The sequence below is a fragment of the Poecilia mexicana genome, unplaced genomic scaffold (assembly GCF_051168715.1).
Source record: "Poecilia mexicana isolate PSO_F unplaced genomic scaffold, ASM5116871v1 scaffold_5, whole genome shotgun sequence".
Classification (NCBI taxonomy): Eukaryota; Metazoa; Chordata; class Actinopteri; order Cyprinodontiformes; family Poeciliidae; genus Poecilia; species Poecilia mexicana.
Window position 1 is genome coordinate 14,118,559 of NW_028263374.1, and position 140,732 is coordinate 14,259,290.

The 140,732-nt window shown below is 38.9% G+C and overlaps 11 protein-coding genes and 2 long non-coding RNA genes across 16 annotated transcripts in view; 3 read left to right on the plus strand and 10 right to left on the minus strand.

Moving 5' to 3' along the window:
- Positions 1-6,133: 6,133 nt before the first annotated feature.
- On the minus strand, positions 6,134-12,174 carry LOC106929781 (fibrinogen-like protein 1). The gene is made up of 6 exons (XM_015006913.2): positions 11,570-12,174; positions 10,229-10,424; positions 9,373-9,453; positions 9,181-9,293; positions 8,820-9,082; positions 6,134-7,369 (listed from the first exon to the last, which is right to left on the minus strand). Exons 1-6 carry the CDS (start codon positions 11,861-11,863, stop codon positions 7,027-7,029), a joined length of 1,290 nt encoding a protein of 429 aa, XP_014862399.2. The 5' UTR covers positions 11,864-12,174; the 3' UTR covers positions 6,134-7,026.
- Positions 12,175-17,580: 5,406 nt separating this feature from the next.
- LOC106929788 (ras-related protein rab7) lies at positions 17,581-27,939 on the plus strand. Its single transcript, XM_015006919.2, has 6 exons — positions 17,581-17,951; positions 22,408-22,467; positions 24,199-24,325; positions 24,431-24,649; positions 26,250-26,378; positions 26,491-27,939. Exons 2-6 carry the CDS (start codon positions 22,415-22,417, stop codon positions 26,584-26,586), a joined length of 624 nt encoding a protein of 207 aa, XP_014862405.1. The 5' UTR covers positions 17,581-17,951; positions 22,408-22,414; the 3' UTR covers positions 26,587-27,939.
- Positions 27,940-28,890: 951 nt separating this feature from the next.
- Positions 28,891-32,185, plus strand: arpc4 (actin related protein 2/3 complex, subunit 4). The gene is made up of 6 exons (XM_015006916.2): positions 28,891-28,993; positions 30,330-30,448; positions 30,538-30,649; positions 30,746-30,841; positions 31,445-31,615; positions 31,701-32,185. Exons 1-6 carry the CDS (start codon positions 28,991-28,993, stop codon positions 31,704-31,706), a joined length of 507 nt encoding a protein of 168 aa, XP_014862402.1. The 5' UTR covers positions 28,891-28,990; the 3' UTR covers positions 31,707-32,185.
- Positions 32,104-52,224, minus strand: pfkfb4b (6-phosphofructo-2-kinase/fructose-2,6-biphosphatase 4b). 2 transcript variants are annotated; one of them, XM_015006915.2, is made up of 14 exons: positions 52,088-52,224; positions 40,961-41,077; positions 40,772-40,868; positions 39,895-39,961; positions 39,720-39,794; positions 39,585-39,641; positions 39,315-39,436; positions 39,022-39,229; positions 37,735-37,881; positions 37,544-37,648; positions 37,332-37,461; positions 36,793-36,855; positions 34,392-34,456; positions 32,104-32,981 (listed from the first exon to the last, which is right to left on the minus strand). In XM_015006915.2, exons 1-14 carry the CDS (start codon positions 52,128-52,130, stop codon positions 32,922-32,924), a joined length of 1,356 nt encoding a protein of 451 aa, XP_014862401.1. In that variant the 5' UTR covers positions 52,131-52,224; the 3' UTR covers positions 32,104-32,921. The 2 variants fall into 2 exon arrangements, with proteins under 2 accessions (XP_014862401.1, XP_014862400.1); XM_015006914.2 differs by lacking the exon at positions 52,088-52,224 and adding an exon at positions 44,156-44,373.
- Positions 52,187-56,730, plus strand: LOC148159656 (uncharacterized). The gene is made up of 2 exons (XR_015762844.1): positions 52,187-52,304; positions 56,484-56,730. It is a non-coding gene; the product is annotated as an uncharacterized LOC148159656 (long non-coding RNA).
- On the minus strand, positions 55,762-60,807 carry LOC106929780 (actin nucleation-promoting factor WASL). Its single transcript, XM_015006911.2, has 9 exons — positions 60,673-60,807; positions 58,944-59,090; positions 58,578-58,664; positions 57,414-57,489; positions 57,193-57,268; positions 57,045-57,114; positions 56,787-56,940; positions 56,449-56,648; positions 55,762-56,362 (listed from the first exon to the last, which is right to left on the minus strand). Exons 1-9 carry the CDS (start codon positions 60,769-60,771, stop codon positions 56,252-56,254), a joined length of 1,020 nt encoding a protein of 339 aa, XP_014862397.2. The 5' UTR covers positions 60,772-60,807; the 3' UTR covers positions 55,762-56,251.
- Positions 60,808-61,132: 325 nt separating this feature from the next.
- On the minus strand, positions 61,133-69,548 carry LOC106929790 (MAP kinase-activated protein kinase 2-like). Of its 2 annotated transcripts, none has more exons than XM_088005583.1 (10): positions 68,618-69,548; positions 66,861-67,000; positions 64,441-64,505; positions 64,279-64,358; positions 63,733-63,859; positions 63,538-63,613; positions 63,098-63,222; positions 62,368-62,453; positions 62,202-62,279; positions 61,133-62,084 (listed from the first exon to the last, which is right to left on the minus strand). In XM_088005583.1, the coding sequence occupies exons 1-10, from the start codon at positions 68,885-68,887 to the stop codon at positions 61,845-61,847; spliced, it is 1,287 nt and encodes a 428-aa protein (XP_087861709.1). In that variant the 5' UTR covers positions 68,888-69,548; the 3' UTR covers positions 61,133-61,844. The 2 variants fall into 2 exon arrangements, with proteins under 2 accessions (XP_087861709.1, XP_014862407.2); XM_015006921.2 differs by having other exon boundaries at positions 62,202-62,282; positions 68,618-69,544.
- A 1,581-nt stretch (positions 69,549-71,129) lies between these two features.
- uroc1 (urocanate hydratase 1) lies at positions 71,130-80,781 on the minus strand. The gene is made up of 19 exons (XM_015006910.2): positions 80,540-80,781; positions 79,891-80,021; positions 78,271-78,364; positions 77,932-77,991; positions 77,717-77,845; positions 77,564-77,625; positions 75,975-76,041; positions 75,702-75,845; positions 75,525-75,613; positions 74,949-75,011; positions 74,658-74,837; positions 74,471-74,568; positions 74,310-74,382; positions 74,017-74,206; positions 73,831-73,929; positions 73,644-73,743; positions 72,679-72,760; positions 72,505-72,604; positions 71,130-72,413 (listed from the first exon to the last, which is right to left on the minus strand). The coding sequence occupies exons 1-19, from the start codon at positions 80,663-80,665 to the stop codon at positions 72,273-72,275; spliced, it is 2,028 nt and encodes a 675-aa protein (XP_014862396.2). The 5' UTR covers positions 80,666-80,781; the 3' UTR covers positions 71,130-72,272.
- Positions 80,782-81,804: 1,023 nt separating this feature from the next.
- chchd4b (coiled-coil-helix-coiled-coil-helix domain containing 4b) lies at positions 81,805-83,918 on the minus strand. Its single transcript, XM_015006923.2, has 3 exons — positions 83,687-83,918; positions 83,073-83,171; positions 81,805-82,989 (listed from the first exon to the last, which is right to left on the minus strand). The coding sequence occupies exons 1-3, from the start codon at positions 83,706-83,708 to the stop codon at positions 82,676-82,678; spliced, it is 435 nt and encodes a 144-aa protein (XP_014862409.1). The 5' UTR covers positions 83,709-83,918; the 3' UTR covers positions 81,805-82,675.
- Positions 83,919-84,400: 482 nt separating this feature from the next.
- On the minus strand, positions 84,401-90,586 carry LOC106929789 (protein transport protein Sec61 subunit alpha-like 1). The gene is made up of 12 exons (XM_015006920.2): positions 90,473-90,586; positions 89,818-89,885; positions 89,642-89,707; positions 89,218-89,296; positions 89,004-89,135; positions 88,819-88,928; positions 88,420-88,573; positions 88,123-88,283; positions 86,932-87,129; positions 85,803-85,994; positions 85,642-85,718; positions 84,401-85,494 (listed from the first exon to the last, which is right to left on the minus strand). Exons 1-12 carry the CDS (start codon positions 90,477-90,479, stop codon positions 85,308-85,310), a joined length of 1,431 nt encoding a protein of 476 aa, XP_014862406.1. The 5' UTR covers positions 90,480-90,586; the 3' UTR covers positions 84,401-85,307.
- A 2,822-nt stretch (positions 90,587-93,408) lies between these two features.
- Positions 93,409-100,737, minus strand: LOC106929779 (protein transport protein Sec61 subunit alpha-like 1). 2 transcript variants are annotated; one of them, XR_015762845.1, is made up of 13 exons: positions 100,640-100,737; positions 99,100-99,167; positions 98,943-99,008; positions 97,800-97,878; positions 97,579-97,710; positions 97,396-97,505; positions 96,984-97,137; positions 96,713-96,891; positions 96,428-96,628; positions 95,768-95,944; positions 95,597-95,673; positions 95,031-95,181; positions 94,237-94,326 (listed from the first exon to the last, which is right to left on the minus strand). XR_015762845.1 is itself a non-coding variant. In XM_088005584.1 (12 exons), the coding sequence occupies exons 1-12, from the start codon at positions 100,644-100,646 to the stop codon at positions 94,140-94,142; spliced, it is 1,437 nt and encodes a 478-aa protein (XP_087861710.1). In that variant the 5' UTR covers positions 100,647-100,737; the 3' UTR covers positions 93,409-94,139. The 2 variants fall into 2 exon arrangements, 1 of the variants encoding a protein (XP_087861710.1); XM_088005584.1 differs by lacking the exon at positions 95,031-95,181 and having other exon boundaries at positions 93,409-94,326.
- Positions 100,738-114,394: 13,657 nt separating this feature from the next.
- Positions 114,395-121,710, minus strand: ip6k2b (inositol hexakisphosphate kinase 2b). Its single transcript, XM_015006918.2, has 5 exons — positions 121,106-121,710; positions 117,338-117,572; positions 117,082-117,245; positions 116,736-116,911; positions 114,395-116,030 (listed from the first exon to the last, which is right to left on the minus strand). The coding sequence occupies exons 1-5, from the start codon at positions 121,317-121,319 to the stop codon at positions 115,440-115,442; spliced, it is 1,380 nt and encodes a 459-aa protein (XP_014862404.1). The 5' UTR covers positions 121,320-121,710; the 3' UTR covers positions 114,395-115,439.
- An 11,215-nt stretch (positions 121,711-132,925) lies between these two features.
- LOC148159657 (uncharacterized) overlaps positions 132,926-140,732 on the minus strand; it is an 8,612-nt gene continuing 805 nt past the window's right edge. The window contains exon 2 of the long non-coding RNA XR_015762956.1: positions 132,926-133,583. This is a non-coding gene — a long non-coding RNA (uncharacterized LOC148159657). The remainder of the gene's footprint in view (positions 133,584-140,732) is intronic.

The window sequence follows — 140,732 nt, forward strand, 5'->3', positions numbered from 1 at the left end:
GGGGATCAAAGCCCTTTGAAATGATTCGAGACTCCAGGGAATCGAAGTAAGAGACATTTCCAGCAGTGGCTGGTTTACCAAAAATAATCCAGGAGTACGTCAAGCTCCAACGAGAAAAACCACATGAAGCAGAAAATCCCGCAGTTCCATCCAACACGAGCCATAAAAAAATTATAATCTCCAAGACTTTTAGGAAAACATTTTCTGGACTGAAAAGACAACACTGAAACATTTTGGAAATTATATGTCCAATACCAACAGAAACATATATATATATATTTTTTTACGTGAAAAACCTGAAGGAGAATGACTTAAGGAGACCCGGGTTCTGCAACAGGATAACGACTGGAAGCCGAGGTTTTACAACTAGGTGGTTTGATCTGAGATCCATTTGATTCGTGAGGAAACAGTCCTCCACAGTGGCAAGAAAGGCTCATTGCTGCTCCCCAGTAATGTCTGAAAGCAATAGCTGACACAACCAGTTATTACGTTTGGGACAATGACTCACTCAGACAGGAAAACTGCCGTTTTTAAAATGCATTTTGTGTTGTCTTTATTTGACATTAACATGTATCTAAAGGTGCAGTGTGCAATGTTTATGAAGAAAAATGTTTCTTACATATTTATTAAAACTGTTATGAGACAGATGACCTGTGAAAAGATCGATCTGCTCTACCTCCTCCCTGAACCACTACTGCCGTCTGAGTAAATGCATCGCTCCTGAGATGCCCTGAGCTAAAACAACCAATCAGAGCAAGGAGGAGGGTTGTAGCGCTCCCAAACAATCTCATGTACTCACTGCTAAATGCACTGGAGAAACAACTTACTGTTAGAGGAAAACAATGTATCTGCCATCATCAGTTGCCAAGCCAAATAGCCTGAGCAGGGGGACATGAGCAGCACCACGCAGAGGATGATTGATAGCACTAAGGCCCTCCTCCTTGCTCTGATTGTTTCCTGAAAGTTCTGATTTGATTTTTTTTTCCACAGATTATCTTTCTCCTACTATACTGTCACAACATGATGAGAATTTCAACAATTGTAAAAAAAAAGTAAAAAAAAAAAAAGAATAAATAAATTATAGAAGTTACATACTGCAGCTTTAATGATTTGAAATATCAGTAAGAGAGGGACTAGTTCTGGTTCCAGGTATATTTTTGATCTCTCACACTGTTCTGTATTATTTTCTTGCTGTTTTCAGATTTTTACTCCTCTCATTCTCCACAATAAAACTCACCCATTCATGAAAAATACCAAACAAACCAGATGTGATCCACCTCTTGTCTCACATGAGCTCCTTTTTGGTCATTATTTAAAACCAGGAGCTCCTCGTGCACACGTGCAAACACAAACGTGCGCACAACAATGTGACAGCAGAGTTTAAAAGCATTCTGATGAGTTCATCCTTTTTCAGCTGGTGAAACCACAGTGGGGAGATTTTTTTTTTTTTTGTCGGTTTTCATCATTTTGCCACAAGTCTACAGGTGCAAATTACAGAGAAGAGAAACACAGCTGCCCATTGAGCTGCTTTACCACATCCTTTATATTTTAATTTACCTCTTCCACAACTCACACACATACACGCACCCACACACACATACACACAACACACACGCTCTTCCCCTTTATGTTTTATGATTTGACAAACACAATGTGCATATTTACTGGATTTTACTGGATTAGGATGAGCTGCTTCTGACCTTCTGGATTTGCTTTCTTGTCAGCGGGTATTATCAGATTAGATAATCCTTTGATTTGCCTAAAATGAGTCAGCCTGATCAGCATCTTTTTCTCCTTTCTTTTGCCGTTCGCTGCCTCTTATCCTCCTTTGATTCACTTGGTGGATCACAATGAAGCAGCAGCTCCTTGGGAAGACGGTGAGCTGCTGGGCAAAAACTGCTTTACACTAATATCTGAATAACAGAGGCGGCGGCAGGTCCCAGGAGTGTCAGACAAGAGACAAGAACATTCTGCTCCTGCACTGGATAGAGTAAGGGAACCTTACAAAAATAGATAGTAATAATAATAATAAAAAATCAAATATCACACTGATTTAGGTGGCACTTTGTAAGTTTTAGACCAAATTGCAGTCTGAAAATGGATCTAAAACTCCAAGATAAAAAAAAAAGTAAATAAAAAACAGTTGGGCTGAAAGTGAGGTAAATACACCAACATAATATACCAACATTAATGCATAAAGCATTATATAATGGAATACTCATATTGAATAAATGAGCATATGCATTCAGACGAGGCCCGTTTGTCAGATTAAAAGTACATAAATGACGTTTAATCAGGTATTAAGCATTGCTTGCTGAAAAACATCTCAGCAGCTTCAGTTTCAGTTTTATCTTTATTTGAGGTTTGGAAAGAGAACGACATCTAGTTTTGTATCATATTTTCCTCAGTTATTGTTGACGTTCTTCACTGTCCCATCATGGCATGTAGGAATACAAGGAAGAGTTCTTCTTCTGACCTTTCTGTTTATTGGACTCTAGATTTGAGTAATTAATAACTCATTTGTTTTTGCTGATGTTCTGCTGAGAGGGCAGCAAAACACAAGGCAACAAAATACCCACAATGAAAACGAGTCGGTTTCAAAAGAAGCAAGATTACAAGACCAAGTGTGGAGAAGATTTGTCCCTGGATGAAGTAAGTTGTGATTGATGAATCCTCAATGTGTCATGCAAGATTGGAAAAAGAAAATACCCTGGAGAATGGCGGACAGGGGTGGCCATTTTAGTTTTTCCTTGTAAGCAACAAGAAAATGTTCACCTTGCCTCCAAGCCTTTTCTGTACATTTTCTGTAAAAATCTTTTAACGTTATTCATCCTTTTCCTTACATTTCACCGTCATTTGCTGTTTTGTTTTGATGTTTCATCTGAAGTTACAATGCAACACATGGGCATGCATTCTGTTTTAACAGGACAGGAAGTGAAAGACTGTGCAGGTCATCATTAACTCCGTGAGGCACTTTGAATTTCCAGCATTCATGCAGCATTTTATTGATGCTGTGTCCAGAAATGTAAAGTCCCAGAACTGCAACTTCATCACTTCGGCGATCTCTTCTGAATTACTGATATAAAAACATCAGCGCTTGGTTTCAAAGTTTTTCTGCCTTAATATAAAGAAGGAAGATTTATAGCATCCAACCTCAAATTGGAACAGGCAAAAAAAAAATTGGAGCTACCTAATTTGCATGATTATCAATCATTAGGAAGCATCTTTTAGAACAACATGTAAATAATTACAGTGAATTAAAGTGTCTGCAGAGCTACTGAAAATGTTGCATATTATTTAAAGAATAGCATGAAGTCCTGGAACCCTGTGCTGCATCTCAGACAGTTCGTCTTCCAGAAGGTTAGTGTTAATCACGTAAATATTTCTAGTCATTATTAATTAATTTGCTGTTTTAACCCTGGCACTGTCTCTGGCTCCTCCACCTTGCCTGCAGATCCTCCATTTTGACGTTCAGATTCAGCCGAGCCCTGGACTGAGGCCTGCCACATGGCGCTTTCTGCGTCCTCAGCCCTCCTCTCCCCCCTCCTCCCCTCCCAGCTCCTTACCACATCAGGATACACTTGTTCTTCTGAATTCCGGTTTCAAACGGAACGCTGCCTCGCTCTGGTTTTCTGCAGGATCAGTATTAAAAGCAGGCACACGCTGTCTCTCTCGGTGGTCCTGTGGTCAGGGAAGGGGAGGCCCTAACGGCCCGTTTATGCTTAGACACCTTTCAAACCTCACCAGCTCCTGCTTCCTCCCCACACCCTGGTCTTCCTCCCCATCCTTGGCCCTGACATCTGCCACATGCGCCCTTATCAGAGCGAGAGCAGGTTATTAAAGACTGGAGAGCTGAATTCCACTGAAGGCCGGCCGGCTCGTCGCTTCCTCCCGCCTCTGCTGGGCTGTCACGACTCCAAACTGTTTTCTCCACGTGTTCTGCACGCCTTCACAGATTTCTGCTCATGCCTCACCTCAACCTGTGTTTTCAAGTCACAAATGCGCCCTAGCATATCTGAAACTTCTACTGTGAACGTTGCTTGCCCTTTGACCCACAGCATCAGTTATAGTGCTCCTAGTGGTGAAAACAAGTACTGCAGCTCAGATTTCTAAGCCTTTAATTCAATTCTATTCAATTCCGTTTTAATTTTATGGAGCCGACTCATAACAACTGTCGTCTTGAGACACTTTACAGAAAAATAGTTTCAATGCGATTATAAATACATTTCAAATGATACTAGTTATCAAACTAAGCTCAACTATTCAAGTAATTTTAAACGTTTCTAAGAAAACCCAGCAGATTTCTGGGTTCCTTGACTTAAATAATAATAATTTTGTTTTATTTTTTTCTTGCCCCTTTTCTAAGTATATCATCAAAACATGCAATTATATTTTTGCGTCACATCACTTAAAAGTCTATATTTAAATTCAGTTCAATATATAAATACCAAAATAGAATTACCGCTGTGTCATTTTTTTTAAAATTATATTCAACATAATTAAAGTCCTGTGCACACAATGAGCGTATTCATCAGAGAAGCATGCTTATTTTAATTCTGGAGGATCTGCAGAGAGCCAGAGCTCAGGTGGAGGAATCAGTTGCACTCCAAACTAAAGGTTTCTAAATCAGCGGTATAGGTTTCTATGGTCAGTGTAGCTTTAGTCTATAACAGGACGGACATTTAGCTCGGAAAAATCACATATAACAGTAACTTATTTTGGAATATACCTGCAGCTTCTTAACCTACTTGACATGCTAAAACAGACATGTTGTTCTTTGGTGACCTGTATTAAGTTACCAAACCAGCCAGTCAGATGACTAAGACAGGACATCCCTAAAAAAGTAACCATAACTCAAAATGTTTATAAAATATTTTGCATTTAAAAGGTAATTTTGTGTATCATTCTACACTTCTTACATGTATTTAGGTTTTGTGTTAACTGTCTTGCAGTAATACACACAGGACAAACATTTCCTTGTGTCTCTCAGTAACAAATAAGATTAGACCGGAAGTTTCCACAGTGGATCACTGTGTTTATCTAAAAGGTTGTACTGGCTAACCGCTGCCCAGTCAGGGGTTTCTTCCCTGGGAGCGGTGGCGGCTCGCAGCCCGCAGCACCACTACTATCACCTCGTTCCAGACACTGTGCCAGGATACTGTGGTGACACAACTCTGGGCTTCTGTTCCTCCCTTGTCAACAAGACTGATGAGGGAATCGTTGCTGTCTTCATTCAAGAGATTATGCTGTACATTTTAATAGAACATCTCACAGACAAAGTCTTCAATTATGTCACCAATAAATAATAATTTTAGACTGAATTGATTCTGTGTCAGTTTTATCAGCTGGACATGAGCTAAATAAAAAGGTTGACTCAAATTCCCCAGCAACGCCAGTGGCCACCAGGGGGCAGAACAAAGCGACCCAACGCTGACTGCGCCCATGATGCACAGACAACAAAATCAAAGCAGAAAGCTGATACGCATGATGGTTGTGAAGGGTGACTGATCTTGATTGCCTATGGTTGACCGCTCTGCGTGTGTATTAGTGTGTGTTAATGTAATGAAACACAGAGACCAGAGCAAGAGGAGCTTATGGTTGTTTAACCATTAACTCACCATATAGACCCCACTTATTTTCATGAAGCCAAGCATATCATGCACCTCTTCCACTGAGAGGGAGATGAATTTGAAGTGTGTGTGTGTGTGTGTGTGTGTGTGCGCGTGTGTGTGTGTGTGTGTGTGCGTGTGTGTGTGTGCGCGTTTGTTTGTAATACCTTGTGGGGACGATTTTCCTGACATATGCTACGTTGTGGGGACCAATCGCTCCTCGTGGGGACCTGAGCCTGGTCTCCACAAGGGGAAACCCTGTTTTTGGGTCAGGGGTCAGAGTTAGGGCTAAGGTATGAATTGAGTTTTGGTTAGGGTTAGGGTTAGGTATGTGATGGTTAGGGTTAGGAAAAGGGTAAAGGTAAGGTTTAGGCTGTAGAAATGAATGGAAGTCAATGGAAAGTCCCCACAAAGATAGCAACACAAACATGTGTGTGCGTGCACGTGTGCGTGTGTGTGTGTGTTGCTCCGTGGTTACACAAAGTTTATGAGTTTTTGAAGTTTATAAATACCAAGCAGTTTTTTTTCCCCTCATCTCTTTTTTTCTTTTTCAAATGTGCATAAACAAGACCGACATGTACTCGCTGCTGGCCACATTAGACAAAATGTCTGTCTTAAATCAACTCACATATCTGAAGACTCCACAAAGATGGCGTGGTCACCTGGAAGGCAGTGATACGTGGTGGCTGCATCATGCTGTGGGAATGTCTTTTTTATTACAGACAAAGCTATTCAGAGTTAGTGGGAAGATCGATTAAGCTAAATGCAAGATAATCATGGGAGCTTTGAGATTTGGAAGGAGGTTTGCCTTCCAGCAGCAAGACAATCCCAAACATGCAACCAGAACTACAATAAAATGTTTACATCGAAGCATTTTATGAGGAATAAAGGTCTACTAAAAACCCAGACAGGAATCCAATTAAGAATCTGTGGCTAGATTTGAATGTTATGACAGACGTTCCTGAAGCACACTGACTCAGAAAAATCAGTGTTTGCAGAGGAGCAAAACTGGTTGAGTCACACCCCTGTAAATCTATTAAAGGTGGTTCTACTGGGTATCTGAGTACCAAAGCACGCCACACCTTTAAGATTTTTTTATTTGAAAAACAAAAACAAAAAACAAACAACATGAAAACTAAACTTTTCTATGCATGTCACATATATGCAATTCTTTGTGCTGGTCTGTCACAGAAAATCCTGATTAAAAATACACAGATGTTCTTCATTCTACCGTGATAAAATGCAAAAAGACTCCGGGGGTATGAATGATTTTGCAACTCACTATATTTTGTCTTTAATCCATTCACTGAAATCCATGTAAATTTTAGCAGAAAGTTGTTTAAAATCTGTCGTCTATACAACAAAAGGCCTTGCATCCCACGCGTATTCTGCAGTGAGCCCTCTCCGATCCTGTTCCTCACTTGGTTCCCCTAAAGTCTTTGGGTCTCGTCTTCATCTCCACCCTCTTGAAGGAGTACCGCTCCCCGGTCCTTCCGTCTGTCAGGATGTACCATGTCCCCCAGTAGATCCCGTTGGTCAAACCCGTGTAACGGCCACGGTAATATCGCCCGTTCAGGTTGGCTGCCAGGCAGGCGTCGAACCACCAGCCTGCGCCGTAGTATTGGCCACAGCTTCCAGAGGCGTAGCGATCGTTGTCTCTGTCAGCAGTGCTGAACGGTCTGCCGTCGTGGTTGTAGCGCTTGCTGTAGCTCAGAGAGTTGCCGGCATCGCCAGAGTACTCGTGGGCTGTCAGACGATACCTGGAAGAGAAGGAGTGGTAACTGTGTGGTAAACTTGTGGTAAAATATTATTTAAAGGTTTTTATACTTGGTTTGTGCAGAGTTTCTCTCTCTAACTCCTACTAAAGGCTCTGTCCAATCTGACTGAGCTTGTGCTATTTTGCAAACATAGGTGAAAACTTTTCAGTTTCTAAATGTGTAAGTCTGGTGGGGATGTTCTCTAAAAGAAACAAATAATTCAGTTCATTTTTCTAAATAATAAAAAAGCATTTCTGTTGCACAAAATGCAATTTCATATAATATAGCAATCCGTCACTGTATTCTTTATCAATTGTAGATTGAGTAATTCTTTTTTTTTATTAACCAATTAATATTTGGATAGCAAAAGGCACTTCACAGAAGATTTTTTTGTACAGATTTTGAACCAGGTGAAGCTAAAATAATGTTACTTGAGGAGTTCTGGTAGAACATATTTGCATACAAAGGGTTTTGTTTATCTTAAATTCAAAAAGTATATATTTTTGTACAGTTTTGGCTTAATTCCTGCTCTGAATGAGTTGTTCTTTCAGCAAATGGCTTTGGTTGAGTCTTTATGGTCCAGTTAATCATTATTCAAATGATGATTATTCAATTGATTAATCACAATTAATCTGATTAATCAAATTATTAATGATTTCAGCCCCAGTGTAAGGTTTTAAATTTGTATGTTCATAAGTGTTTTGTTTTGATTTGTCACATCAAATCCCCATAATATGTTGAAGTTGTGGATTTCCATCCATCCATTTTCTTTTTACACCCTTATCCCTTAGTGGGGTCAGGAGAGTTGCTGGTGCCTCTCCAGCTATCATTCCAGGCAAGAGGCAGGATACACCCTGGACCGGTCGCCAGTCTGTCACAGGGCAACACAGAGACAAACAACCAAGCATACACACACTCACACCTAGGGGCAATTTGGAGAGGCCAATTAGCCTGATAATCATGTTTTTGGACTGTGGGAGGAAACCGGAGTACCCGGAGAAAACCCATGCATGCACAGGGAGAACATGCAAACTCCATGCAGAAAGACCGGGGCTGGGAATCAAACCCAGAACCTCCTTGCTGCAAGGCAACAGCTCTACCAACTGCGCCACTGTGCAGCCCAAGTTGTGAATTTAACATGACAAAGTCTAAACAGGGTTTGCAACACTTTTTATGTAGTTGCTCCATCAGCTGCTGTCTGGGCAGTAATAACTGGTGTTGCTCAAGAATTGGCCCAAAGGTAAAAAGCTTCCTTTTTTTTTTAATCTAGCAGAACAACATGCTGATCCATTTAATCCAAGCAGCCAGATTTCTTCCATACAGCTTTAGTCTCATCTTGTTTATAGTTGCATTAGTGATTAAAAGGAAACAGGTTAAGCTTTTGGTCAATTGAAATAAAAAGCTGCTACTCCTGCCATAGGTAATTCAGAGCATCTAGTGTCTCTCTGTGCACCTTTCCTCTTCTGAGGCCACCTTGAAGTTGCTGTAAGTCGCCTGGCGCTTCTGTTGGTACCAGTCCTCCAGCTCAATGCGGAGCTGGTGCAGGCCGGTGGAGGTGAGGGCGTGCAGTGCTGCGTTCCCCAGCCAGTGCTCTCCCTGCAGACTACCAAAGCCTTCCCGGTATTCCTGCCAAGTCCTGTTAAAGTCCACTGAGCCGTCCTGCCGATTCTGGATCACCGTCCACCCTCCGCCCGCTGTCTCCATGTCACATTTAGCCTGAGCCAAAGCAAAGACTGACATGATTCAAGGCTTTTCCACAGATAGCGCTCAGCTTTTCGAAGATTACTTCTGATGATCTTTGTACATTAAAATACCTCTAATGCTGGTCCGTGTGGATCAGGTTGGATGGTGTAGATGCCAGTCTCTTTGATCCCAAGACTGTAAATCTCTGCACAATCCTGTGGATGTAACCTCTCCATGGGAGCAGCTGAAGCCACACAGGACACATTTCTTTTGAGCTTATTAGTCCACCATTCTCAGGAGATGCACACAAATGTTTCCCTCACCTGTAGGTGAATACTGTGTGATGCTCTTTAGGAGAAGCAGCAAGTCTTTTTCACCCTCTCTGCTTCCCAACGCAGCGCTCTCTACCAACCCAGAGCAGCAGCATCAAGTTATCAACATGGCTGCCAAGTTCCATATGCAGTACAACAAACATGTTTTAACCAACGTGCACCAGACAAGGATAGAGTTTATATTAAAGTAGGACCTCTTGTTTGTACACAAGCTTTGTTATTCTGATATTATTTTCTATCTGCTGAGACTGAGCATATGTATTGTCTCCTAAAGTACATATCCCTGTTGTCACATGTACACAAACTACCTATAGTAAGTGGTTTCATTTGTCTTAACTTGAAATTATTTTTTTTACATGGAAGTGTTTGCTATTTTCTAACAATCTACTTGTAATATTTTTTTATTCAATCTTTAAAATATCAGAATTTGCACATCATTATATATTTTATACTTTTTTCTGTCCGACATATTGAAACAGAGTATAAAATCTGAGGTAGTGTGGTGAAATTACTTTGTACTCAAGTAGCCATGTTATAAAATCCTTTTTTTTTTTACTCTTACTCAAGTCATTTCTTGGACATTTATTTTTTTAGTTCTACTCATGTAAAAATGTGTTAAAATAGTGCTACTCCTAATTGAGTACAGTTTTTGGGAACACTACTCATCTCTGAGTTTGGATATGTTTTGCCTCCTTGCATCATTAAATTCCTATCCACTCACCTTTGACACTATGCAGACGATTGTTTTCTATCAGAGTAGGAGTGACTACACTGGCATAATTTCTTGTGTGTGTGTGTGTGTGTGGATGTGTGTGTTTCTTGGGGGTTACAAACATGTGTGACCCACCCAGCCGCTTGGCCATCTCTCCAAGTGCTTGGCTGTGGCAGTGGAGGTCACACTCAGTCAGCACAGCTGCCATCAGGGCCAGGATGGCCCCCAGAGAGCTGCTCTCCTGGTCCCTGTAACTCTGGGGGCCTCCTGATTCCTGGAGAGAGCTCATGCAGCTCTGCAGCCGAACTAGGCGCTCTTCAACACCTCCACTCTGCAAGACAATACTTATAGGTTAATATAAAGTATGGTTGCATGGTAAGGGAATGCCTTAGGGTGACAAATGTGGACAAAAATGTTTGAAACCTGTGAAATTATGAAGGCACACTTTCGAATTAATCATCACAAGGGAGCATTATAACTGAACCATAAGAGTTATATCTTGTTATAGAAAAAATGTTGTAATTTTTGGCAGAAATCCAGGACTTATCTAAACTGTTTACACACTTATGAACTTTTTCCATTTTATCACTTTAAAAAAACTGAAGTCTTCAATCAATTTTATTGGTATTTTCTGTGATAGACTAACAAAATATGCATAAAAATCCACTGGTAAAATGAGTAGTCATAAAGATGATTCATGAATGATTCATTGCTTTCCAATTGTTTTGCAAATAAGTGTCTGAAAATTTTTATTCAGCCCCCGTTAGTTTGATACTTCTAAATAAAACCCAATGCAAACAAGTCCCTTCAGAAGTCAACAAATTAGTGAACAGTGTCCTCCTGTGAGTAATTTAGTTTATTCATTTTGTTAGATGACACTAAAATTAACATTCTCATGATTAAACAGGGTGGTGGCACCATCATGCTGTGGTCACTAAACAACAGTTTGTTTTTTTTGTTTGTTTTTTGGTTGTTGTTTTTTTTTAACCAATTATTCCAGACCTTAAACAATAAGAAAATAATTCAGGGGGAAAATGATGTATGCATATAGTCCCTGAGTCAGAAAGACATTACATATTAAATATTAATCCCCAAACTCAAAAACAGAGAACCCAACAGAGACAGAGAACCCAAACTTGGTTCTCTGTCTCTCACACTTAGGTCACTCATTGTGATCAGGTCCCCAGCACCTGTTGCACCATGAGCTCACCAGATGACGAGACATTTTTAAAGCGCTCCTAATTTTATCCCCTCTTTGATCGCCGACAGTTATTTCTCCGTAGCTGTTTGGCGGCGCCGAGTTTAGCATCTCCGGCCTGTTCTCTGATCGTACGCCGCCGACTCTCACTGGTACATGTGAAAGTACAGTCAGAGATCTCATGTCTGTCCAGTCTTTACACGTCAGCAAGATGGAGTCATTTCATATTCACAGGATTAGTGAAAAAAATTACATTTTCTCGCTCTTGTCTTACTTACTTTCAATCTAGTCTGAGGGAAATCCGGTCTGTGCTCCTCCCTTTGAGGATCGTCTGAAGCAACAGGAACTGAAGCACCCAATACACCCAATGTGTATTTGAATACACTTGTCCCAGCTTGACCCTCACTGGCCTTGGTAGTCACTGCTGCTCCTGGCCCTGGAGAAGCAGGTGTAGCCACTAACGTGTCCTGGCAAGGTGGATCTAAGCAGGCTGGAGAAGCATATGAGGACAGCAGTGCTCCCACATACAGAAACAGCAGAGTGAGCATGACGAGAGAGACGAAAGAAACCATGAGAATAAATATTTGGTTCAGATGCTGCAGGGTTTTCTTGTCATCAGTTCCCTGGAAAATGTTTCTTCTCTTCTTTCTATGTCCAAGATGTGCCTCTGCAGGCAAGAGGTTTTAGCATTTTTATCCTTTTTGTTTAGATCTCTGTAACACTGGCCCTTTTCATGCAGTTGTCCTCTCTGCCTTTGTTCCTCAGTTCATGTCGCTCCTCGTCCTTCTCGTAGTCCTGCACGGTCTGTGTTTGTGAGGCTACTTTGGCTCGGATTCCTAGATAAATGCAGCACACTTTGCTTTCTGACACGGACCAATGCACCCACCCCCAACACACACACACATACACACACATACCAATACACACACACACCATCTCTTCATCTCCCCAACTTACACTCCCACTTTGCCACACACCATGATGCATGTTTATGAATATTTTTGCACCGATTTGTCTTAAACTATTAATGAGCATGACTGTGAACACATTTTCCACATGTTTCATGTAGCATGTGTGAGCTAACATCTCCTACCTTTCACCCCAGCCATCATGGAGTTGCTTTAGCAGCTCAGCTGCTTCCGTCCTGTGAACAACTTCCTAAGTCTCGTGGCCTTTGTGCCGCTTTGTGTTTGCAAACTGAATTCCAAAGAAGCCATAAAGACCCAACATTGAATAGGTAAAGAAGACAGGAATCCTTCTCCAAACACCAGAGTTATCCATCTGCAGGGACACACTCCCAGTAATAAGGAGGATAAACATGTGGCGGTGCACTCAGACGTGAGTAATGAATACTGACTGGACTCAACCTTATGGATCACTGAACACTGAAACTGAATCATAATGTTAAAATTGTAAATAACAATTTACAATTTTAATATGATGTTTGTTACAAAGTAAAAGAAAACTTTGGGTTAAAAACACTCTGAATTGGCATGTGGGAGTTTGATAAGTGACAGACTATAGCACAGTTGTTAGTGTTGTTGGGTTTGAATCCCAGCCTGAGCTCTTTAAGGAGTTTGCATGCTCTCCCAGTGCATGAGAAGGTGTTTTGTTGTTTTTTTGTTTTGTTTTTTTCAGGTACGCCGGCTTCCTCTCGAAGTCCCAAAACGTAACTGTTAGGTCAGTTTGTGGAAGGTGATTGTGTTTGTCCTCTGCATCTCTTTGATGGACTGGAGATCTGTCCATGTTGAATGTGTATTTGAATTCACTTCTCTTTACATTAAAGTCACTGCAGTAGTCACTCACCCTCAGAAGTCACCTGGTTAGAAAACAGAGTCCAGCTGTGTGCCATGTAATCTTGTCATCAGACAGAAAACCTCTTCCTGGTAAGGTTTCTGGGCATCGTACAACATACAGATATATTTACTATATTTATTTTATTTTTCTCTTCTTTTCTCCATCACACAATTTATATAGAGCTTTGCACTCCCCTTAACTCTATGTAAGTACTCTACTCACATTTATAAAGTTTCATTTAAAAAGTCCAAACTTGCTCACGTCTCATCTTCTTTGAAATTATTCATCATATTTTTTTAATACCATTTTTTTCTGTCGAGAAAAGTGAGATGACTGCAATAATATGAGAAACACTGAGAGAACCACAAGACCTCACAAAAGTCCCCCATGACATTTTTTACAATTTGTCAACAACCAAAAAGGAAAGGAAAGATGGTTTGCAAAGGTTTTTACAACTAAAATCTGAAGAATATGGTGATCATTTGTATTCATACCCTGAGTCAGGGCAGGGCTGTCAAACTCCAGTCCTCAAGGGCCACTGTCTGCAGTTTTTAGATGTGCCACAGGTACAAAACACTGGAATGAAATGGCTTAATTACCTCCTCCTTGTGTAGATAAGTTCCCCAGAGCCTTGCTAATGACCTAATTATTCTATTCAGGTGTGGTGCAGCAGAGGCACATCTAAAAGTTCCAGGGCAGCGGCTCTCCAGGACTGGAGTTCGACACCTGTGCCCTAAGTCAACACTTTGTAGAACCACACATCGAAGCAATAAAGCTGAAACCCAGTGAGATTTTATTTAGAGTTTGTGAGCATCAGCTTTCAAGTCCTCTTACAGAATATAAATTGAATTTAAGTCTTAACTTTGACTAGACCATTTTAAGCAGATAAATAAGCTTTAATCTATAAATGATGGCCATTGGAAAATTCAGTCAAAAAAAAATGTTGATGTATAATTTACATTTCTACATCAATTAGTTGATGTAGCGAGTCCAAAACCGTTCAAAAACATGCCAACACTGACCTCTAGTGGCGAATATCATTTCGCCATGCTGATAAATCACTGCAACGAACAAAACAACCGAATTAAGCAGAATATCACCAACATATTGTAAACATCGTAAATGGTCTGTACTTTATCTACTCCGGAGGACTCCACACTACATTCAGTTTACTGAATAGTCGCCAGGGCTGCCCTGGGGCAGTCTGACTAAAGCAAGCATGCCATGCACCGACGCCACTGACCCTCTGACCAACATCTGCAGGCAAGGCGGGTGAAGTGTTTTGCCCAAGGACACAACGACTAACAGAGACGGAGCGGGGGTTCAATCCAGCAACCCACTGGTTACAGGACAAACTCCTACCATCGTCACGCTCACACAGAAGTGTAATACTTCTAATATAAATAGGGTTGGAGCAGTGATTTCTATAAGTTTGATCTTGTCACTTTCAAACCACTAAATCAGACAGTAAAGATAAAAACAGACAAATTTAATTCAGCGTCAAAGTTACTAAATTGATCAATAGGAATTATGATTTAACAGAAATAAGAGCAGGATGGTTTTAGCAGCATCTCTTTGTCAAAACTGTACATGTCAACATAGTTTATTTACATCCTAATTGTGGACTGATGTAGCGGCTATTTGAGCCCTTTTTGTGTATAACAGCTTTAAGGATGGAAATAATAATAATAATAATAATAATAATAATAATAATAATAATAATAATAATAATAATAATACATTTAATTTATAATGCACTTTTCATTAATAAAAATCTCAAAGTGCTACATGGTTAATCTAAAAACCTAAAATCAACAATCAAAAACAATTAAGAAATAGACTGTCAAATAAAAGTGGAGAAGGCTTGTCTAAAGAGGAAAGTTTTCAAGCCAGTTTTAAAATCGGACAATGATTGCGGAAATAACATATCAGCTTACATAAAACCCTGAAACCAAATCTGCATGACATGGAGGATAGAAAAGCAGCAGGTGTTGAACTACAGGCTGGAGATCTTAGCTCCTTCAGTTCATTCGAAGATGAAAGTGGATTTTTGTAAAAAGCACCAGATTTGGTTAAAGTGTCTATAGTATGTGTATCTAACAACAATTATTCTGTCTGTTGAGTCAATAAAGTTACACTGGACAACCTTACCTTGTGTTAATTTCATTTTGACACTTAAGGACAGTTATTCCCTTCTGATTGTGGGAGGTTTTTAAACACTTCTTCACATCTAGTTTGGTACAAATCCCAGTAAGATAGAAAAAGTTACTGCAAAGCCATTTGTTTTGAAAGCAGTTCTTAAGAAGCGTGCTTGATTTCTGAGGAAACAAAGAAACTAGTTTGAAGCTTTCTGTCTGTTATCATTATCACACATTTACAGATATGTCGCTGCAAGACTCAGACATGTCCTGACTCGACTGCATGTTGTGTTTGCTGCTGCGCCTACAGTCAGATGAAGCTCAGCTTGTAGCTTCAGCATGTGTGTTGACCATGCACACAAAGTGACACAGGACTATTCATGTGATTGTGTTTCAGTTTCCATTGGTTACCTTCAGATGAGGAACAAAGACCAATGTGCATGCAAAATCGAAATTATTATTATTAATGTATTTTTTTTAACTCTATATCACCATTTGTATATATATATTTTTTACACCATGACCAATACTTACCCAAACAACCTATTGTATATAATTTGAGGCTTGTATTCTGCCATCTACTGGATTATCATTGCACTGCAGGAAGAGAAACAGCTTTTTTTTCTCTTTTTAAAACGTCTTCTTGCATGAGATTGTCATTCGCATTTTCCAGGAAAGTGACAATTTTAGACAACTTACAGTAAAAATAATTTATGAATTGTTATTCCCTTTTTTAAATTTATGTTTTATGTTTTGAAATAATGCACAATTAATTAGAAATGTTTTTGTTACATTACATTTAAATCGTGTTAAAAATGTGTGTGTCATATTTGATACTGCAGGTATTTAAGGTGCTTTATCACTGAACAGTAATGTTATATTTTTATAAAGTAATCAAGGTCATACCAGTCACAATTCAGCCACAAACTTTTGTTTACTCAATAATTACCATTAAATGTCATTTCAAAATAAATTTTGGGTTGTTTTTTGTCACAATAGTAGCTGTTCTAGAACCATAATCCTTATGGTGTATCGATTAGTTCTGTATGCTTTAGATTTAAAAAAAGAGCAGAGGAAGAAGAGAGAGAAATAAAATACTAGTCATCATAATAATGTATGACAATTCAAACTATAGAGCAGTAAGGAGAAGATGATGAGGATTATGATGAGGACTGGACTGTAAAAGTTGTTGGTGGAAAAAAAAAACTAAGATAAAAACATCCTAAAGTGTTCCATACTTTCTAAATATTATAGGCAACATTTGCTTTTGGATCTAAAACTCATGTTGTTGTGAGCCAAAAGTTCTAAGAAAAGCCTGCTGCATCAAATGTGTTACAAAAAATCATATCATAAACTAAATGACAATTTCTTTTTTTTTTTTTTTTTTTAGATTTTGTTTCGAGGCTTTATGAAGATCCTATTTCTAAGAAATTTGGGTCAGGCTTTAAAAGGTCGAGAGTAACTTTGTTTTGTCACTTTATTATTCTTAGTTCATCAGTGTATGGCATTGTGAGTCTTCAACAGAAAATGACCATTTATAAATAGCCAAATACATCTGCAAACAGCGTAAGAAACACTAGACAAATATTGGGTTCAAGTACATATTTTTGACTCAATAATATAGCAGTTTCATGGCTGCAAAATCACTCCTTTCCCACAACACAATAGCCGCATATTCTATTTTTCTTGTGACAGTGACACTAGTGTTTGCATTCACTTTTAAGGTCAGTGTGTTATTTTTTTTTTTTTTTTAATATAAAATCTTGATTCTTCCATCATGGAAATGCTGCTTCTTGTTACCTGTACAAAGGCCTGAAAGAAATTGCTTAAGTGACAGACTGTGTTGAGCCCTATGCAAGCTACCCATAAGAAAAAACAAACAAGCAAACAAACAAACAAACAAAAGGTCATAATCATGTTAATTTTAGAGGTTAGAGATGTGCCTTCAGTTTATATTATTTCATTTAGAAGACATTGCAGTCTGGTGGGGAGAGTAGTCATAACGTAGGTTACCTATATGTAGGTTACCTATTTATGCCTACCACATTTTTCTGGGTTAAAAAGCCAATAGATTTTTCAATAAAAATGCAAGGTATACACATTTTGATTGCTCAATAGAAAAAAATTTGACCAATCAATACCGTGCAGTAGATATCAAAAAAGGCACCTTCTCCACACGTAAATGTGTTAATTTGAGTGCATTCTGTGTTATAGGAATAAATTAGAAAGCTAAAAGATGCACTGTTCGTGGATGCTTGGATCAACAGAGCGAGCTTTATTTTCTAAAATTATTTCTGCATCCGCTGGACTCTACATATTTTTTGTCCTGCGTCTGACGTCACACGAGACGTGGTTGTGGAGAAGGAAGTGAAAGAAGAAGCCAGATCATAGGCTGGGGTAGTGGGTAGTTAGCTGATTGGGAGACAAGAAAGCTAGCTCTCTGGCAAAGTGCTAAATTTAAAACTATTTATTTCTGTATTTCTTTCGTCAATTTTCGATCGGTTTTAGTTTTTGGTGTTTACACCAAGCAAAGCACATATTTTGGGCAGTTTCAGCCGAGTCGTTCCCTAATTACCGCTGGTCGACCAGTCGAGCTCCGGGCAGCTAGCTGGCTAACGTAACGCCTAATTCGGTTAGCTGTCTTGAACAATAACAGCTAGTTAGCTCGCAACCCGGCTCCGAAACGGTCCAGAAGTCGGCTCTAGGGAGTGTTCGCAACTTTAAGGTGAGTTTTAAACGCCAACAGCTCGTTCATGTGTTTAAATGTCTGCTTGGTGACCGGTGTACCCTGATGTTGAAACCGTTAATGGTGGTGCAGTGTTTTTTTTTTTTTTTTGAGAAGCTGGTTGATGTAGAAAAAAAAAAAAAAACAAGGCCGGCCTTTGGCTCAGTCTGGGTCGATTCCAACAAGGAAGGAGAACCGGTGAGCCGAGCTAAGGGAACATCGTGAAAAGAAGCTTTATCATATGTCCGACGGTTATTTCTTTGCTTGCATAACAATATTTAAAATGCCATGTATGTGCCGAGAGATGGAGTGTTTGTCACCACCCATTTCCAAATGTTGGGCTGGTTTTGGACCTTGTGCTACAGTAAGCTTTATGCTGACAGGGGTCTAGGTTTGACACATCACCTGACAGCTGGCTGCGGGAAGCACCTTTTTCATATTTTTGTTTTTGTGTTGCCAGGCAGTGGAAACTTGCCAGTGTTCTAAGTATTTTTTGTTGTTGTTGTTTAGCTTATGAGTCACTGAGTTTGCACAACAGACCATGTACTTTAATCTTAACTTTCACAGTTTGGTCGAAAAATGTGGGACTTTTGAGGAAATTGGTATTAAATCAAGTGTACTTTTAAATAACATCTTTATTTGTTGATTAGCAATAGCTACGATTGCTACCTAGTTGGTAGAACTGAACATCTCTTCTGCTCTGTACCACTTGAAGATCGACATTTTTAAAAATATCTGGCATTTATTTTGATTTATTAAAACAGAATAGAAGACTTACGATTTTAGGTAATTTATGTCCCTCACTTTTACATCGTAACTTGTTTTAAATTTATTTTTACCTAATATCACAGAATATTCTAAATATTATTTCGATATTACCATGAAATATTCAATAATTTAAAGTTTTTGATAAACGTTATGCCTTTCTGATACAAAGAATGTCAGACAACAGTGATATCAACATGCCAACATCAAGTCAGTTGGATGTCCCCATCTTGGCACCTAAATACCTAAACGGTGTTTGGGTTTGTAACTGAAGTTGTTTTCAGCTTCATCGTCCATTTGCATTTCATTGAATTTCAGCCGTGTAGCAGGTCAGATTAATCAGAGGATAACAGAGAAACACAACATGAATGTTGGAAATCGATGTGGGCGTTTTGATAGATGGCTGGTTTGTTTGAACAGCTTTTAGGGAGATGAATGGAAGTATTTTATCAATCAGTAATGCAAAGGGGGAAAAAAAGCCCTCAGGTGTTTATAAAATAATTGTAAAAGTTTAGTTTGTAAAATTTCCACACCAGTTATCAGACGGTACCTTTTTGTTTAGTCTGTTTGATTTTCTAAAAATCTAAATTTAACCTTTACGGGTTGGCCCGTCCTCTTGCCTCGTGATGTGTTTTCAATGATTGACTGCTGTCATTGGCAAACATTCCCAGAACATAATCAACTTTTGAGTTTACTCAATACCAGTGAATGACTCAACCTACCAGCCTATTGGTTTGGAATGGCTTGAATTTTGGTTCTCTCTCGAGTTTGTTTATTCAGACCACAATTTTAACAGTTAAGTGTCTGATGCTGTATATTGTCCCTTAAAAAACAATTATAAACTACTTTCCTGTTGATTAGTTTCTCTGCAAATCTAGAAAATACTGAATTTGTAATGACTTGTTGTTTCTGTTTAGCTCTTGTGCTGAAAACTGATCCCTGTTCTTTATTAGTTTGCCCTTTCAAGTTATGAAAACTTGCCTGAACCCATAAAAATGATCCGACTCTGAGACAAACTGAGCAGCGAGACACATTTTGCCTTCTATATTTAATCCTGTTTGTGTGCATTCATAATCCATGTCAGAGCGAGTGGATTTTAGCTGCTCTCGTCTCAAATATGCAGTCGGAAAGGAATAACTTTGCTCAAGTTCATTGTGTCACATTTTTCAACAGATTTCCCAATTTGAATTCAAGAGCAGTTATGTAATATTGTACAGTTTTGGTGCAATGAGACACTTTTTTATTGTTACTTCAACCTACAAAGAGAGGGTTACAATTGACCAGAATAATTAGTTGGGAAATAAAAAAAACAAAAAAAACTTGTCCAGATAAAATGCATTGTGCAAATCTTTTTAAGCATTAATTCCCACCATAAGCAGGAAACCTGTTGCTACAGCTCAGTAAAGCAGTAAAATATGTCGCCAGGTTGACGTTTTCATGTCAAAACGACAAGAGCTCTTTGTCCGCTTTGTCAAGCCGACTTTCTTTCGTTTTGAAACGCATCTCCTTTCTGTCAGCTGTGCTTCAGTGATACCTGATCTTGCTTTGTTCAGTAATCATGTGAGTGTGGTCTGAACACGCCTTCACTTCAGGTGCTTGCCGTTGTTCCAGCTCCTAGCGTGCTTCACAGGAATGTTGTCACTGGAGAGCCATGCTTGTTCTCTTTGAGCGCAACACAAGTTTACTTTGCTGCTCTCGAGGGGCTGCAGCTCAAGTGTTCTCTTTTTTTTTTTTTTTTTTTTTTTTTTTTTTTATTGTTTTCTTTCAAACAAAACTTCTTGGTCTAGAACTGCTTTAAACACAAAACGAATAACAGTTGGGACCGTTTCATTGTCCTGCCGTTCATGCCAGGATGTAAGTTGACCCGGAGCTGATGGGAAGTGGTCAACTTTTCTGTCAAATTGTTGTGCAGTCCCTTATTGTGTTTTCACCGGCTAAAAGAAAGAACGGAGCAAACATTTATTTCCCTGAGTACTAACAACAGAGGTGTTTGATGATGATTATCAAACTGACAATAATGAGTGTTGTTTAACTATTTAAAATGTCTCTGGATAAGATGTGAATAACACTCATGTATCTGGGACAGGAATGGTTGGGAAAACACTGCTAGATATTACAGTGTGCAGTAGTTACCGCTTTGTGTTTTTTTTTTTTTTTTTTCCCTTATGCAGCGATTCCTTAACGGAAGCCAAATTTCACAAACGTCTGAGCAGAGATAGAGCAGACTTTTATTGAACTGTTGCTTCTTTAGTCTGTCTCCTGTTTGTGCAGGGAAGTGTTTAAGATAATCCTTGGAGACTAAATGTATTTCACTGTGTACTGGTGGGAGGTTTAAAGATCCACCATCAAAACACACGTCCCAAGCATTTATCTGTTGTTTTTATGAAACTTAAAAAAAAAATACATGAATGTATTTGGAAACTGAAAATAGTATTTTTTCCCCTTGTTTTTTTTTTTTACTTCAATCAGAGATTGAATAGATCTTTTAGAGCATTTGATAAATGCTTTGAGAATATCTACTTCACGTATTGGTTGTGCAATTCAGGGATTGTTAATTTTATTAGCCTTGATAAAACTGCAAAATATAACAGTGCTGAATTCACATTGTATTTTTATTTAGCCTTAGGAATTCATAATATACTTTGTATTGCACATCTATGTTTTCTGTTCTGTAACGGCTTCCTATCTAATCAAACTAAATACTAAGATAAAACTACAGTTCGATGACCCGTCTTATCTTGTGCAATTTAGCAGTTTCTTACAGTCACTCTTGTTTCTCCTACTTTTAACCTCAAGTTACGCTGATTATGGTTTGTTAGAGTTGAGGTCCAGAACTTGGAAAATATTTGATCCAAAATATTTTACTACAAATCTGTTCTAACAAGGGAGACTATTTCTAAATTAGAGTGATGATGTGTGGAGATGTACCAATCAGTAGAAATCAGAATCATCCAGTTTTCCCATGATCACCTCTAATCAGTAGGTCACCAGTCAAATAGTGAAAAAAATGATTTCCCCCATATTTAAGTGCGTCAATCAGTACAACTCTTTCTGTTTACCATTTATAAATGCATGAACTTCCAAATCAAACTTTTATTTTAAGTTTAATTCTAAAATCAGATTAAGATTGGAAATGTGCTTGGATAAACAAATTGGGAAAATCACTTTATTGAAAACTCTTGCAGTTTTTTTTCATTTCCTCGTCTTTGGACAAAATCTGAGCCGTCAGGCGAGACCAACCATGTAGTTTGCAAAAGCAGTTCAGATCATCTTCCTGAGGTATTTCTGATGTTTGCTTGGGTCCTGGAAATATGTTCTCTATCAGGTTATTATCTCTGTGCCGGTAATATCTGAAAGGGTTGACCCTGTGCAACGACTTCCTGCTGTCTGCGTGTGTAAGAAAGAGAGAGAGAAATACAAGGAGAGGGATGTTCGCCTCGTGATTTGCTCGACAGCTTAGGAAGCACATGACTGGAATAAGTCGCTTTCAAACTTTACTGCCGCAGGAGCGTAAAAACTGAGCTCAGATTTCTACATTCATGTTTCTCAATAGGCCAGTTATCGTTTAGTTAACTGTCTTTTTTTTTTTTTAAATCGTCATGAAGCTGATTAGTTTTTGATCTAAAATGAATCGGTTAGGGGGGATATAGAGAGTTTTAACAGTTTTATTCATTTTTTTTTCTTCCTGCAGCTGAACAATGACGTCTAGGAAGAAAGTGCTCCTTAAAGTCATCATCCTGGGAGATTCTGGGTGAGTCACAAGATGGGTCTATTGTTTTTCTTTATGCCAAATTCAGCAGTGTGAAGGACCACACAGATCACCTCTAAATATAGTTGGTGAAAAAAACTTGCGCTCTTTTTTTTTTTTTTTTTTTTTTCTGGTAGCTTTTCTGGTTGGAGCGAATGCTCAGTGCTACTTCCTCATTGGCGTCGGCAGTAGACATAAGCTGTATCCAGGCAGATCACCACCTCTGCTCCCTCTAATGATTTTAGGCTTTTACCAATAACTTGAAGGTCTGGACTTTTAATCTGCAGACCTGTTGGAACATGGTCACTGCTGTCGTTTAGTAATTTCCTGTGTTTGCTGTGACCATGAAGCAACACTTTGGTTAGTGACTTCAGTTCCATTTTCTACCAGAACTGAAACTGTTTGCCAGGATTCATGTTTAGTTATCAGTTTAAAGTAAAAGACAAGAGGAAGCAAGTTAACTTAGCTAGAAAATTGCTGCTTTTTTTGATGTAATGCAGTTCCACCTTTCACTTTAGAGGAGAATAGTGAACATTTTAAGATCCTGACAAACATGAAAATGAAATTTATTTGTTTTGTTTCCCCCGTTTCAACAGTTACCAATATGAGTTTATACATTTGGGCAGCTGAATTTGTAATTGTTTTTACGGCAACGTTCAACCCTTTTCACTGAAAATGAACTAGATCTATTCACACAGTTTACTTTTTATTTCACTTTCAAAATGACCTGCTTTATTTTCTTGTTTTGTTCAAAGTTGTTTTCTCTTTCATGCAGCCATTTTGTTACTTTACTTTTCTTCTACTGCCACCTGCTGTCTGTATTACTTAGCTTTGTCTATTCAGACATGCAGTTGGTGGAGATGAGCTTCATGTAGATTTTTTTTTTTTTTTACTAAGCAAAATTTTAATAAGCCATTTCATAATTGGAAACACAGTTGTATGGAGTTCACCAGAGTTGTTGGATTTATATAAAATAAGAATAAAATACTCATGATGTCATTGCTTTAGATTTAAAAGTGAGGGATTTTTTTGTTCACTCACACTTGGTTGCAGTTTGATTGTTTTGCATAAACTTTGTTTCATATCTTCAGTTTCCTTCAGCAGCAGAGATGTTAAAATGGTTTTCATGGTTAAATTTAGTGTTAATATTTAATTAATATTACTATTTAACAGAATGAAAAGACTTGGATGTGTGCATCTTCGCTCAGTGGTCGATGCAAATAACATCTCAATATACGGATAACAATTCAGTCCCATTTAGGAATCAGTACTCTATCAAATATGCACTTCTGCTATGCAATAAAATGTCCATGGTAAAGTTTAACTCTAATTGTGATGAATTTGCATGAAGTAATCAATCATGCAGATTTTTTTTCTCTCGCATCCCTTTTATGTGGTGCTGTAATTCATTCTTTTTAAAGGCTCATAAATTTATTAAGCATTCTGAGAAAAGCGTACTTCAAGTCTTAATGCTTGAAAGAAGTTGCCAGCTTTGCACAAACTAAAATATGTTTAAAATATTGTAGAAGTTGTTTTTCTCATATGATCTTTTCTTTTTTTTACAGAGAAGCAGATTTTACTGTAGAAACGGTGGCATGCTTTTGCCTTATTTAGTGTAACTTAAGGAAATAAATCTTTGTTTTATATTTGTTTGCTAGATGCCTCAAATTGATTTGTTCCCATGCCTGTTTTAAACACAGTAGCTCTCATGTTTTTTTTTTGCTTTCTCCTCAGAGTTGGAAAGACCTCCCTAATGAACCAGTACGTGAACAAAAAGTTTAGTAACCAGTACAAAGCAACAATAGGAGCAGATTTCCTCACCAAGGAGGTTATGGTGGATGACCGACTTGTTACAATGCAGGTACATTTCCAACTTGATGACTCAATTTGTGACATTAAAGTATTGAAAAAATCTGATTGGTAAGTTGATTTATTCTGTTTTTTTTCCTTCTTTTTGACTGGTCAGATCTGGGACACAGCTGGCCAGGAGAGGTTTCAGTCTTTGGGTGTTGCGTTCTACCGTGGGGCAGACTGCTGCGTGCTGGTTTTTGACGTGACTGCACCCAACACCTTCAAGACGCTCGACAGCTGGAGGGATGAGTTTCTAATCCAGGCCAGCCCGCGAGACCCCGAGAACTTCCCTTTCGTGGTGCTAGGCAACAAGATTGACCTGGAGAACAGACAGGTTGTTATCGGTTCCACATTCCTGAAACAGAGACCGTGTCTAATGCCCACTCCGAAGGACTCCGGTGCAGGAAATGGGTTGCAAATCTTCCGTCTGCACGTGTGCATTCTTATGTTTATGACTCGCTCTCTACGTTCTGTTGTAATTCTTCAGAGCGGCCATAAAACCCTAATGGTATTGCTGTGTGTAATTTGACTTATAAAGACATGACTGTAATTCCTCAGTGGGGATAGTTGTAAAAGAGTAAGTGGTGACAATACACAAGTAATTAAACCTTTCTTATGGGAAGTAAAGCGTTTTCCCCTGACCTGAGGATATTGCATCAGTATATGTCTTAAAAGTCTGTTATTGAATTTGTTTAATATGCTCATTAGCAAACCATATCCAAACTGAAATGAAACGTATTTTAAGAATCTCAAATGAAAATGGTTGCAGTTTGAAGTTGAACTGGGAACAGGTGAAGGCAGGTGGATGCATCTGGACACAGAGGCAGGAAGAACTTCCTTTATTTGCTCTCATGTCAGCAGTGCTGATCTGGTCTTCAGTGTATTTTAGGATTCAAGACTAAATTGTTTGCATGTATGCAAAAAGAAGTTGCTAACAAGTAACAAGATAAAAGTGGGGTATGATGATACATGGTTAGATTGTAGAATATCCTGTTGTTGTTCTGTTCTCCTCAGCAGAGCCACCAGTTTTATTTCCCTCCTCTTCCTCTTGTGTCGCTGCAGTTCAGTTTGCCTGAATGTTGTTTTTGACCTTTATGTTTAGAAGCAGTTTTTAAGTTTGGCAGAACAGTCTGAGTCTAGTTTTAGTTGGGATTACCTAAACATTTGGCCAAAATGCTCCCTGTGATAGCTAACATGAGTTTCACAAATGGTTTTGGTCAAAATAATCCCAAAGTGTGTTTTAAAGATCGTGGGTTTTGCCGTTTGTTTCTGGATGAGGTGCTGTGGCGGTTGGTCATGTGGTTTGTGTTCCGTCATGTGATAGTGATGCAGAGCAGGACTGTGGGTAGTTCAGCTGAAGCAGTGGTGAAGTCAGCGGTGTGGTCGATAGTTTTCAAAGGTCGAGGGAATACGGAAGTTTCTATGTAACATCGCCCTAAAAAGCAGTATTAATACCGGATATTGATATCGGCCCAATTTTTTATAGAAAAAAATCAAATGTGCTGTGTTTATATGTTGCGATGTATCCGTCCTGTTTTTTGTAAACATTTTATATTTCTCTCTCTTTTTTAAAAAACCAATTAAAGGAAATAAAATTCATATTGCTGTTTGCAATCCATCAAAAAATAAAAATTAGAAGAACATCCGTGTTCATGCATCGATGTTAATGTCCCTAATCTTTGATTTTTGTCTAACTGCAATACAATGTGGATCAAAGCATATGGGTTTACAGACTATTAAAGGTAGTTTTCAGTAAATAAATTATATAGCCTCCTGATCACTGAGAACGTTTGATCACCGTCCACTACTTGGTACAAACTTGTTTTTTTGTGAATTACGTTCTTTAAAATAACAAATCAGACAATTCTAGTATTGAAACTTTCCATGTCATCGTTGATGGATGTGTTTTTTTGTTTTTTTTTCTTTGTGTTCAGGTGACCACTAAAAGGGCTCAGGCCTGGTGTCAGAGTAAGAACAACATCCCGTACTTTGAGACCAGCGCCAAAGAAGCCATAAACGTAGAACAAGCATTCCAGACTATCGCACGCAACGCTCTCAAACAGGCGAGTTGAACAAGAACACAGGAATTTAACATTTGAGTGTATATTTGTACTGTTAATTAACAAAGAATAGTTACTAACTTCTTTTTTCCCCCCCCTCTTGTATGCTTTTCAGGAGACAGAGGTGGAGTTGTATAATGAATTCCCAGAGCCCATAAAGCTGGACAGGAACGACAGAGCTAAACCTTCTGCAGAGAGCTGCAGCTGCTGAGGGACAAACTGGACCATCTTCTCTCATCTTGTCATCACCCTGTTACATGTCATCAGCCTCGCTCCCAGGGAAAAAAAACAACAAAAAAAAGTTTCCTTATTGGTCTTCCTCACACACCGCTCATTCCATTGACACCACCCCTCACTCTGTATGCCGCACATGGATGTACGTCCCCCCACCCCCAAACCTCTTTCTCGTTCCCCACTTAGTACATAAATTAATACACCAGTTCACCCTCACATATAAAACAATGACAAATCCAGCGCAGTAAAAATCACATGAGAGAAGAAACACACCCTTTGTGAAACTCACACCCATGACTCGGTAGTGAGTGAACTCCTGTATTTTGCCATGTTTGTCAGGTTTTGCCCCTGACTCACTCTGAGAGGGCGAGGCCGTGGAGCCATGTTCAGAGTGCAATTAGGAAATCTGGACGGACTCCAGAGCTCTCAAAGCGAGCTCTGTTGTGAGATGATGTTGGCTTTTCCCAAGATGCAGCATCCCAAATATCATTCTCTGCTTTCTACTCGCTTTCTTTTGCGCCTTTCTCATGAAATAAACTAGCAGAACTAAATAAATATTTGTTGTAATTGGCGGTTAATTTAAAAGCCGATCTTAAACACTTGTGGTTTTGCACCTTTTTTTTTTTTTTTTTTGCCTTTAAGTGTTATGGAGGGATGACTCATTAGTTTTTTTTTTTTTTTAGTTTTGTTTTGTTTTTTTTGGGGGGAGGGGGGTAACATCTCCTATCACATGCCTTTTGGTAAGCTCTAAATTTATCCCTCCTCTCTCCTGCGAATTTCTCCTGAGAATCTTCTGAACAATCTGGTGATTGTATTGCCTTTTCACTTCAGGATTAGGGTTTCTAACTGCCTCACACTGCTGAATATATGTTACTGTGTCAAGTAAAAGCTGATTAGGCAGTCACAGCGTAACAAGTTAAAACCTTGATATATAAAGTTTGCCTTTTATGTAACATTACTTGTACTGCTACTATTACTGCTGTATGTGTTATGTCCTCCTCATCAGACGCCTCTCAATGGTAAAGGGTGACCACATGCTTCACCAACACTGCATTCACCCGTCTCCTGTCCCGTCTTTCATTATTGCTGTTCTATATCTGCTTGTAGCTCAGGTCGGCTAAGTACTTAATATTTTTAACGGATTGTGTACTACGGTGTATAGATGGTATAGGACTGAAATGTTTCTTCTTTCCATTTAAAGAAAATATTCAACATTTTTCCCTGGTATTACTCTTATTTTTTTTTTCTTTACAGAAAACATTACAGCAATGCCAATGATGTTGTAAAAGAAAATTTGAACGTCAAATAATAAAACTCTTGAATATATAAATAGTTTGGTGTTTGATGTCTTACAGGTGCATCTTGTGAGTATTGTGAAAATGTTCATTTCGGTAATTAAAAATAGGACTAGATGCTTTAAATAATTAAATTCAAATTAAATTCGTATTTCCAGAGATAAATTAAATTAAGCTCATATTACATACTCTCCAAAGAGCTGGTGTAGATGCTGTGGGCAGGAAGAATCTCCTGTAGTCATCTGTGTTGCAGCAGTTCAAAAGAAACTTCTGACTGAAGACGGTTATACAACAGACGTGAAGAGGATGCTTATGGCTGCTAGTAACAGTTTTGATTTTATGTGGAATCCTTCTATGCACAATAGTCTAAAAATAAATTAACTTTATGCTAACCTGGATTTTTCTACCAATACTTAAAGTTTAATCTTTCCAGATAAAGTAAATACAAAAATAATGTTGGTAATCAGTGTGTGAAGGTAGGAATGTCATTGAATGTGACTAACTGCATAGAATATACACAACATATTTTTTTTTCTTCCATCATTGTTTAAATCCTTAAAAATATAAATAAAATAGGTTTTTAGCTTCACAAATAGGAAAGGAGCATCTAAAATTTATAAATGAGCTCAATACTAAAGTATGTACTGTAAATTAAACATCTCTGCTATCCTATCTTTTGTAAAACCTTCAACATTGAAATGACAAAATATACTGCTCAAAAAATTAAAGGGAACATTTCACTTTAATTTTGTGTGTGGGTCCAAATCCAGGCCTCCACTGGTTAATAAATTTGATTTCCATTGATGATTTTTGTGTGATTTTGTTGTCAGCACATTCAACTTTGTACAGAACAAAGTATTCAATAAGAATATTTCATTCATTCAGATCTAGGATGTGTTATTTGAGTGTTCCCTTTATTTTTTTTTGAGCAGTGTAGTTTAAATGCTGAAGATACATATTTAAAAAATGTTATGTCTTGTGAGGTTTTTAATATTTATTCAGGCAGCCGTGGGCACTTCCGGTGTGTTCGCGGAAAACGCAACAGTAGCTACTTCCGCGTTTAGCTCCCTCTGCTGAAACTGAGAAATGGTGAGAGAAATTTGACATATGTCCGCATAAAATGTCCAATTTCAACTATTATTTATGTCAGATTTTTTTTGTATATAGTGAGTGTTTTGATATTACTTCTGTAGCTAATATAGACGGAGGTTATTTCTGTTCATCCTGTTGTCAGTTGAGACATAGCTTAGCTGCTAACGTTAGCTAATCGACAAGCTAAGAGAGATTTTAAGGTTTTTCCTAATATCAGGTTGTAGCAGGAGGATATCTTTAGTTGTTTTAGTAGCCATCACGTTGTAGTGATACATGATAGTAATGCTTTACAGTTTAAAACAGCGATGTAGCCGGATGTAAGAATATATTTGGTGAAACTTCCTGCTTCCTTTTTCATTAGATGATGGTAATGATAAAATTGAAAAAGATGTAATGTATGTGTGCAGTCTAGAGCAGATTTCTTCCCCATCATTAACAATTTTATGCTAAATATTCATTTAACCCATGCAAATAAAGGCGTTTCACCAATTAGGGCCAAACTCACCAGATTGCTTTTTATTTGTTTGAGTTCAGAAATTTAACTACCAGGAGTTTGTGTTTCAGAAGTTTTACTTTAGCGTCAGAAAATAAAATGTACATTTCTGAATTTAGTATGAATTTTTAGAATTTTCTGAATGTAATAAAAACAAAAATTCTTAATCTGGGAATTCAGAAAACAAACGTTTAATACAGGAAATGTTTAGTTTTGAGTAATAAAAGGGGTCTGTTATTATACGGTGATCAGACCTAATTTCACTTGTATGTCATATTTGTAGTTGTGATTATTTCAGTATGAATAAATGAAATGAAAACCTTCCCTCCTATTTGTTTGGTAATCCTGTGGGTCTGTTGTGTTATAAGAGGTGTTATCAGCTAATACCCTTTGAATCCTCTTTCCCTTTAGACTGTGTGTCAGTGCAACCCTCCAAGACATTTCTAATGTAATAGAAAGGGGCACTTTGGTTTTGAAGGGAATAGAAGGTGTTGGGAGGTTTCAATCACACCTGAGTCACATGATTGAATTACTTCAGCGTGCCATCAGTTTTGACAGAGGCCTGGCAAGGGGCCATCCATTTGCTTCAGTTGTGTTGGAGCAGGAATGCATCTAAAAGTTGCAGAGCAGTAGGCAGAAACTTTGGAGGAATCAGCCGGTTAAAGGCCTCCACAGTCCTTCTTAATATACAGAGCGAGAGAGTATCTTTTGGAAAGCTGGTTATTCATCAACCAGAAACGCGTTGAATTCTTTTAAACCAGTTAAATGTGTGGTGAGGTGCATTCATTTCTCGTTGGAAAGCATTTTTCTTCAGTTCAGCTTCTTGTTTTCCACCATCAGACGGCCACTCTGCGTCCGTATCTCAACGCGGTGCGTGCCACGCTGCAGGCCGCTCTTTGCCTGGAGAACTTCTCCTCTCAGGTGGTGGAAAGGCACAACAAACCAGAGGTGGAAGTCAGGTGAGACAACAGTCACAGCCGAGAGAAAGACACTCAGTTTGTCACTCGGGGTGACGTGCACTTTATTGGTGTTTTTTGCCCGTGTCCAGGAGCAGCAAAGAGTTGCTCCTCCAACCTGTAATCATTAGCCGTAACGACAAGGAGAAGGTTCTGATCGAGGGCTCCATCAACTCTGTCAGAGTGAGCATCGCCGTGAAGCAGGTCAGCCAGATTTCTGTCCAGAACCGACACAGTGATGACCGAGACCTGAACAGCTTCCCGGCTTTAATGGACGCACATTTTATTTGCTGCTTGCAGGCAGATGAGATTGAGAAGATTCTGTGCCATAAGTTCATGCGTTTCATGATGATGAGGGCAGAAAACTTCTTCATCCTGAGGAGGAAACCAGTCGAGGTAAGTGACTGAAAATGCCATTGAAACTTTGCACCCAGTTTTATAGCAGACATGTATAAAATACTTGTTTGAAACTGACTATGTCCTGTTAAACTCCTCAATGTCGACTCATGCTGTGTACATGCATTATTTATTCTTTAGGAGATGAACTTTAGTTACTTTAGGTTATTATTGAAATATTAACATTATGACTTACCGGCGTCATGATGAGGTCAGGAGTAATTTCATCATGATGCCATCTGACATTGACCTGTCCATGTTTATATATAGCCTTTTAATATGAACTTAAATTATCACAACGTGGCTTAATATTTTTGTTTATTTTATGTGGGGGTTGTTTTAAGCTTTTGTTTCATAAATAAATAAAGTCTGTTAGGAAGCAATCTTTTCCATTAATAGTGATATTCAGAGTGGAGCTCTGCTAAAACGTTCAGCCGTGACACTTTCTTATTGTAACAAACTGGTAAGTTTAATTTCTTAAGCCAAAGTGACCTTTTTTCAAATATATAATTTTGAGCCTTAATTGTTTTTCGTCTTTGTGATGACATGAGTATTCCACCGTGCTAATCTCGAATATTTAATCATGGCGTTTGTGTTTTGCAGGGTTACGACATCTCTTTCCTCATCACCAACTTCCACACCGAGCAGATGTACAAGCACAAACTAGTGGACTTTGTTATTCATTTTATGGAAGAAATCGACAAGGAAATCAGTGAAATGAAGCTGTCCGTCAACGCCAGGGCTCGCATCGTCGCGGAGGAGTTCCTCAAAAACGTACGTTCGGTTTTCAGTCGTTCTTTCATTCTGTTTTCTGCGGCGTGAGCTTGGAAAAAAACGGCATCCTGTTTTATTTCTGCAGTTCTGAAAGCGAGAGAAGACCTAAGAACACATTCCTTTTGCAATATTGGCCGTCACTGTGGAGCCGACTCACGGCAGGGCAGACCTTCGCTGGCGTTTTCCGCCAAGAGGGGAAAAGAAGATGAAGAAGCGCAGTGAGGCTCTGAGGGCCAATGGGGCTCTTCCCTTTAACCTGAAACTCGTCCTGTGCTCAAATTATTGACATTTGTGTATAAAAATATTCCCACCACACCTTCATTTCTTGCCGTGAAAGGTCAACACAGCCTCTATAGTATTGAGCACAGGATGAAACAGATTTTTTTTTAAAGATAATTTAAATGTTTTTAAGTATATTTACAGATATATATTATATGCACATAAATTTCATTTTGTTTTGTTACCACAAACATTGAACCATGAGGGCAATCAGTTAAATGTTTTATTTCACACGCAAACAGATGAAACAAATTTACACATCTGGCAATTAATAAAAATAAAAATAAAGTATACTTTGTATTTTAGTGGTTCTTCTTCATCTGTTTCACATTTACATTTCCACAGCTGAATATTCAGCACAGGTATGTACAATAACAGGTAGTAATATGATGGAGATGTGCATCTATCCCTTCCATGGTGCCACACTTCATACTTTGATTCAGAAAGCAGACCAGGAACAGGACTGTAGATATATTTTCGGTTTAGTATCTTAAGAGTGAAAATCGGCTACACTAGAAGTCCTTGATCTTAATGCAGTTGTCACATTTTGGATTATGGCAACAAAAACACATTTAGTGTCTTCTGTAGTTTGTCCTTCAGTGGAATGCGTACAGTTGATCTGGCTCTGTTAGTTCTTGCTGCACCTTTTTTTTTTTTTCATTTGTTCCTTTATAGCTTCAGTATAAAATATAATACAGTAAGTAAAAATAAAACAACGATCTAAAAAAAGAACACGTATTTGTGAAATACACTATTATGAGGTTCTTCTGGAGTTATGAGTTTTTCAGTTGATTTAAAACATCTTCCAAGTCGACGGAAGCGCGTGACGGTACACACACAGGACTCAGCAACACAGTCACAGATGATACTGATGGGAGTATTGTAGCACCAGTGACAGTGGCCTCACAGATTAAGGAATGGATTTCTCCCAATAGAAACTAAAAGTACTGAATGGAGTGGATCGAAGCTGCGGAGCGGGCGTCGTTTACACCGAGTGAGGTTCCAGCTGGAGCAGCGATCCCAGATATTAGAGGTGAGCCGGGACCGTCTGCAGAGCGTCTTCGGTGCTGCGCTGCACGTTCACGTTCTGCAAGAAGGAACAAAGGAATGGTCATTATCGCCACCTGTTGGATCTGAAAAGTACTGACTCAGTGAAAAAACCTTCGAAACTAAAATCCTGCGTGAAGCGAATGCTTTGGGTATGAACTAATGAAAAGGCTTTTAAATGTTAAACACTTTATTTCAGGTTATGCAAGAGAAAATCTAAACAGATTAATTTGAATATAGCATATTAAATGTATAATCTGTCAATTTAGAATGAAAATTAGCAAAATTAGGCATTACTGACCACTAGAGGGCAGCAAAGGCTTTCCTCTAGGAGCCTTGTTGTGTGTGGAAAATGTATTTTCAGGCACTCGTGGCTTTGGTTGTTTCTGGAAGGTGTAACTAGATATATAAATGTCAGAGTCAATGTGAAGAGGCTGTAGGAGACGTTTAGTCGTCTCCAGCCTTACTGCTCCGAATACAGTGCTGAAATTTGATGTGTAATGAAGAAAACTGGCTTTAAAAAATATACACCACTATGTCTGCTTTACTTTTGACAAAATAAATGATAATTTGGCCAGAAACAATAATTGAAATGAACTTGTTTTATTTACAATGCACAAACATTAACAATGTCAACATGGGACAAATTACATTCGACTGAAGTATAAAACACAAACTTCGAAACTTAACAGCAAACTGAAAACATTGCTGGTAAATATCACAGGTTCAACCTTTAACATTCGAAAACAACACTTAGCTTAGGCTCAAGGTGCAGCTTTAACAATCACTCAATAGGCAGGAACAATTGTGCGTCGTGTGCAGCATGATTCAGGTTAAGATTTTAAGTTGTGCGTACAGCAGCGACAATAAAACAAATGAACTAAAATTAAACTTATGATGAAACAGAAATTAACCACAAGCACTCATACAAAGAAATACAGATGCACCAGTTAATTATCCATAGGTTGAAATATGATAATTTTCTCTTTATCAGCTCTAATCTGCAATCAGATGGTTAAATATTAAATGTATTTTATGTGCAATGGTTGTTTGTCCCACAGGACTCTCTGTACTGTACTGATTTGTCACACTTTGTTTATGGGAACACAAAGCTGAATTATTTTCCTAACACTGGAAACAAGAATGAAATGACGGGTCAGCAGATTGGGCTGTTTTGTGATACATTCTTCATATTCTGTCACAACAGGAACGGGTCGAACGCTGACAGCTGAGCTGCAGGGGGATTGGGACTGAATATGTAGGAGGACGTGATGCGCCTTCTGAAGAGCTCAATCACAAAGTCACAGTCTGTGTGTTTAGAGAGAGGAACCCCCACCCGACCCGACCCGACCCAGATCTGGACGAGGTTCACGGACGGCGTGAGGCTGACGACGCAGCGAAGTCAACGCTCTGCTGTCAGACTTCTCAGTATGCTGTTTGTGATACCCACCTCTGGTCGGTCTCTGTGTGTGTTCACAGACTCCACGCCTAAATACACAGACTCCACTTTACATCCTGAGGAAGAGAAAACAAATAGGAAAATAAGACATTATTCAGAGGAAATCAGTTTTGTCTCGGCATGATTATAACCTCTGTGCACATCAGGCTGCAGCTGGCCTCCTTTAGCTCGTGAGGAAGCTATTTTCAGGATTTCTGAGAGTTTCACTGCTTTAATTTCAAGACTTCCTAGGACTCATGAATTAAAATTTAAAGGTGGTGTATTATGTATTTACCAGGTATGTAGAGCACAATCAAGTATGTTACCTTCAGTTGTTATAAAAATGCTAAATATATATCAAACATGACTTAAAAGACATTTGACTTTGCAATTGGGCTTTGTCACTTTAAGAAGCTCCTGCTCTGACACTCTACCTTCAGGAAGTCATCACAAACACACTACTCCATGATGCCGTTTACAATCGTTCTTGGACTGAGGAGTAGTTTGTATGATGAGCTCAGCAGACACAGTTACACCAGGTGTTTGCTAATTGCTGCTGCCGCTAGTCTGGAGGAGCCGAGTGAGAGAGGAGCAAGCGTTTAGGCGCCCCCAATGGCTGCTACCAGAAATTCAAGGATTCCTCAAACAAGCATGAGAGAATCAAAGCAACACTCCAGTTATGGTTTGGATGAAGGAATAACATTATAACTTGACATAAAGCTTTAAGGCTTAAGTGAATTATAAAACATAACTTCCCAAAGAAATTTCTACATACTTAACAGCTGATAATATGATGATTAACTTTCGCAGCAGCGACTGAGGACAAGTTTTGTCAAACCACATAAATGCCTGTTTTCAAGCCTAACCTGTTTCACACACACTCCCCAACTACGAAGGAGCTATTAGCGTTATGCAACCAGAACGTTGCATTGCCTGAACAGACAATACGGCAATTTCAGAATGAGTTCACAGGGAAGGCTGCTTGTCTACAGAGCTTATTGCTTCTCTGCATTACGAGGATGTAATTTGTCAGTATAAAAAAACATCTCAGTTAGGGCTGAAACGATTCCTCGAATGATTCGAGTACCTCGATTACTAAAATTCCTCGAGGAAAATTTACCTGCCTCGAAGCTTCGTTAATTTATGTTTTATTAGTTAGCGCACCGTGTTCCGGCCGGGACTTCATTTGCGTTGCGCGGAGCTCTCACTTCCGCCTCTGAGTTGTTGACAAAAGCTAAGTCTCAGCGGCATAAAGTCCAATCTTCAAGATTGGTCCGTGGGGATTTTATTGATTGATGATAATGCCCGACTTTTTATCGTTTTGGGGAACCAATAAGCATCCTTAAAATGACTGGGGGAATGCCTGGAGTACGGCAGCATTTCTCCTCCGGGGCTGCTGGTTGAAAGCGAACGGCGGGAAGAGCGCTGAGGTGAGCGGATAGCCTGAACAGGGCGGGCGGCTGAGTAGCTGATGCTTACCGTGTAGCTTTACCGACGAACCGCACAATAAATTTCATATCCCGGTCTGAAGAAACGGGTGGCGGAGCGCATCGTACATGGCTGGTAGATGAGTTTCTGAGTGTGACCAGTGAAGGTGTCGTAAATGTCCCGTATTGCTTCCCCCCGTGTTCGTCCCCCGGTCTAACGGTTCGTCAGTCCGCTGGTCTATTTCCTCCCCTCCACCCCATCTTACGTTCGTTCATTCGCCCTCTCCTCCCACTCCAGGCGGCATTTCCCGTATTTTCAAACCCAAAGCGTGACAGGTTAGGTGGCAAGGTGAGTTTAATTAATCTATTAAACTCACTGAAGATGAATACATAAACTAAAAGCTGGATTGTAGACATTTTTATAAGCATATTTGTGAGCCTGCCTCTTTGTTATTAAATTCAATATAATTTCAGATTTTTCTATAACTTTTCTTCTGGTTAACTTAGAAAGTGAGCTATTATTGTTACAGGTTAGTTTTCTAAACTACAAAAAAGCAACTGTTAGGGATGCTCAAATATGAAAAATTGGACTGATATTGATATCTGATAGTAACACCGGTATTATGCCAGATTTACCAATATTTCATTTTATAATTTCTTTTAATCTGATTACTCGATTAATCGTAAGAATAATCGATAGATTACTCGATTACTAAAATATTCGTTTACAACAGCCCTAATCTCAGTTCCAACCCAGAACTACAAACTGTAGAAGAAAGAAATGCCACACACACTGTATATAAAAAAAACAAGTGGAAGAAGCTAAAAATAAACACATTTTTGACCCAAAGTGGAAAACTTTGTGGGGTTTTAAAACCTAAAATGACGATAATCACATTAAGCACCTACTAATACAGAAAGCCTCTCAATATACAGCATAATCCGACTGAAAGAAAAACATTTATAAACTCCCCAAAAATGCTCACCATAAGCAACGGGTGTGAGTTTTAAGACGGTGTGCAGAGGACACTTGAGATAAGGCAACTCATCTGCAGGAGAGAGAGAGAAGCAGAAAATCACAACAAGTCCTGGTTGGAGTTTACTTCAAGCCATGAAGGAGAGGCTGTGATATACTGACGTTTTAAATGCATATCTAAAACAGCTATTGTGTATTTAAAACAACTGAATCTTTATGATTTTAAGCTAGAGTTATTTAGAGCCATCGTTAAAGCTCTGGAGCTGCAGGTTGCAGATCCCTGGGTTAGATTGAGACATACTCATTAGTTAAATTGGCCCAGTCAAAGCCCTGACTAAAATTCAGTTGAGAATCTGTGCAAGGACTTAAATGAATGCTCTCCGTTAAGTATCTGCTTGAGCTGGTTGCAAACAATTGTTTCTGAGACGACCGAACACAAATGCATGACGGATTCCAATTTTTACTTGAAACCAAATAAAGTTTTCCTTCTGCTTCAGACTTACAAGTTCAAAAGATATTAATTGACACATTTTAAAGTCTCTCCCTTACGTGAAGTCTTGTCCAGGAAGTACGCCAGCAGGCAGCGCATCACGGCCTGGTGACAAATGACCAGGACGTTCTCCTGTCTCTCCAGCTCCATGATCACAGGCTCCAGCCGCTGCACCAGGTCTTCATACGACTAACACAGAATCACAAACCCGTAAATATTCAAAACACATCTGGAAACTCGTCTCCAACTTGTGCAAAAATACAGTAATCACCTCTCCCTTCGGATAGCGGTAGCGGTACTTGTCTTGGTCTCTCAATGCGAACTCCAGAGGGAAATGCTCCTGGATCTCCTCGTACATCATTTCTTCACACACACCCTATGTAGAAGGAAGAAAACAGATTTTAAAATGTTGCTCTGGCAGTGATAACTCTTCTCAAGGGATGAGACCAGAAGTGGACGTACGGCGTCGATCTCGTTGAGGGATTTCCACTGTTCGTACGGGACGCCGAGGCACTCTGCTGTCTGGATGGTTCTCTTCATCTGGCTGGTCCAGATCTTCAGATCCTTGATTTTCTGCTCTTCAAGGAAGCTCCTCAAATGTTTGGCAAACTGCATGTAAGAAACCGCCTCATCACAATCTTAATCAAGTTTAATGCAGGAAGTTACAATCGCAACTATTAGGACAAATTCACTGAACATTCGCAAATTTTCATCAATCATCGCAATTTTTCCACAAGTCTATCCAGTTATCTTAAAATGTTCTTTCCTTATTTTCTGATCAAGCACTGAAATTCAGGTGAATTTTGATCAATGCCACTTTCTGACTTAGCTTCCCGTTTCTCGATGTCTCTTAAATCCGAAGCCGTGAGATGAAAGCTTTGTGTGACGCTGACCTTTGACCTTATGAAATTCTACTTTTGCACTTTGACAATTCCTCAGAACATTATTCTATTTGTATTAAGGGTGCTTCTTTACAACGGTACTCGGAAATGTTATTCTCACTTAAATATTTAATGTTAAATACTTTATGGGGAGGTCATGTGAAGCCATTTCAACTTTTTTAAAAACCAAGTTGGGGTAAAAACAAAGCTTAAAAAAAAACCACAACTTTTTAGAAATAGGTGCTTCAAAATCTGTAATTTTAGGCCACAGCAATCATAAAAAAAAAACTTTGCAACATCCTGAAAGGGATGTTTAATGTGACAGAAGAAAACAAATAATTGATTAATGGAAAAAAAAAATACACTGAGTAAATCATTTGTGGAGTCAGATATTCCTACTTGGTGGCATTTCTTTAATCTTTACAACATGAACCCGGAAACATACTTTGCCAAGAATCCATGTGGAGTTCAGGGTAGAAAATATTAACAGGTAAAGCTTTTTTAATCATAAATGCAAAATGTATACATTTTTTGTATAGCTTTGGCTTAATTACTGCAGTGAATATGTTGTTCTAGCAGCAAATAGCATTTTTTAGAGTCTGTATGGTCCAGTTAACAATTAATTGATTACTAAATTAGTTAACAATTATTTAAATAATCGCTTCATCACGATAAATTTGGTTAATCGTTTCAGCCCTGTCCCTTAAATGAATAACAGGAAACTACGTACAATCCGGTTTCTCAGCCTTTCTTCAATAAAAGCCGAAGGAACATTTTGGACATGGAACATGTCCAAAATGTTTATGGAAAATGTTTCCTCCATAAACATGGAGGGACCTCCATGTTTCAGACGTGAACAGAAACCGACCTCTTTCCCCCTGGAAGACAAGCCGGAGTCTCCTCCAATGCGTCCCTTGATGTTGAGGTCGCTCTCGCCATGGCGACAGAGGTAGATGGAGCGCGGAGTGATGTGGATGTTCATCAGGTAGTAGACGATCCGGCTCTGGATGTGGTCAACAACTCGGTTCACCAGGTACCGACGGCCCACATCCATGATCTTTATGTAAGACACGTCGCTGGAAAGAGGGGAAAATTATCGGTCAAACTCCCTCGACACCGAGGCGATTTCATCATCGGGTCGGTTCGTTCGTGGATCTTCACCTGTCCAGGTCTTCGTCCAGAGGCTGGTAGGAGGTCTCGTAGCACTTTATTCTCTCCATGAAGTCTTCGATGGCCTCCTCTGAGCTGCAGTTCATGTAGTCTGGGTTTCCCAGCTTTACTTGCTTCAAAGAGAGAACAGCATGTGAGCGAAGGAAAAGCAGGAAGCAGACGCCGGCTGAATCAAAACAAGCACTTCCGTTTCCAGAAGGCAGAATTGCACAGCTGCATATTATTTGGTATAAACACGGAATCAAGACAAATGGCGCTCACCACGATGTTTTGTGCAATGACCTCTGGGTCTTCACACACAGACTCCACGAAAAATACCTGCGTTGAGAAGAATGTGCTGTAAAAAAAACTCGGAAGCCATCAACTCGAAGTTAAAAGCAGATAAATCGATCGTACTTTGAACCCGTTCTGTTCAGCGAACTTCATGATGGTTCCTCTTCTGTCTCTTGTCGTGTTTGTGGCGTCAAACACCTGAAACAGCAGGAAAGCATTATCGTTACTGCAGCACTTTCACATAATTGCTGTGCAGCTGCTTTGCTTGCAGACGTCAGGGAGGAGCTGAAGGACTTACAGCAACCTGTCCTCCTTCGACACTCAGGTACTGCCGCACGTCATTCAGCGCAGACATCGCACACTGACTGTGAAAGGACACAAGAGGAGACACTCCTTAAATCTGCATCACAAGTGATTTACAGATGAGTCCGTCAGGACTCGCTGAGATGTACAGAAATGGATTTGGACATTTTCCAAGTCTGGGTAAGTGTGGGAAAATGTTTAAGTTTTTAGAGTTTATTCCTTTCTCTGTTGATGAACATATTAAATTCAGGATTTCAAAATTAATAAATGACTTTTTTTTAACATTGATTTCTATCTAGATTGCTTCATTTATCAGCAATCTACTCACCAAGAACAAATATAAATGCACACCCATTAAAAACATTTTAACGAGGGGATTTTTGTGTCCTCTAGGCTCTTATATCATGATTTAAAACACTTTAGATGCTAAACAAAGCACAGAAATGTAAGTGACTTATATTTATTTTAATTTTCACAAACAAAATAAAAGTATCACAGATCAGAAAGTGCTTTAGGATGTCTCCATTTAAAGGAGAATGATCCAGTCTGGGTTTGATATGTACAAGGGTTAAAGATTTTGAAACAGAGCTGATCCACATTGGTCCAGATGCCAAAACAAAAATGGAGCAAACGGCTTTTTCCCCACATTGCTGCATGAGACCCAACAGTTTCTGATGATCTTTGCAATAAAACATCCTAAAAACCGATGAGGTAAATGTTTTGTTTAGTGTTTTATTAAAAAAAATCTAGAAATTTCAGTCTAGAAAAAAATTAATTTCAAATGAAAACTCTGGTCAGTTCAGTGTCACTCTGCTGTGTTTCCTCTCTGTGACTGAATACTTTGGATCCTTAAAACGTCTGTGAAAACTCACCGTCTGATTTTAACGCCCTCCTCGTTATCTGGACGGAAAAACTCGAAGGACTTGTAGATCTTCAGACACTCTCTCCGATAATCACCGACGTTGAACTCTGACAACCAGACAGTCGCGTTTCAAACCAAAGAGAGCAGCTGCTTTTCACTTTGACATGCAGATTAATTGTCGGGAGAGCCGCTCTCATACCTTTGGTTGGCACGCCTATCCAGTTCAAGTAGCGGGTGAGCTTCTTTGAAATGTACGTCTTTCCTCGGGCGGGAAGTCCGACGGTGACGATGAGCGTTGGGCAGTTTGTCATGCATACTGAGGGAAGACGAGAGAAAGATGCAAAACGAGTAACGGTTGGGTCCAATCAGACTTTTTACGTGACTAACTGGAGACACGCTCCTGTTCATCAGGGACAGCATTTCACATGCTGGACAAAAGCCAGGCAAGAGCTTTACAGTTATCTAAAGATCACAGCTGATACGCTGATGCTGCAGGATATCAGGGAAATATTTAAATGCAACACTACACCTGCACACTGCCATGTCAATATTGAAAACAATTAGCGCATATCTTCCTGCCAATTTCCTGGCTTGGCCGTTACACAACTTTCAGCCGGCTTCAGCCTCTCAGCTTAAGGAAGACTGGAGTCCATCCACAGCACCCAATATTTATAGGCAGCCTATCATAGCCCGTAAATCCCCAGCCAATAGCGTCCAGGCAGTCCTTTGTGATTCAGATGTTGCACATATTTAACCACTGGGATCTGATAAAATGTGCAGCTCTGCTGGATTTCTCGCAATTGTTGCGATTCTGCAGAGTAACAGTTTTCTGAAGGCATAAACGAAACTATCAAGGCTTTCCCAAAAGCCCTCGACTTTTTATACTCAAAACTTTAAATTATGTTCTAGAGGGGAATAGTCAGCTGTAAATTTGACTTGAAGGTTAAAATGTAAGCATGTAAATTATATAAAGTAATTTTGGATGTACATATTTTTCCTTTATCCTTGTTTTCTTTTATATATGTCTGTGCACTGTGAGCGCTTGAAAACCAAAGTTAAATTCCTTGACCAGTAAATATGATTCTAGTTTATTTCATATTGTTTTATTAATGCAGGATTAAGGACAAACGCATGTCCTCTACTTATACAAATGAAAATATTCAGAGTTTAACAGATATTTAAATCTAATTTTAAGTTGCTGGTTCAACAATGTTTTTTCCTATATGGTTATATTTTTGCTTTTAAATATATTATTGTGGCTTATACTTCACTAAGTTGTAAGCAATGTTATACTTGGTTCAGGACTTTAGTAAATTATTTAAAATTTAAAATGTGATATAGAAATAAACTTTATTTGATTGGTCGATCATTTATGCTCATTGTGTCCAGATCAGAGTCACTTTCATGCACTTTGCTACTGAAAATTATCTGTATAATAAAAAACACAATTTTCCATGGCTGGCAAATGGTTAGCAAAATGGAGAAAATCAGAGAAATAATCGTATCTTCAGGATTTATTTATGACCTATAATTTAATAATAAACATGAATAATTTGAGGGTCAAGGAGTTTAATTGTTGGGTTGATATAGTAAATCTTGAAATAAAAGGGTCATAAATATGACAAAAATGTAAATCCTCCCCGGGCACCTTAAACAAAAGTAATAAAAGGTTTGACAGACCCATTATGCTACAGAATGCTTGAATTATTAGGAATCAAATTATTATTATTTGTTTTTATTTTGACGTTCAAAATTAACTTTTATGGGTCATGAGACCTATTAAAAAGTTCAAATCTATGCTGACTATTGTTTTTATTAAAATCAATAAACGGACTAATTGCTTTTCTGACTATACATTTAATAAAGTGTTTTAATTATTAATTAATTAACTGTCAAACAGCAAAATCCATTTCCTCATTTAACATGTTTTAAATTTTCCAGATGATTTCTTATTTGTTTTTTATTTATTGGCTTTTTGCCCTTGATGTGTATGAATTATATGGTATAGTTATTAAATAACAGTGAAAATTCCTGTGAGACTAAGATTATTCTAACATCCCTGCCATTATGAACTAGTTTCTTTAAATCAAGTCTAAAACCACCTGTTTAGTTTTTTAATAATAATAATTGGAACACTGATCAATATATTTACTGACGATCATTCTTGATAACGGTTGCTTGTTTCATAATTGGTAACTGCATAATGTTTTTATTGTTTAAAGCACTTTGGACTGCCTTAAATGTGCTAAATAGATTTGACTTGACTGTTGTACAAATTCAAATTAAAAATACAGCGTAATCTCAGGATACACATATTGCAAACAGGAAGTTTTTTTTTATGATAGAAGCAGAATACAGTCACTTTCCTAAAATAATGGTTTAAGTCACTTTTTGCCAAGTCATTTTGGCAATAAAAAAAATCACATATACATTTACATATATATATATATATATATATATATATATATATATATATATATATATCTCCTCTGTCCTCTTGCTGAGTTTTTTCAGAGTCTCTGGTGCCTTCACTTCAGCTTTACTTTACTTCCAGTAGCAAAATTATATAACAGTTTTCCTTGTTTGATATCAATTCACATTTTAAAAACGTACTTATTACTATACTGCAATATGCTTTTAATCCCCTTTCAAATTGGAGTGTCTGTTTTCTCCCAGAAGGGGGCAAAACCATTTTAAGGAAATGGGATTAATTGGAAGTGGGTCCCCCAAATAAAGTCTGCCCAGGACCCCATACAACTTTTGGCCAGCTCTGACATTTTCTAACATAAAACATTACATCTTTTTTTTTAAATTACTGACAAAATAAAGTTATTAACCCATTTATAATTCAGTTTTAAAATGGTTTAATCGCAGTAATCTTTGCATTAGAGCTGCAGAGGGTGTTGTCCTGTCAGACGCAGGACGGGACTGGCTGCAGCTATTTAAAAAAAGGAAAGCAGAGCTTTGAGTCTGTAGAAACACGAGCTGCAGAGAGAACAAACCAGACAGGGACCAAGCTACCGTGTGAGATTAAAGAGCATCTGCCAAGTCTCACACCCAGACAGGTTAGCGCTGGCTCAGGCTAAATTAAGTTCCCGCAATTATTCTCCTTCTCTGCGTTCCTGAATGCCTTTCCGTGGAAGCACGGTTAGTGCAAACACGGATTAGAGGAGCAGAGCATGATGCAACACTTCCAGCCTCACCGAGCAGCGCCTTTATGAGTTAAGAAATCAATCTAACATGAGGAAAAAAATAACACAAGCCGAAAGCTGACGCAAACCGAGAAAAAAAAAATAAATAAAAATAATAATAATAATAAAAAGTCTCCGCAGATGTCTGTCCTGGTCACATCTTGTGTTGGCGCACTTGTCGTGGGGTCAGCCGCATCTCTTACCCCGTCTGTGCCCGATGTGGCTGTTCTTATGCGGCATCCAGATCTTCTTCAGCGGGTTCTGGGTGAGTTCCCGCGGGTGGTTCTCCAACAGATGGTCCTCGTTGTCCAACATCTCGGGTCTTATGGTCGTTAAAGCCCCTGTCTGCAAAGTGAAGCGGTGGGATTCTGTCCTGCTAAGTCCTGACTGAGGAGGCTGCCGGGGAGTGGACGCCTCATATCAGCTGAGAAACAGCAGTTTCTCGTTACCGTAAGAAGTGGAGGCGGAGCGCAAGGAGAAAGAGGGAAGGAACAAAACATGTCCGGGATAAAATGTTGATTCATGGGTTGGTCCTCTCATCTTAAATTACCCGCCTCCATGAGTTAGTTATTAGAATCATGCGTTTATGTTAGGTTTTTGTCTGGCAAACACTTATCACACATGTTCTCCATAAACTGTATATATCCTATATAAGTCCTATATAAGATATAAAAGATACATTTTTTCCCCAGTTGCTAAAATGCACTTTTATAGTGCATTTTTAAAATGTAGCTGGCATAATTTTTGTTGTCTTTTGTTATTCTGTTTATTTCCTTCAGACAAACCAGAATCTCCTTTAATGTTTTGCAGTGGATTTTTAAAAATATTTTTAAAAATCGATAGCAATAAAGATATATGAATATAAATCCTGGGACCTGTGCCCCCTTGAACATTTGTGAGGCAATATTTGCTGTATTAGTTGTCATAAAGAGAGACTCTTCCTACACATAAAAATTTTACAACTTGAGGAACTAAGGGCAATGTATTAATAAAAGTTCAGTCTATGAATGCACCATTTAACAGTCTAATCTGCTCTTTTTGAGTTTAGTAGAAATCAAATAACAGGGAATATACATTGATCTTGCAATTGCATCACTATAAGTTGGATTAAAAATCTAGTACCATAATAAACCCAGGCTTTTATATGATTTGTGTTGAAATCCTTTAAAACCGAGAGGAAAACAAAGCAATTTATATTAAGTGTTGTGAAACAATATAAAAATAATTAATATACAATAATTGAAACTCACTGAAGTATGTCCTTTTTAAAACTAATTGTACAAATGTATCATAAAATGATATATCTGGTGAAGGGGGATGTAAAAAATTAAAACAGTAGCCATTACAAAACATTCTGCACTTAATACTTAAATTACCACATGCACTGGTGTGATGATATTATTGTTTTGAATGGAACCATCCAGCACATGTTCTGGATTCCTTCAATAAAACGTACTCGAAAACATCTTCAGTACCAGGATGTTCGGCCCTCCTTTCTGAGAAAACGTGTTTTGAAACGTTACCGTAATGTTTCAAGTACATCGGCAAGCAAACCTGCGTGGAGAAAAGAAGCGTTCTGTTGTTCACATGATGCCCACATGGACAGCGAATGCAGCTCAGAAATCAGCCAATCACAGGACAGAGCAGACGCTCGGCAGCCAATCGGAGAGGAGAGGGGATGAATGGGAGGCGTGCTGCCAGTACGAGGCTCACGAAAACACTTCCACATGAAAACTATAAGTCTTGGCTTTTACACGACCCCATCACGGGCCCCACGGAGTTTTCCTCACGCTAAGTCAGCAGCTTCTGACACGCTCCCCACTCATATGCAAACAGAAGGAAAGTCATGATGTAAACATGTTGTCTTTCTGCTGTCAGACAACATTTGAAAAGTAACAGATTGCTTTTCTTTGTTTACGCGTGTGTGTTGCAGGTCGTCAGGTTCATTAAAGTAAAATGGAGACTGCATCCAAGTGCAGTCAGTCTGCTATTTTGATGTATTGGGAAATATTTTAGATTCAAGACATTCCTAAAGTAGCTTATCACAAAGTCCTCAACACATGGAGTTAAAGATACTCAAGTTACACTTAAAAATTAATTCATTTAAATGCATTTTGTTGTTATCAAGCCACAACAAAAAATGCATTCAGATTTTATATAGACCAACATAAAGTATGGTCATATAGTGGAATGGAGGGAAAATGATCCATGGTTTTCAAAATTCAAAACAACAAAGCATGTGTTTATATTCAGCTCCTTTTACTTTGTTGTTTGTTTTTATGGTACAAATCCCACTTTATTCAGCTTTTGTTATTTTCTTTCATATTTTATTATTTTAATTTGTATCTTGGTTTGATCTGTTTTACTACTGTACAGTAGTTGTTTTGTTTGTATTATGTATGTACTTTGGTAGCCTCTGGATGTTTAGGATATTATCGCAAACCATCCCAGAGGTGCACTAATGTGGTTTTAGATAAAATTATAGTCATGTCAGACTGGCTCATTCAAAGCCAAGCCCTAAATCCAGCTGACAATCTGTGGTGAGTCGACATTTCAAGATGATATTTTGAACATTATTTTCCAAAGAAAATGGGATAGAATGACAGTTTTTGGATGCACAAGAGATTTGTTGCATAAGTTGCAGTGGAAGATTATTTTAAAAAAAGCATTCACTCATGGGGCCATGCAACACTTTTCAGATTGTATCCACTTCATAGCTCTGTGCTGCTTTGTGCTACAATGACGCTTGTGGTTGTAACAAGACAAAATGTGAAGAAGCTCAAAAGGCATGAATACTTTCGCAATTGTGGTGTGTTGCTCATTTTGTTAATTTATTTAAAAAGTACAATATTCTGTTTAGTTTGTAACCTCAGCAAAATGACCTAAAAGAAATTGACTGATTTTACTGGTTTGCAAAAACGAACAGCTTTCTGATTGTCGTAATTTAAAACGTGTTTAACTTTTAAATTTCTAAAGGATAAAGAAGAAGCTTGGCCATAAATGAAGAAGCAAACTTAGACGTCTCGCTGCTCTCCATTCCTGTCACATGTTGTGTGAATTAAGGGTAAGGCACTGAATAAAGTTAGCTGGTTCAAGAAAAACATCCTGTTCTTTTTGGCTGCTTCTCATCCTGAAGGAAAAACAACGTAGAGCTCCAGTAAAAACACTAGAGGGCAGTGTGCTACCACACTTAAAAGAGACGTTTTCTTTTAAATCTGTTTCACCAGCTTATCCACAAGTTACGACAAACATGAGTGTCCTGTGTGAGAACAAACGAGTTCACAGCTGATCAAAGCTTTGTTATCAACTCAGCTTCTGTTGTGAGACGGATTGAGGTCAGAGGTCAGAGGGTATTAGGAAGAAGTCACCATGTCAGCAGGATTAGTAGTAATCTGTTAAATTTACTACAAGACTTCTCACTAATCCCATAAACACACACAGACGTGGTCGCCTCACCTGCTGAACAGGGAATCTGTGCATCTGAGTATATAAATAGTGGGTTGGATAAATTACTAACGTTGTTTGGAAGCGTTTAATGATATTAATGCACAAATAAAAGCTAAATATTCAGAAGCGCAAATAAATAAGTCAATAATTTTTTTTGAAGAATATATATTTCTAATAGGAATGTAAAATGAAATTATCTCCAGATCCAAATAAGCCACACAAATGAAGAAATCAACACAAATAAATCCATTCATTACGAATTCAAAATGCCTCCAGTGGAGAAGCCAGTCAGATGCTTTGCTCAAGTTTACGGACAACAAGGTTAAAGTTTTGGAGGGGTCATCACAAAGCTGTGATTTAACCCATGGTTAGTTTCTTTTTAGTTTCTGGCCAGAACTAAAAAGGTGTGTGTGTGAGCAATGTGGGCTACAAAGCTGACCCAGTTGTACCAGTTCTGTCAGGAGGAATGAGCTGAAGTTTAAGCAAGAAGTTTGAGAGGAAACCCAAAACAGTTGACCACAATATGAAGCTAAAAAGACAAATCTATCAATTAATAAGGAAATGTATGTCAAGTTCTGATAAAAACGGGTTTATTTTAAGACTCTCTAAGTTATCTCTATAAACATAAATATTTTTTGTCATTCTAGCTAATCTAATAAAGTAAACATTTAAGCTCTTAATGTCAGACATAAAGAAAAAGAAGATATCTATTTTTTCATGCAGCATTTGGTTCAATAGTATACTTAGTGAGAAGAAGACTGATTAACAAACACTCTTGTTTTTGGACAGCTGGAGAGCAAGAATACCTAGAAAGGACAGACAGAGAGAAAATGCAAATGCCATGCACAAAGACACGTTTTCTTTCCTTTTGAACCCAGAACTCCCTTGCTGCAGCACAACAATGCTGCCAACTGTGCAGCTCATTTTATTGAGCCAATAAGATTCCAAAGGCTTTAGACCAGGGCTGTAAACTTTCAAAGTAGTCTTGACATGATCGACAGTGTTTAGGAGTAAAGCTAATACCAACGTACAGGTCTTGTTTCCTCTAATCTTTAAATGCCTGTCCCACTTGAACAGGCATAACACTTTTCATTACATATATTATATAAAGTTAATTATCTATCTTAAGTTCTGTCAAAACAAATGTTTCTTTTACAAAACATGCTGAGCCTGTTGTAAAGGTGTGTCACTTTGGACTGCGTGCAAAACAGGATCATGCATCACCGTCTTGATGTGTTCCTGCTGTTGCATGTCCCTGTAAGATAACCATCGTTTTTCACCTTTGTTCTTTGAAATCAACCTAATTCTCCTCCCATTTCTTGGCAGTAAGAGAAAGTGCAGCCGAGACTGCAATGAAACAAAAAATACAGTACAGAGTTTAGCTCAACTTTAGGGTGCTACTTTAAATATTAGTTACCAGAACGATAATAAACCCATGTGAATCTTGAGCCTGAGTTAAACATAAATCTTATTCAGTTATCTTTGAGACACGGAAACAAAAGAACAATGGTTACTTCCTTCTGGATTAGAGTTTAAGTGATAAACTGCGACAGGCTGATAAAGTGTGAAGCTTGATTAAATGCCGTTTTGATGTTTTTTCACAAGAACAGTAAACAGATAGTTGCACAAACATTGAATGCAGCCAATGCTTTTCATGTGGCTACAGGGAAGCAACAAGTTAAGACAAGGGTTATTTTTGTAAAAATCCCACAACAAATGTGTTTTGAATGGATAACAATAATTTGTTTGAAATGTAAAGAAAGGTCTAATTTGCTGTTTACTGAGGTGAAGTACCAGCGTGGCAGCGTTTGTGGATTAAAGAAAGGAAGTTTCTTCTAGGATTCAATGCTGCAGCATCAGTCAGAAGTTTACATGAACGGGGCACCGTGGTTAGAGCCACGTATTCAGAGGCGGGACGACCTCGACGCGGCCGACCCGAATTTGACTCCCATCCTCGGTTTCCTTTGCCACGTGTCTTCCCCCCTTCTCTTTGCTCCCTTCCTGTTGCAATATTGTCAAATAAAAGCCACTGGAGCCAAAAAAACTCTTAATAAAATGAAGTTTCCATATTCATCATGCACATAATTATCAAACTGGCACTGTGAATGGAACAATGAAGAACTTACTCTAAAACCTTAAGTTTCATCTTCACTCAACAACTAGATGATTGAAACACAACTGCCCAACTTCATTGTCGAATTATATCCAAGACAGTTACATAATCTTGTCCAACATCAGTGTCTGACCTCACATATGTGATTCAGGAAGAAAAGTCAGTTTAAACATACAGTATGTCTGAACCTTGTAGACAGTTGAAGTGGCTCTACTTTTAAAAAATGGAGCCTTTGTATTATGAACATTGTCACACAATCCCAAAACGAAATGGTTTGAATGTGTCTTCATAAAAGACGATAATCAATTAACCATTCATGCTCTTGATGATTTACACCTGAATTGCATATTTTACTACATTCCTACAGCTAACTGAAATAAATAAAATAAAAAAAAAACATAAACCAATCAATCCCAGGCTGTGATGGTCCTGCATGCCAAAGCGTCAGCTGTGTCTGTGCAGTGCTCAGCCACACAGTTGCTGCATTGCCACAACACAGGCCCGCCTGAAGCCCTTAATGTGATTCTGAGCAAGCGGGTGAACTTTCCCCCAGATAAAGCCGACACACACACAGAGAGGGAGGGAGGAGTGAGGGAGGACAGGAGAGAGAGCTCTGCTTGGGAGGACAACAGTGATCATCGAAGATGGTGATTCACAGCAGAAATCTGTCACAGATATGAATGCAAAAACAAAGATTTTCAATAGAGAATCAAATGAGGGGGAACGTAAAAGAAATAAGGATTTTTCACTTCAACCAGCCTCTAGCTAATGGCATGTAAAGCTATTGTGGTGGGTACATAATTGCATGATTACTACAGGTCTGCTGCACCATCTGAAGTGCATCCACTGCACATATAGGGAAGAAAGAGTCACGGTTACGTCTGGCAGTCTAGTAGCTGAAATAAATGGCTACCTGTATCAAAGAGAAGACGTTTAAATGTCTTAGAACACGTAAAGCAGTCTCCACAAGAAGCAAGCTGCACTGTGGTGTGTTTTTAGGCACAGCCCCTCCTCTCAGGAAGTGTAAAAATGGAGCACAACTCCAGCTCTGCTCATCCTCCATCCATCTGCCACAGCAGCCATCTAAACCACTGTCACCGCACTCGGATCTGTCTGTCTGCATGCCGCTTGGTAAACATGACAGCACAGCAATATTGCACTACACAGGCTTCCAGGACATATGACTCATGAAATTGCATAACAAAAACCTTCTCACAATACATGAGACTCTGTCTTATATAGGTCATAGTACAAATCCTTCCTCAGGTGCTTACCTTTCTCCTCAAAGAACTTCTCAAACAGAAGTGATATGGTGGGTTTTATTTTTTTTAAAGTAAGGCAAACAGAAACATTCAGATGTTAACGTGAACCTGATAACACCGGAACACATTCTGGACTGGATTTCACGTGGAAATCTGCTCTCCATCTGTCCGGTCCATGCCAACATATGTTACCTGCAGCAGGCGCAAACAGAGCTTGTGCCATTTCACCGCGGGCCCAACTCAACCTATTTTATACAGGTGTTAAATTAAAGCCATAAAATGTAAACCTTTTTTACAGTGAGTGCTTTAAAAACATAAGAATCATGTAGTGTCCGGTAACTCGGATGCACAATCTTTCTGCTAAGAAATGAAGGATTATGCTTTAGTGAATTAAAATATTCTCTCACTCCTTTTTCAAAAATTTATTTTAAAATGATTTATTTTCAATAGTAATAATAATAATCAGAATAACCTGTTCTAAAAGTGTATTATTAAATGTGCTTCTTTAAGTACACATTTATTTATTTGTGTAAAAATATTTCTTATTAACTTTCTCATGTATTTATTGGGTGATTTGCTGGAAACAAAATCTTTTGTTTGCTTTTTGAATAAATTATTTACTTGCTGAAGAAATAATCTATTGTTTACTTCTTTATGGTATTTGTTCCTTATCAATCTATTTGCAGAAATAACCAGAAAAAGCCTTATTGTCGTTTACTTTTGAACTTTGTGAAAAGAAAATCTTTAAATAAGTAAAATGTATTTACTTATTTGCTGAAGAAATACTGCCTTATTTAATGGAATATTTATCTTTTGAAGACTTATTACCGAAGTTAGAGTGAAGTTAAATTAGTCTGTGACGAACTTAGTGAAGCTGAGTTCCGACCTCATCATGTAAATGTGTTTCAGAGGCATGATGCAGTAATAGACTACATGCATGTGTAGCTTCCTTCAGCAATCAGTTAACACTTCCTAGATTTCCCTCTCCAAGCAGCCAGCTGCTCGCAGGCTGCAGCCAGGCTAAGCAGCTGACAAGGAGCTGCTAACAACAAAGTCCTCTCCATTTTACCAGGCTTTCTTTCCACTATATAAACCCTAGAACAACATTATTTAGCTAATTTCACGGCTGTAAGTGGCAGCCTGCTCCGCCTCTCCACCCGTCATCTCAGAAGGAAGCCTACGTGACACTGGCTTGTTTACTTCGTCCGCCTGGTAACCCAGCTGCAGCTCTGTCTGCACATAGTGTCCGCTCACAGCACCTCCACAACGTGAAAACACACGAGAGTGCGGAAAGGATCCGGTTCGGTGCCTACCTGTCCTGTCCCGCGGGTTGTTCGGGCGGCAGGAGCCCCTCATGGTCTCGGTTTGAAGCCTCTAGCTGTCAGTGTGCAGGGCGGCGTGAGTGGGAGCTGTCTGTCTGCAGCGGAGTGCAGGCAGCGATGAATGAAGTGGGAGAGCGCGCGCGCTCAGCATGCTGTTCCGTGAACACGGGCGCGTGCATGTTCACCTCCACGCAAACAGAGAGCACAGGTTAGTAAACCTGCATGAAGCCTGAATGTGTGCGTGGCCACCATCACCTACCAGTTTCTCAAGTTTTTTTTTTCTTTGTTTTTGTTTTTTATGAGGAAATACGAGCTGAAAGGAAGTTTCTAGACAGCGAGAAAGAAAATACTGAATACAAGTTTTTTTGTTTTTTTTTATTGTCCCAAACTTTATGATTCGTTCGTCCATCCATTCATCTGTCATTGAACCACTCTGCGGTTTGAAATTATTGCAGGTTCTTCGTATTCTGAGCCAATTATTGTTGAAGTTGTATAACGAGAACTCTGGAAATTTGAGTCTGGAAAAGCAGATGGAAATTCAAATCAACCAGACTGAAATAAACACAGAACCATGGTGTGAAAATGGTTTATATATTTTGTTAGCCGTTAGTCTGGCAGACTATTGCTTTAAATCTTCCACATTCTGGAAATATTTTTTGTCTTTTGCATTGTCGTTGTCCTACACCAACGACCTGCAACCTATGGCGTTGGCCCCTCCACTGTGGGTCTTACAAAACCAAAAAGAAAATGTTTTTGATTATGGATACAAGAAGAAATTATAATTTTAGGAATTTTTTTGTATGTTCTTATGCAAAATGTGCTTTCAATATCTACAGCAGGCTATTAAAAGTAACTGCTATGCCTAGGTGGGCCACATACGGGGAAAGGAGGGCAGACCAGATGGGTCCCATATGGGTTTGTCTGCGGGTTCCACGGAGGCCCCACATGGATTTGCCTATGTAAGGCCACAGCCCATATCGGCCCTACATGGGCCCTACATGGTGGTGGGCCCACATGGGTTTGCCCATTTAGGGCCTATGTAGGGCCCATGTGGGCTGTGGCCCTACATAGGCAAATCCATGTGGGCCCTCCTTTCCCCATATGGGGCCCACCTAGGCATGCTGGCAGGAATACAGGTGCTGGTCATAAAATTAGAATATTGTGATAAAGTTCATTATTTTCCATAATGTCATGATAAAAATTAAATTGTCATATATTTTAGATTCATTGCACACCAACTGAAATATTTCAGGTCTTTTATTGTTTTAATTTTGATGATTTTGGCAAACAGCTCATGAAAACCCAAAATCCCTGTCTCAAAAAATTAGAATATTATGAAAAGGTTCTCTGAACGAGCAATAAAAATAATCATCTGAATCAACAAAGTAACTCTAAACACCTGAAAAAGATTCCTGAGGCCTTTAAAAACTCCCAGCCTGGTTCATTACTCAAAACCGCAATCATGGGTCAGACTGCTGACCTGACTGCTGTCCAGAAGGCCATCACTGACATCCTCAAGCAAAAGGGTGAGAAACGGAAAGAAATTTCTGAACGAATCGGCTGTTTGCAGAGTGTTATATCAAGGCACCTCAGTGGGAAGTCAGTAGGAAGGAAAAAGTGTGGCAGAAAACGCTGCACAACGAGAAGAGGTGACCGGACCCTGAGGAAGATTGTGGGGAAGGGCCGATTCCAGACCAAATTAAATTTTCATCTCCATAAAACTTTTCAGCAGATGGAAGCATGAAGTGCTCCAAAATCTTCTGATAGCGGCTGCATTGATCCTGCCCTTGATAAAACCCAGTGGACCAACACCAGCAGCTGACATGTCACCCAGACCATCACTGACTGTGGGTACTTGACACTGGACTTCTGGCATTTTGGCATTTCCTTCTCCCCAGTCTTCCTCCAGAGTCTGGCACTTTGATTTCCGAATGACATGCAAAGTTTGCTTTCATCCGAAAAAAGTACTTTGGACCACTGAACAACAGTGCTCCAAAGTACTGCTTCTCTGTAGCCCAGGTCAGGCGCTTCTACCGCTGTTTCTGGTTCAAAAGTGGCTTGACCTTAGACCTGTGGAATGCGGCACCTGTAGCCCATTTCCTGCACACGCCTGTGCACAGTGGCTCTGGATGTTTCTACTCCAGACTCAGTCCACTGCTTCCCCCAAGGTCTGGAATCGGCCCTTCTCCACAATCTTCCTCAGGGTCCGGTCACCTCTTCTCGTTGTGCAGCGTTTTCTGCCACACTTTTTCCTTCCTACTGACTTCCCACTGAGGGGCCTTGATATAACACTCTGCAAACAGCTGATTTGTTCAGAAATTTCTTTCTGTTTCTCACCCTCTTGCTTGAGGATGTCAGTGATGGCCTTCTGGACAGCAGTCAGGTCAGCAGTCTGACCCATGATTGCGGTTTTGAGTAATGAACCAGGCTGGGAGTTTTTAAAGGCCTCAGGAATCTTTTTCAGGTGTTTAGAGTTACTTTGTTGATTCAGATGATTATTTTTATTGCTCGTTCAGAGAACCTTTTCATAATATTCTAATTTTTTGAGACAGGGATTTTGGGTTTTCATGAGCTGTTTGCCAAAATCATCAAAATTAAAACAATAAAAGACCTGAAATATTTCAGTTGGTGTGCAATGAATCTAAAATATATGACAATTTAATTTTTATCATGACATTATGGAAAATAATGAACTTTATCACAATATTCTAATTTTATGACCAGCACCTGTATATCTTAATTTGTCACAAAGTTGATAGAGAATAAATTTTCTTCTAAGACTTGAAAATATTTGAAAATAGAATTAAATTTTAGTTTCATTTTGTTAGTTTTTATCGCAAAACATCTTATGTTGTTTAAAAATGGTTTCTTGCAGCTCTAGGCAAATTTTATTTTGTAGCATCAGGGGCAAAAGTGGCCCTTTGAATGTAAAAGGTTGCTGAGTGCTTATGCTTGTCCTACATCATTAATTGGTAAATCTGCACATTTTGTTTTCCTTTCAAGCTCTTCTGTGACATTTTAAAGTTATTTTGTTCTATATTTGGGTATTTTTTTTTATCATTTCATCTTTGTTGTGTCACATTTCTCTCACTTCAATCCTTTTTGTCTAATAATTGTCTTATTTTGGGTCATGTGTAGCCATTGATTGGGATACTGTTTCTCCTATCAGTTTTCAGATGTTCTTCACCATTTTATCTTTGAGTGCTGAACTAATCTAATCTCGGCAGTGTTGTGTGTTTGGGATGGGTTCAGTTTTGGCCCGTACGCCTTGTTGACAGTTGAGCAATTCATCCACACCTTAAACCCGGAGGAGACTCAATCAACCGTTTCACTCCAGTGCCGGTTCTTTTTAAAATAGGTTAATTATCTTCATATATTTCCAAAACACCACTATGCAGTTTGAAACTACAACAAAAACATTTACAGAGTTTTTGTTCTGGCTGGGTTCCACTGCCATTTAAAACTAGGTTATCTAGAATAATGTTGGAGGAACTTAATGGCTTGTATTTTTATGTGCACTGTAATAAAAACATCAAACAACTAAAACAACTTCAAGTTAACTACCACTGTCTCGCATTTCCCATGTAAATATGTTATGGCTTCTCTGTAAATAACCCCCAAATGCAAAAAATGATGAAGTTTTATTAGGAAAACATCACAGAAAATCTTGGACTTTTCTAAGTTTATTGTGAGAAAGTGAAATACGAGTGTTCAATTCTTCACAGGTAAATGTGTGACCGTCACAATTCATTATGTTTGGACACATTACAGACAGTGACGTTAATTAAACAGTTTATAGAGAGTCTCCATGGATCTTGTTCCAATTAACTGAAGAAGTAATCGGTTTTGAAAGCTATTTTTAAAACCCCTGCCATAAAGAGGAATCCAACAGGCATCATTTCTGCATGTTTTTATCTGAAAGCTTCTCTGGAAACTTACTGGTGATCTTTAAGTTTAAAGTCGTTAAGTTTACCGAGTTGCAGGCAATCATCACTTTCACTTCCTGTCTATTACCTCCAGAACTTTAATGACTTTGGGTGAGAACAACAAAAATCGTAATCAGCTCATATATTCCAAACTTGCATATCTTAATGCACCTGCTGCTCCACCGTCTACCTGTCTTCCTTCATGTTTTTCTTTTTTCTTTCTTGAGTCTTAATCTTGAAATTCTCTTGAGGTTTGCCGGAGCATCTGCTTTTGACTGAATACTTCTCTCAGTGCTTTCAGGATGAGATCGCTTTTGTGTGGTTCTGCTGACGAGCCCACCTAAAAACACAAAACAGTTGGATTAGTCCTTTAGTTTTAAAAATACAAAACACAGACAGACAGACAGAGACAAGAGCTCCTCTTACATCTTTAAAACTGGCACTTCTTCTTAATCTTCCAGGTCCAGGAGCAGCAGGAGGCGTATCCTGACTGTCACCTGTTCCGGTTGTGTTATCTGTTGTCTGCTCAGCGTTTTGGGCGGAGGGGACTGGTGGTAGGGGTCCTTTCTGCAAAGCCAGGGAAATGGACGCCCCTGCAGATCTCGGTAAAGTCTGTGAAACTGTGCCTATCAAATGTACCAGAGAAGTCACTCAGGCTTATTCAATTGTTGATCTTTTTAAATTAAAAAAAGCTAGTAACAGAGAAAATGTGTTGTTTCTGTAAAACAAACAAACAACAAAAAATCCTTTCGAGAGAAACATACTTTTCTTCTTCAGCTCTTTTTGCACAGCTTTCAGTCCTCCAAATTGGTTAATGATGCAGTCGACAACTTCAGCAACGTCTTTGTTTTTAAGGTCTTCCTCGCTTAGTCTTGCCTCCATCAACAGCTTCTTCATATCAGGATCCAGACCTGAAAACTAACATCAGAAAATGGAGGGAAGTGTAGAGATGTTACAGTATTTCTGCAGTGCTGTTACAGTTTTACTAACACATTATGTTCGCTACACACAAGCTGGCTCACCAAACTTGGAGAGGCTGGAACCGGTGGGAAGCAAACAGGCTCCTCATACAAATTATCCTCATTTTCTTCCCTACAAAACACAAGCAGGGTGTAAACTGCCTTTTCAAAGGATCTCTCAGTCTTCTCATTAAAATCCATTCGTTCTTACTTCAGATCAGGTGGGCTGCTTGTTGAGATGATCTTTTCTTCAGTCTTTGTCTTCCCAATCATGGCTGTCATCTTTTCTGCAAAAAGAAACACGTAGCAGGAGATTAACCAGGAATATCAGTCTCTAACAGTTTCTCTTTTAATATGCTTTGCTATGAAGAGGACCAAACGCATTTCATGTGAGACAGGAGGACAGACAGTTGATCTGCTCCTTGTTCTAACCTTGAACATCCTCCACTGCAGACTGAAACTCCTCGGCCTCGGACTCGTTTGCAAAGTTGAGCCCGACCTGGTGGGCCTGCAGGGAAGGAACAAATGATCTGATGGTGAATTAGAAAATTTTCTCATTCTTTTCTTTTCTTTTTTCATTTTTTTTTTTTCAAATTAGAGCTATCAACTTTAATGTATCATACATGGATTTTTATAGACCGACACCAGTGGGACATAATGTTTTTCTGTTTTATTACTAAAAGTGTGGAAAGTTTGGAGTGCGGACGCCTTTAATGTGATCCCAATAAAAAAAATCTAGCGCAACAAATTTCTATTAGAGTGGTTATCTAATAAGTAAGCACCCTTGATACTTAATCTAAGAATAAACTTTTTTGTTTTTCTTTAAAAGTCCCAGAGGTTTTTTAGAGAACATTAGCGGACAAACGGCATCACGGAGACCAATAAACAAAACAGACTGGTCAGGGGTAAAGTTGTGGAAAAGTTTAAAGAAGCGATAGGTTGAGGAAGAGCGTAGGAGTGGGAAAAAGGAAAGCTGTTGTTGAAAGAAACACATAAAAAGTTCTGTTCAAATTTAGCAAACGCCATGTAGGTGATACAACAAATATGTAGAATATGCTCTGATCAGATGAGATTAAGTTTAACTTTTTTCCCAACATGCTCAACACCATGTGTGGAGGAAAACTAACACTGCCCACAACCCCAAACATTGCATTACCACTGATGTACGGTGGTGGCAGCATCATGCTTTGCCGATCCTCTTCTTTATGGGAAAATGACGGGAGCTACAATTGATTAGCTAATATCAAATCATGATAATATATTTGAATGGCATAGTCAAAGTCTAAAGTGACAAACCTGTGACAATATCTGAACTTGTGACGTGTACATACATTCTCTGTCCAATTTGAGGTTAGACTTAAAAATTGGACTCAAAATTCAGTCTCCAAAAGCTCAAAACTGTGATTTAAAATAAAAAAAAAATGGCTCCATGAATTATTAACCAAGGAGTGGGGATTAAACACCCAAACATAAGTTAAAATTTAAGGCAGGAATGTGACAAAAATGTGAAGAAGTTTAAATGGTATGAGTGCTTTTGCAAAACACTGCATGGGACACGCGAACACACTGACAGGCTATTCAAACAAGATGACTTACTTCTCCAGGGAAAGTATGGAAGTATGCTCGACTTGCAGCGTATTTGAAAGGAATGTACAATTCCTGCTCCCACAGTAACTTGGCACGCTGTAGGAAAGGGAGGGACAAAGCAAAAAGAAGAAGTACAAGTGTTCGTAAACTGTGTGTTGTACGTGCAGCAGAGCAGATGCACCAGTTTAAACAGGACTCATTGTTTGTAGAGGAAACTGCAGATTAGAGGAAGCTGACCCATACGTGCAGCTCTGCCTGAACCACAGAAAACAAACAAACATGGCTGCCACTTTACAGAGGGGGGTGAGGGGGGGACCTGTATGTTTCTGCATGTGTGAGTGGGAGGAGCAACAAGCTCTGTCTTGTTCTTCTCACCTGAACACAGTAGAGACGCAGGAAGAAGGACTGCAGAGACGTGTCCTCGACGAGGCAGACCACACCGCAGTCCACACGATGCCAGCTCCGCCTCTCACCCTCAGAATCACTGGCCTGGAGTATCTGGGCTACCGTAGTTTTGACCAACTAGGATACATTTTTTAAGTTACTCCAGGCAAACATATATTACATATGCTGTATTTGACTGTTGTGCCAATATTTAAGCATCTCCAGTAAAGATGTGCAAAAAGCAAAGAAAATATGATTACTTTGCATTGCAGCTGCATAAACTCTCTCTCTCTCTCTGTCTTTTTTTTAACCTCCTTTATCATGATGCTCACTGTGTTTATTGACAAAACAAACATGGGTCCATGTCTAAACTGCCACAGTTTGAGTTGTTCAAACCTTTTGTAATTACTGGTTTGTCTGTAAATATGGTCAAGTTTAGGTGTGCAATCATTTTCTTTCAACTATTTCATGAATTATGTAGACCATTAATCAGCTTACCTGAATGATATGTTCTCTTGTATTTCCGATTTGAAGAGTGGCTATAGAAAATATCCCTCTTCACTGGGTCACTATGTTTTACATTTATCGAATTTTAAAATACCTTCATTATATTTTGTTTGTAGGTGCGGCCAATGCTGGAACTGGTGACTTTATGAAAATATGTGACTTTATGGGCTTCAAATCTACATTTGTGCACAAATAGTCAGTCGGACTCATGCAATTTTGTTAAAGGGAGAGTCCTAGATTGAGTTTATGCACACATTTAATCCATGCTGTGAAAAACAAAACTAGGAAAAAATTGGAAACGTTTTCATAACAAATCCCATGAGTCATAAAACCATTATATAAGATAACTATATGTCAGTCAGTCTATCAGTCTGCAAATAATCTCCCCAAAGTCTGTTTTACTAACTGCTGCTAATTTGCTTTCATTGTTTTTTCCTAGATAGTTCAGTTTTTTTGATTTTCATTCATGGTAGTCGTTCAGAAAAACCTCTCTGAACGACTTTCTGGTTCAGTTTTAGAGTTTCAGAGCAGACTGGTTTCCCTTCAGAGAACCAATGACGTCTTGGTACTGATCCAGAATCATCCATTTCAATAGTATCATAGCTTATTGCTTTCCTTATTGAAAGTAAAGTCTAATGAAACTTGTATTTTTTAATAAAACAAACATCATTATTTTACAGAGGAGTGATTTAATGATTTTTAAGTGGACACTGGACACATGCAGCATGTTTTAAATATGGTTTGCTTTAATAATTACCACCAAGAAATTGTGAATTTATTTCACTGATTTCATAAGACCATAAAAGTTGGTACCCAACATTATATAAGGTAATGTGAGGGATCAAAATCCAATTAGAGGCAAAGATGTTTTTATTTCTAGCTGTGGAGAAAACAAAAAGGATTCAATAATTTGTCTCGAAGTTGATCTTAGTTTCAGTGGCTTTGGTCATCCTATCGGTGTCGCCAACAAAAGTGGGTGGCCAGACGGGGGCCGCTGGACGACCGGACAAACATCGGCTACCAGGAAAACCTAATCCATTCACCCTGCAGACCTCCTGATGGAAGCAGCTGATAACATAGAAACTGTCATTGCTACAGGAATCATACTTTTATAGGAGCAAATATCAACCACATAAAGTTTTTGTTCTGTGTTAAACGTTTCAGTCATATTTGGCTAATTTGGTTCTGTAAAGTCGCTATAAACTGGACTGACCTTGCAGTGCGGTTCCAGCAGACGAACGAGGATGCCTTTCTCACGGATCGTCAGCAGGTCGCTCATTACATGAGACTGGAGGATGTGACTGAGCGCCATGGTCTCCTGCTCAGCTCAGCTGCCTCCAGCTTCTTCTCGAGTCCTTTCTAAATGCGTCCATTGAGTCCTTTCTGATCTTCATACCTGCTCTGGATGTCTTCAGTTCCCGTGAAATGAGCATTTATGCAAATTTATGGACAGTATGTGAACAGAGCACCTTTTTGAATAGGCAAATCTGTTTATGTGCAGTTGTCGCCAGAGAGCCACCAGGAAAGAGTTCAGCCTGTTCACATATGTCCTCATAGAGCTGCAATCATTACTGATTTAGTCCAAGCAAATGTTTGAAACTGGTGTTGCATTTCCACTTGGATATCCAAATCTGAACCACAACTGTACTTTAAAAACTGTTAAATTACAAGAATTACATTCGGATGAAGTTTATTTATATATTCTTTTTGCAGGGCTTTAATTCACATTTGGATCAAAACATTTGTTTGTCCTACTGGAACCTAATTGTTTTCAGCCTCTAACAAGTTTTCTTTGAGTATTGGCACTTATTTAACCCCATCCACCTTCCCATTGAGTCTACCCAGCTTCTTTTGTCCCTGTTGAAAAACAACATTCCCACAGCATAATGCTGCCACCATCTTATTTACACCTTCATCTTTTTCGTTATTTTGACCATTTCTCATTTTCTGCAAATAAATACTAAATTTTAGATTTGAAGTTCAGAGACATGTTCTCAGTAGTTCAGAATCAAACAACAATGTTCATTTTACTCAAACATACCTAAAATAAGTAAAATCAGAGAAACTGATAATTTTGCAGTGATCTCTTATTTTTTCCAGTTGTCAACCATTATATTTCATAAATGCCATTTATCTTTTTTAATTTTATTTTACTTTCATTTTCACATTTCTTTTGGCTTCTGTTAGGGAGTAAATAACTTGATGTGTGTGAATTTATTACAAAATTCAGAAAAATGTGTTAAACAAAATGTATTTTTCAGAGCTAAAATTGTTCAAATACAAATGTGATTTTTTTTTTTCTATTAATGAGTAATGAAACACAAACAATAAAGACACAAAGTAAATGATATGTGGAGGGAGTATTGCATACAGCTTGGTTTTATACTAGTGTTGTCCAGAAATCGTTTTTCCATGCTCTTCATTAAAGGCCACCTCTATCTGACCGATGCACCCCACGCCTCCGTCCCTGCTGCCCCTGTCTGCGCCCTCTGCATGGCCTGTAGCGCCACCTGCTGGCCTGTTGCGTCTCTTGTTTAGCAGAGGGTTGTTGGAGGTATCCAAGTCCTTAATCTTCACCTGGTCGTAGTCCACACGCATGGTAGCCAGAGCGCTGGTCATTCCCTCCTGCAGGAACAGGCTGAGATATAAATGTGATCTGGTTCGTGTCTGCCACCTAGTGGCAACTTTCTAAAAATACACACACACACACACAAAACTCCATGCAGCTGGACCGAGCATCACCTTCACGTCGTCCCACAGCTCCATGTCTTCTGTCAAAACCCGAGACGTGTGCAGAGGTGTTTGTGGGACCGCCATCGACTGCTGTTGGGTCAGAGCATCAGCATCACACACAGAACAGACTGCTGTTATGATTTAGAGACAGAGAGAAAGCAAAGTCTGAACGTACACTGATCCAGGGATGGTTCATGAACTGACCGATGGTCATCCTCTCACTGGGGTCCGTCTTCAGCAGCTGAACAATCAGCTGTTTGGCTGCAGGTACAGAAGCAAACAGCTCTTATTTTAATGTGCTTTTTTGAAAATGCATTAAGATGCTACAATTCATTGAATTCAAGCAAGATATCTGTTACTTCCAAAACCAGAGAAAGCATTATGTTCCCTAAACATGCAGCCTGTTTTGAGAGCTTCTGTTCTGTGCAAAAAATTGTAATCTTTACTAAATATTTTTCATATGTTGCTGCTAATGAACTTTTAATTTCCCAACTCCTTCAGTTTAGTCAATTAAATGTTATATTTGATCTTGTGCCTTGTATTATTACCATTCTGTCACAAAGACATTCTTATTCCTTCTTAAATACTTTCTTTTCGACCAAACACTGTTTAATCTGTTACGCTTAGCAGCTGATACTGATGTGGTAGTAGACAGAAAATAAAGAAAAATAAAGAAAATTTTAAGGAAAGACTCAGGAGTGTTGATCCACCAAAAAACTGTACTTTGAGGCTTTTTGCAGGCTAAATACCTCTTCTTGATTTAAGTGCATAAAATCTAAAATAAACGGTTTAATAATTATAACTGTGTTGTGTTAATTCAGGACGTTCTTGTGATTCAAATAAACAAAATATATGTTATTTACTCATTTAATTTGTGTGATGTAGAAAACGGTAAAAATACTGACCTTCCTCAGAAACGTCGACCCACTCAGGGTTGGGAAACTCATACTGGCCCAGTCTGATCCTCTGTTTCATACCTGGAGAGATGGCCTGGCCTGTGTTGGAGTAGAACGGGGGAAATCCACAGAGTCTGCAAAACAAACAAACAAAACAAATCAACAGATGAGAGGACAAAAGATGAGGAAAAAATAGAAACAAATAATAAACAAAAGAGAAAAAAAGTCAGACAAAAGATAGTAAATTAAAATTAAGAAGAAAATACTAGAGAGAACAGGAAATAAGAAAAAAATAAACAATGAAATGGAAAAGAGAGAAAAAAGTAAGAGACAAATTTTGAAAAATTAAAATAAAACAGAAAAAAACATTTTTCCTTGTTTCAGCAGCTGAGTAGCAGATCTACGTAATAAACAAAGCTGAATGAGGTCGAGACATACACGATACTCACAGGATGTACATGATGACCCCCAGTGACCACATGTCACATGACTTGTCGTATTTCTCCGGCCCGAGCACTTCAGGCGCTGCGTGGAAGAAACAAAACAAATCAGTAACGAGCAAAGAAAGATGCTCCATGAAAAGTTGACATCAATCAGTCATATAACGGCTGACAGTAGCTTCAAGCGGTGGTTAAAGTTCTCACCAACGTAATACGGGGTGTAACACGGGGTTTGGAGGGAATTGTGCATTTTAGTCTCCTTTGCGAAGCCAAAGTCGGTCAGTTTTAACGTAGCGTTGCTGTCCTTTGTCGTGTAGAGCAGGTTCTCAGGCTGCAACAGTAAAAAAAGAAAAGTGAAATATGAATCCTCCTTTATGCTCTACTAAGGCTGGACAAAGCCGCACAGCATTCTGGGTGAGAGGAAAAAGCTTTATCTGCTCAACCTCTCGCAGCCAGCTAAGCTAGGTGGGTGGCATCAACGAACTCACTCACTCTTTGGTTACCTAGCAACAATCTGCTGAGTAACACGCACTGCAGCAGTTTAAGGTTTTGCAAACATGCCTCATAACTGCTTAAAAAAAAATTAAAAGCAATGACATGGAGTGAAAACTGTAAGACAGGAAAGATCACATCACTAGCTTGGCCGTATTTCATATATTTAAAACAAAAAGGTAATTGATAATTATTGATATCGACTGATATGAAATCCTTATATCATGATTTTTCAGCCACGTCGTCCAGCAGTGTTACCTTCACGTCTCTGTGAGCGATGTCCACATGGTGGAGGTACTCTATGGCCGTGCCGATGTCGTGCATGATCTCCGACACCTCTGAGGGGACAAGTTCAACGTAAACGCCGAGGCGAACCTGACGAGACGCGAATCAGGCGGCTGAACAGAAGAGCTGACCCACCTCTCTCAGTGAAGGCCTGGTCCCCTCTGACCTGGATGCGGCTGAACAGCTCCCCTCCCTCCATGCTGAGACAAGGTGGACAAAAGAGATGAGAACTGGGACAGAGTGGACGCTCTTGGCAAACGCTTACAGGACGGTTCTCCACAGCACATCGGAACAAAGCAAACCATTGTGCCTGGTCATTTAGTGTTTAGAGAAGGCCACTCTTCAGAGCAAAACCAAACTCAGTGCAGGTCATAACACATAACGATTCATGTAAAAAGCCAGAAATGCACTGCAAAAACATAAAAAGTAATTTTGGCCATGTTTCCAGTGCAAATATGATAGACAAAACTAACTTACAAGTAACTTTTCAGCAAAATCAAAGAGATTGTTTTACGTCAATAATATTGATTAAAAGTTACTAGTACCACTAGTAATTTTAGTGGTACTAGTGGTACTACCTGTCTTGCTGTAGGTAAAAATGTCTTACCTACAGCAAGGCATTTTTTCATGTCTTCAGTGAAAACATCTGCCAATGTAACTAGTACTTTTTTTATCCACATTAAAAAGTTTTACCTAATTTTGACAATGAATCTGGAAATGTCCCTAAAGTATATTCAAATAAAGCTGGGGTAATTTGGAAATAACTTGTAAAATATTACATTTTACCCTGCAAAAACACAAAATCTTTGCAAGTATTTTTATTCTAGTTTTTTGTGCAAATATCTCAGTACACTTGAAATAAGACAAAACCATCATACAAGTAACTTTTCAGTAAGAAACAGGAGCTTGTGTTAAGGCAATAATTCCTTAAAGGCGGCTGCAAATCTGCAGAGCAGTCTAGTTTTGCTACTTAGAGACTGACTGACGCCTCCTACAGTTAATCATTTTAATTTCCCTAATTAAAATCCATTGGTTTTCAGTCACTTTTAATATTAGCTGAACATCTGACTTAAATTACTTTTCATAAAAAAAAAAATCTCATTTAAACGTACTTATATTACATTTATAACTTTATAATAGTATAAAGTTATTTTATAAAGGTATTGACTTTGTAACAAGATGTAAATCTCAAAAGAGTTGATTTTCCATAACTCCACTCCTTTAAAGACAGAAAGAAAAAATAGGGAATTACTTTAATTTAATACATTTTTGAAAATTAACAGTTTTCACCGAGTTTAGAGCAACTTCTGTGCAAAAAAACAAACAAAAAAAAACAAACAAAGAAATGTTCTGACTACCAGTATTGATGCTGACGTATTTTCTGGCTCATCACTTTAGTGCAACAAAGGTAGTGACGTCAGAAGTCTGCAACCATTACACTGAATTAAAATATGGTACAGCTAAAGTTTTGAAGTGACTTTGCAAACAGTAAGGTTACAGAGTAAACCTCACAAACTTGGCAGCACCTCAGAAGGTTTTAAGCTACAGAGGAGGAGAGATTTGGGCGAGTCTGTCAACATCAGAGGATGTGTTTCACATAAATATCAGCACTAATCGAAACGCAGACCAAAAACAGTCCAGGGGAGATTAAGGGTTCAGGGTAAACAAGGATTCAGAGGATAAACGTGCAGGACAGCATAACAGTAACTTTCCTTAAACCCAAACTGGGCCAAAGCAGAACAAGCAGGCTTGATTTCTAAACAACTTTAAAAACAGCAGACACTGACAAAAGAGCTGATAATTGTGAATAAAATAATTAAAAAGAAACAGAATGAAATATTTAAAAGTTTACAGTAAAGTATGAGCAAAAGTAAAAAAAATAAAAGGAACACGTGTTATAGACACGAAAAATCACATTAAAATAAAAACTTCTGGCTCACAGGTGATAGAAAGGTGGAAAAATAAACATTGATCTAAGTCAGAGACCAAGTTGCTGTTTTTAACTTGAGAGCAAATGTAAAAAAAAAAAAAATGGGGGAGGGGGGGGGTGCATTTTTCCGTGGCCATGTTTTATTGAAAATAGCTTAAATTTAGTTGTGGGAGATGAGACACAGGTTTTGTGGAAATGTCTTACCTCTAAGCTTTTTAAGAGAGGAAAACGTGGAGCACACCAGAACAGGTTCTTCTTTTACACAACTACCAAAAAGCCATAAACAAATAAAAAGCAAGCAGTGTTGATTACACCTCTATGAATCATCTGGCATTTTTCTCCCTGACTTGCATTTATGAGCTTTTTGTTGTTTAACTTGATTTGCTTAACTTGTTGCCTGAAACAAAGACAGTGACTCTGGCTGCAGAGTCCCAAAAACACCCATTTATGGTTAGTTTTCTGCATTTTGATGTAACCATTGTTTAGGGGCCAATTTTAATGAAACCCCAGTTTTTAGCTTTGGGATTAGGAGACTTCTTGTAGTCGCAGGTAGTTATTATCTGTTTGGCAGCGCGTGGTTAAAGCTGTCTGTGTCTGAATTTGTTCGATTGTTGGTGACACTCACCACTCCATCACAATGAGCAGACATTTCTTCCCCTGGTGCATGTTCTCGTACAGGCTGAGGATTCGCACGATGTGGGGGCCTCCCGACACTCGCCAGTGAAGCTCAACCTCGCGTCTGGCTTTAGGAGTGTCGTAGAGAATCTGACGAAACACCAAAAACACATTTCTTATGTTCACGCAAGACCAGAGTCTCAAATTGGCGCTGAAACTGAAACTTTGAGGCTCCTATTCAGTAACATAATTCATTTATGACGTCCCCCTTCCACCCCCCCGCGCTCTCTGGATGGATCCACGCTTCAGTCCTCGAGAAAATCACAAGTGCAATCTGAATCCTGGAGGAGCAATGGATGTGAGAAAACGTTCAGCTTCCGCTGGGGGGGGGGAGTCGGTCTCTGCATCAGCCTGCCAACACATAACAAGCAGCGCAGGGGAAGTTTATCCCTGCCAGCAGACCAAGAGCTGAAAGTGTTTCCTGTTGTGAAGTGTTGCCTTAAATTAGGTGCAAGAGCCGTCTGAGTAATAATGGTGTGTTTATAGGTATTCAGAAAAGTAGCTGTCGTCATTTCAGTGATTGTTATGTCTGACAGCTGAAAGCGTACAGCTGGAATAAATAATGTGACGCAACAGAAGATTTGAACAGGTCGTGTACAGCGAGTGGCAACGTTTGTCAGGAGAAAAGCTGAAGGCCAACGCAAGCAGGAACATTATTCACAGAAAAGGCCTCAGTGAAGAAAGAGGCACTTAAAAGCTTTTTTTTTCTAAATATAGAAAAAAATGTAACACATCTTGTTTGATATTCCACAAACATAACAAGAAGAAACATTTAATTTCAGTTTGTTTGAATGAATAACGGCATTTTAAAGCGGTTTGTTAGTGTTGGAGAAAGACGTAGCTCTCACTTTACTGCTAGTTTATTCTAAGGAAGAAAAAAAACACAATTTGAAGGGAGAAAAGTTTATTAAAAAGCAACAACAACAAAAATAATCGAATAAAGGAAATTTCAAAAGTTTTAAATGTTTGACTATAATTAATTTTTCAATTCTGTTGAAAATGATCTTCCTCTGACAATATTTCACCTGCAACATCTGACAACCACTGAATGGGAATGAAAACTCAGTGTGCTAATTTCAAACCCAAACCTCTTTTAGTTCAGTCCAGGCCAAAGCCAGAAAAATAAATAAATAAATAAATAAAAATCACACTAATTAGGTGTTGTTGTTTTTTTTCTTTAACCAGCTGTTTTGAAGAGTGTGCTACTCATAAATGAGTCCTGACCAGGAATGCAGGAGCTGCCAACATTTCACCATACCTGCTTAGTCATAGCTTCAGACTTTCCAAAAGAAAAACTCTCGGAAGAAGTCACTTGAAGCCGCTCTTCCTGTTTATTGTTTAGAAAGCTTCGCTGCAACGCGCTGCTTGTTGATTAAATCTGAGCTCACTGCTGAACACTCACTGTGGAGTGGATGAGAGGAAAATTACTACTTTTGTTAAATGCCAGAGTCATACAGACTATTATGCAATATCATTACAGAGCATATCATTGTCCAGGCAGCGAAAGAAAAAAGAGAGGAAAAAACACATCAATGTCTGGGCAATATATTAGATTACTGCTTAAAAATTATTTATGTAATAATTATATTTTAATTACAAGAAAGTTAACTAATGTAAGCTAATGTAGGATTTTAAAGCAGAAACAAAAATCGAGGGGAAATTAATTATTGATGGTTTTTAAGACATTAAATGAAAGGAAATACAAACCTTCAGGGCGCATTTCTCCCCGGTTTTCTTACAGTAACACTCCAGCACTTTGCCATTGATTCCCAGACCAAGAACCTGAGACGTGATCTTATAGTCATCAGTCACCGCGTTTCTCTTGAACTCCGCTTTAGGGTAAGCAGGTGGCAGGAGCCCCACGGGGCAGCTGCTGCTGCTGGTGCCCACGCCGGAGGAGCCGCTGCTGCGGAGCGCCGTCCCGTGTTGCGCGGGGCTCGGGGTCCCCTCCTGCTCCTCCTCCTCAATATGAAGCATTTTCACTTAAAACCGAACCGACTGAAGCTCACTGCCGTCTCCAACAGGAGCAATCCAGCGGCATTGTGATCCAACAAGAGGACTTTGGTATTTCCAGACTGTTTAGACTGCAAAGGCAAAAAAAAGAAAAAAAAAAGAAAGAAAAAAGAACAAGAAAAAAAAAGAGGCAAATCTGAAAATAAGGCAAAAGAGTATCTCAGAAAAGGGCGGAGGTTTAAGCGGAACCGTTATGTTCGCAAAAAGTAAAGACAAGGCAACTTAAAACTTAATTTGAAGCATTAAAAATGAGCATAAATAGTAATAAGAAAATCAGTTCCACCCCCCTATGCGGTCCTCATTACAGATCTCTGCCGCTTTCTGAGGGAACATCAACCTCTGTAACCCTTTACGTCAGCGCGGAAAGCTCAAGTTCAGTCACCATTCACAGATTTCTTAAAGGAACAGGCACGTAACGACGGACAACCAGCAGGGACGGAGAGAGAGCTGAGAACAATGCTGGTCATCGGCAGACCTCACGGCTGCTGAAACGGAAACTTGATCCCTGGAAAAAAATATCGCAGCCAGCGGGAAAACACTAACTTATGGCAGGTCGTTGTTGCATATATTCAAACCACAGTGCAAAACAGAGGCGTTGTTAGGATCCTGAAGGATTGGGGGCCGTAGCGTGGCTCAAAAATAGTAAGTCATGTTCTATTAAAATATTCTTTCCCCTGTAGACTGTTTCTTTTTCTCTTTCTTTTTACCAAGCAATTGTTAGAAGCCTGTGAACATGGCTAAAATAGTATTTGATTTACGACTGATCAGAGAATGATTTAAAAACAAATACATTTTGGTGATATATTCAAAAATTTAGACTGATTTTGCTCATCTAGTCAGAAAAAATGCTTTCAAATGCTCAGAAACCGTGCTCACCCCATGTCTCTTATAAATATGATCTTCTCTTTATCTGCCTTAAGTTCCTGTTTAGATCTAATCAAAGTGTTACTGTCCTCAGCTTAGGTTCCTCATTTTCGACTTTATTAACAAGATACATTAAAAAAAAATCTAACCATTGATTTTTTCAGGAGAAAATCTGAACTAGAAATATTTTTCCAAGACAAAAAAAAGTAGCCTTCCCAAAGAAAAATGAGGCCTTCAATGGAAGGAGATGAAAAAGTAATTTGCGTGTTTTAAGACTGTTTTTGTTATTAAATGCTCTTTGAGTTTTATTCATCTTCTCTGACAGAAGAACTTCTCACTGTAAACAGTGACAGAAACGTTTCAGACCATCTTCGAAGATCAATCTGGAGGAATTCTGATCATGTGGAGGAAAGATCTCAACTTGAAGGAAAAGGAGAAAACGTTTTTCTCCTCCACCAGGCTCGGCCGCAAACCTCTGACTGATTAAAAAAAAAAACCCTCATAATAACTTCATGACGACAAATCTGAGACACTTTGATAGTAATCACCTGTTGGTTTTCTGTGTAGAGCTTTTGTGAAATTATAAACCTGCTTAATTTAACATTAATAGTGACAAGTTTATGGAGGGGAGTTATTGTACAGAAATAAAATGTCTTTTATTATTCCAAAGATGTCTGAGGGTCTTATTGGACGCTTTTAATGTAGTTTAAGGTGATCTGGACATAAATTAAAAAATAAAAAACATCCAGGTCCCTTTGCTGCTTTTAAAACATTTTAGTTATTGCTCTGAGTAATATGCAACCTTAGTCAAATAAACTCTTTTCTTGCTGGCTCGTGAAATTCAGCACACATCTAACTCCCTTTAATTACATGTTTTATTGTTGTTCCCTTTGTGAACACTGAGTTGCAGCGAAGGAACTCTGTGTAACGGCACTGAAACAGGAAGTTACACGTTGTTCATTAAGGGATCCCAGACTCTTAAAAAAACAACCCTAAATGACACTTTGCATAAACGCTTCAGCTTCATTTGTCTTACCATGTGCCAGTGACTGTAAAGTTGTTTTGTTAGTCGCTCCACCCAATAAACTCAAGTGAAAGGCAGGATTTTTATAGGTTTTTTGGTCTTCAAAAGATATGTGCGAGGACTGTGTAAGACGCAGATTTGCAAAATTCAGTTCTTTCTAGTCAAGGCTGATATTTTAGATCAACCTTTCAGGTGATTGAACTTTTGCAGACAGAGAATGTTATTTATATATTTAATTATTAGGTATTATGCCCTAGATATTCAAACTAGACCCCAACCAAAAAACAAAAAAAAAAACAACAAAAAAAAAACAAAGAATTCCAAGAAGACAATCACATTTTATTTATTTGTATAAATGTTAATAACTGTATTTGCAATTGCTCCTGTTTTAAGTTAATATGACTTAATATGACAATATAATATCAATATAATATTAATATAGTTCATGTCAAATGTCTAGCTGAAAATGTTTTACTGGGATTTTAGACATCTGGAATGAAAGTTTTCCCATTAAGAACACGGTAGTAAATATCAGCAATTACTAATCCAGATAGGATAATGTATTTCAGATATATTGAGTTTAAAGTCATCTCAATAGAGAGGGAAAATGTGATCAAATTTATCCTTGAAAAGTAGTTTGAGAATCTAGTTCAGTTATTTTATGATAATTTAGCTTTCCATACAAATTATTGTTGGAGATGTCTGAGTTAAAGACAAGCATGAACATTTTTAACCTTTGCTTTCTCATTTTCATCCTGTTGAGACATGAGTATCAGGTGTTGCTCTGCGTAACTGTGTCTTCTATGTCTCTATTTGGTTTCCTTCCAAAATACTTTTTCCAAAAAAAAAAAAAAAAAAAAAAAAAGCCAATACTTTCTTGCTAACTCATAAACTATTGATTGGTATAAGGCGTTTTTTTTACTTAGACAGGAGAAAAACATCTTGTTTTATTCACGATTCACCACAAGTAAATGAGATTTAGATTACAACACTATGAGACACGAACAGCCATTTAAATCTTCAATATTAAAACAAATATTTTATTTATTAATTTGCAGGACAAAAAATAGATAAAAGTGATCAAACTTGGTAAAAGTATTCAATTGCATTGAACTTTTCCTCTTTATAATGGCCTTTCCTAAAAGCTGTCCAATTTATTTTGTGGGTGATATCATCTCTCCATCCCATTGATATATATTAGTATCAATATGTATTATTAGTGATATGTATCGATGGTCCATCCATCGAAAGTTGGAAACAGTGTGCGTCTCAACGTCATTCTTTAAAACAGACATTATTACAACACATTTTCAGATCATGACATCAACACTGTGGGTGATTCTTCTAAATCTGTATAACTCATACTGCTGAATAAGGCCTCATTTTGATAAATACACTGAAGTAAATGCAGCTGCTGGCTTCCTCTGCTCTCTGTGTCTAATTAGGTTAAATCGTCACCGGTTATCCCTGCAGGGCTCGGTCCAGCACATGCTCGTCCTGCACTGGAAACGGCAGGGTGACGCGGAGCTGGCTGTTCTCCTCCATGGTGCGCTGGATCGTCTCGTAGGCGTTTGTGTTTCCAGACCAGCAGCGACGAGCCACCTGCAACAAGCAGAACCACACAGGAATGCAGCCGACCGGAGCGGCGGCTCCACGCCGATGCATCGAGCTGCTGCTCCGCCTGCAGCCTCACCCCGTTGGAAACGTCCCAGTTGAGCATCGACCTGGCGCGCTTCGCCGCCTCGTCGGAGCCGTCCAGCAGCAAGCCGAATCCTCCGTTTATTACCTCTCCCCTGACGGTGGGAGACAGACATGAGGACACAGTGATTCGCGTCGACACAGCCAGATTACTGTTTACTGCCCTCACCAGCCAACACCGCCGCCATTGTGCAGAGCGACCCAAGTGGCACCTCTGAAGGCATCGCCAACAAAGTTCTGGACGGCCATATCTGAGGGAAGGAAGCACCGAAAAATCTAAAATGTCTCTTTTATTCTTTTATGTCACATCTACAGCTGGAAAATTATAGACAATCATACAAAACTGTTATGATTTTAAAAGTGTTTTCCAAGTAAAAAAAAAAGAAAAGGAAGAAAGATAAACAGCTTTTCGAAGCAACTGAGGTTTATTTTGAGTGCATAATTACCGTATTTCACTTTGCACCCAGAAATGAAGTGATTAAATAAAAGCCAAAAAAATTATTGGGTGAAAATTGTTAGTCACTCCTGATCTTATTAGTAATACTCTGGTTTCCTGGAGGAAGAGCTTCTGTGTTTTGGGTCTTTGCCATGTTGGAAGAAAAACAAAACCCAAATCAGGTTTTGCTGCAAACTACCTCGGGGCTTCTTTCAAAATCGTCACAGTTTCTTCTGCACAGGATGAAACTGTGGTGATAAATAAACCTGGCATATTTACTGATTAACATAACCAAGGTTATGTTAATGTTTGACAGCTGAAAACCTGAAATAGTTTCAAAAAGTAAATTCATGAATGATCAGCTTTGTAGACCTGAAGTTGTAACTACCTGCACATTATTGACAAACTATTTAACTATATTTACTTTTACAAAGTCAATAATTACAACATATTAATTGCACTTATTCACATTTTTTCACGTCATAGCCTCTAAAGTCATTTAATTATACTGGGATTTCATGTCATAGACCAACATAAAGTAGCACATTGCTTTGTGGTGAAAGGGAAACATTGCATGATTTTCCAGGGGTGTGAATACTTCTGCAAGGTGCTGAAGCGTCAGAAAGAACAAGCAGCAAAAATCACAAATTTCCACCTCAAAACAGATTCATCATCTTAGCTGTGCGCAAAACACGCACCTGCACAGAACGCAGAGCCGTCGTACACGTTGGAGGTCTCTCTGAAGGGGCTGTCGGTGCCGCTGACATCGTGGTGGTCTCTGCTGATGACCACCGGAGCCTGAAGGAGCAGAACAGAAAACCACAACACTAAGATTCACGTGTCAGTTCACTATTATTAAGACTGCAGCTGAGTTCATCTTCCTACTGAGACTCTTCCGTCAGCAACAGCCTGGTTTATGGCTAAAGCAATGCACACTCTTCCTTTCTGGTCCGAGTACAAAATCCTAGCTTGAGATCCAACAACCTAAGCAAGAAACAACACAGGTTAAAAACTAACAATTTTGTTTTTGTCTCCATGTAATTCTCTACTTGGAGATCTTCTTTGGCTGACCATTTTGTGCTTCCCGGCCTCTCTGATCCAGCGGATGTTGTCTCTGTACTGCTGCCTTACACGTTCCGACACGTTGGCAGCGATTTCCTCCAGCACCTTAGCGGCGATGTCGTCGGTTACGGCCAGGTCTTGTGGATCGCCAGACGTGCAAACCCAGCGAAACGGCCCGAAGCCCAAAGAGAAAATGTCCCTGCAGCAAGAATCTATTATTTTATTATCTGGCCAACATAAAATAAAGTTGATGCTGCTTAGCTGCACTAACTGGACCAACATATCATTGGATATATACTCACCCCATAATATGTTGGACATAAGACGGATACCGGAACTCGGTTGCTCCTCCACCAACTTTGCTGACCTCCGCACCTATTAAAGCCAAAAACATGTTCCTGTTTGCTGCTCAAATCTTCCCTGAATCTGATACTCTTTGTATCATGTTTTATAAATAACTCACCTGCTCTTTGGGCCTCCAGCAGGAATGCATTGCCGTAATCCCAGAAGAACATACCTGCATCCGACAACTTGTTGATGGCCTTTATGTGTCTTCTGAGGCTGTAATTGCATTGGTTGCATGGTAGTAAAAACAATATCAGCCACGAAATGCTGCACACGGTTCAGCTCTGAGATTAATTGAACTGAACCTCTCTTGGACGACGCTCTGGAAGCGTCTGGGGTCTGTGGACATGAGCTGGTTGGCCTGGCGGCAGCTGAGTGGGACGGGGTAGTAGCCCCCGTTGTAGGGGTTGTGCAGCGACGTCTGGTCTGAACCCAGATCCACCAGGAGCTCCCCCGTCCTCTCAAACTCCAGCAGCAGCCGCTCCCTGTTTATAAACAGAAAAGTTGGACCAATTTCAGCATCAATTGAGCTAAAGTGTTTTATTTTTAACACAGGCCCTGACTGTGTCCAGTGAGAGTTTTCACAGCTCACTCACCACAAGTCTACGACATTCCCATGGTATCCCAAACTGAGGGGGGTCTTGGAGGTCCTGGCTTCTCTGAGAGACAACAACAGAGAGATATTAAAGATGAAACTCATCAGTTTTCAAAATGCATATCCTTCAAACTTGATTGCAGTTGGATTTGCAAGATATATTTACTTTTAGTTTTATTTTCAGTGCATATCTAAAGATGTATAAACACTATTGTTTTATTTCCTAGACATCCTTTTTAACTGCATGACTTGAATCAGCACATTTGTGTCCTGTCACAAACATCTCACAGTGTTTAATGTGTTTCTGGCCCATTGCTCCTGACAGAACTGGCACAGCTAACTCAGATTTGTGGGTTGTGTTGCTCATAAATGTCTCTTCATCATTTTTGCTGTCCTTAAGAAATTTGATACAAGCAAAATCCACACAGAAAGACCCGGACTAGGATTTAAACTCAAGACCTTCTTGCTGCGAGGCAACAGTGCTAACAGCTACCGTTATAATAGATAACATTTTAACCATCCGACAAAGATATTATTTGTAGGGAATGAATTATGACGATGTGTTCTTCTGTGTTACCGGATGCGTTTGATGCATTGCTCCAAGCTGCTGGTCACCTCCATGACCCAACCCTGCTCATGTCTCTTCCTCAGCGGCGCTTCGTCCACCTACACAGGAACGACAAACGTTTTTACTTATTCTGGCTCTCAAAAGTGACTTTCAGTGAGACACAGGAACGACTGGAAACCAACCGACCTCGGCAATCACTCCGACACAGCCTGCGATGACGGCCGCTTTGGCCTGGGCGCCGCTCATTCCGCCCAGGCCTGACGTCACGAAGACGCGGCCCCTCAAGTCGTCGGTGCCCAGGTACCTCCGACCTGCGTTTAGTACAGTCAGCTGCACAGAGAAAACATATTTAAAAAATAACCTTCAGATCATTATGTAGACGCTGCAACAATATGCTGCAGTTTGTCATGATGTGGATTAGATGTGGGGATCTGATTTTTTATTTTTATTTTTTCAAACCATTGTGCCATGAACGATCCCTTGAGGTCCAATGTAGCAGTAACTGCCTGCTGTCATTTGGCCATACCTGTATGCAAACAACAGCAGGACACAAATTACACCACGTAGCTGTAACACAATATGAATACTGTGCCGGTCAGAAGTTTGTAAGCAATAATTTGCAAGAATGCCAAATTAACCTTTTCATGCATAGAGGTCACTACAGTGGACAGCTGTCTAAAAGTCATTTTCTTGTGCTTCTTGTGGATTTTTTTGTTATAAACGCACACAGACCACTGAAGTGAACACTAATGCATCATAAAATACACTATCAACTACTGGCCATCAGCTGCAAATGCAAGAAATAATTTGTGTTAAATCCAATATGGCCGACAGACAAAAAGCCCGTCTACCTGGCCCAGTTCCATTTCATTGTAGTTGGCTTGTTTAATTTACAGCACAAGAACCGAGACATTCAACTTAAGAATGAAGAGAAAGGAAAATATTTCTAAGCTAATTTAAACAAGCACCAAACTCAGTATTGCATTTAAGTATTTCGAGAAACGTGTCAGTAAGTTTTAAATGCGTCTTCTAGACAACTCCAGAACCAGAGAACAGGCTCCTGATCGGTGGGAAATGAAAATGTTCCCAAACACTCAGCGTGGAACAAGAACAGAGAAAAGTGCTCAGCTCTTTGCAAAGGGACAGTCCATGGCTGAACCACTCTGTGGTCCAAGGTAATATTTTGACTGCACACATTTTTTTTCTTTCCTGGAATCAACATTCACATCTGAGTCAGCGTTTTCCAGCAGGAAAAGGGCCTTATTTAAGAATGCCAGGATTTAACTTCACTCATAATAAGGGCAACACATGAGAGAGATGCATCTGGGTTTTGGAAATAGTCGAGAATGCAGTTTCCTTTGCTAGAAAATGCTTCCCCTGATAAAACTTCAACCAGCCCTTCCCCAGCCCTTGAATAAGACTCTATGGTGACACTGTTGCTTGAGCTTTATCCAGTTTATGAAGATTTTCTTTTAATTCAACCATTTTTAAAAAAATTAACTTTAGGATGATAGCTTAGGTGAAATACGTGAAACCTGCACACATTTAACAGGAACAAGATCCCAAAACACACGTCAAAGCTGGTTTTTGGATGGATGAAGCCAACAGACATTCATCTTTAGTGTCTTTCCACTGCAGTTTGTAGATTTTCTTTCAACCAAATCGACAGATTTAAATGAACATTTCTAAAAGCATAGAAAATGAATATCCAGCTAGAAATATACCAGAACCCTGTTGAAGAGAACAAAAATGCATGAGTGAGGAGCAATCTGCAAATGTAGATTTATTTAAACAGTAGTGGGGAATTGTGTCTATATTTGATTCAGTAGGCATGATTTGATATCTGTGTGGATGAGAGAAAATCCACACTGAAAAATGTACATTTTTTTTGGTTTCAACCATTGCACTTATGAATTGCAGTATCACTGCATCCTGGAAAACAGAGCAGATAAAATGCATTATCTGCTCTGTTTTCGAGAAGACACGGTGTCTGTCTTCTCTTTTTTGTTTTCCATCACAATCAGTCCAGCAGTTTGGAAAAGACTTACATTGACACGCCGAGAGCGAACATCCTCTCATATTGTTCTCTGGAGGAATAATTTGGAATAACCTGAGGAAATGAACAGGACAAACACACAGAAACAAATGTGAGTTTGTTGTTTGTGTCTGTTGTTAGCACGTGGCGTGTGTTCTGCCGGTACCATGCCGTTAGTGATGATGGCCCGCGGAGAGGAAGGCAGGCTGGGGAACAAGCCCATGGGGTGACCGCTGTACATGACTAGAGTTTGCTCCTCAGTCATCTCACTCAGGAAGCGCATCACAAGGCGAAACTGAACACAGTTATTATTCAGCTGTTCAAGTTAGCATGTAGTAAGTATAAGAGATAGATTATATTTTGGGTTTGCTCTGGACTCACCTGGGCCCAGTTACTGAACACCTGTCCGTTCCCTCCGTACGTGACGAGCTCCTGGGGAAACTGCAGGAGGAGGAAAGTTGGTTTCCTTCATTTCAGGGCTGCCCACGTCCGTCTACTATCCTGCAACCTTTAGAGGCGTCCCTGCTCCAACACCTGTCACATGACTGAACTTCCTCCTCTGGAGACGACTGTTAACCAATAGGTCATTTACTCAATGGTATTGGAGAAGGTTTGCACCTAAACGTTGTTGGATAGTTGCTTTTGAGGCCTGAACTTGGACGCCCCTCTTCGTGATATTAAATTAGACATGGTTAGTCAAGCCGATCGCAAAACGCTCACCTGAGCAACAGCTGGGTCCAGGTTGTTCATGATCATTAGCATCATAGCTGCTGCTTGCCGTGTGCGGCAGGGATACTGATCTATAGGATAGGCTCTGCAGAAGAGACAGGCATTCATGTCATAGCAGCAGTGCAGGAAATTACCTTAAGTCTCAACAGTATCTTGACACAATGCTGGTTAGTATCTTTGATTTTTTTATTAGCATGAAGCATAAGTTGTTAAAACACATTATTTCATTTCTGAAGATATGAATGAAAGCTGATGTAAAAAAAAGAAAAAAAAAACTTTTTCACATTTTTGCCACATTACAGCTTCCTTCCTTTCATTACAATTTGTTGTGATTGACCAACAAAAAGCCATGAAAAATTGTGAAAGTCAAAGAAAATTGACACATTCTTTTAAAATTTGTCTATTAAAATCTTAAACGTATGACACGATGGGATAGCTATTAATTCTCAAATAGATTTTGATCGAAAAGGTGAATGTGTTTTCATCCAAACCATTCTGAAGCTCCGGTTGTTCGCTGATTGTCACTGGAAGATGAACCTTCAGCCCAGTCTGATGTCTTTTACTGCCTCTAACAAGTTTTCTTCTGGGATTACCTTGAAATTATCTCCATGTATTTCTGAAGAAAACTTCCTTGTCCCAGCAGAAGAAAATATCCCCAAAGTATAATGCAGCCACTACTATGTTTCATCTCAGGTTGACATGTGTTGTTCATGCAGGCCAAAAAAAGCCCATTTTGGTTCTTCCAAATTTTTTGCTTTATTCCATACTTGTGCAAAAATTATTGTTTTCTGATGTTTCTTTTTTTTACAGTAATTTTTTCCTTGCTTAAAGGCCAGATTTCTAGAGTGCATGAGTAATAGTTGTCCGTTTAACAGTGTTTTCCACCCATGTGCCTCTGTAGCTTCGCCAGAGTCACCACAGAGTCTCTGTTGCTCACTGAATAATCCTCTCTTTAGATGTCCTTCCATGTCAAATGTTCCATGTTATGATTATGAATTGAACAGTTCACTTTATAAAGCTCATATCTAAGGATATTGTTTTGTAACCTATTGTTTAACATTCTCTAGCAAATTTCAGAGCCTTTAGCATTGTAGCTGCTGCACTTGTGTTACGCCTCTGAGATTAAAATAAATACACAATGACTTCATTTACTGGTTGGGCAACTTCTAAATGAAAACCGCTGCATGTGATTCTATTTAGGGGTATCAGTGTAACTAGGGTGAACACGCCTTTCAGATGTCCATTTGCAAATAAAATGTGTATTTTTTCTTTCATTTCACAATTATGAAATAGACAATTGGTCTATCACATAAAATTCTGATGAAATACGTAGAACATAAGACAATTTGGAAATGTATGAAGAGTATAAATACTTTTGGAAAGCACAGTTACATAATGATTTAGCAATGGGTAGAACCTATCCGTGGTATTTGCATTACATTTGTTATAAAACCTAAATGTAGGACTTCAATTTTTTTCAACATATTTTATTTAAATTTAGATGATTATATGAAGTTCAGGGAATTTCAAGACATTTAATCCTGAGAAACTCTAATGTCTAACTTTGACCCCTGGAAATTCTTAACCGGGTTAACAGTGGGGGCCCCATACCTCATCCGCACCGCGGGGCAGAAGCGGTACATGTATATATGTCCGTACTGCCGGAGCTCCTGAGCAAATTCAGACGCGAGTGTTGCATGGTGGGACGGTGGGAAGTAACGCAGAGCATTTCTCAGTGCCAGCTGTAGAAGGATAAAGACGATTTACTGTGAATTAGTGAAAGCAGAGCCTTGTCACACAAATCTGTCATTCCTTTTTTCTCAAGTTTTCATGTCAGAGGTAGATCGTTCCCTGCTTCCCTCCTTTAATTATTGACTGAGGTGTTTTTTTTCTGGGTTTGGGCAATCATTTTAGGACCTCTGAAAATAATCAATTTCGAGGTTGAACCAACAGAGAGTGATGCAAGAAAACACAGAGTGCAGATGAGGCTCTGGCTACTGCTCTCAGCTCTATCACTTCCATGGTAAATGTGGATCTTTTAATAGTGTTGTCATTCATACATTATTAACAGGCAGAGATGCATCTACATGTAGTTAGTTTTTATATTTTTAATGGGTGTTATGCAGGTTTCAGTTTACAGTGTGTATTTAAATGGTAATGGTAGTAAACATTACCATGAAATGCATGCAATAACAACTACAGCTAAAACGTCTTCCAACGAAATACTTCCATGGAAGAACAGATGTCAGGAGTTACTCACTCGTTCCTCCTCAGCCGTGAGGTTAGGAGTCCGGACCGGAGCGTGTGGCACATTTGGATCTCTTCCTCGGTTTGGCGGCAAAGGATCCAGGGGTAGACCGCTACATAGATCCTTTAAATCCGACATCCTGGAGGCTTCTCTCTGTTATACGTTTGCAGCAGAGACCAAGGAGGCAAAGTTCAGGCTGCACACCGAAGGCAGGATCAACTGATGCAACAAAACAAGCATCTGCGTAGAATCTGTGTACTTATTGGGGCCAGTCCCTCTTCCCTTTCCGTCCCCATTGGTTTCTACGTTACCTTTGGTCTGGAAGGGTTCGCCAATGAAAATACAGTAGCTCCACAGGGATGTTTGATAATTATTGATCCCTGGAAGAGGCTGAAGTCGCACAGACTGAGCAGACCAACATGGAGACCAACCTGTGTTTTGTCATAATACAAAGTGTGATACAATGCGTGACAAAATCTGATCCTAATCATTTGAATGCACTCTGAATGTTCACAATTTCTGAGAAATGATGAATTCTCCAAAACTAAAATGTATTTCCTTTATTTAACCAGGTAAACCCCGTTGAGATCTGGATCTCATTTTCAGGAGGGACGTGTTGAATGCTTGAAATGCCCATTTACTGTGCTTTGATTAAATAGGCATTATTAATATGTTAAATTCTGTTCATAATGAAAGCGCACAACATTAGCCATCATAATTACAACTTTTCATACAAAAGCTCAAGCTTTGGTTGCAAGTAATCATACAGAAGCAGTCTGGTCATACTCAGTATTTTAGATTTTAAATTAGAGTTAATTGATTCAAAATCTAAAAGATGTGCAAGAAACCTTAAAGTTTGCACCAAGCTGGAAGCTGCAACTCAGATTTCCCTCCAGATTGACTGAATATGCAGCTAGGCAATAAAAAATACAGTTGTGGCCCTTGTGATAACCTCACATTTAATATTTAATATTGCCAAGATCAAAATTAACAATACAATTTAGCAGGCTTGAGTTCTGACCTTAATGCTGACCTGCTCATCTGTGGTGTTCTCCATGTTTTTTAAACACTTTGTGCATTGCAACATTACCACATGCAGTATAAAAGGTCCATAGCATGATGTTGCCACCACCGTGCTTGATAGTTGGTAATATCCTGGAGTATTCTCAGTATGCCACAAGTCCAGGTCCAACTGAAAACATTTGTTTTTAATGGTCAGGATAGTTTTACTTGGTTGGTTACATTAATATATATTTTTTAAATAAATTGCAAAACAATGAAGAGTTACAATGCTTTTTATTACAAAACTGTCAGCAATTTTCACTGCAATCGTTCTTTTGCTGCACACAAAAAGTTGAGTTTGGTTCAGATGAGGTAAATACTTCAAGTCTGGATATAAATTAAGAAGAATAAGTGCAGCCTGAGAGGCAACAGTGGAAACAACACTGAGGAGCTCACAATGGAAAGTGACTGAAGTATTCTTCGGTACATTAAGTCTTCATATCTCTGAGAATTCAGCCACAGGACGGTGAAAATAAAATACACTTTGAGCTTTCTATGAAATTTTGTAAAACCCATTTGTAAAAAGGAGGGCACAACCAATAGTTTAAAACACAAGTTACTGAAGTTATGATCAATCAGAGTAGACAGAAAGGCAAACAGAAGTATACACAATGTGCACCCGGTGAGCATGATGAGCTTGGTCCTGTAAGATCACAGACCAAAGTCACGTAATTATCTCCTGTTTAACCCATCTTTGACCTGAGGAACCCACATAGTGTCAAACCTTAATGAGTTCTGATAATCTGTCACAGAATTGAAACTGTAACGGTTCTGCTCCCATGAAATGAGTTCTGTTCTGCAGAGAAATCACCTGCCTATAGAAATGATTGTTGACTTGACAGTAGCTGCTGTTGGCCTCTTTTACTCAAGCAGGCTTATTTTTGCCAAACAGCTACATGATCAGCTTGTATGATACGAGTTTTACCTGTTTTTGTTTAGGATTTTTTCTCTCCACAAAACAAGCCCTTTTATCTTTGTACTTTTAGTTCTGATGAATATTTATTGGAAAAATCTCTTTTTTTTTCAGATGTATAACAAGATGACTGAATGTGAAATGAGCCATGAGCTCCACAGTAAGGCTCAGTATTAGCTCTCTGCTGAGCTCTCTGTGTTAGGCAGTGTGGGATCAGAGTCCTTCTCAGAGCCAGCTGCTGGATCTGACGGTTCCTCAGACGCCTGGCTGGACGGTGCGTCGTCCTCCTTTGGGTAAAGCTCTGGGTAGCGCTGCAGACACTCCTGCATGGTCCTGAACTGCTCCAGGCAGTCAGAGCCTTTCACCTCCTCCTTACTGTAGTGGAAGCAGGAGAAGGCGTCCTTGAATTCAGTCCCACAGGGACCGCTGGCCATCCCGCCCAGGCAGGGACAGTTCCAGTTTATCTCCCCACTGGGGAGAATCAGACCTAAAAGGAAAAGAGTGGAAGTCCAGGTTGGTTGAGACGTTGCATAACAGAAACCAGAGACACTCATCCAGAGACCAGCTCACCTTGCTCCTCATATGGATCATTGGGGTCTTCCTCTACAAGCTCAGCACTGCTCGGTGTTTCATGATCCTCTTTGGTGACAAATATGATTTTGTCTTTACCTGCAGCGTGGAGCAAAAATATATGACAAACTACTTGAGAAGACGTCACAAAACCAAATGAGATGGAGAGGTTAGAGCTTTAATCTGTCACAATCTTGTTTAACAAATTTCAGCTTTCAAAGTTAAAAACAGTAATTCTGAACTCATTAAGAGTAGATGCTAAATAGTATATCACGTCTGTGGAACATACAGGGATGTTTCCATCCGAATGGATTAGTATAAAAATCCGGTTTCAGACGGAAGCTAAGCGACTTTTATTGATTTAATCTTAGATTTATGCTAGTTGTGACATGCAGCTTGTTGTGCTCAAGGTTAAACCCCGAGATTATCACAGCAGAGATCCGTCCACTGATGATAGACTTCACAGCTTCAAAATGTCCCGCCTCACATATAACCATAAATCATTGTTTAGACATGCTGTAAGAACCCCAGGGTTAATTTTCTAATCACGCTAAACTAAACTTTAGTGTTAGCTTTCCAGAAAAGTTAGCCGCCGGCTAGCTCAGGATGCTCACCTTCCTGTCGGACCGAGCTCATTTCTTCCAGCTGGAACAAGCTACAGGCCTCGTTTAAATTCACTTCAGCAGCCGACTGCTCCGGAATATATGTTCACACTTTAACAAAGAAAACACACACAAAAACAGCTCCACATTTCACTACATAACAAAGTAGCTGTTTCACAACTATCCTTATTAAAGCGTGATGGGATCATCTTCTTCTTTTCTATCGTTTCCGGTAGCGTCAATGCTCTGCTGCCCCCTATAGGTAAAAAACGCCAGAAAATCTAAAAAGTGTGCTGTTTAATGATTGGTGCAATCTGCATATGCATTACTTTAAGAATATTCATCTAGATATTGAGCAAAAAAATAATTATTTATTGTAAAAATTAACCTTCCAGGCTGAAGATTAGTACTAATAAAACAACTAACAATGATAAAATAGCATTTTTAACTTTTTTAAACAAATTAAAAATATGCCAAGCTCTACTTTGCCATAATAAATTTGTGATAAATGCAAAAAGCCCTATGTGTTTAAATCACATCATATGGATTCCACCCTTAAATAACTTATTAGCAGCTTCTACAGGCAAAATGAAAAAATTAGATTTCATCTTTATGGCATATTTTAAGCATCTCTAAAATCAAAATGTCTCAACTGCTGATGAAGGTTTTGAAATCTTTCATCAAGAAATTGCAATTTAATTACACACGGGACAAGTTATTGAAAAATACTTTTTTCACAAAAGTCTCTTTTATTCAGAATGTTTTTTAAAACAAGTTTGTTCTGAAATGTTTTTTTTTTTACATATTCAAAGACTTTATCTTACTCTTAAGACAGAGTCAACATTATTCAATGTGTGGTCTATATACAGAAACATAATAAGTTTGTCTGAAAAAAAAGCTTTAAGAAGAGGGAACATTTTAAAAACAAAAGAAGAATCCCCCAGATGTGGCTAACAGGAATGTGGATGAGGTGTGAGTTAATACTGCAGATCCCTGGGAATGCCACACATTAAAAGAACAAGAACCAACACTTAATGGATGAGTGTTCAGAGCACCCCTCCTGAGGCTGGAGCCCAATGTGAGCTCTGAGGCCTCAGCTCCTCCTCAAGGTTACACAAAGGAACATTTACAGTATTTGAATCAGCACTTGACAGGCCAGCTTCTGGTCCACACCCTAACCTGATTGGCAGAGAAATAACTAAGCTGAGAGTAAAAGTTTAACCAAAGACATATCACTAAGCACCCAGGCAGCTGGCAGCCACTTCCTAGTTAAGTATGCCTGCATACTGAAGCACTAAATCCTCAGTGTGGGGGAAAACATGTAAAAAATAAAATATCACTGCCAGAAGCTATTCAGAAAATCTTGGTTTGAATGTGGAGTTGTGATGATATCCAGCTGAAGTGGTGTTCTCTTCATCCCCTTTGGGATTTCTGAGTAAATGATGTGAAAGTCAGCAAGGCCTTCACTTCCCACAGCGTCCCATTTCAGCTGGGACTCCTGAAGGTTCCTCAAATGTCTTTAGCCGAGCAGATACAGTTCATGGATGTAAAAAAGAACAAAATGAAATACAGACAAAACTCAATAAAAGCTGGCAGGAGACGGCAGGATCACAGCTTCTTTTCTTTTTCTTTGTTAGAAGAACATGGCCGACATGCTGCCTACTTCACTTTGTTCTTTCACAAAGATTTCAAAGTACTGATAAATGATGGTGACGGCCAGTAAGATACCGGTGCCAGAACCGATGGCACCGAGGAAGTCCGCCATCACCGATAAACCGCCGATGCAAAGTCCACCAAAGGCAGCAGCGGTTGGAATGTACCTAAAAAGAAAAAGATTTTGGGAAAATTTACAAGGGTGAAAAAAATTATAAACACAGTCAGAAGTAATTAAAGAAGAGTAAAGACAGTCATCATGGCCAAATGACTTATCTGACCAAACAAACACCAGGAAGTGAAAACCGTTTTACCTGTTCAGTTCATGAACCATTGAGGTTTCTCTGTGTCCTCTCATCACCATCTGCTGCTCCTTCAGCTGCTTCGCTACCTGGATGGAGATGAAGAGCAAAGCTTGAATACAACAAATGACGTTGAAAACAAACCCACTTGACAGACTGCAGCCATGACTTACATCTTTTGCAGAAGAGCCTGAAACTTCAATCCAAGTTTTGGAGAAAAAGGCACATGAGCCGAGCATGAAAAAGATGTAAATTACTGCATGGACTGGGTCATCTAGAACAGAACCAAAAGACTCTGGTGGAGAGAAGTAGTAGCAAAGTCCTCCGACAGGATAGGCACGGGCTGGACCACCCGACGTTGCATCCTGTAATCATGAACAGGTAAAGAATATTTTATTACAGAAAAATGTCCAAACATCTAGAAATATATGAAATACAGTTGGCTTCCTATGAATTTGTTTTGATAAACAAAAAGCTTGGTAATAGGAAAATGTCTTATGATTTTAAACCGTCTAGTCGACAAGCGATCTGAGTGTAAACATAGACAATGTGCAGCAACTTTCAGTGTATGAGGAGCTCTGAGGTCATGATAAAAGACAATAAAATACCAAATCATATAGTGGAGCATCAGTGCCAACACTTGTAGAAATACCCTGCTCTCAAACCCAGACGCTGTTGAATATATCAATTCAGCAGCCAACCAAACTTGTAGTATTTCACTCTATTGTAGGGGTGCACTGATTTATCAGGCAGCTGATTTATCTGTGCCGATTTCCTTAAGTTTGGGAGATCGGTGATCGGCCAACTTTTATATGTGAAGCCATTTTTATCCACCGATGTTATAAACCTCAGCAAAGGTCTAAAAATCAACCACTGTGCTTTTCTTTTCTCCTGTGAGAGAGGTTTGACTGACAAACTGGCTGACCTGGTATCGGCCAGAATCGGAATAGGTAAGTTAGACTTTTTAAAAGATCGGTAATCAGCGATCGGCCAAAAAACTGCAATTGGTGCAACCTACTCTATAGCACTTCAGTTATTCCGAGGTCTGAGAATATTTGCTTAGGATTTCCCAGCCAAGTTTGATCTTTCTACATTTACATACTAAATATTTTACTCTACATCTTCACATTTGGATCCTTATACAGACATTACCATGTTACATCCCAATCACCTGTTAGTATATGGTAGAAAAAAGAAAACAATTTAATTTTAATATAATATTGTTAGAACAGAGAGGGAATCATAAAGTATGACTCAGTGCTTAAAAAAATACTTAAAGCAGGTAAATACTGGTGAACTTACAGACCACGTTCCAAGCAGATTCACCAGGAAATTCCCACTGAAGCGTGTGGAAAGCATCTGGGAGATAACATACAGGTTGGAGACCAAAGCAGACTGCAGGATGATGGGAATGTTGGAGGTGTAGAAAAGCTTGATGGGGTATGTGTTATATTGGCCACGGTAGCGAGCAGATTTGATGGGCAGATCGACTCTGAATCCCTGTGAGAAGATCAGAGTTTTGTATTAGGTGAGGCTCAACTGATACTGTAGAATCAGTCACTTTTTTTATGCGCATTTCAAAGCATTGCATTAAAAGTTGGATCAAAACAGCAAAAGTAAAAAAAAAAAAAAGAAAGAAAGAAAATCTTAAATTTAGCAAAAAACGTTTGCAGGCTTGCTTGGAATAGTTTTTGTCTTTTCCAAAACATAGTTAATATGTAAAAAAATAGAGATGAAAACATGTTTGCCAAATAAGTTCTGGCATAGCGGGCTTTTTCATACACCGACAGGTCTGTGCATGAAACTCCAGGATGGAGTGGAGACTCGGGTGGCAGAGGAGAGGCTGTCCTGGCTGAGCTGGGAGTGACGGAGTTCAGTCTTTGTGTTTTTTTAAACCGTGATGGTAAAATCTGTAGACTATCCATTGTTGACACATTACAATTCACACATAACTTAGTACAAAGACATTTTCAACTTTGCACAGAGTATGTTGTGCTCAATTAATCAAAAATAACAAAATTTCCATCTGAAAATCATCTCTGATCATAATACTGAACTAAAGGCATCTCACTACTAGGAATCTGACAGAGTGCAGAAGAATTTGGACAGGACACTTGGAGCAGATTTGGTGCAGAAGAAGTGTATTCTCCTTCATTCAGAGAGTCTTGCAGAGTTCAGATTGCTTCAATTGGAGAGAAGTTCCCTGATTTCAAAACTTTAGCTAAAATGCTGCTTGTAATTCCAGTTTCCAGTGATTTAGCCTCCACATCAATACAAACACTGAGACATTTGAGTTTTCTACATCTTATTATTTTACAGCCATACGTACTGTCAGTATTTGATGAAATAACGCTTTGTGTGACATGGTTTTGTCTACTGGTTTGATTAGCCTAATTCTCATTAATTTAGATTTTTCTGCTGTTAAAACTTTGCTCAAAATTTGCTTGACAGTTGCATGGAAACACAGCTAGAAGCAGAAGGAAAGCAACACACCTGAAAGTATATAACTACAGCAAAGACGAACACTGTAGCGATGAGGTTCATGAGGTTGGGGAGGTTCTGCCTGTAGAAGGCCTCCCGGAGAGCACGCACTTTGTCAGTCCTTGTGGCGAGGAGGTGAAAAAGAGCGATGACTGCTCCCTCAAATTCTGTTCCTGCAACACAAAATTACAAAAGTGATTAATATTTATGTGATTTCTTAGAAATAGAAAAACAAGTTTGAGAAAATTTAAACAGGCATATTTAATATATCAGGAAATCTTTTGGAAGAATGGTTAAGTTTTTGTTTACCTCTTCCTGTGTTCACAGTAGTGGGACTAAAGGCCTTCCAGACGATGGTCTCACAGATGTTGGTGGCAATGAACAGCGAGATTCCTGAACCGAGGCCGTAGCCCTTTTGGAGCAATTCATCCAGGAGCAGCACAATCAGCCCTGCTACAAACAGCTGGAAAAAATACAACCAGTCCAGTTAACGCAAATATATGAAATAAAAATATTATTGGGAATTTAGCAGTTTTATGAAGTGAGGTTTGCATTCTACATAGCGTTGATATTAGTCAAATGTTAGTCCGATACAACCGATATGGACTCTTTGGCAGGCCTATTTTAAATTTCTTCAGAAATTTTCTAGTTTGCACATCATTCTTCCAAATGCTTTGGTCAGTCAAAAACTCTTTTTGTCATTCTTACCTGAATGATGATGAGCAAACAGATCCCTGCACCCATCTCTGATGGATCTCCATACATGCCAGTCATCACATAAACAATGGCCTGACCAATGGTGATGATCATCCCAAACACTGAAAACATCAAAAGATTCGATGATCCAAAATACAAATGATTTTTTTAGCTCACAGCAGGTCTGTGTTTCATACATTTCTGAGCTCCGTTAAAGAGCGCTCTATCCTTTGGGGTGTCTCCAACTTCAATGATCTTAGCTCCAGCCAGCAGCTGCATTATCAGGCCTGAGGTGACAATAGGCGAGATACCCAGCTCCATCAGAGTACCTAGATGAAGATAGATCCGTTAGCTCATGTCTACAGGACTTTAGTTCTCCATTTCATTTTGCTTAGCATGTTGGATGGATACCTCTATTTGAAGCCAGAATGACTCTCATCCAGTAGAATGGATCTGCAGAATCTGATGACATTATGCCAAAAAGAGGAATCTGAAGGAACAGAGTTCATGAGAAAGACTGAATTAGTTAGTAGTTAATGTTTAAAGTAACTTCCCTTCCTTTTCTAAAACTATTCATGACATACAATGACAGTAGGAAGTTAGCATCTGCCACTGAAGAGATGGCAGATGCTAACTTCATATTCTATATGACATTGACAATGTCACAATGTCACATTCAGCTTAATAAAAAGCTGAAAGTGACAAAAAATAAATAAATATAACTAGTAGATACACATTAACCTGATATTTATAGAGTCAAAGAAACAGCAATTATTTACAATGTTCGACATGATAAGTAGACTGTAGTATATTGAAAGCGTTTTGTCTTAATTACCTGGCAACACACAAGAAAGATGAAGAGAGTAATTGCCGTCCATAGCACCTTTTCTCTGAACTGGATCTGTTGGTCACATATTGTTAGGAATTACAAAAAGAGGAAGCTGCATAAACCAAGATAAAAGGCCATTTAAGAACATGGAAATAATAACACTATAAATGAAAAATATTTACCTTTCTTTCAGGTTTCTGGATCTCTGGTAGCACCGCACAGAACGGCTTTATTACCTCCAAGAATTTAACTGGAAACAATCAAACATGAGAGTTTTGACTGGGAATAATTGGTGGGGATGAGTAGGACGTGGCATAGAGAGTGGGGCGGACTCATGGGAAATTTAAATACTCACAATGCATAATATTATAAAATATTTATTATTGCGCTGTTGCTGGATGTTTTACAAGTATTCATCTGTACCACATGATTGTAGTGGTTGATTTTATTGACAGTGAGATAAAGATAAGAGCAAATCTGTTATGCATCGTCATCACTAGACTGTCAGTGTTTGAATGAGTGGTTAGCTCATTATATGTTTCTAGCTAACTCGGTCTGCAGCTTAGAACTTTAGAACAAAAAGAAAAATAATAAACTACATTTCTAAGATATTACAAGTTCGCTGAATTATTTCCACAAATAGATTTTTATCAGAAATATTTTATAGCGGTAAAAAAGCAACAATTTACACGCTAGCTAGCAATGGAAGCTAAAGTGAACCCTAATAGATAGAGTAAGCTAACTAAGTTAGAAAACAGATTAAACAACAACATGAGGTTTTCTTCAGAGGCTACAAGCATCAGTCGTATAAAGATTCATTCAAAAAGTGGTACTTACTACCCATGATGTCTTAACAATGGTCGTATATCCTTTCCACTCCAGTGAAAATCGGCTCGGAGTGAATCTCAATGACTGACTGACTGAGCCACCGGGAGAAGGAGGAGAAAGACACGTCACCGTTACAGACACGAAGCTCAAAGATTTAAAGAGACAGCGTCCATTTTAGCGGCTTCGCGTAAAATGTATTCATCAGTGGCCATACATCCTGTTCTCATTGGGTTAAAAGATCAAAGTTATGTTCGTAGGGTTTTTTCTCTGCTTAAAACGGAAGTACTACTACCGCATTGAGCAACGTGGAAGTGCTCAGGTTTAGCAAAGAATGCCAGCACATAATGCACTTCTTGAAAATCTGTACTGCAAACAAGTGCAGTTGATACAGTTTTTTTTATTAAAATCGCAATGGACCGTATTTTTGGAAACAAGTAAAAATAAACAAAAAAGAGCCACAATTCAGTGAAAATGTTTTATTTGATATTACATTAATATATGTGATAATTTTAGCTTCATTAAATTTATTATAAAATATGAATTATTATTTTGTGTTGATAATTTATTGAATAAGGGACACAATTGAAAAGTTGTGCAGCTTAATTTATTAAGTACTGTGCATTACTTTTTTGAATAAAAATCTGGTTTATTCAGTTGAGTATTTATTTAGCACTTAAACTGCAGACCATAATGAAATAATTGAAAATGCACATATAATCCATCCAAATTGGTTAACATGCACAGCAAATCATCAGGTGACCAATCGTCCTGTCTGAGGTGAAAATTATTTGATCATTTACTGAAAAACAGGGCAGATACACAATTAATAACAAAACAACAACAACAACAAACATTTAAATCCATTTATTTATTGAATTGTGGCATTCATAAAAATAGAAGAATCGATTTTTGCCACAATTTTGTAAATACCTCTTGTTGTTTCATGGATGATTGCACTCTGAATTGGCCTTGCGTGTTTACTTTTTGGCCAAGCAAGCCTATTTATGCTCATTGTTAACTAGAGACATTGTTTACTATAAACTTAGGTTGACTATCTCTCTCTGTCTATCTTCAATAGACAGGCAGACATGAGCCAAGCCGACAGACGAAGACAGTTGAAGCACAGGCCAGCACATGCTGACTAGGAGGTTATCAAAAATAACAGCTATAGTTTTCTGTTTCAACAGAAGACAGTTATTAATTAGCACCCAGTTCAGATGTAAATTGTTAAGATTAAAACACTTTAGATTCTGAACAAATGTATGTTGAAGCTATCAGCAACAGAGGTGCAATAACACCTGAAAAGCTGAACCAATAATGCATCACAAGTAATACAACTTCTCTTCTGACAAATGTAACGAAGTTTCACACATAGAAAAGAACATATATTCATTTTGCGAAGAGGTCAGAAATCAAATCTAGTTTTAATTTTAATATATTCTATTTCCACAATTGTTTAAGTCATAAGCAAATTCAGTGGTTGATTCAAATTATCTAATGTTTATTCATTGGATTACAATGCCAGGTGGTCTCTCACTAATGAACAAGCTCATCTTCCCAAAGTCTTTGGTGTCTTATACTTTTTGTCTTTCAATGTTTCTTTGTATCTTTTGTCCATTTTTGTATGAAATCTGAAATAGGTGACAAAGCATACAGTATATTCAGCTTCTTGACTTTTGAGAAATCCTTGTTCACACAAAGATTCCACAGTGGGGAAAAGATAATATAAGTGACCTGTACTTGTATAGCACATTATCATGTCCAGAAGACTCCATAATGTTTCACACTATATTCAGTCATTCACCCATTCATGCACACATGAATGCATGAACTCACTTCATCACATACAAATGGTGTGATGGAACTCCTGGACTGTAGCCACATCTGCTCTTGAGCAGCTGCTACACATTGGTACCACCATGACCTCTGACCACCAGCAGGAATAAAAGGTCCTGCCCAAGGACACAAAGACTGAGAGAGTCAGAGTGGGGATTCGAACTGGAAATCCCCGATTACGGACAAACTCCTTTCAATTTCCGTCACTATCAGCTGGGACAAAGACTGTCCCGGGTGATTTCTCCATTGACGTGGGGGGGCTTCATATTTGGACAGTGACACTCGTAGGAACATTGATGTGAATTGTAGAAGCAGTTTAATGTGATTTAGCTGTAAACATCAAGTCAGTCCTTCATATGTCAAGGGCGTTGAGGTAGAATAAGAAAGTGAGGGACCAAAATTTAAAGGCTTAAAGCTAAGACTGCTAAGAAACTGTAACTTTAGTGTTTCTTGTTGTAGACTGTCATTTGTTTCAAACATGTTATCTTAACATCTTATATCTCCAACGCTGAATAATCAGAAAAGACTTCTCTGTTTCACAAATCCTGTACTTCATAAATACATCTTCATTAAGATTTTTTTCACCTTCCAACATTTCATTTGGATATTTGTTGTATAAACATATTGTTGTATGGATTTCCCATTTCTCTAGAACTAAAAGTTAAACTTGTTTTGCATGTTTCCAAACAATTGGAGCCATATTGTCAGAGGAAGCCAGGAGCCAAGCACATATTGAACTCAGCTAAATTGTGGTCATAATCACCTTCATATCAATCATAATACACAACTGTGGAGAATCCACAATGCTGCATGGATGTCCGCCCTGGATCAAAGGTTTGAAAGGACTAAATGAAGATCGTCACTGATTTAAATAAAAAATAAAGCAGAATGATGAATAAGCAAACAGTAATGCATATCTGCTTTAAGGTATCGGTTTACATATGTTAAAAGATTATTCAGGAAGTCATGAATTGCTCTTGTTTGATTCCTTTTAGCTAATCAAGTCTGTTTATACTCATTGTTTACTATAAACAGGGATTAATTGGTCTGTCTAGAATCGACACAGACAAGACAAAACAAACTAGTAAAAACAAAAATTTACAAAGATGAGTTATAGAGTATCAGCTTGTTTTATTTCCTCACATCCAACTTTGGAAGTCAAATAACCTGAAACAGCCACCAGAGAGCAGAAGAGACCAGAAAACCATCCAGTTGTTGAATCACAAGTCAATGAGATTGTTAACACACAGTGCAAAATAGCTACAATTTTAGTTAGCAGTTCAGTTGTAAACTGTTAAAACAGTTTATATTCTGAACAAGTGCATGTTGAAGCTATGAGCAAGAGAGAGTTGCATCTCTCACTAATAAACAAGCACATCTCCCAAAGTGTTTGTCTTTTTTTTCTCAATGTTTCTTTGTATCTTGTTGCTTTCTTGGAACTGGAAGCCAAGTAAGATTTAAAAAATGACTGTCAATTTCAAATTTTGTCTTAATTTCTGTGTTCAGCTAGAAAATCACTAGAAAAACAGTTATTTTGATGATTGTTACTACTTGGTGCAAACCAAGTTGGAGCCAAATTTGGGCATCAAACTTAAGTAGAAATATGGAACCTATATTTGTTTAATATTAATTAACCCTCAAAAAAGATTTTAATTTGAAAAATTATACGATTTGAATAGATGATATCAATATGGCACATTATCAAAAATAAGTCTTCAAGTCCTTAACTCCAATTATGAGCAGATACAGTTTATGAATGTAAAAAAAGAAGAAACAACAGAAAGTGAAAACAGAAAAAACAATAATAGTTAACACAATATGGCAGGATTGCGGATTGTTTTTAGAAGAGTAGTGCCTCCATGCTGCCTACTTCACTTTGTTCTTTCACAAAGATTTCAAAGTACTGATAGATGATGGTGACAGCCAGTAAGATACAGCAGCCACAGTGACAGGCTCCGAGGAAGTATGTCATCAAACATAAACCACCAATGCAAAGTCCACCAAAGGAAGCAGCTGTTGGAATGTACCTAAAAAGAAAAAAAAATTGACATGGTTGAGTAAAGAGTAAGAAAAATAAATAAAGAATAGCCATAAAAGAACATTATTCTATACTACAGGGACGAGTCTTACGAATTTATACATAAATACACTGATGCAGACATTAGATTGTTTTGACCTACGTATTTATCCCTATAACATAAACAACAAATAGATAACGTTTTCCCTTCAACTTTAATGTTATTTAATAACCTACAATTCGGGTAAATACTTCGTTGCAGCTTGCAGAGATATCATGAACTCTTTTTAGACATTAAGAAGCTTCTGAAGGTTATTTGATCACTCTTCTTACCAGTTTAAAATCAATTCAGTTTATTTATAAAGTACCAATTCTCAAATGTAATTTTGAGGCACTTTACAAAGTCATTTCAGTTCAATCATACTTTCGAATTTTTCCTAATTATCAAACGGTACAAAAAGTTTAGTTAAAGTAAATTAGTTTAAAAAGTTCATTTCTAATGAAACCCAGCAGATTACATTGAGTCATTGATTTGTAGCATTCACTTTTCCTGGATGAGCATGCAGCAACATTAGGCAGCTGCTTGTCTTGTGTTGTTGACTTGACAGCAATCACTCATACAGAGCATGCAAGCAGCGACAGTGGAGAGGAAAAATAAATATCCAGCAGAAAACCATTGAAGTTCTTAAACTTCCGTAGTTTCATGATACTCACAAATTTTAGTCTTTAAGTTAAGGGAAATTTCAGAAACTTGATGTTAGCCTGTTTTATCCACTCTTGAAGCAGCTTTGAGTTGTATATGGAATATAATGTCCTGCTGGAGAACCAAACTGTGTCTAAGTTTCAAGAAACTGGAAGTTGATTACTAAAAAACAAAAGAAAAATAAATGGAGTTAAAATACTCAGATGAAAGCTTGTATATATTTTATCCTGAGTTGATGATAGAAAATACCCAATAAATTGAAACCTATGCTCCTTCTTATCACGAACAAAATAATCAAAGTGGTATTTTGGAGAATCATTCAACATTTGAAAAAGAATGAAACATTAGTAGTCCCAAATTATTATAAGACTAACACCAATGAACACATTTCAATTTCTGGCTTAACTGTATGAATAGTACAGTCGATTGACATTGTAATGATAAAATTTGTTCTCTTCCTTTTTTTTTTGTCTGTTTGTGAATTGACTTCTAAATGAAGACGGCTCAGGTTCAGGTTTGAGCCTGGAGTTGATTAACAGGCCAAATAAACACCATGAAATGAAAATCTTGATTTTACCTGTTCAGTTCATGAACCATTGAGGTTTCTTTGTGTCCTCGCATCACCATCTGCTGCTCCTTCAGCTGTTTTGCTACCTGGATGGTGATTAACAGCACAGTTTCAATACAACAAATATTTTGAAAACAAACCCACACCTCCTCCACTTGACAGACTGCAGCCATGACTTACATATTCTGCAGAAGAGCCTGAAACTTCAATCCAGGTTTTAGAGAGAAAGGCACATGAGCCGAGCATGAAAAAGATGTAAATTAGAGCCTGGACTGAACAAAAAGACTCTGGTGGAGAGAGGTAGTAGCAAAGTCCTCCAACAGGATAGGTAAAGGATGGAGAACCTGATGTTGTGTTCTGTAATCATGAACAGATAAATTTTACTAAAGAAAAATGTCCAAACATCTAGAACTTTATGAAATAAATACTTACAACAAATTTGCTTTGCTAGTAAGCAAATCAAATATAGTGACACAAATATGTTTTATAGTTGGGCTGTGATTTTAAATGGACCAGCATATTCATTTAATTTTTATTTTCTCAGATTTAAACATTGCTCTTTCACTTTCTTGATTTTAGAATTTTGGAAATCTAAACTGTTTCTTAGTTTTTCAGTAGCTACCATGTAAACAGTCACCTGAAAATCCTGAATTGAACTTTTAGTTAAAATAATAATAGATCCTCATATGTGACAATCCTGTTGCATCTTAATTTCCAATATATAGTAGAGAACAACAGAAATGGTAAGGACTATGACATTTAGAGCAGCGTAAAATAAATGGGGAATATTAAATACAGGTTCAGGGCTTTGAAAGGAGCTTAATTAAAGAACATAAATACCTGTGTTCTTACAGACCACATTCCAAGCAGGTCAACCAGGAAATTTCCACTGAAGCGTGTAGAAAGCATGTAGGAGATAACATACAGGTTGGAGACCAAAGCAGACTGCAGGATGTTGGAGGTATAGAAAAGCATGATGGGGTATGTGTTATATTGGCCACGGTAGCGAGCAGATTTGATGGGCAGATCCACTCTGAATCCCTGTGAGAAGATCAGATTTTCAGATTGTCAAGGCTCAATTTCAAATGTAGAATCAGTCACACAAACAGAAGGAAAGCAACACACCTGAACGTATATAACTACAGCAAAGACAAACACTGTAGCGATGAGGTTCATGAGGTTGGGAAGGTTCTGCCTGAAGAAGGCCTCGCTGAGAGCATCCAGTTTGTCAGGCCTTGTGGCAAGAAGATGAAAAAAAGCGATGACAGCTCCCTCATATTCTGTGTCTGAAACACTGGAATTTCCTAGGAATACAAAGACAAGTTTGAGAAAAGCTAAAACAGGCATATTTAGTACATCATAAAATCTATTGGAAGAGTAGTTTGTGGTTGCTTACCATTTCTTGTGTCCACAGTTGTGGGACTAAAGGCGTTCCAGATGATCGACTCACAGAGTTGGGTGGCAATGAACAAAGAGAATCCTGACCCAAGACCGTAGCCTTTTTGGATCAATTCATCCAGGAGCAGCACAAACAGACTGGCTTCAAACAGCTGCAAAGAATTACAACCAATTCAAAAAAAAAATAAATGTATACAATAAAAAAGATTATTGGGAGTTTAGCTGCCTCATGGCATGAGGTTTGCTTTCAACAGAGAGCAAGTCAGTGTTAATCAATATGCAATTGAAAGCTCAATGGAACTGATAAGGACTCTTTGGGAGACCTCTTCTAAATTTCTTCAGAAATGTTCTAGTTTGCACATCATTCTTCCAAATGCTTTGGTCAGTCAAAAACTTTTTGTCATTCTTACCTGAATGATGATGAGCAAACAGATCCCTGCTCCCATCTCTGATGGATTTCCATACATGCCAGTCATCACATAAACAATGGCCTGACCAATGGTAATGATCATAGCAAATACTGAAAACATCAAAAGATTAGATGATCCAAAATAAAATTAAATTTTAGATCACAGCAGGTCTGTGTTTCATACATTTCTGAGCTCCAATAAAAAGTACCCTATCCTTTGCAGTGTCTCCAACTTCAATGATCTTAGCTCCAGCCAGCAGCTCCATTATCAGTTGTGAGGTGACAATAGGTGAGAAACCCAGGTCCATCAAAGTACCTAGATGAAGATATACTTATAAACTCATGCCTGCAGGACATTAGTCTTTTATTTTACTTTATTTTGCTTAGAATGTGTTGGACCGATACCTCTATTTGAACCCAGAATGACTCTCATCCTGTAGAATGGATCTACAGAATCTGATCTCTTTATTCCATAGAGGGGAATCTGAAGGAACAACATTTATGAGAAAGATTGAATTAGTTAAAAGATAATGTTTAAAATAATGTTATTTCTTAAAAAGCTATTTATGAAATACATTCAAGTTAAGAAATTAGAATCTGCCACAAACAATGGGGGTCAATTTTTAATATTTTATATGGCATGCAATAAATGCCAAATCTGACATGTAAAAATAAACTTAAATAAAAATATTTTAATTTAATCACCTTTATTGGAAACAAATAACACAATCTAAGAAAAACAAACAGCTTTTATAATCAACTGGATTTCAGGGAGCTCTCACATTGTCTACCAGTGGTGCATTTGTGGGAAAAACATATTTTGGTAAAAATAACTAGTAAGTCAATTATTAATGTGTTTACCTGCTACTGAATTATTAATTCAGTAGTAACAATAACAACAAGCATTTACAATGTTCTAAATAATGTATTGAATATTCCCTGGTGAAAACAATTCATATATTTAAGTATATTTTAAGAATGGTGTGTTTTTCTCAAATAGATTTTCAGTTTGTTATCAAGCAGATATACTTGTGATTATATTAGAAGTGTGAAATAAATACATTTCTTTAAAAAATGTTTGTAATACTCTTTTTAAAAAATTATTTTGGTACACTTTCTAAAAGCGCATTTTTTCTAAAATATACTTTAAATTCTAATACATGACAATACTCAAATTATACTTTAGATAATCACTTTAGAAATGTATTTGTTAATTGCACATTTGAAAAAAAATATTACAAATATATACAAACAATATTTTTCTGAAGTTGTACTTTTGGTAATATTTTCAAATAGGTTTTGTGTATATTTTAGGTAACTTTAGTAAATCTCAAAATAAATACATTTCAGTTATTCAGGTACTTTGTAAATAGTGTCTAAATATATTATTCATGCCTCAAAACGTCAAACGTTGACAGTTTAGTGACAGAGATTCTGGTCCTTAACACTAAATGTATCAGGTATCTTCAGTCTGACATCTCTCTGAATATGATCTGTTTTATAAGATCTTTACCTAAAACACAGAAGATGACTGCATTTTTTTCTCACCTGGGAAAATTCAAGAAAGAAGACAAGAGTAATTGCTGTCCATAGCACCTTTTCTCTGAACTGGATCTGTTGGTCACATAAAAGAGGAAGCAGCATGAATCAAGATAAAAATTAATTAGTAACATTAAAATTCTAACAAATACAAGTAAATATTTACTTTTCTCTCAGGTCTCTGGATCTCTGGTATCAGCGCACAGAAAGGCTTTATTACCTCCAAGAATTTACCTGGAAACAATCAAACATGAGAGTTTTTGGCTGGGAATAAATGATGAGGATGAGTGGGACGTGGCATTGAGAGTGGGGCGGACTCAAGGGAAGTGAAGACAAAATACTGTAATATTCTAAGGCTGTAAAGGATCTGTGGATTAATGGGTCGGACATCAATCTGCCACATAGTAACTTGATTTATTGATAGTGAGACAAAGCTGAGGTAAACATAAAGCTCTGTTGCATACATTCCGTGTTTGAATGAGCGGTTAGCTTAAAGATTTGAAGCTAACTGCGCTAAAGTTCAGAAATTTAAAATGAAAATAAGGTTAATAAACTGAGTAAAAATATTGAACATTAAATTAGTTCGCTTTGACAGAAATATACGTATTTAACAGATTTAAATGTATTTTAAATAAGATAAAGCATATTTAATTAGAACGTTTCATTCGGTGTCATTAAATATTCATTTAAAAAGTATCTATATGGCCAGAACAGGACTTGCCGTCAGAAACTGAGCGAATTTGAAAAAGGTCTGTTCGAATTTCTATTGCTCAACTTTAGGAAATGAAAAACGTAATCTGAATGAGCACAAATAGAAATCCAATGCATTGTTTCTGAATTTAAGCTGAATTAATTTGCTTCGAAGTTGTGTTTTTCTGAACATTCGCTTCTCAACAACTTTCAGTTTCTGTTCTCACCATTCAAATTCAGTTTTCAGTGTTCTGGGTCGGACTCGGACATCCAGCCACAGAGTAATTAAGCGCAGATTGACCGAGATTCATCATTGTACTTAGATGAACCTTGATCAAGGTTGGTACTTGAATTAACCTTTCCTCGCTCACAGATCAAGTTGCCAGAAGCCATTCGCCGTGTAATGAGCTACGGCCTGCGGCTACACGCTCTGGTTTGTAACAACTGCATTACGTGTCCAGGAAGAAGAGTATTGTTAACTAGCCTGGCAAATGTTAAAGTTTACATGGCGCTTTCTCAATGAATGCGTTTTATTGAGGGTCACCTGCGGGGCACATTTATTGAAATGTCAAATTGGAATTTAATAGTGAGAACAGAAAATGAAAGTATTTGAGAGATGAATTTTCTGTAGAATAAAATGCAATTTCAAAGCAAATTAATATATCCAACATTTATTTAACCAGGATAAAACTCCTTAAGATCAAATATTGATATTACAACACTGACCTGGCAACAACACATTTAGTTGGTTCTAAAAAAATACAATATATGTCAATGACGCCATTAAATAAAACACACTCCCCATGTCAATTTAAACAGTGGCATAATTTGTTTCTGCTATATCAATTCAGTTTGAAAATATTAGATTCAGTTTCAATTTAGAGATAATCCTTTCCAAACCAATATATTTTAAATTATATGCAAATTCAGCATTTAGTGAATGCAATACAAATTAAAATAGAACCTATTAAATTCAGTTTTTGATGGCACAAAGTTCTACCCATATAGCTACTCACTGCCCATGATGTTTTAATAATGGTCGTATATTTTTCCAGCTCTGAGTGAATCTCAGTGACTGCTGCTGCCTCGGTGACTTATGAGAGTTATGACACTTACGAAGACTTAAACAGAAAGTATGCGGAGGTAGCGTTGTGTTGTCCATAAACAACCTGTTGAAATGAACAACGCGTTCAAATGAACGGATCATTTTAAGTGAACGAACTGAAGCAAATTCCATCAAAAACAGATTCGTTCATTTGAGATTTCAGATGAGCGCCATCTAGTGGAACTTCCGCGTTCTGACGCATAAAGATGAAGATTCACCCGAATCAGGTTGTGATGCGTTCACGCTCCGGAATTCGCAGTGTTACCAAATCATCACTGATTTAAATAATAATAATAATAATAATAATAATAATAATAATAATAATAATAATAATAATAATAATAATAATAATAATAATAATATTGCAGAATGATGAGGAAGCAAACAAGTTGAACATCTCTGCTGTAAGATTATTCATGAAGTCATGAATTGCTCTCCTTTGATTCCTTTTAGCTAATCAAGTCTGTTTATACTCATTATTTACTATAAACAGGGATTAATTTGTCTGTCTGGAATCGACACCGACAAGACAAAGCAAATTAGAAAAAGCAAAAAGTCAGAAGGATGACTTATAGAGTACCAGTTTGATTTTTTTCCTCACAAACACACAATTTGGAAGTCAAATTACCTGAAACAGCCACCAGAGAGCAGAAGAGACCAGAAAACCACCCGGTTGTTGAATCACAAGTCAATGAATTAACACACAGTGACTAGCAGATAGGCAAAATCACAGCTAAAAATTTCTGTTTCAATATAAGTTATTAATTAGCTTGCTGTTTGTAAACTGTTAATACAGTTTATATTCTGAACAAGTGTATTTTAAGCAGTAGAGAGTTACATTAACAGCTGAACAGCTGAAGAAACATCACAAGTAATACAACTTGTCTTCTGATATCAGAGTTTCATATGTAGAAAAGAACATATCTTCATTTTGGGAAGAAGTCAGAAAACAAATTTAGTCTTAAGTTAAATATAATCTGTTTGCAAACTTATTAAATTCAAAGCCAAATTCAGTGGTTGATTCATAATGTTTATTCATTGGATTGCAATGTCAGGTGGTCTCTCACTAATGAACATGCACATCTCCCCAAAGTTTTTGGTGTCTTATACTGTTTTGTTTCAATGTTTCTTTGTAATTTTTGCACATTTTTGTGCACACTACATTCAATTATTCCCTGATCCATGTACACATCATGCTAATGATGTGATGGAGCTACTGAATTGTAGCCACATCTGCTCTTCAGCAGTCTGTCAGAGGCGAGGCTGCCGTGCTCCGGTGTCACCGGGTCCTCTGACCACCAACGGGAAAGGTGGATGAAGCGTCTTGGCCAAAGACAACGACAGAAACAGTCAGAGTGGGGATTCGAACTTGAAATCCCCGATTACAGACAAACTCCTGCAACCGTCGCCATTGTTGAGGCTGCTCTGACAAAGACTGTCCTGACTGTTTGTCCTTTGAAATAAGGGCATTCTAGCATACATCATTCTTTTTAAGAGAATATTTAGCTTTGTCACTTCAGAGAAATTCTTGTTAACACAAAGAGTCCACAGTGCTGGTCAAAGGGAAAAGATAAAAGAGAGGCTCCTGTGGCGAAACAAGATCACAGAGTACCTGCAGATTGACGTAGGGAGGTAAGATATTTAATTTGGTTGGGACTATGACGCTCACAAGAACATTGATATCAGCTTTAGAAGCAGATTAATATACAACTTTTAAAAACTATTTATTAAATGCTGAATAGCCAGATTGTATTGAACAATATAAACAATTTATTATTAATACATTGTATTGTGTGAACAATGTATTTTAGTTCATACATTGCATCTTCATCATCATGTTTTCACCTTTCAATATTTCATATTTGTCATGTAAACATATTGCTAACCCACTTCCCTTTTCTCGAGAATTAAAAGCAAAACTTGTTTTGCAGCTTTTTAAACAATTTGAGTCATAATTTTATTGTCAGGGGGAGCGGTGAGCCAAGCAGGTAATGTGCTTGACTATCATGTGGTCATAACCAGCATCATCTCGGTCATAAAACACAACTCTGGACAACCCACAATCTGGCATGGATGTCTGCCCAGAAGTAGGTCCAAAATATAGGTTTTCTTTTTCTCCCTAAATTGATGTTTTCCAAACAACATATTTAAACATTTCCAAAGTGGTTGCAATCCACTTGTTGTAGTTTCACAGAGATATTTAATCAACCATTTGACAAAAACTACTTTATAGATTCACTTCCTGTAAAGCCCTGAATCACAAGCTCATCAAAGGTAACAATGTCATGCTTTATGTTTATACTTTATGCCTTCTTTGGTGTATTTTATTGACAGGATTATATCCGGATACAGTTTGGCGTAGATTCAGGTATACTTTCCGTATTCAGGCTATAAATTGCTAAAGAAACTCACAAAACAAAATAATAGATTGTACAAAACAGTCTATCCAAATCTATCATTTGTTTCCATCTTAGATGGAAGAGTTCAGTTAACACAACCCCCCCTACTCCATTATTTCAGTCTGAGATTGAAACTATAATTATGCAGTTTTTAAATATGATTCCCTTTTGTCTCTTTTGATTTACTTCAATCATTATTGTGTTTCTTGAAATTTACCTCCTTTGATCCAACTCAGGAGAGTTTCTATCATTTGTTAAACGTGGTGGATTAGAGAGATTAAAACCGCCCCGTTTCACCACCTGAGTCTAACTAATGTTGCTTTATTTGTTTTTTAGTCTGTGGATATGTGAGGCTAACAAATGATCAGACCTGAGGAGCAAATAAACAAGTGGCGACAGTGGTGAAAGGAGTGAATCAGACTCTCCAGAGTTTCCAATGTTTACGGGATAAGCCATGTTCTCTGTCATGTACTGTACCCACTGTGTTGAACATATGGTTCTTGGAAGAGGGGGGTGGGATGGAATTGCATGCTAATATGTACAAAAGAAAGCGGGTGGGAATGTAAAGTCACAAGCTCACCATGAGACCCGGGAATGTGAGTCACTCCCTTGTCCCGTTGATCCAAGCTGCTAGTTGAGAATAACCTTGGCAGAATGCTGTTGAGTCAAGACGAGCTAGTTTCAACTCTCGCTGACCTTTGACTACCTTGCATTTTATTTTATTATCAGTCTTCTAGAAAGAGATGTTTACATCAGGTTTGTGACGATGAAGGTGAAGGTTCATTCGGTCTGTACGGGTCAGAATGTGCAGCTGATTCATTTGATTTATGGACGATTCTAAGAAACAGAGTTTCTCTAATTTTCATGACTCAGCATGCCGAAGGTCAGGGGTTCCTGTTCAAGGGTCTTAACTGGGGGATTTAATTGTCCCAGTAATCCATTACACTGGTCTCCACACAGAGGAACACAGAGTCCTTGAAATCAAGCTTGAAGTTACATAAAGATCTGAAGTTCAGAGGCCTCTTTGTCTTTTTCACACAACATAGCAGTTTAACTTGATACAACATAACATGAGCAGGGTCAAAGGTAAAGATTTACAAATACAACAAAAATATATAGATTGAAACAACTGGCGTGATTAGAATTTAATTTAAAAATTAAAAGTAGCATGTTAGCATTTAAAATATAAAAACTGAAAGAAGTATCTGTTTATCTTAAACAAAAATGAATCATTCTGAATTAAATCAAGGGAATTGATTTGTGAAACGAGATGGATTCTTGTTTCACTTAGTTGTTTTACAAAGTCAGGCTCCGCAGTGACGTAATGTTTTTCCTCAAAACAAATTCATCTTAATTTTCCAAACCAGAAATTACACACAAGTAATACTTTAGAAGAACAGCAAAGGTAAACCGTTCTGTCTATATCTTGACTCCCTAAGGAAAGAGGAAGTTATAGATTAATTTTGAGCTTTTCTTTGATGTTATCAATAACTTAAGAGTTAATCTGACCTCCTATACTTATTTTTACAGTCATAAGAATGTATTCCTTTCTTTTTTATTTTACCGCATTATAAATTTTTTCAAACTACTGTATACATTGGATGTTTCACATTTTGTTCAATCTGAGATTTGCACATTTCCGCTACTACAACCACACACATAACAAAATGATCTCTATTGTCCAAGTGCCACAATAAAAACAGACAAACTCTTCATTACTGTCGTCAAATTAAGAAGATTTTCATCCACTTACTTTGACTTTGCACTATTTGGGAAAGATCAGGTAACAATGTCATTGCTTCTGTTAAGTTCAGCTGCAACTGAAGGGAACAGAGTTGAAACTGTGTAAACTCAGGCCCTCATAGAGCTAAATGTTAACCAAAACAGTGGCAAAGCTCTGACATTTAGAAAGTGTTTTGCTTGCATTATTGAGCATTTGGCAAAATACAAGGGACTAAGAATATCTTTAGCCAATGACACTGCTATTACCGTATTTTCCGCACTATAAGGCGCACCGGATTATAAGGCGCACCTTCAATGAATGGCCTATTTTAGGACTTTTTTCATACATTAGGCGCACCGCATTATAAGGCGCATAGAATAGACGCTTCATACTCTATTATTACACATCCACATTAATAAAGAAATGGTCCCCGAGTACTTTATATAGTAGGCTGGCCCAGTCGTTGTTTCACTCACGGTGTTGGTGTTGCGATATTATGCCCAACTGCTTTCTGGGTAACACAGACCAACCGACACGCTGCCGCTGCAGTCTCTGTCTCTCTTCCCCTGCCCCTCCCCCCCTTTAAATGTATTATCAAACTTTATTAACAAACCAGTGTTCTGACAACTATCCCAGCATGCACCGCGCACTACTTCTTCTACGGGAAAAAGAAGTTGGCGGCTGCTTACCGTAGTGGACCAACTACGTAAGCAGCCTACTGCATGTCTGTGTAAACATGACGTCTTTCATTTCGATCTGAGTTAATTAGCGTAGCATTTCTGCCGGATTTTCACAACATATCAGCCACGACAATGGACAGGGGAACCAACAAGTTCATGTCATCTTTTTTGGACGACATCAAGGTGTTTGAGCCACTGGATGCCTCCAACATTGTGCGCGTCACAGCTAAAAGCTACCGATAGATGAGGAAAACAGCAGATCCTCACACCCTCAGCATAAATATAGCTGTGGACAAGATCACTGATGCCTATTGTTCTTGCAAGGCTGGGTAAGTCGGCATTCATGGTTTTGATGGTCCACAATGTACATTAGCATATGTTTACTACTGTAGCTTGTGTTTGTGAGACGGTCACGCACGTGGTAGCTGCACTGTGACCTAAAATGGGCATTAGCCAATGAAACGCGGCCCCTGTGGTAAGGTCCGTTGCTGGACCTGTTGTGGCTCAATATTGGTCCATATATAAGGCGCACCGGATTATAAGGCGCACTGTCGGCTTTTGAGGAAATTGAAGGTTTTTAGGTGCGTCTTATAGTGCGGAAAATACGGTAATCAAATACTTGCTGAGATGCTGCAACGTAATCAAGGCTAAAAGGTTTTTGAGGCAAAGCTAACTTCAGACCAACTCCTCTATGGTATAAAGTGTTGTGAAGTAAATAGTTCTGCAGAATATCTAATGTTGAAGAACATTAAAACCTTGGACTAGCAGAAAGGGATGTTGCTTTTCTGTTTATCTTCCTTTTCTTTAATTCAGTAATTTTGCTACAAACCAGCCTTTGTATAAATGTCTTGCATAAGAAGTCTATCCTTTTATATTTTGATTTTCTAAACAAGTTGCATGGTCAATGGTCAGAAACTTTACATGATAATAAAGTGAAAATGCACCAGAATATTGTTGAAATTTAAGACTGTTAGGGCAAACAAATCTCTTTGTAACATAAATGTCTTTGTAGAAAAAGATCAGTGGAGAAATTAACTGTAATTTAATAAAACATAAGCCTGATGTGTGTTTTGAAAATCAGAAATCCTGCTCAGTGAGGCTCTTCGACACAAAACCTTTTAAAAAATCCCTTCTGTGACGCAAAAGAAGGGAGTCATATTGGATTACAATGTGTTACAAGGTGAGGTGACTCTCTCTCTGACTCACCTTGCCTTCACCTCCACCTTACACATGTTTACTGTAATCCACCTGCGAGTGCTGCTGCTCTGTCAGGGAAAGAGTTTGGTGTCCCGACGGGTTCAAACATGCAAGTGGAATATTTCAAAGCGGATTAATTGCCAGAGCTTTAACCAGCAGAGAACCAACACAATCCCTCCTGACCCTGAAAGCCACAACATAAGACCACAACAGATGACCGCTCTTAACTGGACTGCAGTCATCAGCCTTAATCCAGATTATTCCAGACTATGAGCTGGTTGTACACTCATCATTCCCGTTGCTTCCAGTGTCTCTGTCTGGGCTATTTTGAGACCACACAGTCGTACCACCCTGTGTGCTTGCTGCAGGGAGAATTGGGTCTGTGTGCAGCATGCATACATGAACAGTTCTTTCCGTCCTGCGTATCACGTCTACAGGCGCTTCAGCTTCATGTTGCAGCGCATAAATAAGGTTTGAAGGTAGTCAGAACTGTCAGCACCTCTCGCATCATAAATCCCCGCAGCCCCTCAAACACTTTCTGCATCATCTTACTTCTTGTTTGTAAAGACTTGTCCTATCTGTTTGGTCTTTGTTTAGATCTTTGTGTCTCCAGAGATACTCAGAAGAAATTTTTAAATGACAGCGAATCAAAAACAAGATCTGGTATTTACATCTGATGTTTTTCATTTACAACTCGATCCCAGACTTGGACATTTAATGTAAGTGGAGGACTAACGACATTAAAAGTAAAAAAAAAGAAGAAGAAAAACTAAGCTCGGATATCTGGTGGGCTCTGCTGGTTATTTTATGATATTCTGATGTGATCATCTGGCTGCTTAAAAAAATAACTGCTGCTTTTACTAAGATAATCCTCTTCATTATCAAACTAATGACGCCAAATAAACGGAAACAGCTGTGACCAACAGTAAAATACAACTCATATTTTTTTTTCTTTTTAGCTTGAAGACAACTTTTGTGTCTTAGTGTTGCTCATGTGTCAAAGTGGAAATGTAAAACACCTCTTCTCTGCTGCGGTGGTCCAGATGGTTCTGCTGCTAACTTAGCAATGGACTTCAAATTGGTCTTGCTGGTGTTCTGTGGATTTCTCCCTGCAAACATTCAGAGGCATGAAAGGTTGAAGCACTGTCTCTTATTTTTCCCTATTTTACAAACAAAGCTCCCTACTCCATGATGTAGAAGTCAGCACATTATTTCCCTTTTTCTCAGTAGGAACAACACGATAAAACCTTTCCATGCTTACTTGCTTTTAAAACAAAATGAGGAACATTTGCTTTGGATGTTAAAATTACCATCCAAAGCATAAAAATGAGTGGAATATTTGTGGATTTTCCTTCCCAATACTGTTCCTTTTATTTTATTTTTGTAGACCTTTGGAGAAGCTATGCGAGTGTCGAAGCTGCCCTGAAGGCTTAGTGTGGATTCATAACACTTCCACGCTTCTCATGTGGATTTAGAGTTTAAACAGCTGCTGATGCCCTGACACAACCCCTGTGGGGGGTGGGGGAGAAAGGAAACAAACAGTGTGTGACACCACTGAGGAATTACACAACACTGTTTTCTATTTACTCACGGGAAGAAAAGACATCTTTGAGATCTTACAGTGGTTTATCGCAGAAATTCAGGCGCCTGACCTTAATATTAAGAAACCGAAGGACACTTTCTTACAAAACAGAAGCTAGTGAGGTCAAGACAGAAGTATACTCATGTATCTAATATCCTAACTAACTCAATTAGCTATGAAAAGCAGCATTAAAGGCCCCCCTCTGAGGGTAAAGTGACACACTTCAGCGGATGTTCATTAACTACTCAGGGTCGAAGTTTAAAGGCCGGTAAGAGCCACCAGGGACCTAGAGTTAGAAATGTGTAATATAAAACTGGCCGATATGAAATTGGGCCAACAGATATTGGTACAAGGTGTCCAGGTTATTATCTTCAACGTCCAATTAGCCCATCTCAGTGGCTAACTTATCTCAGGGATCTTTTCACCAGGTTTCAAGGAGACTTGCATAACACACTGCTGACGTCAGGGTTTGAACTTAAGCCACACTGTTTTTCCTTTTGTCACCTGCTCTTGTTCTGTGTTGAAAACGTTTGTTTGAACTTTGAACAAACCGGTTTCAAACCATTGTTCCTGAACTGAACGATTGTGATTGACGTACATTAAGATTTGACTACTTTAGAGAGATAAAAGGTCAAGTGATCTGATGAGTCCAGATTTATCCTCTCAGAGGGGTAAGAAGATGGACAGATGAAGAGATGCACCCATCATGACTAATGTCTACTTTAGCAGCCTTTGGGGGAAGCACTATGATCTGTAGTTGCTGCAACTGTCTGGGTCCAGGTCCAGCTACATTATGAGGTCATGAAAACACTGGATGACCAGGTTATTCCATCAGTGGATGTTTTCTTCGCCGACCACACAGGAATATTCCAAGACGACAAGGCCAAGCTTCATCGGGCTCTGACCAAAGAGAATCTTTGTGATGTTCTGGAGAAACCTTTGCACCACGGCCAGACACTTTCATCATAAGAGCAACATCTTGGAAAAATAAATATCAACACTGGATGGCAATGAATCTCGAGACATTGCAGAGGCTTACTGGAACAATATCACAGGAAATGTGTGCTTTAATCAAAGTCAAAGGTGGATCAACGCGATACTGTGACCTTTTGCCTGTTTTGGTTAGGTGCTGCATTTGTATCAACCTCAGCTTCCCTGCAGCTGGAACAGATTCCCGATCATCAACCACAACAAACAGGAACAAGGATGGCTTTTGAACCTTTGATCACAAAGGTTATTTAATGACAGCAGAAACACACCTCTGCTTTTGTGCTCCTGTTTGGATTATTTTAAGCTCCAACTTGCTCTCTTCTTGTTGCTGCAGGTAAAGAGGCAGTTTATGTGCTGCACTCTAGATAAGCCATTTATTCTCAGTGCTTCCTCTCACAAAAGATGTCTCATGCAAAGCTTGGATTAGGATTCCTTGTAAAGCCACTAAAGTGCAGGTAGCTGGAGTGACAAGCAACCTGATAATAAATTTGCATAACCCTTGAACTGTGAAATGCGAAGCACCACATGGTTATATCAGACCCCACCGTGTGCAGGTTTCCATGCAAACACACAGAAACTAGTTGCGTGCTCTTATACGTTCGTCTGCATTCAGGTGTTATCAGACCAGGATTAATCACACAGTTTTACATCAGGACTGATGTCTGTTTTTGTGTCAGGTTCACTTGACTTACTTGCAAAACGTGCATAATTGTGAAATTGAAAGAAATAAAATAGTTTTTTCTAACATGCATTTGTATTCACTCGTCTTCTGATTTTGCTGAAAGGAAAACCTCCACCTCTGCCTTTGTTGCTTCTAACAGATTTTTTCTTCTAGGAATGCCCTTTGTGTGTCTCCATTTATATTTAATCAACTCTGACCACAACATGACGCCTCCGCCACCCTGTTTCACTGTGGAAATACACTGAAGTTTTAAATTACAATGTACGAAAAAGCACAAGAGCTGTTAAAACTTTTACAGGGCGCTGGCTGTGATGTTTTCTGACATTTAATTACATGAAGGACTCTGAGAAAGACTTTATAGTTTAGCCGTAAAACATATATCAGACAGTTAAATTGCACTTGTCTCAATAGCAATGCGTCACTTTTACTGGAACACAACACAGACATGGAAATAAAATTCACTTATTCCTGGAAAAAAAGGCAAAAATAAATAAATAAAGAATACAAATCAAACAGTAAATACACTTTCAGTATCTTTATTAGGAGGTACCTGTGTATGACTGAGTGTCTGCAGCTCAGGAGCAAAACAAATAAATCTAAATCTGTTCCCCATCAGGCAGCAGATGAGCAGAGATTTTGCTGCTATTTTTAGATCTGATGAGAGGAAATTAATTATCCCCCCTCCCGTCTCGTGCCACACGAGACAGTATTTCATCGTATCGTGTTTCATCAGGCTGATTTTAGCGTGCAGCGGATACCGATGACAGGAAGAGTGGAGGCAAAGTCAGCTGCTGAGAACATTGTAAACAATTTTCTCACTAAAAGCATGAAAACAGCAGAACTGTTTCCAACTGTGGTTTTGAATGTAAACAAATCTCTTGTACATGACACACAGCTACAGTTTGACTTCTTGCCAGGGGAAATTATGCACAAATAACCTTAATAAAATCTGTAGATTCTTTTTTTTTAGTCTTAAAATGAGCAAACCTCATTAAACTACTCCACATGCTGCAGATATAAAGTAAAAGTCAGCGCTGGATTGGCCACAAATTATGACGTTTCCTCTGCTGTTTCACTCCACCTCACTCTTGATGTGTAAAACAGGTGAGCTTGTAGCTACTGAAAAGTGTCGGAAAATTCTGAACATATTTTCCGTGACTCTCTGCCGACCCACTCATTGGGTTTTCCAGCATTACAAAGCTGATTATGCTGCCCACGGATGGGACAAGCAGCAGCCTGCGCCGCATATTGCTCACCTGATGAACTGCGCAGAGTGAAAAACAGGCTCTTGCTTTCACTCTGCAGCTGATCTGCTCCTGCTGAATGCCCTCCTGTGTTCCACTGTGAATCCGTGAAGGGAGTTTGTTTCGAGTGTTTGAAGTCCATAATCTGAGCTTTCCGCCAATGTAAAGCAGATCAGTCACCGCCGTCACAGCTGTGGGTAGCTTGGCCAAGAACATCAACTAAACTGCTTATTAATGAACTCTGGAACCAGAATGACGCATGCTTGGGAAGCTTGGTATTCCCAAACAAATTACTGAAACTAAGCTCGGAGATTATTGTCTTGGAGCTGTTTTACAATGTTGGATTCTGATCAAATTTAAATGCAACTTCTAACATCATTTTAGTTCCAGACATTAAATTAAGCACCAGTGGGGTTTGTGCTTATCACCAGGAATCAGATGAGAGACAAGGTACATGCTAGACATTTTGCCGGGAAACAGGAAAACACAGAGAGGAAACAACAATGTTTCACTCACACCGAAGGGCAACTTAGAATCGTCAATGAACATGGATGTTTCTTAGAGAGTTGCAAGAAGAGAGAACTTGCAGCAAACCAGTGGAGAACAAGGAAACTCCAAACTAAACAGAGAACTGGTCCAATCAGTGGAAAGAAAGAGTAGTTCCAACTACACCATCAAAAACCAGTCGATGAAGAATTGGAATCAAACTATTTTACACGTTTGTCTGAATCCCCCCGCCTCACATTACTTACTATTGTTTCTGTAAATTTTCCCTGATGGCAACATACAGTATTCTGATAAGTAGGTTAATTTTTAATCTTTGTTTGGATGACATCGTCCGCTCATATACGTTAAAGCCTCCGATTATCCGCAATATTTTACAGTATTGGGAAGAAGCTGCTGGAGATTGTCAAAAGTTCAGGGTTTGTCTTTGTCAACGTAGCATCATCTGAATGCATTGGACAGTTTGCATTGTAACAAAAAAGGTTCAACTTCATAAAAGTGCAGCTTAAAACCTTGACTATCAGGTGGGATGTAAAGCTTGCAGTATGGGTCACGAGAAGAGCTCGATCTTTGCAGGATGTGTTGGCAGTGCTTTGATTTGTCTTCATCTTCACAGGTCAAACATCTCAAGAGCAATAACTGGACATACAAGCCCGTATATAGACACTCTACAGAGATAATCACCTTCAGACAGATTAAAATGTTGCTTCCGTTAGAGTCCTCACAATAAACCACTGGAAGATTCCCACAAGAAAAAGATCAAGGTTTCACTGTATTGACACAAAGATCTAAAACATGCATGTAAAAATGATCTGAATACTTTTCAAAAAAGAAGCAACAATTATCTTACAGCAGCTAAAAAAAGTAAGACTGTTAATTATTACAGTAATATTGTGTTAATATTATTAATAATTAACAATAATAGCAGCTGTTGAACAGAAGAATGTTACCTTTTGCCGTTCTGGTCCATATAAAGTATAACAAGCTGGTGTTGGCTGATGAATTAGTTGGGCTATCTGCTCCGATAGGACCTAGTGATTTGTGGCTTGATGGGTAGGATTCCTAAAGTTTCCACTCCATGACATTTTATGCTTTCAGTGCAAATTTGTTGGAGCCTTTTCTCAGTGTGCAGCTGCAGGTAAGAGGAGGATGGAGGCGGCGTTAGCTCTGCTTTACTCTATGCTCCATACAGTCAGATAAAACTCCTATCATACCAGCACCTTGTCTGGCATCTCGATAAGAGGGGACAAAAAACACAAACCTGAACCACTCCTTGTTGCACCATATGCCACAGCATAAAAGCAAGAACAGGTATTTCCGCAACTCTTCTTACCTTCCTCATTCCCTTTCATCTTGGTTTAATTTCCGTTAGTTTCCTGACCTCACATCATCAGGAGTCTCCCCTGCCCCATCTCCATATCCTTTTGATATTTGATGTGGTCTGGACAACGAAAACAGGCTTTAAACTCCAGGAACTGAATGATCCAAATGTTTTGTGGCTCTTAAACCAGAATATTTTCAAGCATCCAGGAAATGGTTTGCATATCTGCACGTCTGTGATTTGGAAGGCAAAACAAACAAGACATACAGTACATGCCTTTGCGAAGTAAGAGCGTAAACGTGACAGCTGTAAGTGTAACCACACTTGATGGTAGCAATTTCAGAAACATTTTGACGTTTACTACTTTACGATGTGAGATAAGGATCACATCATCCCCTCCATACGTCAAAGCATGTGTCAAATATTAACAAGCGACTAACGGGCTGCAACACGAAGCAGCAACTGTGGGGGAGTTTAGAAAATTAACGGTTTATTTTATACAGATTCTAACTTTTTGTGCACAGTCTGTCCAAACTAGAACTACCATCTTTACAAATATTAACATAATAAAAGTGGAGTTTAAAATCTGAGCTAGCCATTAAAATGCTTATCTATGATTTTTTTTTTTTTTTGTAAAATTCCTTGAAACGATGTATTGAAATTTTTTTATATGAATAAAATGATTTAATACAGTGTGTATAATAATTCAGTTTCATTTTTTATTGAAATAAATGAAGTTCTCAGCGATATTCTAATTCACTGGGTTGCACCTATACAGTATAATGTACTTCTTCCCTGAACTCCCAAAGACTCAAACTCCATGAAGTGGTCATTATTATGGTATGCAGCATTATGCAACAGCATCTCAGCTTTCAAAGTTCATGGTATTTATTTTCCTTCTTTATCGCCTGAACATTAACCTTGAAGCCTTTTCACTGAACACGTTTTTTTCAAACCGTCTTTTGCAAAGCAAAACTGAAGCACAGACTCAACCAAGTCATTAAAATGCATCATTTACGTCAGTCTGGAGGTTAATTTCTACCACAGGGGTTGATTTTAAGTGGTTCAGTCTAAAAATCTCATTAGTGGAATGCTACTTTGTTGAGAAAGTTGGGGAAATGCAATGAACATACAGACTAGCAAATGGGAAAGTTTGCTTCAATGGCACTCAGCTGTTCTTTCTAAAATGAAAACATTTTATCTAGATTTTAAGTAAAAAGCCTGATTCACAGCACTGCTTCCCCTTTTTACCGAATGCCACCTGCTCACGTTTCACTTTCATTTCTCCTTTTTGATATTTCTGGACTGTTCAACTCTGAATCTAAATAAGAACGACACAGAAAATGGATTTTACCACAACGAATGCCTTTATTTACCAAGACACTTAACACAAGTATGCAAAAAACAATAAATCAGACGCTCAGGAGGACAGAACATTTAAAGTGGTAATAAGGAATGTGCTTGTTTCCATTTTTTTTTTTTAAAGAATCATTTCAAATAAATAGTCTATAGTCTCTGAAGCTAGTGTTCTTATCAATATATCCTCTTCAAGTCAAATTTGCAGGAATGAGGAAGAAGATGAATGACAAAAAGAAACTGCAATAAAATCCCCTTTTCAAAACATATTTATATAGGCGGGAAGTGGAGGAACAAAAAATGTAAAAGGCAAATCCCTTCTTCTAAACCTAAATAATATTCCACCAAAAAAAAAAAAAAAAAAAAAGTCTAAATCCAAGTGCGTGGTAGACAACAATTTCTCTTACAAGACGTCAATAGAAACACAAAAATGTCCTTATTAGATGTTTAATTTGTCCGTTGCTACAAGGCTGCTGACCGAGCCAGCTAAGGTCAGCTTGTTCAGGTAACTAGTTAACTCCTCCACTAAGTTGTGCTCTGCTGTTGGGGGCAGTTCATTAACAAAAAGGATGTGATATCACAGGTTAAGCACCATGGCAGCATCCTACCTAAGAATAGCTTCACACGTCTCTGCCTCTTTCTTTCTCTCTCAGAGAGAACGTAAAGATACCGATTTGTACCAGAGGAGAGGGAGGAGGGAGGTCTTACAACGTCAGAGGAGAGAACCTGTAGAAAAATCGTCCGTCTCATGCAACAATGCTCCTACCATGTATCACAAAGTAAAAGTCTCAGTCTCATAAAAGAGAAAAGTGCAAGGGAGGGCAGTAGCAGCCCTTTCCTTCAGCAGGTGAGCAAGAGCGCAGGATCAACCTTGCAGACTCTTCCTCTAACCGAGAGGCATCTGGGGTGTCCAACCAAGCGGACCCCTGTTCAGGCAATGAAGCACCTCAGGGGGTGAAGCAGCGGGGTTTGTAGCTCCAAAGAACTTTTCTCCCATGCTTGAAATTGAAACCAGGTCGGCTCCGATGTGCCTTCAGTCAGTGCTGTGCTCCTCCAGCTGAGAGATGATGGTGATCAGATTCTGGAGGCCGAAGATGAAGCCGCTGTCTTGGCCTTCGTGGACCACGCTGTCCTCTCCGTAGTGCCGACACGTGGTGTGAGCAAAGTCAATCATGCGCACGTCCACCTCGGGGCTGCTGGCCTCTCCCGCTCCGTGCGAGGAGCGGCCGCTGCCGCCGCCAGACAGGCCGCCGGCTGCGCTGGTGGAGGAAGAGCGAGGGAACCCAAACGCTCCTTCCTCTTCGCCCTCCTCCTCTTCTTCATCAGACGGCTCGTCCTCGTCGCCTTCCTCCCCTCCTCGATGCCTGGGTCTGGCGGGAGTCCTGGGAGGGTCGCCGTCGTAGATGATGAGCAGCGAGCTGGAGTAGAAGCGGTAGGACTCGCACGCCTCCAGGGCGGCCTGCATCTCCCGGAGCCGGCGCAGAACCGGGGACAGCAGCTCGTGACGAAGTCGCCGGCCGTTGTGGAAGAACTGGTAGAGAGCCTCCTTGAAACCAGCAAGGGTCAGCTTTCGCCCGTGGTACTTGTTCATGAACATTAGCTGGCCGGAGTCTGACTGGTACACCTGCAGAGACATGCAGAAATCCACTCCGTTAGGGTTCTCATTCACTTTTCATTTCAACATGTCATACCATCAACAAAAAAAAAAGGACTAAACTCCTTAGATTTTTTTCCTAACAGGTTAATGGCCTGCAAATCTCAGGTTTCGCCTTTTCCTTCATCTGATAAACATTTGTCCGTGTGAGTCAGAATAATTAGACCAATTCAAAAAATACATTTCAATACAGAAGTCTTATATTAAGATTTCCCTGAGAGCAGGGTAAACTGACAGAGCTAAAGAAAATGGCTGCTCAGAATGATGCATCTTAACACAGTAATGTGAAATTCAGTGGAAGGAAAATCCGTAGTTGAAATAGTGCACACTTGCAGGGAAAATTTTGAATAAAGCAACAAAATCGTGTTTAAAAAGATCAGCATCGCTCTGACCAAAACATAGAATCTATATCACATCATCACAAAGAGCCAAGTGCACATATTGTACATGCAACATAAGGACAAACTTTAACTAGGCTAACATTTCTGAACTAAAAATATTTTCTTTGTTGGTTCTATCCAACATCCTAAACTGAATTTTCTAGTTTCCATTAGCTGCAAGCCCTGATAACCCTAACCCTTCCCTACACTCTCATTTTCTTTGTCCATTTTAATCCAGACGTGCAGAACAGTGAAATTCCCGACTTTTCCAACCTAATTAAGCCAATCTCTGTACCTGCATCCCACAGAGCCGCACTCCAATAGATGCTGATGTGCTCTGTTGACACTTCCGGATCTGATTGGCTTTCTTCTCCTCTGAAGCGTCGTCTCCATGTTGGCGAGTTCCCATCTTTAAATCCAACACACACGGGACTCTGTAGCGCCACGTCAGGTTTTCCAACAGAATAAATTCTGTGAGACGGGGAGTCAAGGATCACACCAATACAGAAGACAGAAATAAGTCTAGGTTTTGCTACAATTGCTTTTTTTTTTTTCTTTCTTGGGATTTGGTTTTCCCAAGAATGGAGCGTTGCATCTCCATGCGAGTCACTGAATGCAGCGTTATTCATAAAAAAGGATACTGTATTGGTTGCGATGCTTTGCATTTTCCTTCATCCTCTGTAATTGCTGTTGGTGGCACTTCAGACTCCATGGGTTGTGTTTGATCTGTGACACCACGTTGCCTTTCTCCAAGCTGAAGTACAGAACCTCAGCCTGCTGCTGCTGGACCTCGTCACGATTATAACTACACAGAGAGAACAAACACAGAAATGTTTTAGCTCCTGAGCTGCATACAGAATATGAAGAAACCGGCCTCATTTCAGCGAGCATCTTCACCTCATGATCTTGTCCTCTTTTCTGCTGTTTCGGGGTCTGTCTTTGCTGTAGTTTTCCTTCTCCTGCAGCAACGGGGACTGCTTCTTGTTGCTCCACTTCAGCATCTTGCTCTTGGGTTCTTGGCAGTCCGCCGAAGGGTCTTTGTTTTCCGAGTCCCCAGATTCGCTATGGAGAGGGTAGGCGATGAGGCACAGGTTTCCCTCCTCGTCTTCTTCGAAACTAACCGACACAACACCTGCAAGACGAGGAAGAGACGTTTACTAATGACCAACATGTCATACGAAGCAAACATTCGAATGTTAATTAGACATTCTGCATGGTCTACCCAAATCAAGTTAAAGTTTCACAATTGCCAAAAAGAAATGTGACCAACTCTTTAGATTGCTGCCTACTACTGGTCCAAGCATTTTCTTCTGACTTAGAAAAACAAAATAGAAAAACATTTTACCATTTAGAAGTAATTTTAATTATTGTTTTTCTTTAACTGTATTTGCTTTAGACACTGCGATAGAGGGAAACAGTTTGTTGTTTGTACTCAAGGTTGTAAGATGAAAATCTAATTCAGCCCCATATACGTTACACATTTACACATCTGACCAGTCAAAAAAAAAAAGATAATCTTCGTTAGTGCGGCTGAAAAACAAATAATAATCACAATTATGCATTTTTTTATGTTAGGTGCTTCTTACCAAGGTATTTAAACATTCAAAAGCCGAAATTTGAGTAGAAACTAGCTCAACAAATAACTTATGAAAACATCTCGATGACGAACATTTTGCAACGTGATCCCAATATTCATTTTTTGTGATACAGCCAACAAACATGCAGCCAAGTCTGCCCCCACCAGCTCCTAATACAACTCCCTACAAGGCCCTGAGTGCCTGCAGAGATGGGAGGGGAGGCGTCGCACTGAGAATAAACATGGCAGCTGCAGTCACCGACACATATGAAAAAGAAAGAGGAAGGAAACCTGAGGTAGAAAGCGTTTGAAAAGGAAGAGCTAGTGATATAAACAAAAGGGCCAGGGATTTGATTCATCACCATGATTCATGTATTCTGTTAATATTTAGTGACTTAAAGTAGCGAGTAGAGAAAGGACGGCTGATGTCATTTGCTTTGACGTCACAGTCACAATCTTCTTCCTCTTCCTACGAACGGCTCCGCCTCTGAAACTCATCCAGTGGGACTATCCTGTTCAGAGTTGCAACGTACCGTATTTTCCGCACTATAAGACGCACCTAAAAACCTTCAATTTCCTCAAAAGCCGACAGTGCGCCTTATAATCCGGTGCGCCTTATATATGGACCAATATTGAGCCACAACAGGTCCAGCAACGGACTTTACCACAGGGGCCGCGTTTCATTGGCTAATGCCCATTTTAGGTCACAGTGCAGCTACCACGTGCGTGACCGTCTCACAAACACAAGCTACAGTAGTAAACATATGCTAATGTACATTCAAAACCATGAATGCCGACTTACCCAGCCTTGCAAGAACAACAGGCATCAGTGATCTTGTCCACAGCTATATTTATGCTGAGGGTGTGAGGATCTGCTGTTTTCCTCATCTATCGGTAGCTTTTAGCTGTGACGCGCACAATGTTGGAGGCATCCAGTGGCTCAAACACCTTGATGTCGTCCAAAAAAGATGACATGAACTTGTTGGTTCCCCTGTCCATTGTCGTGGCTGATATGTTGTGAAAATCCGGCAGAAATGCTACGCTAATTAACTCAGATCGAAATGAAAGACGTCATGTTTACACAGACATGCAGTAGGCTGCTTACGTAGTTGGTCCACTACGGTAAGCAGCCGCCTACTTCTTTTTCCCCCGTAGAAGAAGTGGTGCGCGGTGCATGCTGGGATAGTTGTCAGAACACTGGTTTGTTAATAAAGTTTGATAATACATTTAAAGGGGGGGAGGGGCAGGGGAAGAGAGACAGAGACTGCAGCGGCAGCGTGTCGGTTGGTCTGTGTTACCCAGAAAGCAGTTGGGCATAATATCGCAACACCAACACCGTGAGTGAAACAACGGCTGGGCCAGCCTACTATATAAAGTACTCGGGGACCATTTCTTTATTAATGTGGATGTGTAATAATAGAGTATGAAGCGTCTATTCTATGCGCCTTATAATGCGGTGCGCCTAATGTATGAAAAAAGTCCTAAAATAGGCCATTCATTGAAGGTGCGCCTTATAATCCGGTGCGCCTTATAGTGCGGAAAATACGGTAATCATTCTCAGCGATTGTGGGAACTTCTGAGTCACTCCTAATTGATCCAACAGGATGCTTGGAAAGTTGTGATAAGGAGTAATTCAAAGAAGACATGCGGTTTTTTTCCTTTGTTTCTTTTTTTACAACCCAAGGGCACAAACTGTTTAAATTAGGAGAATGACTGAAACGCAGATTATTGTCAGCTACCGTTTCCTTGTTTGCCTGAAAGTCTGAACTTTGACCCAAAGTAGTAATAAAAGGCATTGTTTACTTCTAAAAATGTGTAAAAATTTTAAAAGCATTATATTTTATATACATTAATTGCAGATGAAATTTTCTGACGATACCTCCTGATAAAAGTGAGGAAATTCTAAGCATTAGTTTACGTGGTGTGCTTTCGAAAGGCCCAGAAGACCGTCATCTAAATCACACGCGTATCTTTTTATAGCCGCATAACCGAGGGGTCAGATACCACTCATGAGCCCAGGCTCCGTCAAACTTGGCCGAAGGAGACGTCTGCTTTCGCATGCATTTGGTGTCATTGTCTGCGAGTGCGAATGTGAGCCTGTTGGCCTTGGCTGCAACCAGGAAACGCTACACTCTTCATTAAAGTCCTGCGTGCGTGTGTGTGTGAAAATGTGTATTTGTGTGAAGCTCTCTGAAACTAGAATCTCCTCAAATGACTTGTGAGCTCCTCTCTCCACTCCAGGTGATCTGGCCCAGTTATTTTTGATCCAGGCGGTGGGGTCGTCTCTCATCTTGAAACTGTAGATGTTTTAAAAGACACCCCTGGCTACACATCCTCCTGGTTGGAAGTCAGTTCCTACATTCATGTGCCATTTGAAACTCCCCACTGGACATGACATGTGCCCACCAGCATCTTAAAAATGATTGACATAGCACTTAAAAAACAGGAATCCAATCCACTCTGAATTTGTCCTGTTGTGTATGCAATGTTCTTTAAACCACCGATTACAACCAGACCCAGTACAACACAGAAGAAAACAATGCTGCTAATTAAGGGGACTCCCAAAAATATTTAATGTCTGAACTTCTTTAGTATTAAAAATAAGTGTTTAACTTATTTGTAGTCATTTCAGCTCAGCTTACATTTATAATTTTTACCTCTTGCATCTCTCTTAATTGAATTAATCAGTCAATTAATTAGTCTGAACTGCAGAGCTGTATATTGAAACTTCAAATAATTTGCTTCCATTTATTAGACATGTACCAATAAAATGGCATTAGATCAGACAAAGCTTGTTTACTTCTTTGATCAGCTGTTATATGGGATCATATAAGAAATGCTGAATACTCCCAACATTTTATATATTTGTAAAAAAAAGGAACATTTATAAACAACTAAATTAAGCTAAACCCATTAAAAAGACATCATTGGTGGTTTAGTGGACAAAACAGGAAATGAGACCCCAAACCAGTCTCTGCTCAAGGCCGCATATATTTTTGTGCAGGCCCTGATTACAAACCCACATTGAATACAGTCAAAACAATAGCACTCTTCCTGCTGCATCCTTTGGGTAAACGCTGGTATCTTACCTTTATATTGAGGGGTGAACTTCCTCATCTCTAGAGGCAGGTTTTTGTAGAACTGGTGCTCCCGAGGTATGAGGGGTTTGCATATCGTCTGTTCCCCGAAGCGCAGCACGCAGGAGTGGCCTCCCACCTGGTGCACGAAGGGCTCAAGCATCACCCCCTTCGCCGAATAGGGAGTCCCGTCCGCCTGCATGAGGGCTTCCAAAGCGGGACTCATCCTCAATCCGCATCGGACGGCTGGGCTGTGGAGACCCACGTCGCAGGGGAGGCTAGCTGCTCGGCCGTTTGTTAGGCTCCCTATCCTCAGGCTGTTTCCAGTCGTCTTCACAGGGGGGCGCTGTTGCTCACCTGCTTGACTGGAACGGCGAAAAACAAAGGGCTGAAGGGGAAGAAGCAAAACCACCGTCGAAATCCGTTTTATCGTCCCTTTTCCTTACTGGAGGAGAGCGCTACCAAGGTCCAACACTAAGCTGTGTGTTTTTACGTTTCATTTACTGTTACTAAGCCACCAGTTTAAGTACTGAAACGTTTGTTTCTTTTTGTGAACGTACACTGTTTTCGCTCTCCTTGCTTAGCTGTTACCGAAACTGACGACAGAGCTGATCTTGAAGCTAGAAAAGCAGCAGAGGACTCAGCAAGCTCCGCCCCCACATCAGAAACAGCCAATCAGAGAGCAGCGGCTGTCGCTGGGAGGAGAGATGGCAGCGAGGAGAGATCAAGCAGACAAAGAGGAAGGAGAGAAAACAGGGGGGGATGGGAATACAGGAAAAACAACAAAAATACATTTTTCAATTAATTTAATTATTTTATGCATATGCCAACTTTATCATTAGGCAGCCATTGGGTTTTGTGTTTGTATTCTTAAAGGGGCACTGCAGATGCTAAAATTATTCACACATCATTTTGTTCAGTGATCAACAGTATATGATTAGTAATGTAAAAAATAAAAATAAAAGGCTGTCAAATGTCAGATGTTGCTTATCTGGTTATCTCTCATAGCCTAACCTCTTTACAAGGCTAAGACTGAGAATTTTTACAACCAGAATCCTTAGCATGTTTTATTAAGATTTTTGTAAAGTGAAAGTAAAGTAATTCATAGTTTTAAATAAAAAAACTAAAAAGTGTAGGAGGCTGTTAGTCAAACCTCTTTGCTCTGGGTAAGGAGGTTGGGTAAGAATAGAGATCTCCATTGCAACTTTGAGGGAGCTGTAGAGTATAGCCAAGGTGGGAGAATCTGGGAAAGTGGCAACAAGAAAACTATCAAAAGCTTCAAGAAATCCTGTGGAAGAAGATGCTCCAGCAAGATTTAAACAAAATGTAATTTTTTGGTCCCCATGCAATATGATGTGCATGAGGGAAAACTAAGATAACCATGAAAACATAATCTTATCATAAACCATGATGACAATATCATGCTGGGAGAATCCTTCCTTTTAACAGTGACTGGATAGAGTTGATAAAAGGATCATATCCTTCTGATGTGACTGAGCTTAATCTGTTCTACAGAGAGGAGATGGGAGACTTGTTAGTTTCCAGATGTGCAAAGATGGCAGTGACAACCCAGAACACATACGAACAATAGGAAATGTAGTTCTGAAAAATGTTGACTGATTATGTATGCATGACACACTTTTCAGATATTTATTTGGGGAAAAAAGTTTTTTTTTTTTTTTGCTTCTACGTCTAAATTATGAACATTACTTTGTGTGGTTCTGTTGTGTAAAAATATACATCAGATTTTGCATCGTGAAAATATACATCAGATTTTGCATCGTGACAAAATACAAATAAAGATCAAGTGGTTTCAATATTTCACATCTCTGATGCGTACAACAAGCAAGCCTGCATGTCATCAGATAAGTGACTTAGAGTCCGTCACGTGTGGATTTAACGGTGCATTGCCAAAACAGCTCTATCCAAGAGTTTTGTCATTGATACTAACATTTACTATGCTGATGGAGAGGCAACTCAAGGCCAAGCTCAGACTGAAAATAGGACGGTGTGAAAGGAAAACCACAGCTGGGAAAGCAATAAAAAATGTCCTCTCCTGTTTTTGTAGGTCTATGTCTTCACAAGATTATTTTGAGAAGCAACAAAATTATTATTCCAGTCATAATGGTCACTAAAGGCATTTTCCAAAATAGAACCAGCTGACATGCTGTGATCACTTGTTGAAAAACAACGTTTCCTTCTCGCTCTCCTCTCAGCACGGCGTTATCAATATAATAACTACATTTTCAGGCTTTGGACAAGCTTTACGTATATTTAATATTCACACATTACAACTCTACCACTTGTGTATACAATTCTGTGTTTACCTGCATAGAGTTAAATAGCAAGAAGTATCATCTGCTTTTGAGATGATACCATAAAAATATTATTGGTCGTAACAACCTGGTGTTGACAGTACACAAAATCTATACTGTGGCACCGTTCCTGTGTTGATGTGCATCAGATCACGGAGACACTTTATCCAAACTATGATCTAAACGCTAGCTATTTCTTAAAATATATTCATATATATATATATATATATATATATATATATATATATATATATATATATATATATATCCAGAAGGATCCCTCAAAGGGTTCAGTCCCATCCAACTATCGGCCGATAACCTGTCTCTCTACAACATGGAAGCTCATGTCAGGCATCATAGCAGCTAAGATAAGCGGGCACATGGATAAATACATGAACACGGCACAGAAGGGCATCGGCATAAATAGCAGAGGAGCCAAACACCAACTCCTTGTAGACCACACAGTCACCCGAGACTGCAAAACCCGACACACCAACCTGTGCACCGCTTGGATTGATTACAAGAAAGCCTATGACTCAATGCCACACACTTGGATCATTGAATGCTTAGAGATGTACAACATCAATAGGACTCTAAGAGCCTTCATTGCAAACTCGATGGGGCTGTGGAAAACCACCCTTGAAGCCAACTGCAAACCACTTGCACAAGTGTCCATCAAATGTGGCATATACCAAGGAGATGCTCTGTCCCCACTGCTGTTCTGCATAGGCCTGAACCCCCTTAGCCAAATCATCAACAAGACTGGCTACGGATACCGACTCAAGAATGGGGCCACAATCAGTCACCTCCTCTACATGGATGACATCAAGCTGTACGCCAAGAACGAGCGAGACATCGACTCACTGATCCACACCACCAGGATCTACAGCACTGACATTGGGATGTCATTCGGACTAGAGAAGTGTGGCCGGATGGTTACAAAGAGAGGGAAGGTCATCCACACAGAAGGGGTCTCACTCCCAGAGGGAACAATAGCAGACATAGAGCACAGCTACAAGTACCTGGGAATACCACAAGCAAATGGCAACCTCGATGAGGTCACAAGGAAAGGAGCCACAGCCAAATACCTCCAACGAATAAGGCAAGTCCTGAGAAGCCAGCTCAATGGCAAGAACAAGATCCGTGCAATAAACAGCTATGCCTTACCAGTAATCAGATACCCTGCCGGAATAATTAGCTGGCCAATGGAAGAGATAAAGGCCACGGACGTTAAGACTCGGAAGCTACTAACCATGCATGGAGGGTTCCACCCCAAATCCAGCACCCTGAGACTGTACACAAGCCGTAAGGAAGGAGGCAGAGGACTAGTGAGTGTGAGAGCCACTATCCAGGATGAAACATCCAAGATCCATAAATACATCAAGGACAAAGCCTCAATGGACGATGTGCTCAGCGAATGTCTCAGACAATGGGGAACAGAGGACGAGGTGCTGGAGGAACCATCATGGGAAGACAAGCCCCTACATGGGATGTACCACCGACAAATAACTGAAGTGGCTGATATCAGGAAATCCTACCAATGGCTGGAGAAAGCTGGACTCAAGGACAGCACAGAGGCCCTCATCCTGGCCGCCCAGGAACAGGCACTAAACACCAGAGCAATAGAGGCTCAGATCTACCACACCAGACAAGATCCAAGGTGTAGGTTGTGCAAGGAGGCCTCTGAGACAGTCCAGCACATAACAGCAGGGTGCAAGATGCTGGCAGGGAAAGCATACATGGAACGACATAACCAAGTGGCGGGCATAGTGTACAGGAACATCTGTGCCGAATATGGACTGGAAGCCCCGAGGTCAAAATGGGGAACACCCCCAAAGGTGGTGGAGAATGACCGAGCTAAGATCCTGTGGGACTTCCAGATCCAGACAGACAAGATGGTAATGGCGAACCAACCGGACATTGTGGTGGTGGATAAAGAACAGAGGAAAGCCGTTGTGGTGGATGTAGCAATACCAAGTGACCACAACATCAGGAAAAAGGAGCATGAGAAACTGGAGAAATACCAGGGCCTCAGAGAGGAACTGGAGAAGGCCTGGAAGGTGAAGACCACAGTGGTGCCTGTGGTCATAGGGGCCCTCGGGGCAGTCACCCCCAAACTGGAGCAGTGGCTCAAACAGATCCCAGGAACAACATCAGACATCTCAGTCCAGAAATGTGCAGTTCTAGGCACAGCCAAGATACTGCGCAGAACCCTCAAGCTCCCAGGCCTCTGGTAGAGGACCCGAGCTCAGAGGATGAAAGAGACCACCCGCGGAGGGTGAGAAGGGAATTTTTATATATATATATATGTATATATATATATATATATATATATATATTACATACAATTAATTTGTCTGCTCTATTTTGCAGTTTGGAAAACTTGAGGCAAATCAAATTTTCAGCCTTGCATAGCTGAACATTTAATCTTTTAGCAGGGAGCAAAGGCTTTGCAGCCCTTGTAATACTGCAAAGGTTGTAGTACTGCACAGAAAGTCCAGCAAAGTTTAGATTTAAGATTGACATCACAGTAACGCGAACTGTCACAACTCTTTGCCATTCCTGTAACAGCTTGTTTGTGCTCATACATAATGTGCTCTTTACATTTTCATAAAAGTTTAAAGTGCTAAAGACGGTCAAAGCGCTGTTTTTTTTAAACGTTAAAATTCACAAAGCATTGAAGACACTCTTTCTAATATGAACCTGACATTGGTGGACTACATTCCTGTTGAGTATAAATAGACTCTGGGTAGAACAATCTTAAAATCCTTTATCAAGTTCCTGTTACACAAGAATAGGCATCACAATAGACTGCAGGTGAAGCTATGAAGAAATGGGGTCAATGAAAACAACAGGTAGAAGGAAAGTTAAGAAAATATGTTGTTTTTTTAAAAACCAAATTAGGTTTGCAGCTGGCAGTGTGCAGATCTGATGAGAAAGGCTTTATTTGAAGCATTTTATTCAAAACTTGTTGAAATGATTTGTTTCATGAGAATCTAACTATAGCCAGTTGAGATGATTGGAATAATGGCAATATCAAATGAATGTGTCTGAACTCCATACTGTCAAGAGGGATCAGCTATCTACTCCAGTCCCAGAGATGATACCAGAGAAATTATTCTTCTTCAGGTTTAGAATCATGGAGACCTCAATGCTTTACAGGACATCTGATGTTGCTGAATTCTTTTATATCTGTCAGAAGATGATCACTTCCATCCATTTTCTTTACACTCTTGTCCCTAGTGGGGTCTCCAGCTAACGTTCCGGGTGAGAGGCGGAGTCACCCTGGACAGGTCGCCAGTTTGTCACAGGGCAACACAGAGACACACAGGACAAACAACCCACACCTAGGGACAATTTGGAGAGGCCAATTAACCTGACAGTCATGTTTTTTGGACTGTAGGAGGAAACCCATGCATGCACATGCACAGGGAGAACATGCATATTCCATGCAGAAAGACCAGGGCTGGGAATCGAACCCAGAACCTTCTTGCTGCAAGGCAACAGCTCTACCAACTGCGCCACTGTGCAGCCCTATGGAAGTATTATTTAAAATAAATAAATAAATACACACTTTTTTGTCTCAAAACATGTTTTCACATTGTCATAGTTGATTACTGTCTGTACTTAAACACATTTTTTATTCTTTAAGTTTGAAATGTCACAAATTGAGGAAAAAAAAATAGGTGGGAATACTTTTTTGATGCTATTGTTCTTGACATACAGATTATTTTTCAATTATTGAATGAACTGAAAACTGAATGAATAAAAAATATCAGCCAACAGTTTAAAGGATTTATACATTCATAATTTAAAATATAAACAAACAAAGCCAAATATAAGAGTTAAAAAAAACATGCACTGTAGGTTGCTGGTTTTGTGAACAATGAGCTTTAACAAAACGCTAAAAAAACTGGTTTGTAAGTGGCAGAGCACTCTGATGAACTGGTTCATTCATGCTTAAATATATCAAGAGGTCCGAATATAAAATGTCTTTGTGAGCGGCACTAAACCTAATGAGTTTGATTGGTGTGCCAAGCTAGAAAAAGCCAAGAAAGTACAGTCAGGCTCCGGTCACTGGATGGCTACAACCTAATTATGCTCTAATCTCCGATGTTCCAGTTCCTCACCAGGATTACACATGGGAAGAAAATATCCCAGTTGCAGGATGGGAGGGAATTAAACGATCAGCACGTGGAGCAGGTGCTCATCTGGTCTCTGAGAACTCCCTGATGGCCTTGAGGAAAATGAGATGGGAACAAAAGAGGTAGTAATGTATTTATAATCAGTACCCAGACTGTCTGATCCAATACTGCTGGTATTTTTTAATCAGACCAATTTGAAGGTGTGTTCTTTTTCTTTCACTGTCATCTCTACATGATCCAGCCCTGCCTTACTTCAGCTTTGTGCCAGGTCCAGCCTACTGTCTCATGATCCAGCTCTGTGACCCAGAACAACATTTCCAGGTGGTGCCACAGGGTCACTAGTCTGCCTGTGAATCAGTGCTGTGATAAAATATGAAAACCCATTCTGGACATTTAATACCACATGGCCATGCAGCGGTCCCTGCAGACTTCATCTAACATATCCACCAGATATTTAAAATAAAGAAAAATCATAAAAATATAAATAAAATAGGCTCCACTTTCCTTCTTAAGTTTGATACATCATACTTTGTAAAATGACCATCTCAGATAAAGAGCATTATATTATCAGGTCAGACATGGGCCTAAAGAAGAGCATATGATGCTGGTGATGATGAAAGCCGACTTATTAAATTGTAAAATTTCTGCGGAATAATGAAAAATAGCATAGTTTATATAGAGAGCTTTGGTTCTCACCGATTTACAAAAAAGCAATTAAATGGTGATGATGAAACCCAGCTTACTAAATTGTGAAATTTCAGGGAAGTGGCCTTCTTTCATGGAAATCGGATAGCATAAAGTCAGTACTGATAGCAGCCGATTATTTAATATAAGGTGCTTAGTTAAGCTTTTCTTGTGTCTCCTTTCAAAGGGTCTAGTGAACAAAGTCTGAGAAACATATGACAAAGAACCTTTTATCTGTAAATGCTTAACTGTAAGTGCACAGCTGATAGGGCTAATCCAATCTAAGAAACGTTCTGATCATTTGAGCGGTGATAAATTAACTTGATTAAATTTGAACTTCTACTGACTCTTGACGGCTGGTGCGCCAACCTCTGAAGTGAATAACTGATACCAACTAGTTTGACCTAAAGATTTTAAACCACCTTGTTCTTTGGTCAGTCAGAGTCAAATCAAGGTTTTGTGGACTTTTAAGCAGAATTTAATTTGTTCTTCCCACTTCCATCTAGGACCATCACTTACCAGTCACCACAGCAACACAGTAATTTATGTTATTTCTATTGTCAGTGGATTATTATTTGCACATCTGGCATCCTGGGACTTTCTAAATGTGAGACGTATGTGAAGTTGTTATGCCCAAATGTTTTGGGTAAATGTCTGTCAAATCAAATCAGGCTCTTTCCTTATGAATACTTTCTGAATTTACAAATTTAGAAAGCTGCAAAATAATTCATAATTAATTACACCTTTGAACATCAGACTGTTGATTGTAAACCAAGCCTTACATGTGAATGTGTTTTATACTCAATGCATATAATGATTAAATGCTTCTGAATGTTAATAATTTGAAAACAGGAGCAGTCATGAGTATTTTAGCTGCAGTAATAGACTGATGACATTTTTAAAACTAGAAGAAAATTGAAACATTTCAGGAAAGTAAGATAGCTCCTCTTAAGTTACTCCAAATCTCCTTCTGATTGGCTGATTAATCCTTTTACATAACACCATCAGAAGTGCATAATGCTCTTTTTATTGTATTTTCCAACAAAGTCAGAGAGGCCTGTTTTGTTTTTCTTGACTCAGTTCTGTTATTTTGTTTGCATTGTGTGTTAGGTTTAGTTAATCTGCAGCGTAAAGTTGAATAAGATTCCAGACATGTGATGTCAATTAAAAGCTTTGTTTCAGTGCCTCGCCCTTCATACGCAGCACGATTCTGTAAGTGATCTCAAGTAGGAAATTACAGGCACCGAAAGTCCAGATGAAACCAGTAACACTGATCTGTCACGGAGTGTCCTTGGTAAACACAACTTCTGTTGGAGCAGAAATCAAGTAGATTGTGGATCTCAAGTATTTGAGGTGGTTAGGAACCACAGCCACCCTGAAAACTTCTGAAACTTCTAGAAATACTTCATATCGCCTCTAAAAGTGATCATTACTGCCCCCTATAGGTTGTCATCCAATAATACAAACAGTGGAACTATCGCTATCACAGAAGCTAACATCTACATCTATAGTTTCCTTATTGCTGCTTTTGGACTACAGCCAATCAGTGGCAAGGAAAACGAATGATGCTTCTGGAGTGGATGATTTTCAAACAATGTTGTGTAAAGTGTGCTTACATTCAGCTTTCCAAGCTGGATTTCCTGTCAAAAATTGTAGGTATGCTTTACGGAAAAATATGTGAATTGATGTAGTGAGACAGTTTTGTTAAAGTGGTTCTGATACTAAAGTTAATGGAGCAAAGCTGGTACTGAATCTTGATTTAACACTTCTTTCTCTTCCGTCTCTTATAGTATGTGTCAAGTTTCAATCAGTTTAGATAATATTTATTAAACATTATTTTCTGAGGATAAAAATGTCCTCGAGGTACAATTAGGGTAATTACTTTGTAACTCTTTAAATTGGTGTGTGTGTTCCTTCAACATATAATAATTATTAAATAGGTAAGTTTGATTATAACTAAATGATTGATACTTAAATCACAATGTCATTATTTTTTATGCTTGAGTTGAAGTAACATTTAATTTTGAGTAAATTCAAATTTCTAGAAATCTTTTGATTGTTGAGACCACTTAATGTTTTCCCAATGTAAACTGTTAATTATGAGTCTAATTAAAGACTTGATCTACATAAGAGGATTATCTTACTAATCATCAAATATCCACTGACTTTCTCATTGTATTACTGATAGGAAAAATACTTTTTTGAAACCAATTAATCTTCAGAAAGTGACAAAGTTATATATTTTCAGCACAATCCTGTTCAGAGTTATCTGATAATATATCTGAGCAGTGTACAGATGCTTTGTGCATCGTTTTAACAGAAACTAGAGGTGACACTGTCAGAGAATTTGCACCTTGAAAGTCTAGTGCTGAGGAATTCCCAGCAGTTTCCTGCTTTAAAAACACAAAACACTTTTATTTTTTTGTGTTTTCTGTCTTCCTTCCTTTGCACGTGAGGTGCGGCTACTGACATGTGGCCATGAAAACACTGAATATGGAGGGCGTGAGCTGAGATGGTGGCTCCATTAGGCTTTGAGCTGCTCCACTAAAAATAAGTGTGTTGATAAAGATGAGTGCTGCAGGCACTAAGCTGCCCCAATGCCAGATCAAGGACAGCCTTGTTTACTCCACATTCCTTCATGTTCCTCCCACACACCCACAGCCCTTTCCAAATCTCCAATGAATTAGCCACAAAATAAAGGGAGGCTGACCATTGGATAGCAAAAATCAGAACACATCTCCCGTAATAAACTGTATTTTACACGACGGAACACGTGTCTGAATTAAATCTTAACTTTGTGTCTTTCAAAATAAAAATCTCTGACCACAGGAGGCAAAATGAGTCTTCCTAACACTTTCACTTTCAACGAAAGAGATTGTGCCAATAAGTTTACAACTTTAATAAGTTCCTGGAAAGCAGCTACTGCTTGAGCAAGTATTAAAACATGTGGAAGGGGAGCTCAGCAGAAAGGGAGGAAATCCACAGCTATAATAAAAGTTCCCGTATCAGAGGCAGCATGACTCATTTGAAGGCAACAGTGACAACAATTTGTCCAGAATAAACCAGATGCTTGGTGTCACTGCTGCCTCAAACAAAGTGTATAAGATATTTACCAATTTTGAGCACACAAACAAGATTGATTTGACTTTGGTTCTGCTTTGTAATAGAGCCATGCTTTAAGAAAACCAGGAGCAAATGACAAACATTGCTACTACTATAACTTGATGTAATGAGCATCAGTCGTTTTTTTACAGGTAGATTTCATCAATGTTCTGTAAAAGATATCACAAGCTTTAAACATCTCACAGAGCATCGTTCAGTATCTAAAAAAAAGAAAGAGAATTGAACAATTGTGAATCTACTAAGTCATTAAACTGACTCGCCTGTTCAGGACTATATTAATTAAAGAAAGAGCCAAGATACTCATGGTAGCATTGTAAGAGCCGCAGAGATCCACTGCTCAGGTGGACAATCTGTCGACAGGACAACAACTACTCCTACTACTCGTAGGAGTCTACTAACCTAACTCCTACGAGAGAGACACAAAAGAAGAAAGCCGTTGCTAAAAGGAAGCAAAAGTCTGATTTGCAACTTGGCAGAAGCCACAAAAGACACAAAGGAACACGAATGGAAAAAAACAAAAGGTGCTCTGCTTTGTTGGCTGACATACAAAACTCTGTCTGTGGGGGAAACCATCGTAATAAGGAAATGGATGTAGTTAAAGTCAGAGCAGTACTTGAAGACACACGCACATCACTCCTTTGAATCTTTAAGTGTAAAAATCTGCAACAAACGTGTGACGTTTTCTTTTATGTGTACTATTCATTTTGTCTATTGCAACAAAAATCCCGATAAAATCTCTCAAGCTTGTGGTTGCAACATGGAAAGGTGACAAAGTTCAAGTGGGAGGAGTAGCTTTTGCATCTAAGATTGTAAATAATAGCTCTGCACGTGTCTGCGTCTCTGGAGCTTCTCAGATGACGGCTACCATTAACATCTACAGATAACATCTGAGCAGCGCTGTACCATTAAACTCAGATCCTTTCAGATCAAGGATGCCTTCCTCAAGTCCATTCCTGGAGCTTCATAGAGCCCATGCAGTGCAGCCTGTGTTGAAGGAAGTTACCGACATGCCTCACCTCCCCAAAGCAACTTTTTCCTGGGTGTATTCTTTAGTAGAATAGACAGTGCGGAAACTAAAAATGCTTCACACTCGAAGAAAAAGCGGTGAAATCTTCAGAGTCTTTGATGTTTGGCACAAAAAAAGATTGTGCCAAACATTGTAGAGTAATTTTTATCTTCCTTGTTTTGGACTGGCTGATGTTTCTGAAATATTTGAGATGCTTCAACCAATACAAACTTTGATGAGTCATAAAAGATCCAGTAAAACCTGATCCGTTTTCACTCTCTCTTTTCCACTGCCCAATTTAAAAAAGCTACAGACTGAAGAGGACAATCCACCACTGAAAAAAGAAAAAAAAACTATAGTGTTTGTGTTTTCTGATATATTACAGAATTATATCCAATTTAAACATAAAGTAGTGTAACTGGAATGCTTCACCTTTGAAAGCAAAATATATTTTCTCAGATTATGCCAAAGATGCAAGGAAGAAAGTGGATACTTTCTGATACCACCATCTGATATATTATTTAGATGCTATTACACTGGAACACAGATCATAAATCTGTTTAGTGAATACAGGTCAGGTCTTTATTTGACACAACCAATGAGGCTGATAAGTGATCCAGTCAATGGCGATCCTCCCAGGTAAACTTCATCCTTCAGGTCAAGTGGAAAGATTGTGTCAGTCCTCTGGACTGCTTGGCACCAACAAGAGCCAACATCTTATACTTTCCTTGACCCTGAGACCAGGTCAGTCTGATCAGGGGCATGTCGAACATCTGGGGGAGGATAAAGAAAGCAAACGGAGAGAAGAAATGAGAAGGAGCCAAACAGAAAACAAGGAACTACAAACCAAAAGGGAAAAGACCTAACACAGAAGAAAGAAACTCAACACAGAGGAATAAACTGAATGCGGAACGACCTTAACAATAAACAACAATCACAAAATGATCAGAAATAACAACCAGCAGATTACTTCAGTCCTGTAACATCCCAGATTCAAAAATTTGACCGAGGTAGCAATCAATCAGTATTTGAATTTACAGTTAATTAAGCACTCTTAATATTTTTCTAGATTTCTAAAGTAGTAAAATGAAATTATTGACCTTCAATCGACATGTTCAGCTAAACATGGTTAGTCATATTGACCCAGTACCGTCTCGATGCCAGGGGGGCGCATCCTTCAACTAAATCTGCAGCGCTGCGCGGTCGTTGACGCTAACCTGCAGAACGACATCAGTTTGTCAAAGTTCACACCTGAGATGTACATGCTTCATTACAACATAGAGCTTGAGCAGAGGGAAGGAGTTTGACAGGCAAGATGCACATAGAAAAACGGACACAAACTGTCAAGTTGACTGTCATCTTGGCAGGCGGCTGCAAATTTTCTAATTGTTCCTCCTTTCTGTGCACGTACAGGGCGTGCCGTGTGTAAGTATGATACCATGATGTAAACAAAGCCTGACATGTTAGTTCACTTACATATTCAGTTAACGTCTAAAAAAAGCCTTGTTGATAGCGAAGGCATTTGCAACGACAGAAGCAGTGGAGGTGGGGTGCAGTAATCAGCAGATAAGTTGGGAGCAAATAATTACAATGTTTAAAGTAGCTGCAGTCTTTCAGCATCAGGAGGGAACCAGACGAATCCTGGCCTACTATCTTATCCGTTTTTAACGTTCACTCCAGCCAGCCTGACTCAAGACTAGGGGACTTAAAATATATCGTAAACATACATTAAATGGTTCAGTGAGAACGCTGTGTGCTGCATTTCTTGTTGCCGCATGCTGTCTCTGTTGAGTTTACCTACTGCCTTATCGTTATGCCCCAGTTTCTGCATCCAGTAGATCAATCTGCACCATGCCACCTCACCATGGTAACAGCTTGAAGAGGACAGCGTGTTTGTGTCAGTGTTCAAGAAAATGTGTTCATGTTGGATGTATTTAAGGTAAGCTGGGTAACCTCGCTTTAACATCCTACACACATTTCATCCTGTAGGTAAAAATCAGCAGAGCGCATAAAGCTCTCTTCACACCTCGAGAAGATGTGTGAAAAACCTTAAAATAAAATCATCTATTGTTATGGCAGCATAATCCCACACCGATCAAATTCAATTTTTAATATGAGGACATTTATTCTCAGAGGGGTAAGAATTATCTACGCATTAAATGCTTCACTTGAAGAGTCTGGCAAATATATTTACACTCCTTGATCTTTTTCACCATTTTGTCCTGCAAAATGGATGAAATTTGTTGGGATTTTATGTAGTAGACCAAATCAAAGTAATAGAAACTAATAGAATCTGAGGAGACCAATACAAGGGTTATCTTTTTGCTGCAACTCCAAGTGTTTTTGCCATGCAAAGCATTTTGAAATGCCTTGTTCTGTACAAATAAACCTGCATTGCCTTACAAATGGATGGTGAAATGATTACTTCCTTAAGGTGTCCAGATCAGTGTCCCGTCAAAGTGACGTCTGTCCTGTAGAAGCACTGCTGATGCAGAGTCACACATGAAAATGCTGCATCAAGTATATGACTGATGTTGCGCCTCTCCTTATGCTAGCTTCACTTCATATCAAGATTACTCGCTTCATTGCAAAAATCATTCTGTTGAAAATGACAAAAACTTTAGTAACCGATTTTTTCTTTTGGCTTTTTAAAAAAAAAAAAAACTCGTTTTTTTATATTTAAGAAAATGCTGTAGTTAATTATTGGCATAGTTTTAAGAGAGGAATGGCCTGCCAGTTCTGTTTGTTTTAACTCTGCTGTGCTGAAAGATCTTCGGTAAGTACACGCCCTCCCACACTGACCAATGTGGCCGGTCCCTCCCTCGGACGCGTGACCTCTCTTAAATGACTCAAAGCGTGTGGCGATACCTGCTTCTCAAGCTATCATTTCCTGGGCACCTGGCGACAAAATTAGGTCACATTCCACATCCCCAAGTCCAGGATCTGGACAGGCAGGTTCTGTCTGGCTGGGATGTCTGGGTGCTGACCAAATAGTTGCACCAAATCTATTTCACGTGTTCTGGTCTAGACCATGGTTTCTGCTGCCCCACTTCCTCTGCAGGAAGGCGTCACGTCTACATCCTGCTGGACATGCGTGCCAGAGAAGCTGGCAGGGATTTGTTGAACTCCCTAATGCAACCTTCATTCAACCTCACAAAAGCAATGACCAGCCTGCAAATCAGGTTTTGGTTCAGAAAATTGCCAAATAGCCAATTTTCTTTTTTTTTTTTGTCATGTACTAAGATTAAAACTTTTAATTCTCCATTGACATGGAATGGATATTAGGCTAAAGGTTGTTCCTCATTTCATCTCTTCCCTTTTGCTTGTATTCATAGTCCAGCAAGCTGTCAGCACCTCTCAGCTGCAGAACTCCTCAACTTTCCTAAGTGCAACAAACACACGTGCAGATTTTTTCAAGATAAACCATAACTCAAGAACATAACTCGACAAGGTAACTTAAACTTGTCAAAATTACTTTTTTACGCATGTCAAATTTATTTTGTATACACAGAGCACTCCTAAGTGCTTCACGGGAAAAAAAAAGATAACAGTAGAAAAAGAGCAAATACACTTAATTAATCAGAGAAAACCTAAAACTGAAGTTAAATTGAAGCTCAGGAAAGTCATAAAAATCCACTGAGTTAAAACAGGAATGCCAGCTTTAATGACTGCTGTGACACTGAGAAGAGTTTACCGAGCTGCAAATAAGCTTAAGTGGTAAAACATGTTTGTAGCTTTGTGTTTTCCTCCTCAGCACACTACAGATTAACACGTTCCATATGACCTGCGTATATCAAGAAAGAGCAGGAGAGAAGAACTTATTCGTATAAGAATGTCCCCTCCCATTTCTCCACACGTGCTGCAAAAAAATCACGTGGCACACAGCATAGCCAAGATTTGGAAACATAATATTTTGATTTTCATGCACACACATGTCTGCCTGCACAGAAAATGTATGTTTTCTACACACTCTGTGCAACACAGTAAGTGAGGCTCACATGAACAGGAGGCTTCGAGCCAGAGTTTCCAAGAAACTGCAGGTCATCAGGTCGCATGGCCGTTTTTATAGCTTTGCAGTTTTACAGCTGTTATTTCCTGTTTTTCTTTTTTCTTTTAGCAAGGCTTGATTCCTGTAAATGTATTGCTTTTACAACTTTAGTTGTTTTTTTTAAATATGTGTTGTCAGATAAAGTTTTAATTAAATAGAGTGAAATGTCTTACAGAAGGATTCTATGAAAGAATGCACTTTGTATTTAGAACTGATTATTGTAGCTGCAGCAGACAAACATTTTTTTTCTTCTATCCTTACATATATGAAAAAAAGTAAAAAGTAGGTCTTTCAGGAGCAAAGTTCATGAAAATGCAGCCTTTTAGTGAATTGGTTCCCTTTTCACTGTACGAACTTTAGAGTACATCGTTCTCCATTTTCCTGGAAAAACGAAGTAAACATCATCTGTTAAAAGTCAGAACTGAGGCTCCGCCTCTGCCTGGCTGCACATGGCGGGTGTGTTTTGTCTTCTCTGTGCAGATGTCATGAATTCTAGAGTTTCTTCACATATGTGGGGGCGCATGAGTGTGTGTGTGTGTGTCTACATCCTGGACATGAGTGTGCTTGCCTCTGTGTGTGTGTGTGTGTGTGTTTGAGATAGAAGAAGGGCTGAATACTGGTTCTGTGTGCTCATAGCTGTTATGTAAGAGTCCTTTGGTTCCAATCAGACTATATCTGAACCCCATGACATGATGTAGAGCACAGACTGTTCAAAGATGTCAAACATGCCTGCACACAAATACCAATAGCTTAATGTTTGTCCTTGCATTTGCTTAAACTTTTACTGTTGTTTTCACCGTCTGCATTGGAAGGTCAAGTGTCATTATCTAATCAGATAGTAGAGAAAATAAAATAAAATAATGATAAAATTACCTCAGTGACGACTTATTCCTTCATAAATACACAGAGGAAGGCATCCTAAACAAACGACTACGATGAGGTAAAATATGCCCAACTTTAGTAAACTAAACTTAACTTCCTTACACATCGATAAACTATGTAATTCTTTCTATTCCTGAAATATGTGACGACAGTTTTGGTTATAATTAACATATTCACACGCTTTTTAAATAGAAATATCTCTTTCTGATGAAAGACCAATGCTGTTAAAACTTTCTCAAAGATAAAAATGCTGCATGCTCTTTGAACTTTATTTTGCTGACATGAAATATGTTATCAACCAGCGTGGAGGTTGCACATCTAGAATGGTGAGGGGATTCCTTATGGTATTAGCACAAGCAATCTGCAGCGTCCAGCAGTCGGTCAAAACAATGACTAAACCAGACAAACATGATGACACCTTGACGCGTTGGAAAACTTGAGTCTGTGGTCATGCATGAGGCCTGCAGATCACATTGTGCAACCGACCAGAAGTAAAACAGCAACTTATAGAAACAAAGTACAGAAGCGACCTTCGGTGCCACCTTCTAAAGCCTCTAACAACATTTCTGTAACCGACTGCTCGGTCTTGTCTCTGATGCATTTTAAATTTCAGAGGGTTGCAGTTTATCGACTCAAATGCCAGTGTTTTATTTTAGACTCCGTGCAAACAAACGCCTTGGCACCAGCTCAACTTATGAACACTGATTTGAACAACAGCTGGTGTATTTAAATGTTTCCCTTTCCCCTGTTCTGACCTTTGGTAGGTACTTTATGAAAAGCCATGCAAACAGTAGCTCCACATGCCTGTTCCAAGCAGATTTATTACCACTGTGACATTAAAAATGTTTCTGATTTTAGTTAAAAACAATGTTAATAAATTCAGCAGTAAGTAGAGATTTTAAGTGCAGCTGTATGCAGCGAGAAGACAGATGAAATGAAAACAAATAGGAAAGATGAGATGGAGTGAGTCTGCGGTATCCCAGTAATAATCAGTTATTTTACTGACGTTACAGTTTTTATTGTTTTTGTCTTGGATTACACTGAGCAAGAGAGAAACGTACTAATATTTTAAGAATGATTCATTTCTACTCATTGTTGATTTACATGAGCCCACAAACAGCTGCTGAAGGAAGAGGTTTTATTCTCCGGCCCAACAAAGACTTGGTGCCAGAATAAAACCCATTTTATGGTGCCAGAGTCAGTGCTTTCAGAAAACATTGTTGCTAAGCAAACAAGGGTTCAACATCGGAACCAGTGTGGTGGAAAAACTCCCACAGTGGTCCAATGTTGACACCAGTGGGTACCAATGGATAAGTGAAGGGGAAAAAGACATTATGTAAGAGGTTCAGCTACCGAAGAGACTCAGCGTAAAGGGAGAATCAGGGTTTTTTGGTGCAAGTATTGTGGAACCACTGGGTTCTGAAACTGGGCCATTCATTCCTCATATTCAGCTTTTTTTTTTGCTCCCATATGTACACAGATACCGATCAATGCCCTTAATAAATTAGAATATATTAATTTCTAAAATACATGAGAAAAGTTGCTTTAATTATTTCAAAAAAGTGAAACCCTGCTTTTTCTGAATAATGGATTGATTACACACATTAAACAGTAAATGAAAACCCTAAGAACATTAGACTGCTACATAGTACCACTAAAAAAACAACATGACCAAAATAAGATTTAGTCAAACGTGACGAAATACTGCTGAGTTGGCACTTGTCCAGTCAGCCACCCTCCATAAGGAGAGTAAACAACAAAAGCTAGGAGGTTGCAAAAGAACCCAGATCAACTTCTAAAGTACTGAAAGCTGGGCTTGCCTCCATTAATGTCAGAACCAGGAAGATCTGAAAGTTAGTGCTGGAACCATGAGTTTTACTCTGTCAGAAGATCCAGAAGGAAAATGTCTGCCCATCAGTTTGTGACCTCTGAAAACCTCCGGCCACTAAGAAAATCAAACAAGGTTTATGGAGTGTGGACTTCAGTCTGGGTAAGATAAATTATATTTCACACAGGGCCTATGTATTTCCATTAATCAGGCCTTTTTTTTCTGTCTGATAATAAAATGTTTGATAACAGAAGAAAATAAAATAAATCTGAAAGAGCACAAATTCTTTTTCTCATCACTGTAGTCTAATGAGTTTATGTGTTTGATCTTTGTACTTTCCTGGTTTAATTGTACTTGCTTTTTGTTGTGAAACTCATCTCATTGTCTTATGGTTATGCTTCCTGCCCACCTCCTACTCAGTTCCTGTTACCCATCACCCATCTGTGTTTTGTTAAGACATTTCTTTAGCCAATATAAATACTGCTGGGTCTCTTGTTCTTTTTTCAGATCTGCTTCATGGTTCTATCCTGTGTTTGTTTCAGGTGAAGTTTAGTTCCAGATTTGCCCCACTTCCACAGTATTTTTAGATTTGTTTTCAGAAATCCTGCTATGGCACCACGGCAGGGTTTTGACTGGCTGACTGAGCCAACATGATGTTTGTTTATTCCTTGTTATCTTGCCCATGAGCCTCCAACTGGTTTCCAACATCAACACACAACAAAAAAAACATTTTTACTATTCTGCTGCATGTTGATTTCTGTCCTGAACACTAACAGGAAGGCAGGTTAATCCGACAAATTGTCTTCAAGAGGAACATAAAGCAGAGGGCAAAGCAGAAATTAGTTTCTGTGAATGCAGAAGCTGAATTTTGGGGATTTTTTTTTTTTTGCCAAACATGGCATGTTGCATGTGTTTCCCTGAGAGCACAGGCCTATAAAACAGTAACTCAGATGTCCACACTGACTAGCACACTAAGAGGACAATTCAAAGTAAAGCTGCTTTACAGCATCTGTGTTATGACAAGGATAGTCCATTACTATTGTAACTATTTATTCAACCCATTTAAACTATAAATTGGGGGTTTTCTCACTAAATCTGAAACGGCTATTTGTGGGTTTGAGCTCAATGGTTCTGTCATAGGGTGGGGTTTGAGGTGGTGGGGAGAGACGCAGGCTGGACCCAGGTGGTAGAAGAAATGATGAATTTAATGATGAAAGCTCAAAACAGTCCAACACAGGCGGCACGGCAGAGAGTTTAGCGCACAACTAATTACCGGTAGCTACTGATACAGAGAACTGAAAACGAGAGCTAACGCTAACCAGCACTTAACAGCAGAGATGTGAGACAACAACTGACATTAGACCCGACAAGAGACAAAGACAACAGGTGGGTTTAAATACACTGGGAGGGTGATCAAGGAACAGCTGGGATCAATCAACAGGGGAAGACGCAGAGACAGAGACTCACAGGACAGAAACTGAACACAGAAAAACCTTACAATAAATACACAGAAACACAGATCATGACAGGCTCTTCAATTCTTCTTCTTCAGTCAGACTGGATGAAGAGCAACTCTGAACATTAATTTTCCAAGTCCTGCCAGAAATG

What these genes read in the sequence shown, in the direction of transcription:
- LOC106929781 (XM_015006913.2), bottom strand. Translation starts at nt 11,863, where the DNA reads ATGGTTTCTTTCGTCTCTCTCGTCATGCTCACTCTGCTGTTTCTGTAT. An exon ending in CACACAGTATTCACCTACAG is followed by an intron (nt 9,294 to 9,372) that starts GTGAGGGAAACA and finishes GTGTGGCTTCAG; the next exon opens with CTGCTCCCATGGAGAGGTTA. An exon ending in GTGGCCTCAGAAGAGGAAAG is followed by an intron (nt 7,370 to 8,819) that starts GTGCACAGAGAG and finishes CTTCTCTTCCAG; the next exon opens with GTATCGTCTGACAGCCCACG.
- LOC106929788 (XM_015006919.2), top strand. Translation starts at nt 22,415, where the DNA reads ATGACGTCTAGGAAGAAAGTGCTCCTTAAAGTCATCATCCTGGGAGAT. An exon ending in ATCATCCTGGGAGATTCTGG is followed by an intron (nt 22,468 to 24,198) that starts GTGAGTCACAAG and finishes CTTTCTCCTCAG; the next exon opens with AGTTGGAAAGACCTCCCTAA. An exon ending in ACCGACTTGTTACAATGCAG is followed by an intron (nt 24,326 to 24,430) that starts GTACATTTCCAA and finishes TTGACTGGTCAG; the next exon opens with ATCTGGGACACAGCTGGCCA.
- arpc4 (XM_015006916.2), top strand. An exon ending in AAACCAGAGGTGGAAGTCAG is followed by an intron (nt 30,449 to 30,537) that starts GTGAGACAACAG and finishes GCCCGTGTCCAG; the next exon opens with GAGCAGCAAAGAGTTGCTCC. An exon ending in TGAGCATCGCCGTGAAGCAG is followed by an intron (nt 30,650 to 30,745) that starts GTCAGCCAGATT and finishes TGCTGCTTGCAG; the next exon opens with GCAGATGAGATTGAGAAGAT.
- pfkfb4b (XM_015006914.2), bottom strand. Translation starts at nt 44,267, where the DNA reads ATGTTGGACAACGAGGACCATCTGTTGGAGAACCACCCGCGGGAACTC. An exon ending in ACCGCTATCCGAAGGGAGAG is followed by an intron (nt 37,462 to 37,543) that starts GTGATTACTGTA and finishes ATTCTGTGTTAG; the next exon opens with TCGTATGAAGACCTGGTGCA. An exon ending in CTTCCTGGACAAGACTTCAC is followed by an intron (nt 36,856 to 37,331) that starts GTAAGGGAGAGA and finishes TCTCTCCTGCAG; the next exon opens with ATGAGTTGCCTTATCTCAAG.
- LOC106929780 (XM_015006911.2), bottom strand. Translation starts at nt 60,771, where the DNA reads ATGGCGCTCAGTCACATCCTCCAGTCTCATGTAATGAGCGACCTGCTG. An exon ending in TGCGTCTCTACTGTGTTCAG is followed by an intron (nt 58,665 to 58,943) that starts GTGAGAAGAACA and finishes CCTTTCCTACAG; the next exon opens with CGTGCCAAGTTACTGTGGGA. An exon ending in GAAGTGCCAGTTTTAAAGAT is followed by an intron (nt 56,363 to 56,448) that starts GTAAGAGGAGCT and finishes TTGTGTTTTTAG; the next exon opens with GTGGGCTCGTCAGCAGAACC.
- LOC106929790 (XM_015006921.2), bottom strand. Translation starts at nt 68,887, where the DNA reads ATGCTTCATATTGAGGAGGAGGAGCAGGAGGGGACCCCGAGCCCCGCG. An exon ending in GGGAGAAATGCGCCCTGAAG is followed by an intron (nt 67,001 to 68,617) that starts GTTTGTATTTCC and finishes GTGTTTCGTCAG; the next exon opens with ATTCTCTACGACACTCCTAA. An exon ending in CTGCTCATTGTGATGGAGTG is followed by an intron (nt 64,506 to 66,860) that starts GTGAGTGTCACC and finishes ACCTTGTCTCAG; the next exon opens with CATGGAGGGAGGGGAGCTGT.
- uroc1 (XM_015006910.2), bottom strand. Translation starts at nt 80,665, where the DNA reads ATGTCGGATTTAAAGGATCTATGTAGCGGTCTACCCCTGGATCCTTTG. An exon ending in CAGAGCGTCGTCCAAGAGAG is followed by an intron (nt 74,569 to 74,657) that starts GTTCAGTTCAAT and finishes ATGCAATTACAG; the next exon opens with CCTCAGAAGACACATAAAGG. An exon ending in CGGCTCTGCGTTCTGTGCAG is followed by an intron (nt 72,761 to 73,643) that starts GTGCGTGTTTTG and finishes TCCTTCCCTCAG; the next exon opens with ATATGGCCGTCCAGAACTTT.
- chchd4b (XM_015006923.2), bottom strand. Translation starts at nt 83,708, where the DNA reads ATGAGCTCGGTCCGACAGGAAG. An exon ending in GAGCTCGGTCCGACAGGAAG is followed by an intron (nt 83,172 to 83,686) that starts GTGAGCATCCTG and finishes TCCACGCTGCAG; the next exon opens with GTAAAGACAAAATCATATTT. An exon ending in TGATCCATATGAGGAGCAAG is followed by an intron (nt 82,990 to 83,072) that starts GTGAGCTGGTCT and finishes TTTTCCTTTTAG; the next exon opens with GTCTGATTCTCCCCAGTGGG.
- LOC106929789 (XM_015006920.2), bottom strand. An exon ending in TCTTTCTTGTGTGTTGCCAG is followed by an intron (nt 89,297 to 89,641) that starts GTAATTAAGACA and finishes CTGTTCCTTCAG; the next exon opens with ATTCCTCTTTTTGGCATAAT. An exon ending in CTGTAGTTATATACTTTCAG is followed by an intron (nt 87,130 to 88,122) that starts GTGTGTTGCTTT and finishes ATCTTCTCACAG; the next exon opens with GGATTCAGAGTCGATCTGCC.
- LOC106929779 (XM_088005584.1), bottom strand. An exon ending in CATTCTGGGTTCAAATAGAG is followed by an intron (nt 97,711 to 97,799) that starts GTATCGGTCCAA and finishes ATCTTCATCTAG; the next exon opens with GTACTTTGATGGACCTGGGT. An exon ending in GTTTGCTCATCATCATTCAG is followed by an intron (nt 97,138 to 97,395) that starts GTAAGAATGACA and finishes AATTCTTTGCAG; the next exon opens with CTGTTTGAAGCCAGTCTGTT.
- ip6k2b (XM_015006918.2), bottom strand. Translation starts at nt 121,319, where the DNA reads ATGAGTCCCGCTTTGGAAGCCCTCATGCAGGCGGACGGGACTCCCTAT. An exon ending in AAAGCATCGCAACCAATACA is followed by an intron (nt 116,912 to 117,081) that starts GTATCCTTTTTT and finishes CCCGTCTCACAG; the next exon opens with AATTTATTCTGTTGGAAAAC. An exon ending in TGCGGCTCTGTGGGATGCAG is followed by an intron (nt 116,031 to 116,735) that starts GTACAGAGATTG and finishes ATGTCTCTGCAG; the next exon opens with GTGTACCAGTCAGACTCCGG.